The sequence below is a fragment of the Saccostrea echinata genome, unplaced genomic scaffold (assembly GCF_033153115.1).
Source record: "Saccostrea echinata isolate AGI-Se365-2 ecotype Australia unplaced genomic scaffold, CSIRO_AGI_Sech_v1 ptg000086l, whole genome shotgun sequence".
NCBI lineage: Eukaryota > Metazoa > Mollusca > Bivalvia > Ostreida > Ostreidae > Saccostrea > Saccostrea echinata.
In genome coordinates, this window is record NW_026889835.1 from 1,956,513 (window position 1) to 2,070,699 (window position 114,187).

Below are 114,187 nucleotides of genomic sequence, written 5' to 3' on the forward strand. Positions count from 1 at the left end.
AAATGAGACCTATCTTGCTGTCCTGAAATTTTAATTTTAAACTTTATACCAAAAAATTATAAATTTCTTGAGAAATGACAAATATTCATCACATTATAAAGAACCATCATATAATTTAAAAGTTTCGACTTAAAATGTGAAAGTATCAGCGCATAATGTCAAAGAATTATCATATAATGTTAAAGCATCAGCATATGATGTTAAAGTATCAGCCTATAATGTTAAAGTATGAGCATATAATGTAAATTATCATCATATAATGAAGAAGTATCAGCATATAATGTAAAAGTATCAGCATATAATGAAGAAATATCAGCATATTAAGACAATGTATCAGCATAGAAAGAAGTATCAGCACGCTATGTCAGTGTGTCATCATACATTATATAATTATCATATAATGAAGGTATAAAGAACTAGATGTGTCATAACGCAACGAATGCCCCCGCAGGCAGCCAAAATTTCAAATGCCGTATTTAGTTTTGACTTTGACAGCATATGCTGATAGGTCTTCATTATATAATGATATTTTATAATGTGATAGTAATCAGACATTTTCTGTTAAAATGTATGATATTTTGGTGAAATATGAAGATAACGAACAGTATTCAATGTCGAAAGTCCAATAAAACGATACAAATTTGGAGTAGAGCAAACACGGACCACAAAATTTAGAGGTGGGATCAGGTGCCATGGAGGAATGAGCATCCCCTGCCGACCGGTCACACCCGCCGTGTGCTCCTTGTCATGATCGGGAAACAAAAACCGGAAAAATCCGTAGACAGTTCAGTGTATAAATAATGGCCTAACAATTACTATGAAAAACGTTGGAAATATTAAAAAAATCGGATTTCAACTATAAATTTCAATACGTGTGGAAAACAGAACTGCGCATGGGGTTGCAACATAATTATGAGTATTTTGTAAAGGAAAAAAAAACGTTATCATTTACTAATATAAGCAGTCTGACCAAGATCTCGAAGCCGTTTATTATTCCGAGTCGTGATGATGAATCTTAGAATTGAGTGTGTCTCAAATATTTTTATCACGCAGAGGATTTTTAATCTCCAATCCTGAAAACTCATTTAGATTCTATCTAAAATACTAATGGTCTAAAATTCTTGGACAAACAGCTTACAAACAATATCTGGCGTTATTTTCCCCCTTATAAAATGTTCAAAAGCATGTTTTAATGGCTCTTCAGACATCTACAAATTTTTTAATTACAAAATTTACCAAACAAGATTTTATAACTGTCTGAAGAGCCATTAAAAGGCAGACAGCGCTTTCAATTAAAATAACTATCCGAGTCTTGTGAATCTTGATTATATATATATATATATATAGAGAGAGAGAGAGAGAGAGAGAGTATCTATATGTTGATTTGAATTTGCTTTATCCAACGAGTTGAAATGGTGTATTTTCGCGAGGTTTGCCGAGCGAATATACACCATTTCAACGAAATAAAATATCAAATCACACAATTATAGATGTTCTATTCATCTCATATACGATTTTCGCTTTTAACAAAATTTGGAAATAACCCCTGTGAAACTATGTTGATTAATTGATGACGTAAATCCACATTTTTAAGAATGAAGAAATAGCAGCATTTTAAGACAACTTATCTAAGTATGTCAAAGTATCATCATGTAATGAAGAAGTTTAAACATACAGACAAATTATCATATAACGAAGTAGTATCATCGCATCATGAAGATTATCTACTTAAGGCAGTCGAAGTGTTCTATATTATACGGTTTGTTATGAGTATATAATTCTTTATTGACTGCCGCAGCAATATCAACTGTCGAAATTTGCGACCAAAAATCCACCTGGCCTTTTCTGCGAGCCAATAGCATGGAATTATGCAGATTTGTATAGAAACATATCCCATGTTCTCATAAATGACGTGTTCAAACTTTTATCAAAAGTTAGGACGACATTTATAGTGCAGATGTTTTTGAGATACAGAAACCAGACATGCTCAAGGGCTTAATAAGAAAATTCCAAATAGGAAATATATACACATTATATTTATTTCAGGATCAGTCTGTCTTGGATTGACTAACACCTGATTATTATCGAGTCATGACATAATAATATGCCCATACCGAGGAGTAACTATTTTTAGGATTTTTTAGGGAATATCAGTCAATCATACGCACTTGTATTTTTAATAAATTGGACGAAAAATATAATATCCAGATAAAATCAAAAATACATTACGAAATAAGCAGAGAGAGAGAGAGAGAGAGAGAACAATTTTCTTTAATTCTAAACTGCCCACTTCTCGAGAGTTTTGAAAAAATGAAATATTAACTAACTGCACGCGAGATGCATTTTGCATCTAACTGCCATAATACAATTTCACGTTTTAAATTTATAAATGCAGTAAAACCTTGGGAAGGTGGTCACATTTTTAATAGTTCTTTTCCATTCAAAGGTAATGCTGTTTGTCATGCCAATAAACATTCACTGGGTTGTAAAATTAGGAAGGAAATCTTGAAATGAAATCAATTTCGTTCGCTTTCACACTGACAATTTGATTTGTATCGTATTATAAAAAATATTTGTCACTGGGTGATCCGCCGATGTAATTCAATATCTCTGCACTACATTTGGATTTCAAGTGTCATTCCATCACGTTGTTGCTGTGATTTTTGCATTAAGATGTTAATATCAGGGAATGTTATACTTTCCTGGAAGTCGTGTTTCAAGTAGAAGAAAAAAAATGCCCTGTCGATATCGCGCTAAGCTGTTTGAAGGTCAATAATCTTGAAATGTATCATTTTTGTTAAGCCTCCTTAAGAGGCGAACATGGCATCTCTTTCATATGAAGTGGTGTGCAACTGGGAATGAAAGTAGTTTTGGCTGTTAAAGTCGTTGAAAAGCATTTATTGCTACATGGAAGTCTTTGTTTATCAATCACAATTAGAAATTGATACTGCCTCTGTCGACGTAAGCCTCTTTTCCTACATCCGGTAAAAAACGGAAGGACTTCTTTGAAGAGGACGAAGAAAAGCTCCAATAATTTCTGATTAATAAGATTTATTGAGCAACAAGAGGAATCGGCGTGGCCTTGGTTAAGCTAATGAAGCTTGGGGTCGTTTTGGAGTCCCCGCTCCTGACTTGATGAAGTGTTGAGAAGTAAGGTAATGGGGATGGACCAACTAATAATAAGATAACCAGTATCCCTTTCAATGTCATTTTTCTGAAGGCATGATTTTTTGAACTCTTCAACTCTGTTTTCTCGCGCTCTCTCTCTTGTCTTTTTTAAGTCTAATATTGATCCATGCTTCATCAGTCTGAAATGTTTATTTGAGCAGTAACTTATTTATTTTACACAAAGATGGATTCTTTGTAAATTTTCTCGTGATTTGCCTAAACGCATTTCTCTCCGTTTTTCTGATGCACGCAAATTACGGAGAAGAAGTAGAAAAACAATTTTGTTATTCAAGATGTTTCACTTTTTGCAGTAAAGATATTAGGGGGGGGGGGGGGAATCTCATCCTGTCAGATCAACAGGTGCTCGGGACAAAATTAAAGTTTTGCAGAAAACTATGTTCTAATTTGATGGCTAATTAAAAAAGTACCGATTCACATCTGCTAAAAATAGTAATGTAAAACAAAAAATATTTATGGACATGTAGAGCCATATTTTTTTTTTAATATTTGATGATTTTTTTTGATGATTTTCAATGATTCAAAATCCAAAACGCGTGTCAAGGCACCTCCATTTACTAATTAGAGTCGAATTCCCTGATGAAATATTAGTGTCAAACTATCGCTTGTTCAAAATTCCGCGACGAATTGCAGACGCTTGCATCATTCACCATTTATTTATATTGAATACAGTCATTACACATAGATAAAAGTAACCGAAACTAACACAATATTCTAATTTTATTTGGTAATAAAAGCATACATTACCGTTGGCAAAAAAAAAAAAAAAAAAAAAAAAAAAAAAAAATTGACTGTTAGATGCATACTGGATTTGCATTCATCTGTAACTCGAACCCAGAAAGGCCAGAAATACAAACTTGTTTTTGAGACACAGTGTTATCGTTTGTTAAACAAATAATTCATAATAGTTATATTTAAGTTCAAATCTCAATTCTAGAATTCAACATTCCTCTGACTACATTTAACTTGTTTATTGCCAAATGACAAAAGACAAATTGGTTCCAAAGAATTTGATTTATCATGAATTGACACATGTTAATATACATAAAAATGACTTTAAAAAATCAGGGAGACCATATGACATTAAAACACAATTCTTGAGAATAAATGAAAAACAATTATGCTATTAAAATGGTCTCCCAGTATGCAACTTTAACATAACATTATATAAATTGGCAAAATATGTGGTCTCCAAAACATGGCCAGAGGAAAAGCAATAAACATTTCCTTGCGCCACAATATAACACACTGATATTCTCTTGTGTATAAAATCATATACTCTATATGAAATCCAATCATTTAAAATTCCCCTCTTTCAAGGGGAAAAAATTAAGAATTCGTGAAAATTTGGTGGCATCTTTTAAAATTCTTCTCAAAAAACCACTGGGCAAGAACAGATGAAACTTAAGTGAAAGCTTCATTACATACTCTAGATTAAAATTTGTTTATATCATAATCCCCGAGGGTAGGGCGGGGCCACAAGAGAAGGTCGAAGTTTTACATAGGAATATTTAGGAAATATCTTTAAAAATCTTCTCGAGAACAACAAAATCATGATTAGTCATATTATAATAGAAGTATCTTCGGGTAGTGTAGATTCAAATTTGTTCCAATCATGACCCCTGGGGGTAGGGCATGGTCACAACAGGGGGTCAAAGTTTACCATAGGAATATATAGCCATAGTTTACCATAGGAAATATCTTTAAAAATCTTCTTCTCAAGAACAGCTAAGCCTTTATTAGTCATATTAATAAAGAAGTATCCTCAGGTAGTGTAGATTCAAGTTTGTTCAAATGATTCCTGGGGTAGGGCTGGGCCACAACAGTGGGTCAAAGTTTTACATAGAAATAAATAGGTGTTATTGTTAAGGGGCATTTGAGTAAAATGCAGTGAAGATTTCAAATAGTGGAATGACCCGACAACCCTTGGAATGGACTAGAAAAGGATATATAAGCTTTGTGAAGACAGGTATTCAGAAGCTAGCTGAAGAAGTTGGATGTTGAATCAGCAATAAATAAGGGTAAGAGCAGAATAAAAGTTATAAAGTTCCAGTGGCAAGTATCCTAGGGAATTGATGTTAAGTTCTGGGTGTAGTAAATCTGAAGAAGATTGAGACACCCGGTTCTTATCTATCAATGGGAACCTAGGGGAGAAACACGGTGCATGTAGTACCTTACCCAGTCCCTGTCCCTAGATAAGAGAAAATGTAAGTACTGTATGATATACCCTCAAACAGAGCTGTCTTAATTATCATTCTAATCATTATCCCAGACAGAGTAAAAGGAAAAGCTATATATCCCTTGGGTTTAAGTAATTAGACAATTCAGTGTGCAAATAATGGTCTAACAACGTCAATAAGCATTCGTTGTTGATATCCTTGTTTCATCAACATGTTTGTCAATAGCTTGCCTCGTTTTAGAAATTGTTGGTACGTACGTAGAGCATGCTGTTGCGTATCGAATCAACTGGGAGGCATAAACTTCATATGCAGGTGATAAGGGTATATTGCTGCATAAATATAGGAAGATAGATAGAAAAGTTGAAGCCATTACGTTTATCATAACGTTTGTTGTTTGGTTACCATTAACGTCTTTTTCTAGTAAAATACCCAAATTTGAAAAAGACTTTCCAGACTCTGTGGTATCTTTTATTTCAAGTTCACTTGGGTATATTGAGTAGACATATGAATGAGAGTAACTATTGTTAATTGATAATACGTCGTTGATATATCTAAATGTCGAGTTGAAGGCCACAGCAAGTGTTTTCTTTTTCTCATATAGAAGATTTTGAGTAAATTTTGTTTCATATGAATATAGAAATAGGTTTGATGATAAATGGCGCAATTGGTATCCATTTGTTTCCTACAGATTGTTGAAAGATTTGATCTCCAAAAACGACATAGATATTGTCAATCAAAAACTTGAGCATCTTTTTAACTTTTCAACTTCGGAGTACTTGTGTGTACAATCGGAATGTTTTGTTTAAACAAAATAATTTTGAAAATGACCAATGACAAGGTAAGTAATTTTTTTTTTATTGAAAAAGCACCTGTCTATGATTTCAAAAGCTGGACTTTAATTTAGAGTGGTGAATGGTTGTATAAAGTGTTGAGAAGTCGTGCGTTTTGATGTTATTGATTTTGTAAAAATTTTGTGATTTCAAATTTTCTAAAAGTTCTTTAAAGGTTTTAAGTATCCACATCTGATTTACGTCACTTCTTGAATATATAGTTGTACCGTACTCCTGAAGTTTCTCCTTCATTGCTGTTAATATTTTAGTGAGGAGTAAAGAAAGAGGCTTGGTAGACCATTTACTGAAACCCGCTATGTAACTTTGTAAGAAATTTTATGTAGTTTTGGAATCCAGTATAAGAATGGTAATTCAATATATACATGTACTAATAACCAAAAAAAAAAAGTTTTGTTAAGTCACCCCCTCAGTTTTAGCAACTAAATAGACTAAATCTAATTGATATGGAGGCACTTCTGTCTGCTGAACATGAAAATTTTGAAATTTTTAAGTTTTTGAAAGAATTAAAATTGGGGAAATATGTAATTCATGTATTATGATGTGGAAAGATTCTTACATGCATTTTCAAAAGATATGAAGAATGGTAGAAGGAATTTTAGGATGCAAGGTGATATTGCTTTAATTCTGTAATTTTTACTATCATTGTTAAGGTCATTTTAGCTGTCTTTTCAGCTCTAGGTAAAAAAAAAGATTTTGAAAAAAGGAAGTAATTAAAGAAAAACTTTCAAATTACACAAAAAGTAAAAGAATATTTTATATTTAAGGTAGGTCCCTACTCAGAGTTTTAATGGTTAAAATGATTTTTTTCTCTTGAAATTATTAGAATAACACTTAATGTAAATAAAAAACCTAAAAAATAAATAACTTTTTATGCTACTTTTCATACTAGAGTGCCCCGATGACGTATACCCTCTTCTTTTATCATACTATTTCAACCAAATTCAATATATGGCTCATATCAAAAGCAATATCAAAGCAAGATTACTTTCAAATGTGAACTCGAAATAAGACACCACAGAGTCTGCCACGTCTGTTTCATATTTTGATGTTTTACTTACTATAGATGATAAAGGCCATCTAACAACTAAACTGTATGACAAACGGGATGAATTCAGCTTTTCTATCGTCAATTTTCCTTACTTATATAGTAATATTCCACAATCAACTGCATATGTTGTTTACTGTAAATCATTAATCTGGGTGGGGTTTCCTTTTAGTGGTATGAAGAAACCTACGAATTCAAGTCCTCCACGAAATGTAAAGTTGTAAATATTTAAAAACTGAACACTTCTTCGATCACGAATTTTAATCCCCATTTTTTTTTTGTCAAATCACGAAAATGTGTGATTTCACAGTATGTCCCACAACTTATTCGATACTCAAGAGCATGCTATGATATGTTCAATTTTTAAACCAAGACAGGCTACTGACAGATAAGTTGATGTTACAGGGATTTCAAAAACCTCGTTTGGTAAATTCTGTTGTCGTTATAATGGTCTTGTTAGCAAATATAACCTATTAATGGGTCGTATTTTGACTGACATATTTCATACAAATTGTTTTTAATATTAATTTTGACTAAGGACCCCACCTTAATTTCCAGGTGTCTGTATTTTATGCCCTGTTCACACATTTGTATTGTCTATAGATTTACTTCTCGTCATCAGAATTGCACGGAAAGCCAGAGAGAACAAGTTTGACGGGGTTTCTGACCTCTCTAGACTTTCCTGCAATTCCAGGACACCTCTACACTTTACACAAAATTTAAATCCAATACACAAAATATACCATCCTGAAACAGAGCCCCATATAGGTTTGATACGCCAATGTCCAGCGTAAATGGTTAAATACAACAATGTGCAACTTAAATTTCCAATGCACAGTGTATATGGTCAATTGAAAAGATCCTGATTAAAAAGGCACATGCAACACACCAAAATAAAAAAGAGAATGGAAAATAATTCATAAATATTAGTGTAAAATTTCAAAAGAGAAAACCTCTACTGTGATCACAATTTACAATGATATTGTGATCGCAGTTTACTGATCACACGGATAGACAAATAATCTTAAGATAGATAGAAGATAACAATATAAAATTGACCCTTTGTTCGGAAATTGTACTTCTGTTCGTAAAAAGAAATTTGACAATGTGTTATTCCTTCTATTCCTACTTGATAGGATCCAGTAAGACTGACAATGTAGAAGGATATTTAAGCAATCATTTCTTGGACAATAGTATAGAAACCAATGTATCAAATTGTTAATTAGCTTTGACGCATGACATTGCACTCAGCTTAAACATAAATGAATCCAATTCAATAGTAAACAAATACTGCACAAAGTCGGTTAAAAGAAAACAATTCCCGTCGGTGGTTGTGGTTAAAGGAAATGCAAAACGCTAAAAAAAAACTGTCTGGGTACCCATCCCAGACAATTTACCACAGATCATAAAGATACTATTATTAACACGATTCGATGATAATTTTGAAAAGGATTGACAAAAACATATCTTTATTCGTTCATCAATCCGTGTTTTCCCCTTCTCTATAATTGAAAAAAAGAATGATTTAGTGTGACAAAGTTCTTGATTAGCGCAGTGAAACATAATTCAGACGGGAATTCCCGTTTTCCCTCCAATCAGTCTCCAATTAGTTAGACAAGTCGACTAGGACGTTACAATTTGCTCGGAAATTGCATTAATACCTTTTGCATGAAAAAAGAAATGACTTTGAAAGGTTTGATCAATAAACCTGCTTTTGTCTCCTTTAATTATTTTTATGAAACCCCTTTGGACACAGCCAGACTCTAGCCCCGATGTATCGTACATCCAGTTTTATATTTCCTCCCTAATGCATCTTCTAATGAAAAGAATAGCTAACGTGATGCTTTTTACACTTTGTTGAGGATAGGGTTTCTTGACCATGATCAACATTTCCCGCTATAATTCATTAGAAAGTCATTACAAGACCATGTAAATTTCAGCAAGCTTTTAGCCGGATAAAATTTCCTTAATCCCGACTTTAATGCTACTTGTTGCCATGTCAGTAATGGCACCGCTATCCGCTGGAATGTAAAAGGTTCGATATTAATTCTTTCAACTAGCTGCAATTCATTACAGCGCTATTGATGAGTCGGGAAACGCTATTGGCAGAACAAGAAACGGGGTTGGAAAATAAAAGCCGAAGCAACAGTCGGTCTGTCGCGGCGGCGAGTGACGGGTGAGTACAACTTTATGTAAATGTAAAGACTGTTATCAACCAAAATGACACTGACAAATTTGTATATTATACATTTTTCCCGTATAAATTCGATAAGAATAAAAAAAAAGAAATAAAAAATAAACGTTCATTACTCTGAATAAAAATAACTGTTTCGAAATATTTAAAGGTTTCGTGTTCAGTGTTTTATGCACTGTTAGTATTATTTCATTCAGGAATTATGAAGTTTCGTCGATACACAAACAAAAAAATCATAAATTATTTGTGGTGATGCCGTAGTTTTAATCATTACTCAGATCGGTATCGTAATTTTTTAATTATCAATTAGTATAGTTTCTGTGACTAGAATGCGGGGACCAAATGCTTAGTTATTTCTGTCCAAGGTTGATGTATATTGTATACTAGTAGTAGATAAAAAATAATATTGTGCAGGCAATATAAAAAAAAAATATTGTGCAGGAAAATCCCCAGAGATCTTTTCGAAAGATAATTTAAATGATAATAATAAGTAGCACAATATGAATATTGAATCATACATATCATAGTACAACATTTGGCTCTGCGTGTGTTCTTACATGAATTTTTAGAGCCGTTGTTTGACATGGATCTAAAAAGACAACCTGACGACAATTCATGCTTGATTTCTGTAACACTCATCGATTTTGTAATTTTACTTTTAGCATTTTCAAAGAAACTAGGCAACTGAAATTAGTTCACCATGTCACATTCTTATCAGCATGATTACGGGGGTTGTGGGTAATTTTCTAAAACACAAAAATCTCTGTAATCTGGCTTCCGGGAATAAGTGAGATCTCCAAACCTCAAAATCTTTTATTTTCCTAGATTCCTAAGATTACTTTGGTTCAAATGGCAGAGGAAAATTGTTTTCAAACAAAACGCTCCATTGTTTCAGTTCCTAATTCGTTTAAGTTTTAAGAGCTACAAAATGTTCCTGCAACAGTTTCATATATCTTGACATATTTTCTCTGTTCAAAACAACTAAAATCAGCTGTTTCTACTTATATTTTTTTTCTACAGTAAAACAAGATCGATCTTATCTTGAGTGTTTCCGATGTAGGGCAAAATTACCACAAATTCTTTGAATATAATGAATTAAAAACATTAAGGTAAGCTTTTTATTATTAGTTCTTACAACAATAAGAACTTTGACTTGGAAGCAATACTCATGTATTGAAATTTAACTTACCTTGTGAAGAACATTCCTAAGTTACGTAAAAGCAAGCGTTAACAGGTGGAAAATGTGTTATTTTGAGTGTTTGTTTGTTCGTGTGTACTGAATGATAATACTTTTGCAATGCTATGGCTATCCAGTAGTACAGTAAAACACGGTGATAGCGAATCGATGCGTGAATTCGTTATAACCGCTATATGAATTCACGCTTACAGTGAAGTGACTTTAAGATTTATTCCGTGTGGTTTCAAAATTGTTCGTCCTTGGCACTTCGCTACAAGCGTGTTTTACTATACACGTACTGGAACATAGGCTGTCAGATAGATAAGCCTTGATATTGAATAAATGAATTGAAAAAAGAATGTAAAGTTTGCGTAGAGGGACGCATTTTGTTAAATAACGCTTCTGAGAATCTTGAGCTCAGAAATCAAAGCGCAACAGTGCCAATATTACATAAGAACATTGCCCATTTCATTACAACAGTGCCTATTACATTTCGCTTTTCACACTGAAAATTTATCATTTTCGATTTAATTCGCAAAGAAAAGAATTATGTTTTATTTTTAAAAAAAATTACTGCAATGATAAAAATAAATGCAAAAGACGCCCAAAGAATAAATCAACAATATTTTTCATATTGCTTTTTGCTGTTTATATCATAAGGATCTCATTATATTGTAAAGTATAATACTTGATAGTTTACAAAGAATTAGATGCTTGTATGAGATACCCACACATATGCTGATTCTGTCCAAAGCAACTACACACTAGTCTATGAACTCATAGATATACACAAGGGAAAATGTCACAGTGAAACATAAGGATTCTTTTATCAGTTATCACGACATTTCAGATATCTTAATTCTTCAGGAAGCTAACAATTCGGAATCATGTTAATGTCCTTTGCAAAATAAATCTTTCTTACAGACGACTGACGTTCACAATTTGACCAAATTCTTCATGGATATATAAACGCAAATGATTTCACCTCTTTCATTCTGCAATTTTAATAAAAGAAACCTTTTTCATTTTTTAGCGATACCGATGTATTGTAAATAAATATTCTTATATACATTTATAACTTCCAAAATAGACACGTGTACATATTTATTTAGAATATACAAATGTATCTCTTTCAAGGAAAGAGAAATTATTGAAGAATAAAAAGAAATAAATAATAAAGAGATGAGATTTTTTGCATAACTTTTTCAATGTAAAGGATTTAGGGTTTAGAAATTTACATTGCGGTGACGTAATTTGTGTTGTCATTACTCAAATCAGTAAGATGAAGGCATGCTTTATTAACTTGTTCTTTGTCCCTATTTGTTATTTTAATTCTTAGCATTACCCTGGTGAAAAATTCTCGAGAGGGACGTTAAACAACAAACAAACCAACCAACCGTCTAGGGTCCGGTAACATTAAAAAATTAGAATTGCACGTCAACAATTAAACTTTAACCAAAGCAATATCGTTTTATTTTTTTCCAAATTTTTAAACCACCTCTGATGCTTTAGAGGCCCGTGTTTGCTCTGCTCCTGATTTGTAATGTTTAAATGGACTTTTGAGCTTGAATACTCTTCGTTATCTCCATATATTTTATCTAGAGAAAACACTAAGTTGAGAACTAATTTTCTTTTGTAACTTTTCAGTTAAGGCAGTAAATAATGTTCTGAATTATTTCCTTTTACTACACGAGTTGGACAAAAGACTTACTAAGTAATTCCGCACATAAAATAGCGAAAAATCACACATATATATATACTACAAATATTGAAGACATTGGAAAAGCTCATGTATTCACACCTGACAATTTTTTAAGAAAATTGAACCGATATAAGTTCAGGAAACAGAAAAATGAATTGTCATATCCTTTTTATCAACGCATCTATCATTTTGCAAGGAAAATAAAATTTTTGAATACAATTATTACTGGTTTTTACAATTTACATTTGACAGCAGTGAACTTAATTTGTCGATTAAAAGGTGTATGACAGAATGTGTTACTGTTAAGTGTTTCAATTTTTTTAAATTTTCACAATACTTAATTTAGATCATTCATATCAGTAGTTAGCATGGACTGTATCGATGTCATTAAATCAATACCATGACAAAGAAAGGAATGATCTATGATTTGAATACATTATTTACTGACATTACACCTGATCTGCTGCAGTTAAAGCCGATCCTTTACTCTAAATTTGTCAGCATCAGCGCTATTGTACGAATATCAACCTTCCGGAGGCACGCGACCGAGCATTATTAAAATGAAAGACTATATATGTCCTATTTGATATTTATAATTCATTAGATATTTTGCTTATCAGCTTATTGTATAAGAACTTTTGAATTTCTTGCATTGCAGTGTTGAAGACTAACAATAATAATAATGAACCTTGATACTTGGTAAGGAGTCGCGGAAGAGGAGCTAAAATGGTTCAAATATTTTATTACGAAAATCGAGGAAAATGTTGTCGAAAAGTTTTCAACTACGAAGGTTACCCAACGAAGGTGATGCTGTTTCCTTACGAGGGATGGGCACATCCGGTTCCTGTGACGTATTGGACATTAAAAACCTATTGGTGGAACCGATCACGGTGTAAAATCGTAGAGGTTTCCGGAACAAAACGAAGAACGACAAAGGCAAAAATGTCTGACAAAGGAAGTGGCGCAATGGTTATATCGGGAAAATTTAAAAACACCCCTAGTCCTGACTTTCGAATGACTTTGACGACAAACATTTCTAACGAAGATTTTCAGCTGGGTTACTGTGTGACCGGGACTTTAGAGCGAGGGGACAAAAAGAAGGGCGATCTTCAACTCGCACAATTTGCCATGGTGAAACGCCGTGGATACTAACCCAAAGATGAACTTCTATCTCATTTATTTTAATCAAAAGATCCTGGCTCTAATTCTGACCACGAAAATCAATATCGACAATAGATATAAGTGCTGTATTAGAAGCATGTAGCACGCCGAGACACATAAAAACTGCTTAAGAAGAAGCACAAAGACATCCTCTGCCTCAAGCTAAGAAAAAGGAGTTGGGGGCTTCACATTCCATTTCTCATTTCTATAAGAAAATATTCTGTTTTATTTCGCCTATAAAAGGGACACTCAAGACAGACGTCTCCCTCCGACAGCCATTTTTATCTTTGTACCAGATAAACTTATTAGAGAGCCGCTGTTGAAAAGTGTGAACTTTTGAGCGTGATATTGCATATCAGAGAACTCATTTATGTCGCATGAAATGCACATCTTGATAAGTATTCCATTTGATGTTTGTGATTAATTACTCTGTTTGTGTTCCTGTTACCACATAACGTTTGACGTTGCCATTATACCTGTGTCGGTAGTTAAAAGTGGTGCTTGTTAATTATTCATCGATATGTATAAGTTTGACGAAATGTAAAATATTCCATGATTTTCAATAAACTACATAGTTCCTTTACAGACAATGAAATATGCACGAGCCATCAGACATTCCAAGAAAAAGGTGTGCAGATTACCTGTTTGATAAGATACGACTGTGATGTTATCAGGTGTCTCCATCAATTGTAAATTACTGTCGATTTCTCATCAAGTCTCAGACTCTGTAACGTCACTTTAGAATTCACAGCTTTACTGCTTCTGTGATTGATGTTTCTGCTTTATTAAAATATTCCCATTTCATATAAAAAACAAACAAACTGAAATGTTACCGTTTAATGTTTGTGTACAGAAAATGTTTAATAACTAACTTTTCTGGTTGTGAAATATTCAGAAAATTGTTACACCTTGTGAATACCAGGAGACAAAGTAAACTTTATTGAACACAATTTCAAACTGCTTAAATTGGAAGTTGGCATCACATGATAAAAAAAATGGACAAAAAAAAATGAAAAGCGCTTTTAAAATCAATTTTCCAAAGAAATAACAAAAAAAAAAATGTTTCTTTAAACAAAATTGAAGTTTGAAACTCGCATGCACAATTATTGTTTTCTTGAAATACGATTTTTTGTGCTTTTTGGCTTCCATTTCTTACGAGCTAACATCACCATCGCTTTTCATTCGTATCTGTCTGAGACTTGCATTTTAATTTTTATATCAACCTACAAGATACATAATTATTATAATAGCTTAGTATAATTTAAATTATGAAATTTTATTGTACCATTCATTCTGCACACACTCCAAAATCGACTGAAGAATAGCAAAAATTGTAATATATTAGCAAGAATGTCAAACTCACAGACCAAGTCACATTATTTTTGCATAAGGAAAAACTGATACTTCAGAATGTAAACAAATACATGTAGATTCATTGTAAACTTTATGAGGAAAAAATATATATATTGGTTTCTTTTTATGTGTTTTACAATTCTTACAGGTACATGTATAAATTTCTTGCTTTATTCTAGTCATTTAACGATTGATTATATATCTGATCGTCTGGAAATTAATCACGTCATTTCCTGTGTTGATATTTCTTTTTCCGGCCCCCATTGTCTTCCCATGCATCGTGTCATATGGTGTCTTATCCACTTGCATGTTCGCTAGAATTATTGAACTTTACTGTCGGGCATTGTGACTGTTTCCAGACATGTACTATTTATAATTGAATAAATATTATGTTATCAATACTGTTTATTCTGGAAATCTGGTCGTTTACTGTTACGTAATATACAACCATTGCAATCATGGCATTTTGAATAGCCCAATAATGGATGTAAAAGCAGATATAATGACCATATTAAAAACGAATAATGTGCGGATCACAGGATAAACCGTTCATTGTTTGGATGCAGATGAAAAGATCATGTAAACGATGCCTCCGTCTGATAGCTCAGTCCTGATAACATTCTGACAACATGCCTTAGATCCTTGTTTAACCCGAACCTCTCTAAAGGAATATAAGCAGTTAGCAAATAGCTTTCCCTTTCTGGTATTAATGTCGTATCCAGACCAAAAGCTTTTTTTTCTTACTGGAGTTATCGTGGTTGGAATAGATACATGGATACCTAAATGAAAGACAGACTCGCAGTTATACTGAGTTTCACTTAATTAATAGTAGAAATAAGAAAACGAGATTAATAAGAAATGTTAGAGCTCTGAGGAATTCTATGAATTAGATTTAGCTAGTCTATCGATATAGATTAAAAAGCATGTATTTCAAACTGGATATTTATCTCATTGCAAAACTCACGAGGATTTCTGTTAATCAAAGTGTACATCGTTATCTTGTGATAAATATTAGATTTTCATGGCCCCAATGATTAAATTGTGATTTGATGAATATTTCATTAATCAATCAATGATAGTATAGCCATGAATTAATTTGTTGATAGGGATAATCTGAATCAGTCGGTGTGAAGTTATTATTTACTTATTTACCAAAGTCTTAAAAAGAATCTAATTCAATACTGTTATATTTTCATCGTATAATCATATTATATATCGTATCATTTAGGCGGTGGTACGAGGTAAAAAACAAGAGGTCCAAGGACCTTAATGGTCACCTAAGTACAATACAACACTGCAAAGGATCCATTGAAGTATAAAACAAAATTAACTGATAGATGAAGCTATGTGGCCAAAGAATTTCAAAAATCTGGTAAAAATACCCTTGCTTAATGTAACAAGTCTTACAGGGATGATAATGAATGCAAAATATGCAAATACAATGGACACTTGCCTAGTATGTAAGGCATTCAATATACACAAATATGTTTCTGTCACTTGCCAAGTGCTACAATTCAGTACACAGAGACTTGGCTATACAGTGTGGCTATTTGACACTTGTCCCCTAGTCACCTTGACTTTCTGTGATTATTTGTTCACTTTGGCACAGTATATAGCAACTTTATCCAGTCTCTTGTCAACCATGAATTTACCTGACAATAACTCATCAACTGTTAAACAGGACACTACAGTATAAACATACTGTGTGAAATTGAACCTTTTGCTACATGTATAAATAATCTTTACATCAATCTTTTTTATTTTTTTTCCAGGCAAGAATCCGATTTTGAGCATTCTTTGCTCATTTAAACCAAACTTTTATTTTTATTTTGTTTCTATATATATTACATTCTTTCTTGTATTCTCATTCAATCAAATAACCTGTTAATTAAACCATACAGAAGGGTAGGAGCAAAGAAAAGGTACATTTACTTTTATTATACCTCTGTGAATTTTTTCTACATAAAAGTATGACAAATAAATCTTCTATTTTTTTCTAAACAGCCCCTACCGTGGAATAGTTTTTGTGCTATTTTCCCATGGTGAATAGTCATCAAACTATTCACCGGAAGCATTCCATTTCCCTCATTTTTCATCTCAAAACTATATGGGTTGTTGTATTGTGACGTATCTGGTCTGTGACGTAACAAAAGTAAAGTCGGCTTCGGTATAATAAAACACCTATTTACTGACTATTCGGACAATAGCAAGTTCAAAAGCTTAAAACCCATGAGCAGAGGAGAAGATTTTCAAAGAATTAATGCATGTTCACTATTTAATCATTAGAGCTCCGCCCTAACACCAGAACCCTTGACCCAGGGGCCATGAAATTCACAATTTTGGAAGAGGCATCCTGCCTTATCATAACTACGCATATAGTTTGTTTGCTTAGTACCCAGGAGCAGAGATTATTTTTTTAAGAAATAATGCATTTTCACTAGGGATGTCAATTTTGTCAATAATTCATATTCGAATATTCAATGAAAGTATTCGAATATATTCGAATATTCGATAAAATAAATAAAATCTGGTTTATTTTAAATATGCATCATCCTATTCTCATGAAAGGTTTAGTGTAGGTATTCTTATATTGGAAGTAAAATTGTGTGAAGGCTTTTGTAGGTGTACAATAAGGAATTCCATTTGATATTTGTCAATGTTTGAAACAAGTAATTGATTTAAATGTAGAAAAATATGATTTTAACAAATTTAATAAATTAATAGTAGCTCCAATTGAGGAACCAGTCGTCTTACCAAGGGCAGGATAGTCGTATACTGTTGAGATTTCAATACGAGTAATTCATTACAATTATCAGCCTAATAAGGAATATGATAAAAATCTTTGATATAATATTTGAAAAATTAAATCAAATATTTCCATAGACAATTTTCCTAGGTAATTAATTAATTTACCGATAATGAATATAAAGTTCAGGATTATGTACAACCCGAGATAATCAAGTAATTTACACATTTTTTTTTTTGAAATTGAGCCCTTTACAATATTAATTACAGACTAATTCTATCATAAACTCATTCAATGATCAATTAAATTTATTTTGATGAGTGTACTCTTCACGCCTTTTGGACATTCTAAGAAGGTTTTCAATTAATCAAAATGTATTAATCACAGTACTTCTTTTTATGAAATCTGTAAAACACCGAATATTCGAATCTTAAATTTATATATTCGAATATCAACCCATCGAATGAATATTCGAATGTTCGTTGACATCCCTAATTTTCACAATATATTCAACAGAGCCCCTCCCTAGCATCAGATCCCCTGACCCTGGGGCCATGAATTTTACAATTTGGTAGAGGGCTCAATGCTTATTACAATCATGCCAACACTTTGACTGATGTCCAGGAGTAAAGAAGAAGATTTTTAAAGATTGCATTAATTTTGATGGTTTTCGCCCCACCCCTCAGGTCCCAAGGGAGGGGGGGGCAGGGGCCATGAATTTCACAAATTTTACTTTCCTTCACCCATAGATGCTATATGTCAAAATTGATTGAAATTGGTTCAGTGGTTCCAGAGAAGAAGCTGAAAATGTTTAACGACGACAAAACGGATAGCAATAGGTCACCTGAGTACACTCAAGTGACGTAAAATGGACGAAAAATTCGATATGTAATTTCAGTTTTCTAGACTATACTTAAATATATATTCTACTTTTCAGATCTTTGTAGCTTTCAAAGTTTGAAAGTACTAGTAGTTTTATCCCGGAACTTTAAGTCAGTAAAAGTACACTTTCCATACTATGTAGCATCGATAAAGGTCTTGGATGAAACAGATGAGTTTACACGCAGTTGTAATTTAATGACATTGCTTCATGCTTTGTGTTATATTTGATCAATTTTGCTATTAATATTCAAATCTTGTTATTCATATTTGAGAACTTATTTGATTTATATTTTAAATCCTATGATATTCCAAATTATTTTTATTTATATTCAAAAACTTATGTTCAAAAACTTGTTATTCATATTTGTAAACTTGTGAAAAAAAAATTGTACGTAAAAAGTTGCTGGTTATATATGGTGTGTTAAACGCTGCTTTATTCGATAATCTTATGCTGTACATTCAAAATCTTGTGATATATATTCAAAATCACAAGATACTGAACATACATCACAAGATTTGAACATACATAACAAGGTATTGAACATACATCACAAGATTATGGAACATGCATAACAAGATATTGAACATACATCACAAGATTATGGAACATTCATCACAAGATATTGAATATACATCACAAGATTTTGAATATACATCACAAGATATTGAATATACATCACAAGATTATTGAATAAAGCAACGTTTTACATGTCAAAGTTCTATTTAAAAAATTATTATTTATACATATATGAATATCCAAAAACTTTTGATCTATATTCGAAAATATTGAGTATATTCTTATAATTTTTATGCAACATAATCATAAGATTATTGACTATTTATCAAAAGTTTTTGCTTATGAATAAAAAGTTTTCAAATTTGAATATTCATTTTTGGCATGTAAGTCACAAGATTATCGAATACGAATTACAAGTTTTTGTATATATATATATATATATATATATATATATATATATATATATATATATATATATATATATATATATATATATATATATAAGAATAAGATTAAGAATATGAATCATAAGTTAACAAATGTGAATGATAAGTTTTCGAATATGAATAACAAGATTTTGAATATAAATTAATATTTACCAGAAATAATAAAGACAATCCCTTAATATGACGGGTAAACATGCCTTTTTATTATATACCTGTACATACATGTACACATGTACATAAAATGCACTTGCCTTTTGGAAAATCGAACAAAATCTGACTGAAATACTGATTTCTAGTTCTACAGGTTATCTGTTCTTGGGAAAAACATTATTCTTCTGTAGCTCCTTTATACTGTTTATCCAATAAAATAATGGACGTTTTCTTCAATCATGCTGAAAGTGCTTTATTGTAACACATTATGAAGAATTACAGACATATAATGGAAAGAGTAGTCTTCCTAGGCTCTCGAGGGACTCCGAAATTGATCTAGCGGAAACAAACTCGGAAAATGGAAGGCATCCCGGAAAATCTGAATTGAAACTGTATGTCCAATGTTTTATGTAGAAAGATTAAGCTGAGCAAAGGAACTCACCGAAGACCCACTCTGTTCTTTGTCAGAATTTGTGGAGGTAATATATGCGACCATTTGTTTAAAGGTCTGACAGGAATATTATTTCTAACATGAATTTATTTCAGATCTGAATTTCATGAGATTTCTTGCAAATGACTATGTCATTGAATTGAGTAGGTTTCATAGATTAATTAATTGTTAGAAATACCATCATTCTAAAAATTTAGAATAACTTTTAAACATCCACTACTTTAAATATTTGCCCCCTCTTTCTCGATAATGTTCACGTGTAATGATTTTATGTTTTCCAATAATGCAAAAGGCCTACAGCAACTGGATTAAGAGGCTGTGACATAGCTAGCAAGAAACTGTTGCTAATCATATGACCCACAGAGGGTACATGTATATATAAAACTGCAGTCAAGCAGCAGTGTCAATTGTGCCCGAGTCGTGGAAGACGGGAGTCAACAGGTTGTTTTGTCAGGTGGATTGCCTTATATTGGAGGCTTGTCACAGGTTATTGCCTAATACAGGAGACATGTCACATTTGATTATTTAGACCATTCTTTTGATGTTAAGTCAAGAGGCTTACCAAATTTAATTATTTAGACCATTCTCTTTTGGAGGTTGACTACAATTATAGTGGCTACAATTAATTTTAAGAGTTTGACCTCCTGAAGGTTCGCCTATCTCTTTGTCGTTCTTCCTTGATTAGGGAAGGTTCAAGGTAAGCAGCGCACTGCCCGTCCCAGAATAAGGCGTTAACACACTACTGCTTCTAGAGTTTGACCATCCTTATTGGGGTAAAGCTTGCCTTTATAATAGATGTTATACACGGTCTGAATGAGGTATGCTCCTATCTAGATTGATTGATTGTTGTATGTTGTTTTACGTCCCTTTCTAGAATTTTTCACTTATGTAGAGATGTCACTACATACCGGTGAAGGGCTTCAAATTTAGACCTTTACTCGGCACTCAGGGCCATTGAGCAGTAAAGGTTCTTTATCGTGCCAACGTCTACCGTGACAAGGGGCCTTGGTTTTTTAAGGTCACATCCGAAAGACCCGCAACTTCACTTCAAAGTGCCGGGCGCTTGGCGAAAGAACAGTTGCTACCTATTTTTTTTTTATCGACTTAGGACAGTCGCGGCCGTGATTCGAACACGATCACGGAGCGAGCTTCTATCTAGAGGATTAATAAGTTAGGTCGACCAAATGTGATTTTATTCTAATTAAGGGAAGGGCCTATTTGTATATATTTTCAGATCAATAGTTTAGATTGTTATACAATTAAAAATTTGTTCCTATGTAAATCTGTACTAAAAAGTCTAACATTTCCAATGTTTTACTAAGTGCGGGTACATCACGAAAGCCAGCACAAGTTGCATGCCTGTCCCCCAAAAAATAAATTGATAAAAAATAATAATAATAATAACTAGAGCAAAGCTCGTTGCTGGAGCAACAAGCAGGTCTTCCGTCTAATTCTACGAAGAAAATGAAGAACAGAAATGCAAATTAATATGTAAAAAAGAAAACAGTTCTGAAGAGCATTCGACTTAAAATTATGTGAGACGTTTTCGGGGACATTTACCATTCAATTACATGGAGATATTTGTAAAAAGAATCGATTGGTAACTGCTTCCGGTTAGACCGGAAGTGACGTCGATCGACAAAAAATAAAGTCGGACGTCTCCAATGACTTTAACCAATCAATTTTCTGTCATTACCTACAAAAATAAGCCTTTTCTGACTACTTCCGGTTTGACCGGAAGTGACGTCGATCGGCGAAAAATGAGTTTGGACGCTTCCGATGTCTCAAAGCAATCAACAACGTGTACAAAACTTCAAAAATATGCATTTTCTGACTACTTCCTGTTTTACCGGAAGTGACGTCATAAGACGACTTTTGCTGATCTCTTCAGCTGCCACTTGTAATTTTGAACAACTTTGCTTCAATAATGTGTCACAAATTTTCAATCGTTTTTAAAATATTTAGAAAAAACTTTCGGCGCCTCTAGGTACCATATTTTAGGGACCAGCCCCTTTTTGTTGATATTGAATGAAAGATCGTGTAGTTATGAACAAATTTTGTTCTACATGTTTTAACAAATTATTTACAGGTAAAAAGATATTGTAGAAAAAACATTGAAAATTTTGAAATTTTCGATATGTCTTTTTTTTGGACCATAGCGAGTGCCGAGGTGCGGCATTTCCGGTAAAAATGAAATGCCTTACGCATATCTGCAGACAATGGTCTATCATACCTGAAAGTTTCATGATTCTATCTAGAGCCATTTATGAGAAAATTTCCGGACAACCCGACCCTTCAAAAATCATTTAATCGACAATATCTCCAGACCGGAAGTGACATCATCAAAACAGAAAAAAACGCATAAGGTTCAAGTGATGATACATAAGTCCTGAAACTTTCACGGAAATCCATCAAGCCGTTTTTGAGAAATCGCGTGCACAAAATCGGTAAGAAAAACAATAATAAAAGTGAGAAAGAAACCTAAGAATAACAAGAAGGTCTTCCGCTGAAGACAGAAGACCTTAATAAAAGGTATAAAATGATATAACAAAAATTTATTGACTGGGTTCGAGAGCAAAATGCGTTTGTCGACCCCTCGAACCAAACTGACTGCCTTCGGCCTAAAGGTCTCAGACAAACAGTTTGGATCCGACAAAACGCATGTTGCCTTCGAACCCAGTCAATAAATGTATAGTATTGTCCAATCATTTTAGAGAGGAAAACTATATTACTCATTTAATAGAGAAAAATAATTTATTTGTTAAATTAATCCAAACCCCCAGATCCTGGAATCAACCGGGTACGAACCCCCTTGGCAGGATACAAATGTTTGCAACAGAAATCTTACTTTACTTTTTTCTATCTAGCATACTTATCAGAAACATGATTGGGGAATATCGACCCACGTCACCTATCGACAAATCAATAAAGAAAGCTAAAAAACAAATGAACATCGGACAGCAACATCAGATATCACGCATCTTATCCTGTCTATTTACAGCATTAGGAAGTTTATCCTCGGAAGAGGCCATAAAACACAGATAAAAAGTAAAATGATACGTTCCTTCGGCTAAGTATTGGCATAAGAATACATATAAAGCAATCATATTACGACATCAATATTCATATACGGTATTCGACATCCTATATAGGGGGAAAATGGGGGATAGCAAATAACATTGTTTAAAAACATGACATCTTATCCTCCGAATTTTATGCATCTTTAATGTACAGGTTTTGTTCTCTTTATGTATGCAGGGTTTACGAAATATTCTTTCAGTCTAGACAGAACATAATGTCATCATTAAAAAAAAGCTGCGATAATTCTTTTGACCAAAATTTAAAGATAACTTATTTTAAGATTTAGGCTCAGGTAAATGTTTAAGAGAAGTTTTGTCCCTCGTCCATTTATTCAACTTCTTTTCCAAAAACCTTTGAAGAAAACGTACCAAAAATCAATTAACAGTTAAAGAAATTCTACTTTGTTCAACAAATGACTGACGGTGTCCAACAAAGGATGTTAATCCAGAAATATTGGAAATTTCTAAGGACTACATAACCAGTGCTTCAGTGATATTGGTCTTCATAGAAGATTATTTGTTTCAATATGTGCACTGTAGAATATCAGGCCAAGTATTACAAGCAAGCAGCTTGTAAACATGCTAAAGTTTTTTAGTTTGGGATTACAGTAAATTTATGAAAGCCACAATCTGGGATGGGGGCGGCGGAATTCGGGGATTACCACGAATGGGGATTTCTTTTATGTCAACATGGCTCAAAACTGGGTAATCAAATAAATTTTATGCAGTAAATGAATTTCTGGTCTTGGCCCTTAACCTTTTTAACTCGACATCAATCGCGGTCTTCTTAAATTTAGAGAGAGTTACGACATAGATTTCATTGCAAAAGCAGCTCCAAAAGAATTGATTTCTGATTAACAATGAGATATTGAAATCATTTCCAGGCTCCAACCTTAGAGCTCTAGATTGCAATGAATTCAAATCGGTTGTAGGTGACAGTCTGATGGTGTGTCATATATATCTTAAAGATCAAGGATATTGGACAATACGAAATTATTGTACACATCTTTAGTCAATTTGAACCATCGAATACAATATAATGAATATATTCAATCTTTTATCAAGGACAAATAGTCAACGTCATGTGGTGATGATAGATACGAGAATAATTAGGGAATATGATCAATATTTCAATTGGATCACCAAGGAAGAAGGCTTTGATTTTGCTTCTTTTTTTCCCCTACTTTTTGAGTTTTAATATAAAGGATAGTAATTCCAAAAATTTCCATGTTTTATTTGAAAACTCTGTATTAGAATCGTTTTCAAGCCAATGACAAATAGCGATCTCCTTGAATTTACAGTACAGTTTAATACTAGGCACCATTTTGTAGTCACATTATATGAGCATGCAGTCTTAATTTTCCTTTTGTCACGATAACTTACAACAATAGTATTGGACATTGTTGTACGAGAAATAGAATTCGGAGACAAAAAAAAAAAAAATCTCCAAAGCACAAGAAAAATCCTACAACATATTGAGAAGGAATTGAAATCACATTGTATTTCATGTCCATTTGATAACACTAGTAGTGCACTGGGATTTATTTGTTTCTGTTGTTTGGCTTTTTTGACAATTCTTTGCAGAAAGTGATCCAAAAAATAGTGAATGACATGTTGTCGAATAGGAAATACACGTTTTCGAACATGAATGATATATTTTGAAATAGGAATCATATTTCTTCCAATAGGAATAACAATTTATCGATACAGCGACCTTAGTAATTCATCTACAGATTTTTAAATGAAGTATCAATTTTATTGTCAGTATATTTTTCACAAATACATACAAGATGAAAATAAATATAGCAGCCAAGAAAGGAGAGAAAATAGGCATCGTAAAACAATTCCTTTGCATGTTGTAAATTGCTCATGAGTTCAGAAGCATTTAACCTGTAAAACCAGTCACATTTCCTCTTTTACGTAAATACACCTATCAGCTGCACTCTATAGCCGGACTGACGGTCGACATCATAGATCGTTTATTCTGTTAAAACTTATTTATGGTTGATCGAAAAAGTAAAAAGTCGCTTACAAAGAAGTTTTCTCTAGAATACTGTTAACTATGTCATCCATTGGTCGACAATGGCATCGATTTGGACGGAAGACGCCACCTCAAAGGCCCCTGGGAAATGTTCCGATAGACAGAAAGATGAAAAAAATAATTACTTTGTAAATTACAAATTATCTGAAATTTACTGGACCTTGCAGACATAATATGTCTTCATGAAAACCAATCTCTGCCTGGTTGTGGGACGGGGTTCTATGGTCTGGTAATTATTGGTCATTAAGGAAGAAAATGGCATGTCAGCATGCACTTACAGGCAGAAACGCTTCCTTGATGATTTAATTTAGAAGAATCAAATTACATTTCGATTAAAACTTCAACTGAAGCACAGCAAAAACCAAAGTATTTAATATTTTTAGTTCGATCTTTTCTGTCGGTGATAGTCAAATTTAGTCGATTTTGAACATAGAGCAAGGATTTTCAAACAAACAGTATTAGACAAGAAATGAAATGTATGCATAAAAAATCAATTTTTATGGATAGAGTCGTGATAAGAAGTAATGCATTTTTGCAAATCACATAGGCACACACATAATAACAAAATATGACATCTATTATCCCTGTAATGTGGCTTATCTCATGACAGTGAATAATCCTGTAATTTGTATGAAAGAGTGTGTGTTGAAGAATCATTAACTGAAACAAAATCCAAGCAAAGAGCACATAAAGCAAGTCTGGAATGATTAAAAACTTTCTAAAGAAAGTTGGGGGCACATTCTTGTTATTCCAGTCCGTTGTCTGTCACATTATCTTCCTCCTCAAACTCTTAAAAAACAAGCATTCTGAGAGTATTGCATTAGCAATACTAGTACCCTACCGGCAAGTGTAATCTGGTTCCCGTTAAAAATTGAAAATGCCATAATTCCGTCGAAAATCAATGAAGCAGAACGAAATACAATCTTGATCTCTAACTCATCAAGGTATAGTCACATACCAAAAATCAGCTCAATATTTGCAAGCGTTTAGAAAAAAAAATGTGGAAAATCCTTAAAAATTGAAATGGTCGTAATTCCGTCAAAAATCATTGAAGCGGAACGAAATGTAAACCTTGATCTGTAACTCATCAAGATACATGCACAAACTAAAAATCAGCTCAATATCTGCAAGCGTTTAGAAAAAAGTGCGTAAAACCAAGTGGGACAGACTGACAGACAGACAGAGGGACAGCTAGACAGACAGACGGACGGACAGACTCAGAAGAAACCTATAGTCCCCTCCGGTTTCATCGGTAGGGGACTAATAACAGCGGCAAAATCATCGCTTGGAATACTAGACTTTCACCCGTGTACGCATGGGTGGAGGAAGTTCTGAATCGATTAGCAAAGAGTAAGGTTCACTCAGGGACTTTTTTGGCCCTGTATACGAGTTCGCGAACTATCTCTATATTTACGAAACCACAATTCAGATCAAAATGAAATTTGGCACACATTTAGTCATACACATGTTCTATAAATAGCAGATGTTATTAATACGCGAGTTTCGAGATTGTAACTCTCCTACGATAGAGGCGCAAAAAGTATCTACATCAGCATGGAAGTGGGACAGGTTGTTATTGTATACAAACTTGCATAAATAAAAGAACGATTGCTATGGCTTTTAAAATTCATTTGATGTTATAAAAAGATGATAATGCTAAGGAGTGATCGTTTTGATAATTTTGTAAAGCTCTTCTATGTATATGTACAAAATTTATTTTAAATATGATACTTGAAAACGAAAGAACCGTCATAGTCTTTATAAAAAAAATAATTCTTTGATTGTACAAACCTTTTTTGAAAAGTTATTGGGCTCTTTGAAGTTATTATAAGGAAAAGAGTCATTCAGAATGCCGACGTACTGTGATCAGGTGCGTGTGTATTTATTAGAGATCCATATAGATCTATTCCTTCGTTGGATGTTTTATCCACTGATACATATTTTCTTTTGTTCCGATTTTTATTTTCTTCTTGTTCCGTTTTCTTTCTTTTTTTTTGCGTAGAAAAAAAAAATTACGCCTTTACTTTAATTCAGTAATAAGTATATCCCGTCCCACCTGCCTGCTTACGCGGAAACAAAACTCCCCTCCGTAACGAAAGAGCGCACCAAGGGAGATAATCTCGAAACTTGCGTAATGGATTGATTGTCTTAATGAAGATACATTAAATAAACGACGCTCCCGAGACAGAGGACTCGGATTGTGATGGTCACCATAATAATTCTGGGAAGGGATATCCTTATCCACCCATCCTATTGCCGAGATTTGGCCATTTCTGATAGATGGTCTGTTCTTGTTATAAAGGAATAACTTGCATGGAAAGAAATATAAGACACGGAAAAATCTCTTAGCTTCTGTGAACAGACCGCTACGGGGCATGTCACGTGACCGCCTGTATCACGTGATTCGCGCATGGGCAGAACAATGGCAGATGTGCATTAAAATCGGAGAGGACTACTTTAAAAAATAACTGAAACCTCATTATATTTGTTTTAGGGAAGTAATTCAATTAGTTTGCGAACTTTTTAACCACCCCTCGTATTTCTGAAAAAGTGAAACTGCTTAGTTTTAGTTGGAAATGCATTAAATATCATTTAGACCTTTGGTAGCCGTGTATCTATAAAAATGACGCAAATGCTTAAGTGAGCATGTGGTCCATGGAACTTTTATTTCAGTATTTAAAATAATGAATTAATTACAAGTTTGAAGTTTAAGAATTTAATGAAGCATAGTTTTTGTTTAAAAATGGAGTTATGGGAAGAAGATTCTTGTGGAAAAAAGCGCTTTAAATTTTTGGGCCTAATTTGGCTCCCATGTGAAAATAAAAATTCTGGCCTACAGGACACAACCAATCTTCTAAAAGATTTGTCTACTGCATAAAATGTAATCAAGTTCTAGTTTAAACACGTCCTTTTTCGACATCGCCCCCTTCATATTGGTCTCACTGGGTGTTCTGGTAAACAGGTTTTATTATTGATCTTCCTTTTGGGTTAAATAAAAAGTGCACCTATGTTTCTCACCCATCACTCTTGGAAGTTTATTATATCTTCTTTTGTTATAATATTTTTTAAAAAGTAGATCCTTGGTACACTAATTTCTGTTTTTTTTCTAAAGGCATCTGAAAGGAATGAGACACTCATCTAACAGAAATAGACATGCATACTTTAGATTAATTTCCTTTGTCAGAATTATGATCTTTTGTTGTGATGGAATGTTTAGTGTCTTAGTACTTAATGTCTTTCAGCGCAAGTTGAGCATTTTCAGATATAATTTTGCTCACAGCATCGATATATTTTGGTGTCCCTACAGGTTTAAATCCACCAGTTCGATTGCAATCTTTGAACTCTCCTGCCCACTTTTGAATTTCTTCATCCATCTGTGAAAGACTAGTCTTTCCAAATACCTAAAACCATATCTTCATGTGGGTTCTTCAGCGATTTTTGTAATAAAGCGCAGATTTCGCAAAGGCCCTGATTTCCATGTACTTGGAAGAGGTCATTTTTAAAACAGTTTTTAGCTCACTGAAGTGACCATGCTTACTTTAAAAGTAAATTTCTTTTCGAAGACAGTGGCAAAAAAGCATGCGGTTTATTAGGAGCTCTTAAATAGAACTATTCGAATGTGAAAAAAATAAACTGCTTCTACATTTTTTATGAAAAACCATGCGTTGCATTATTTATTAAACGACCCTCTTATCTTGCAACAGTATATACGAAACGGGTACAATATTTATGAAATGATCATTTAGAAACTCTAACTTGATCCGAAACTCACTAACAAACAAAAACGTACTTACTTATTTACTGCCCGTGACGCCTTTGGCGTATAGGGCAGTAACGGGGTTCTCCATCCTTGTCTATCACTGGCTAGCTTTTGGAGTGTGCCCCAGCTTCTCTTTTGTTCTTTAAGTTCAGCTTCCACTGTCTGCCGCCAAGTGACTTTGGGCCTTCTTTCAAAAAACATACATGTAGCTTATTTCAGCTTTTACAAAAGGAGGGACACGCCTGCAAACATTAACTTACGATCATTGTTTTATGTAACAGCAAAAGGGCTGGGTATCGGCTGGGAATTTCGTATTGCGATATATTGCGATATTTTAAACTGTATTGCGATATGTATTGCAATATTTTTAATAACAGTTAAAATGTTATTTTCTTATTTTATTAACCTCCATTTAGAATCAAGAGTGAATAAAACTACTTGTGTTTTATAAATACATTGTAGCAAAAAAAAGTTCTTGTAGATTTCACTTCAGTTTTGCAACGAAATACAACCATACAACAGCAACCTTATTGTTTGGCATGATTGAAAGCGTTTCTGGCATCTTAAATTTCACATTTTACTCTAGAAATCCCAAGCCCCATCATTTTATCGATACACCGGTACTGGAAAAACGTATTGCAATACGATATTTTTGTTAACTAATCGCAATATACCGGAGTATCGATATTATTGGACAGCCCTAAACAACAACATTATTGTTGGTAGTTTGGTCAGTCCGGTAACCACCTTGTTTTAAGAAAAGTAATACCTCGGGGATAAACTGATTTTACTTCATAGAATTTGTAAAAAATTTACATAATAAATATTTGTCCCCGATGTACCTACCGATAATTTACACCTACTTTTAAACTTCCTCCAATGCAATAGATACTGAGTAATCTACGATTTGAAGTTCTTGTATTGGATAATTGAGAACAATATTATTTTTGCAATGCATTATAAAGAATAAACTTATTTTTGTACTAAACATTTATTTGTTAGTAAATCATAGATAAATATATTGATCAATATTTTGCACCACAAGGAGTTGAAATGTCTTTATCTTTTGTTTTGAGAAATGAATTAATCTGAGTTGTCCCGCTTTCTACAGGTTCAATTCGCACGTGTTCTAATTTGGAAATATGTAATGATAAAATACTCAAAGCTGAAACTTGTTATTTTAGAAAGCAGACAAAGCATACAAAAACAAGTCGTTGTATAGAAAACTTTTAACAAAAATATCGCAACTTCTTCCGTTGGTAATTATCAGGGTTGGGATCAATTACTTTGAAATGTAATTAAATACTTTCAAATACATTGAAAATTTTGTCAATTACTTGGAATTACAATTACATTGATTTTTACAAATGTAATTAATTACTCTCAATTACTTTGAAGAATGTAATTAAATACATTTCATTTACTTTTGTTTCACTTTCAAAAACCTTGAAAAACAAATACATGTAAATTTAAGGTAGGGGGAATATTTAAAATAAATAATGTCAGGTGCCTGTGATGTTTATGTGTTTCATCAACACAAGACCTAGTCATACATGTAATTTATCAATTGACTGCCTTTATGATATTTGATGAAAAACGAGTTTTCAAGAGTTTATGAATCAACCATTAAATACTTCCCAAATTATTTCAGCTACAGGTAGGCAAGCTAAACACCTTAATTTGCAAATGTTAACAATTTCCATAATCATTTTAGATACCAAATGTATATAGAGATCTGTTTAAATGTTTTAAAAAATAATGATTCAATATATATTTCTTTTCTTAAGTATATAAATAGTAGAGCACTCTTAATAGTATTTAATAAATCAGTATCTTTTAATTTAAACAATGCATGGTGTAAAATTATATAAAACTTTGGAGGGTTGTTTTTATAGCAATTTACAGCTGGGAGTTGAAGGGAAAGGCAGATCTTATTGACACATTATCTTCTATTCTTTTTTATAACCAAGCAACAAAAAATTGAAATGTTTTCATGCCTATACCAATGACAGGTAGAACAAAATTTTTGATAAACATTAAATCAGCATTAATGCTTTATGTGCATCATGATAATTAAACAAACTAATATTTTTATAAACAAACCAATATTTCAAATTCATTTTATCAAGATATAAAAAAGTTTAAGATTTTGAAAAACAGAAGGGCTTCTTTGAATAAATCAAAATAACTGTAAAATGTGAATGTGTTGGAAATATTTTACTATTAAATACACATATGTATTGTGTAAAGTAATTGAAATGTAATTGAAAAGTAATTGCAATTACAGGTTATTTTTTCAATGATTATAATTCAGTTACAAGTAATTGAAAAATTGGTCAATTACAAATTACTTCCAATTACTTTGAAAAATGTAATTAATTACACTCAATTACAATTACATTTTTCAATTACCCCATCCCTGGTGATTATCTAGAAGTTCCGAAGCCAAAATAAGCTCCATGACTGCGTCAATTTGTAAAATATGCTTAAAATTTTATTTCATTTAATTGAATTCAAACTGATTCAAAAGATTACCTGTCAATTTCTTCAAAGTTTGAAAGATTTACATGTAATTTAACAGTAGATCAAATTTTGTGATTAAACGGCAAGGGAGAGATTATTATAATTTGGCATATGTATGGTTTTCCACCTATCTAATGGAATTCCCATGGGTATCAATTGTCCCTCATTATTAGCAGACCCCTTTTGTATTCATATGAAGCAGAATTTATTCTAAAACTTCTACATAAAAAAAAAGAAGTCTCTTGCTGAGGCCTTCAATTCGACTTTTAGATATATCAATGACCGTTTATCAATAGCCAATAATACTTATTTTCATTCATACGTTGATTTGATGTATCCCAATGAACTCGAAATAAAAGACACCACGGAGTCTGACTCAACAGCTTTATATATTGGATATTTTACAAGAGAAAGACATTGATGACAAACTAAGTACTAAACTTTGTGATAAACGCGATATAACTTCAACTTTTCCTATCTATGTTGCAATATACCATAGTCAATTGCATATGAGGTTTATATCTTCTAGCTTGTTGATTCGGTACTCAAGAGCATGTTAAAAACAATGCAGGCTGTTAAATAATTTGAAGATACCGTGGTATCTACAATCTCGTAGTTCTATGGTCGATACTATGATCTTGTCTGCAAAATATATACATTCTGTCGTTAGGTCTAATGTTGTCTTACGTCTTTCATACAAATTGATAGGCCATTATTTTCATACTGAATTGAGTACAGATTTCTCCGTGTATACAATCATGACAAAGAGCACACTGCAGATGTGACCAGTTGACAGGGGATGCTTTCATGTACGTCTCCATGGCACCTGATCCCACCTGAAGTTTTTAGATTATAATTACAATGATTATAATTCAGTTACAATGATTATAATTCAGTTACAAGTAATTGAAAAATTGGTCAATTACAAATTACTTCCAATTACTTTGAAAAATGTAATTAATTACACTCAATTACAATTACATTTTTCAATTACCCCATCCCTGGTGATTATCTAGAAGTTCCGAAGCCAAAATAAGCTCCATGACTGCGTCAATTTGTAAAATATGCTTAAAATTTTATTTCATTTAATTGAATTCAAACTGATTCAAAAGATTACCTGTCAATTTCTTCAAAGTTTGAAAGATTTACATGTAATTTAACAGTAGATCAAATTTTGTGATTAAACGGCAAGGGAGAGATTATTATAATTTGGCATATGTATGGTTTTCCACCTATCTAATGGAATTCCCATGGGTATCAATTGTCCCTCATTATTAGCAGACCCCTTTTGTATTCATATGAAGCAGAATTTATTCTAAAACTTCTACATAAAAAAAAAAGAAGTCTCTTGCTGAGGCCTTCAATTCGACTTTTAGATATATCAATGACCGTTTATCAATAGCCAATAATACTTATTTTCATTCATACGTTGATTTGATGTATCCCAATGAACTCGAAATAAAAGACACCACGGAGTCTGACTCAACAGCTTTATATATTGGATATTTTACAAGAGAAAGACATTGATGACAAACTAAGTACTAAACTTTGTGATAAACGCGATATAACTTCAACTTTTCCTATCTATGTTGCAATATACCATAGTCAATTGCATATGAGGTTTATATCTTCTAGCTTGTTGATTCGGTACTCAAGAGCATGTTAAAAACAATGCAGGCTGTTAAATAATTTGAAGATACCGTGGTATCTACAATCTCGTAGTTCTATGGTCGATACTATGATCTTGTCTGCAAAATATATACATTCTGTCGTTAGGTCTAATGTTGTCTTACGTCTTTCATACAAATTGATAGGCCATTATTTTCATACTGAATTGAGTACAGATTTCTCCGTGTATACAATCATGACAAAGAGCACACTGCAGATGTGACCAGTTGACAGGGGATGCTTTCATGTACGTCTCCATGGCACCTGATCCCACCTGAAGTTTTTAGAGGTTCGTGTTTGCTCTGCTCACAATGTGTATTGTTTCAATGTACTTTTGAGCTTGATTATTGTTCTTATCTTCATATTTCATGCTTTTAAAGTTATTGAATGTCGATTGATCATCAAGATCGAAACACTATGTGATTTTTTTTAAATATCATTTTATTGTATTGATGATTTTACCCAAGAATGACATTTTTTTAAAAAAAGTGATGCTTGGTAATATTGAAGGTAATTATTTAAGAAAAATTTCCTATCTTATTAAGGAAAAATACTTATATCACTTAAGACCTCGATATAAAATATCTATCTATCTATCTATCTATCTATCTATCTATCTATCTATCTATCTATCTATCTATCTATCTTTCTTTCTTTCTTTGTGTGTGTGAACAACTGGAAGTGTTTTTCAGAAGGAATACAATGTTTGTGTGGATGTGGAAGAGAGAGTGCGAGGGAGTGGGGTTTTGACCTATTTTTGTTTATGACATATTGTCAAGAATAAAGCATAAAATCATTATACCCAAGAATGACATAAAAATGCAATAAAAAATGTAGTCCTTTATCCTCAAAAATGCATGTAACAGCAATATAAACCAGATAATATTATAAGACAGTATTACCTGCACATAAGTGTTTGCCTCTAAATGTATCTTTATATCTTAACTGAGGAAGCCACAAATGTTATGCAATATTTGAATTAAACTTCTAGGAACCAGGTTTTTCGTAGATAAACGTAATCTCCCCCCCCCTCGGGCCTCGGGATTAATTTGAAAAATACGAAACCTCATTGCACATCTACAGGACACCACCACCAATCATATTCGTCGCCCGCGTGGCGCAATGGTTAGAGCGTCTGCTCTAGAGTCGCGAAGTAAGGAGTTGATCCTTACGTCGCGGGTTCGAATCCCAGTGTGGGACGTGGAGACCGGTCCTTCGGATGAGACCGTATAAACCGAGGTCCCGTGTCGCAGTAGGTGCTGGCACGAAAAAGATCCCTCACTGCTCAATGACCGTAAGTGCCGAGCATAGAACAAAATTTGCAGCTCTCCACCGGCAAGTGGTGCATGGCGTCTCCATATGAGTGAAAAATTCTCGAGAGGGACGTTAAACCTTACTGCAAATATACAGAACTCCACCTATACAATTCCAAAATATAGAGGGACGTTAAACACATACAAACAAACCAATCATATTCCAAAAAATGATGAGTAAAATGTAAACGTAGTTTTTGGAACAAGGTTTAATAGAAAATAAGAATGTTTTTGCCCTAGAGTGAAAATGTAAGAGAAGTGATGGTAACCAGGCCTTTGTAGATTTGTGGAAAAACGTCGTTTTTCGACCCCCAATAAGGCCCAGGGTGAAAATGAAAATTCTAAAACCTTACTGCTAATATACAGAACTCCACCTATATAATTCCAAAATATGAACTGCTACTGCTTAAAATGAAAGGTCTTAAGGAAGAAAATAGAGTGACAGATGGTCGGACGGACAGACAGACAGACCAGGAAAACAACAATACATGTATACCCAATTTCTATAGTAAGTTTGGGTATAAAAATAAAATTCTCAGTTCGCCATAATTGGATATATATAGCTTTACAGTGCTGACAGGATATGATACATATAATGCTATATTAAGAAAGAGCATTCTGAAAAGTATTACCTAAATTTTACCTTTTTCTATAATTCTCAGTCTATCTTATAAAAGGGTCTTGACAGAATATTTAAAAGAATTTCTTAGTGTTAAGAAACACTTTTTTTATTGCAATACAAAATAAGAAAGAGTTCTCCAACTCTGCTCCTTTTATCTTGATTAAAGATACAATTTGTTTTATAGTTTACAGTCATATGGAAGATATGAAGGAACATTGTAGTAATCACTAATCATACAAAATTCACTTACGATAAAATATTGTAGTAGTGAATGTCTGCATCCATTATGATAACGATAAATTATACCATTTTTAACACTAGAGGACGATTTTACCAATTCAAAAAAATTCTTTTCATCAGTGAATGACATCGCCATCTGCAATGATATTATAATAATTTATTTTGTTATTAGACTTTGGATCATCAGTCGTTAACGTCGTTGTTGATATTAATAATACATTTCTATCAATAATGGATACAAAGTCATTCACTGTGACCAACATTTAGAATAAAATGGAATTAATTAAATTGAGAGGGTTGAAGTGTTTTACTAAGTTCATTGTATCAGACTATCTGTGTAAATTTTTTAATATTGTATTAACTTTTTGGATAATATTTTGAAATAATTTTTTTAAAATCAATTTTATTAGAGAGTCCATTGTTTGGGGTTTTTGGATCAATAGCCTTCCATGTACAGAAGTCATCAAAACAATTTTCAAACACACCTAAAACTTAGCTTTTTGAAATAAAATCAAGGTCCTTGTAGCAAAAACATTTTGGCACTTCAGTATCTAACACAACTCTACATTCATCAGTAATTCAAACAGACATATAGTTTACATAAATACCGGTAGTAATGGTGCCAGACTACTACCTTGAGGCAAAGCACATGTTACTTCTTCTAAATTTAACATTGCATAATTAATGCAAAATGTCCCACGTGTCTGTTCTCTGAGGCGTGTCGTCTGTAAGCTTCAAATTCTCCAGAACCGTTGGACCAATTTCAACCTTAGCTTATCCATTAGAACAAAATTTCAATCTTTTCTCATTATCGATTAAGTCTTTAAATCAAAACAAATTATATTGATTGTGTCACTTGCCTTAGAAGAATGCTTATTTCAGAGAATTTCTTAAAGCTTGGTGTTAATGATTCAGAATTATCAATATAAAGTCGGAATTACAAGTCTTGAACCTAAGATGAAAAATTTAACTTCTGAAGTGTTTGTTAAAGACACTGGTCTGATTCGATATAGTAACTGTAAGTCAGCTAGACCTACATGTAACAAATTCCCTTAATATGTATTTTTGTTCTTTGGCATCACAAAAGGAAGCCACTGACATTGTCACCTGAGAGTGTATAATATCAACTTGAATCCACGAGCTTGTAGTTTATTGTTTTTAGGAGAGTTCCTTCATCCATATTTATGTTAAAATTTTGTCCTTTTTTGTGACAGTCCTCTTAAAAGTTATAGCTACAGAAAGATGTTTACAGTGTGTTCAAAAATATAAAACAATCCAAATTATCCACTTTTATTGAAAACTGTTTTAATTACATATACTTTGTAGTACTGCTAGTGTAAAGACGAATAATGACCCCCGTAGAATAATGACCGGGGGGGGGGTCGTTTTTCGACGTCTAAAAATGACCCTCGGTCATTATTCGACGTCGAAAAGTGACTCTTTTGCTTGTAGAAAAAGTGGCATCACCCTTAAAGTCTGCATACCCTACGTCAAGAAAAATGACCCCCGTAGAATAATGATCCCTTACAGATGTTGGTAGGGATAAACATGTATTTTTCTTTTTGGTTAAAAGATTAAGAATTAAATCAAAAGGCCCATTGACTAAAATGATCACCACAGGTATATGTAAAATGAGTATGATCTTTCGAATAAAATGAAGGACATTTTGAATTGAATTGACAAGCGTATCATCGTTTTTAAGAAGATTTAAAAAAGCTCATATATTCCAGAGATAGAGAATTGTTTATAAAGTCAGTTGCTACAGTATTTGCACATTTCGTAAGTTGTCCTATAAAATATACTTTTCTCTTAAAATTCTTACTGAATTTTAAGCTAGTTTCATGACATTACTAGGGAATAATTTGTCATAGAAAGCCAAGTTTAAACAATTTTATGTTTTTAACCATGGAGTATTGGACAATAAATAACGCACAATTCATTACAACTTAATATTGCCAAAACTTAATGAATTTTTGTGTTCTGTGGCTTTAATCTTAAATCTCATTGCAGTCAGGAGTGCAACAAAACTGTTTTATAATAATCAATGAACTTCATCTCTCTCTTTACTAAAAATAAATTGCAGAAAGCGCTTAATACTATTCGTAGTAGCAAGCATAAGTCTATATCAACAAATTACAGATATTTTTGGATGTTTTAACTCAATTTACAGAATAGTTTTCATGACTTAAAATATATTTTTGACATGTAAAAGCAAATAAGCATATGTTTAAGTCTAGAAAATATGAAAACATTTCCCTAAAGATGTAAAAATAACAATGACGAACTGCTTTAGAAATTTTTTTGAAAGAGATATTGTGTGTTAAAACAATATTTAATAAAAAATCATACAAGTGCAACAAAATAAGGTAAAATAGGATCACATACAGGTGTACATATCAAGTATACTAATTTTAAAAAAATATTTTACAAACTTCTTTGTTTTTGGTTTAGATTTTAAGAATTGACTAAACTCATATAAAGTATTTTTGGGAAAATTAGTGCTTCATATTATTTTTACTGTGTAATTCAATAAATCTGATTGATTTGCTTCATATAATTTGCAAAATTATATTTTACAATGACTTGAGTTACTAAAATAATCCAAAGATGTGTTTATAACGGTGAAAATTCTTTAAAACTTGCAAATTCTAATAACTAATTTGTTTGTATCTTTTTTGTTACAAAGAAAATAATATAACAAATGTATAGGCCTTTTATTCGTTCAATCCACAGATATATCGACTTCACAGAAAAGCACATCCCCTAAGCACGGTGTTCAGTCCATAAGTTTTTCTGTGAAGTCGATATTTCTCTATTTGCATTTCGTGCTCGGTCGACATATCTAAGGATCGACCTCACAAAAGAGCTATATTTATATCATATTTCTTTCCTTTTAAAACTTTTCAAACCAGGTTTGATTTATGTTAAATAATAATCATAAAGCAATTTTTATTTTCATATAATTGAGAAGAAACTCAATAGAGGTTTAGTTCTAATTGTTTACATCCCTGAGTCTAAAGGATAAAAATAAAATACATTTTCCTTTAATTTGATTAAGTATTTCAGAAAGTCTAAGAATGTAGTAATATTTTCTTTATTCAAATGGAGTTCTACTAATAAACATTCTCAAACTTTTTTTATGCTTTTGTTAATTCTATTTTCACTTCGGAAATTTTAACTAGAATGTAAATACAATATGATGTTATAATTGAAAAATATGTTATGTTCAGTTGATTTTTTTTCTCAAAAATTTCAATTTGCTGATCATTATTTTTGAATTCACCTATATGCAGATGATAAGGTATATTGCAACATAAATAATGGAAGTTGACGGTAGAAAAGTTGAAGTCATCACGTTTATCATAAAGTTGTGCCCATAGTTTGCCATAAGTGTCTTTCTCAAATAAAATATCCAAATATTTATAATAGATCTAAACACATTTCATGTTGTTATATTACATTTTAATTGCATTTTTGCACAATTGTGTTTGTTAGAAAAACGCAAGAAAATTAAACATTGAGACCCAAACCTTGTCATCAATCACCTATTAAACTTTTTACCACTCTGTGGGATGGAGATCATTTTTCAACGGGAATCAGTTTCTTATAGGTTGCAAAGGTAGAAAAGTCTTTACACCGGTCAGTTTGAGTAAGTCATACAAAGTAAGAAAAAAAGAAAGTAATCTTTTTTCTGCAGAGTTACTGTATGCGCATTCAAGAACGTAATAAATTGTGTTGTTGTGTGTTTCAATCTGATATGAAAATAGAATAGTTTGCTAAAAAATGTTTGTCATATTAGGACGAATAAAGTTGATTTTAACGAGGCCGAGTCTAATTATTTCTACTCTAGATATTTTGATAAATTTTCTTGTATGAATTTTTAATATTATATTAATTGTTTTAAGATAAAATAATCGAATGTTTACCATCCCGATTTCTTCGAGGGTCATCTCAAAAGTTGTCAAATTTTATTATTGGACCCTATGGGAATTTGTTGGAAAAGCGCCAAATTATCACAATTTCCCCATATTTTTAGTATTTCTGCCCTAGAGATTTCTTTTTTAGTCAAATATATGAAAAAAGTCACCAAATTGTGAAATTTCAAAAAAGTTGACCGTCTGGGTCGGAATTACATGTATTACAAAGTTTAATTTTTTTTCAATGCCCAATACCTTTAAATTTGCCATATTGCGATACAATGTGTATATATCTGCGCAGATGAATTATTTTGATAGAAAAATAACAATATTTGGATTGCTGATATGTTTCTTTTTATGTTCTGTCAACATTTGTAAGTAAAATGTCCATAGACGTCTTGAATACTCAAGCGAGCCATGTCCCATTCTTCAGCGTCATGCACTGCTTACAAAACCGGATAACTGTGATGTCGTTAGAGCCATTTCAGCGTTTATTCCTGAACATTGTCTTGAAAACACATTTTCAGACCCATAGATGTTATAAATACTGTTAATTTTGTATTAAAATCACATGCAAAAACTAGGAAAAGTATAATGTCGTACTAACGACTGCATGGAATTAATAAGCTGGGCAAAGTCATGCGCACTCGAATTAGACTCGGCCTCGTTAATATCTAAAAAGAGTAATTAATTGACCAGGCGACCAAAATGTGTGAAAAAAGAGGATGCATATATTACATTGTATAATAAAAAAAGACAGGATTCGCATTTGAATTTTTAAGAGCTAAAAGTCCCCATGGAGAAAGAGAGTTGATTAAGATCCAAACAAGTATCTTACAAATGAATGTAAACGTGTCCATGTAATGATACCATATGATTGATTGATTGTATATTGTTTTACGTCCAGTTCGAGAATTGTTCACTCATATTGATACGTCACGTCACCATATACTGGTGAAGGGCTTCAAAATTTAGACCTATACTCGGCACTTCGGGCCATTGAACAGTGAGGGTTCTTTATCGTGCCAACACCTACCGTGACAAGTGACCTCGGTTTTTAAGGTCTCATCCGTAAGACCCGTAAGACTTTCACTTCTAGTGCCGGGTGTTTGGCGAAGGAACATTCACTACCTATGTTTACTTCTTAGGTTTGACCAGAAGGAACAGTCACTACCTATGTTTAATTCTTCGGTTTGACGCGGCGGGGCGAGCGAGAATCGAACCCCAGCCTCCCGATCACGAAGCGAACACAATACCACTTGGCTACCAAGACTGGTTTTTCATATGAATATAAGATAAATATATGTTAATTTCAGAGGTATCTTCCCTCCATCTAACGAGAACAAAGAACAGGATACTTAAAAACAAAATTAATGTTTTTCACTTTGACTACTTGTAAATGTTTAATTAATCTTAAGGTGTAATATCTCTCTGCTCTAAATTTCACAATTTTTTAAAATTCCCAACATTGATTTTTATCAACAACAATAGCATTAGATTCAAATGGAAAATATAAAGTATGAAGCGTTGCTTAATGGACTTTTGAGCTCGAATACTGTTCGTTATCTCCACTTAAAATTATTTCATTACACATTATGTCTAATCATGATATGAAGAAAATATACACAGTGAATAAAAAGAGCAATAATTTATTATCACAATATAAAATTAAAAATATACTTGGTATATATGAAAACAATAGTTAATGTCATACATATTAAATTCATTCTAGAAAACATAATGAAGCCTTGGTTTTTAAGTTAGGATATCACAGTCTTATCTGTGTGTGTAAAAAGTGCGTCCATCTAGAAGAATTTTGTGTCTTTATAATATTTTTTGTATAATGTACAAAAAAATGTACTACTTATCAAAATTTTTTTATATGGAACATGATAAATTACTGCAGCATTATTAAAAGTGTTGACTTATATAGAGATAGAAATATCCCATATTGAACAGTTTGAAAAAACTGGGTGCATATGTATTATCTAAAGCCTGGAATGGTATTATATGAAAACAGAAGAATTTGATTTATATGTTCTTTATTGGAATAACAATTATTAAGGTGGTTGACACTGATCAATAGGCAGTGGCTCTGATCTTCTACACACAGCAATAATAGTTACCACAGCCTGTTGTCAGACCCCAGTCAATTCTCTCATGTTTTTGGCATGTTTTTCTGCAGTAACCTCTACCACACGGGTGGCTGTCTTTATCTACAAGTTGATATATATATATATATATATATATATATATATATATATATATATATATATATATATATATATATATATATATATATATATAGCATAATTTGTTGGAAATATTTTAAATTATTCAATCATACTTCTTCTTTGACTCAAAAATAGATATGACACACGATCATAAACGGGGACGAGCTTATCCAATTTTTTTTTTTTTAATTTTTATTAAGCAAAAATATTGAAAAGTTAATTTAAAATTCAGATGCAGGACATGATGAAAATTTTGCTTTATTTTCAAAATTATTCCAAATGTTATTTTAATTTAAAAATATGTTTTCATTTTATAGACTTCAGACCTGATTTTGCTTACCAAAAATTATGTCAACTCCCTGACTGATATGCTTTATCATACCATTTAAAATCCTTATTGATAGCTATAATTAAATGAAGAAAAATACCTGAGAGCACACGTATTCCATATTTTGCTAATGTATAAGCACCATAAATAGCGAGAAGGGCTGCAAACACAGGGGCTGCTACTGATGTTCCCGCTAGAGAGGCCAGTGGTAAAGCTATGGCTTGACGCCTGTCTCGTTCTTTCTCAGCTTTAACTTCAGCAAGGATTGGGGCAGGAAGAACCAAGAGAGCAATATAAAACAGACATAGCGAGGTCTTCTTATCCATATTGTTAACGAGTCCTAAAAGACAATGATAATTATCAATAAACTGAATCTAGATAAAAATTTCCTTTGTTTTATTGAAAAATTATGTCACGAATACAAAATATACTTTATATGTTTAACCAATTAAAAAGAAATTTGTCCGTCCAGGTGTTTGTGAATGGGCAGGATTTGCAGTTTTTATATACCTTTTAACAACACATGGGATACGTTTATTTTTGCACATGGTACCAAATAGGAGACTACTTATTAACACAAACGAAGCAGCATTTACTGACAAATAACCCTTGAAAATCAATGGGGATTCGACTTCAGTTCCAGATGTCAAAGCAGTTAAGTGCGATGTCAACTTTTTGCGGGGAAACCTATATTTATTTAATACATGTACTTGCTATTATTATTGAACTGAATTCTTGCTAGAGATTTCTTAACTACTTTTTTTAAATGTAACATTAGTGCATATCAATTTCAGAGATTTTTTTCTCGAATATTCTCGAAATTTTTTCACATTGAAGTACTCTGAAGTTGACATTAAAAAGATGCTTGAGTTTCTGATTGACAATATCTATGTAGTTTTTGGAGACCAGGTCTTCAAACAATCTATTGGAATTCCCATGGGTACCAATTGCGCCCCGTTATTAGCAGACCCTTTTTTGTATTCCTATGAAGCAGAATTTGTCCAAAATCTTATACATGAAAAGAAAACACTTGCTGTGGCCTTCAGCTCGACATTTAGATATATCGACGACGTATTTTCAATTAACATTGGTTATTTCCATTCTTATGTCGATACGATATATCCCGGTGAGTTTGAGATAAAAAATACCACAGAGTCTGACACATCTGTTTCATATTTGGATATTTTACTTGAAAAAGACGTTAATGGTAATCTAACAACGAAGATTTATGATAAACGTGATGACTTCGTCAACTTCCCTTACTTATGCAGCAATATACCTTCATCACATGCATACGGGGTTTATATCTCTCAGTTGATTCGATACGCAAGAGCATGCTCTACGTATGTACAATTTCTAAAACGTGGTAAATTATTGATAAACAAGTTGATGAAAAAAGAATACCAGCAGTCTCGTTTAAAGTCATCATTTCGTAAGTTCTATGGTCGATACAATGACCTTGTCAGCAAATACAATTTATCATTGAGTCAAATGCTGACTGACGTTTTTCATACTAATTGTTAGGCCATTATTTACACACTGAATTGTCGACGGATTTTTCCGTTATTTCCCGATCATGACAAGGAGCACACGGCGGGTGTGACCGGTCGGCAGGGGATGCTCACTCTTCCATGGTACCTGATCCCACCTCTGATGTTTTAGAGGCCCGTGTTTGCTCTGCTTCTATTTTGTATTGTTTAATGGACTTTTGAGCTTGAATACTGTTCGTTATCTCCATATATTTCATCTATGTATTTTTCTATATATTTTTAAAAAATATATTTTAGAAAATTCAAACCTTATTCTGAATTTTAGATGTTCAAAAGATTTAGGTTAGGTAATTCTTTCAAAGTACTTTAAATATCAATTTTTTTAGATTGAAATTTTCATTACGTTAAAAAATTTTTGAAATTTATTTTTGTCACATTTTATTCTTTGACATACAATTTTTGTCCATTTGTAACTGATTTCCAATTAGGTGACAATTGCTAATTTTTTTGTCTGTCGTCTTTCGTTGTGGGTCGTTTATTGTGTCTCGTGATTTGATTTGAAAATTTTTACTTCTCCTCTGTTAGCGCTGAATCAGTTTTAACCAATTTTGGCATATAGCCTCAATGAGTAAAGAAGAACTTAATTTTTAAATCTCCTGGTCCCCCTGGGGCCTGAGAGATGGGACAAAAAGAACCAAAATCAATACAATTTTCAAAAATGTTCCTCTTCAGTCTTAGGCCTTGGCATCAAGGGGTCAAATTGTTGGCATGCTTATATAAAGCAATAAGTTGCTCACCAAAGTTTTAAAATTGTTTGCCCCAGTGCAAGAGGTTCTGGAGTTAGAGTGGGGCTTTTCGATAAGAAATATGCAAAAAAAATTGTGTGCACGAAAATATGTAATTGGAAGCAATAGCGTATTTCACCCCGATCACGTAGCTTCCTCTGTTTCCTTGACAACGTCGGCTATTTTGAATTTTTTATGCAAAAATAAATTTTCGTTCACGGTAACATACATTTGTAATAAAATACAATTTTCTTTTATTTCAAACGATGCTATCAAATATTTACATTTGCAAATGTCATCTTTTATATAACACTATTAAAAGCAACGCATATCTATATCCGTATAAACATGGGTTCCTCGCGTCATAAACGTTCGACGTAATTTCTCAGTGACGTCATAAAGGGTCGACGCTGAATCAGAGGATCAAACACGTGCCGTTGGGTTTGAAAAATAAAACGTTTCACGCGTTGAAGATTATAATCAGGCAAATATAAACCATGAGTAAGTCACAAATGTAAATATAAGTAATAAGGTATCATTTTAAAACATCTATCGGGCTATAAATACGGGTTGGTACGAGATCAAATTTACCATAAAGCCCCTCGGGCTTTATGGAATTTGATCTCGTGACCAACCCGTATTTATATCCCGATAGATGTTTAAAAATGGTACCTTATTTCTTAATTAAATGACAAAAATACTTATTAATATGCTGGTGAAAATCTGCAATTCAAGTCAAAGCAACCCCCGCAGCTCCCCATTCCTAACCCAATTCGACAAACTGATTTAAAAGACCTTCCAATGCCCCTCATGGAGTACGGTTTATACGCATCATTTAAGAAATAAGGTATCATTTTTAAACATCTATCGGGATATAAATACGGGTTGGTCAAGAGATCAAATTCCATAAAGCCCGAAGATGTTTAAAAATGATACCTTATTACTTATATTTACATTTGTGACTTATTCATATTTTATATTTGCCTGATTATAATCTTTAACGCGTGAAACGTTTTATTTTTCAAACCCAACGGCACGTGTTTGATCCTCTGACTGCGCGTCGACCCTTTGTGACGTCACTGAGAAATTACGTCGAACGTTTATGACGCGAGGAACCCGTGTTTATACGGATATAGATACGCATTGCTTTCAATATTGTTATATAAAAGAAAACATTTGCAAATGTAAATATATAGTATGTGACACATTTCATTCTCGAGAAATTCAAATTTGAAATCTTTATGCAAATTTATGTGTGTGTTTGTGTGTGTTTCTCCTAAAATTCGAACTGCGCCTGATGAGTACAGTGTATTAAGGAAAAATTCTGAATGCTGGTACAGTGTGTGTACATTATTTCTTCTCTTGCTTCCACATATTAATACACAGAATTTTGAATTATTCTAAGATTAATTATCATTTTTTACGTTTCATGCATTTCAGCGATAATTGTAAGTTTTGGGATAAAAGCTTGTAATGTTTTAAGATACATATAATATTTACGTAAGTGCACCTTAATTATGACGTCAAAACTACGTCTGTGACATATCATGTTGACATTTTATTTTTGTAAGAATTTTATCACCATTGCATTGATACGATTTCTGTAATTTTATCGATAACAAGCTTAAAACAAAACATTTGAAATTAAAACATTTAACCAAATTCAGGGGGGAAAAAAATAAAAATCACTGAAAATACCTATGGTATGATAATCGTCGTTTGGATATTAAAAATCTACTTGATAGGGCAAGTGGTGCTGTAATGATATATGAAATAATCTGAGCCTGCTTAAATTTATCGATACTATCATTAAAGTTGGAGGGTCTTAAAACTTCTACCCTGTCTATGATCCACCAGTATAGCATAAATATATGCTACTACTTATAAATATTTGCTACGACACTTGTGGTTAAATATTTGCACCTTTTCAAGTTAGAATGTTCAAAGAAACCCATCGTCATATTTACTGGAATGCAGGAAGACATTTATAATTGACCTTTTCATTTGTGTTGTTGGGTCTCCTGGAACCATCTGTAAAACTATATTTTTCTTCGTTTTTATAAATAAAATACCATGCACAAAACCTATTCATTTTGTGTAGATATTATTAGAAGAATGATTTATATTTTAAATAATAAATAAATAACTAATTTTAAATAAAAATAGGATTTTCATGGCCTGGGGACATGTAGTTGGGTGTGCGTGATTGTTTGGAAGGGGATGCTGCTCATACGAATATATGATTGTAAAGTATCTATAGCTAATTAAAAAAAATTCCGTTTACACATTATCCGTACAAACTTTATCTTAAAATACTTTCAATATTTTGTTAAAAATTCGTTTTACTTGCAAAGTCAAAAAAGTTGTATTGGTCCTATTAGACTACACAATAATACAATCCAAGTAACCTTAAAAATTTCAGTACCATAAACACTGATATACTGTCAATACCAAATGTACGGAAGCCCAATAGTGCAAACCAAAAATTAATAAAGAAAAAACGAAATTATTAAATAAAGAAAACGAAATTATTAAATAAAAAACTAAAACTAAAAGACGGAATTTATAGATGTGCATGGTAAGGGCCTGAACCCATGAATCATTCCATTCTAATTTTGTTTCCACATTAAAACAAGTGTGATACTTGCATTTACACTCAGCTATTCCCGTATCGATAACATAACCAGTTGGAGTAGACAATCACAATACATGAATAGGGGAGAATTTTACCTTTGATTATCCAATATGCTTATATGTTCTAAAATTAACATGATTAATGTAAACTTTAACCAGTCTGATGAATTGGCCAGTAATTCGATGACAAGTTTACGTTAACATTAGCTTTCTTAGACACTCAGCTCAGAAGGTTTAATTATCAGCATACACTGAATCTGGACGTGAAACATCAAAGAGATTATGCTAATAAATTGCACAAATATTTAAGATATACATGTCTGTTAAGATTCCGTTGTTTACAACTGCTGAACTTTATAACATTTAGGAAATTCCCATGGCTATACATCATTTTCAATTATCGCACAGTACAAAAATGCTGTAAAATGATACGTTACCGATCGGATTTTGCAGGTTTGTTTGATATTATAAAAAACTGTTTAAAGAGAGCAAGTGCAAAAATTAATCAAGTCAAAGTGGTTACAATGAGTAGATTTTAATGATTGCTTAAGGACATACGCAACGTAGTTTGAACTTTATTGTCTTTTTCCCTGGAGTTGAAGAGTTCCAATACTTAAAGGAACTGTGTGCTACATTTTAATGTCTATATGTGCTGTTGTACACTTCTTTTAAAACATGTTTGGATAAACAAAACATCTAGAATATATGTTTAGTAATTTTTGTTTATTTTTCTTTGAATTATACAAGAATTTTCATCAATTGATATCTTTTCAAAACCCCTGGTAATGCATGCTGATTTTTCGTCTACGAATATCTGATGGCACTATAATATTAAATTCAGAATATCTTGAAAATTTATCAATAGGTAAGGTACGTTGCGTATGTCCTTAAAAAGAACTTTTATTTCAAAATAAGTAATTTTAAATTTTCACTTCGACAATCCTGTCTGTTCCAAATGTTTATGAGTTTAATACTGATGTATGAGTTTTGAGTTTTAAAAAATACATATCGGTTGATGTATTACAATATGGTGCAACTTGATATTAATTGCATAATACTACATCAGTTACAAAAAAACTCAGCTACCTGTGGCACGTGACGCACTGTATTTAAAGCAGCTGTGCTGAAGTGTCATGAACGTTTTCAGGTGAAACTTTGCAGAAATCAAGTTTTAGGGTATGCTTTTCTTTTACTATTACTAATCAACATTATTATTATCATCATTCTTATTATTATCTACTATATTTAATATCTATTCAGTTAAAATGTTAGTATTTGCTAAAAACTGAATTGATAAATCGCAACATAATTTTCCTAGTAAATACAAACAACAGTTTTGTAAGGAAAAAATTGTTAATTTATCCGAACAAAATGCTGCAATTCTGCTTTAGACTAAAAAAGCAAACCTCTGAATCTTTTTAAGTTAATAGAAAATTTTATCTGATATGGTTATTCATTGTTAATACAATAGTTTCTGAAACGGATGTGTTCGTGCTGGGTTTTTTTGAAACTGAATCCTAAATTAAAGTTAATCGTAATGAAATGAAAAATAGGAAAAGGGCAATTTAACGATGCCGAGTCTTATTCGAGTGCGCATGACTTTGAGCAGCTTTTTAGTTTCATGCATTCGTAGGTGCAACATAACACTTATCCAAGTATTGTAATTTTGATACATAATTAACATTATATTACATCATCTGTAACGTTTATGGGTCTGTCTTAAAATGTGATTTTAAGACAATGATTAGGAAGAAACGCTGAAATGGCTTTCACGACATCATTGTTTTCCGATTCTCTAAGCAATGCATGACGCTATAGAATGACGCATGACTCGCTTGAGTTTTCAAGACGTCCATGGACATTTTATTAAAAACTGTTGACAGAACATCAAAAGAAACATACCAGCAATCTAAACATTGTTATTTTTTACCAAAATAATTTATCTGCGCCGTTATATACAATATGTATGCCTCAATATGGCAAATTTAGAGGTATTGGGCATTGCAAAAATTAAACTTTTTAATAATACCTAGATCAAACCAGATGGTCAACTTTTTTGAAATTTCACAATTTGGTGACTTTTTACAATAACTTTCATGTATTTGACTGAAAAGGAAATACCTAGGGCAGAACTACAAAAAACATGGAAAAATGTGATAAGTTGGCGCTTTTCCAACAAATTCCCATAGGGTTCAATAGTAAAATTTGACAACTTTTGAGATGGCCCCCTAAGAAATCGGGATGGTAAACATTTGATTTTTTTTTATCTTAAAATAATTAATATAATAGTAAAAATTCATTCAAGAAAATTTATCAAAATATCTAGGGTGGAAATAATTAGACTCGGCCTCGTTAAATAAATTGTTTTACAGAGGGTATTCTCAATATACATGAATACTGCATTATTTTTCTAAAGTAATATTCAATATATATGAAACTGCCTCTTTCGAATTTTGTTTCAGTTGTTGTTGCAAAATTTTGAACACAACAAATATAACTTGATTTATTATAGCATCTTCCTATACATCGGGAGTTCTGTTTATGCATAGCACGATTTTTCTCTATCTCGTATTACAGTTTTATCACTTACATATCATTATTGCGTTGTCAGTCCAGGAACTTTTTGGCGACCCCTTCTAAATATCCCTGTTCTTTTTTTCTCATTAAAATCAGGAAAATTAATTATGAATTTGTAGGGGATATGAGAAAAGGTAGGAAGATAGGAAGATATTTTTGAAAAGTACCAAATTTCAATGAAATTCTATCTATTCGTCTAAAAATTGATAAGATTTTGAAAAGGATTGGTCCAAAGATAGAAATTCTTCCAGAGCTTTGTTTTAAGTATGAAGCAAAAATTTGTGTATAGTTTCAATTCAAAATTTTGGGAAATGGTTCCTATTGGAAAGAACAAATTTAGGTACATTTCCAGAAGTGTCAAATGAGACAAGGGGGGCTTTTTAAATTTTTTTTTTAATTCTGTTAATTTTGCAACAGGATAAACACACGATAACATAAAAAGGGAGATAAATAAATTTCAAACTTAGATTTTCAAAGTTAGTAGATATAAGTTTTTGTTCTCTGTGAAAAAAGAAAAGAAAACAAAAGTAAATATATGAAATATTATTATCTTTGAAAAGTACACTGCGTTTCATCACGAAAATTCGAAGGGAAATAACGAATCAAACAATTAAAATATTTAATAACTGCGCTTTTTTATTTGTTCAGTAAATCTGCAGACAGGCCACCATGGAAAAGAAAACGTTCCTGTGTGTTTTATACATTATACTATTGACTGCCCCTGGTCCAATTCTAGCCAGCAGACCAGAACATGAAGAATCCAGAAACAAACGACAGGCCCAGGCTCTTTTACCAATAGCGTCTTATGCTGGAATGACTGTGTCTGCTCCGCTATTCCTAGCGCTGGTGGCAGCTTATGGCATCTACCAAGTAACTAGATATGCTATAAAGAAAGGTAGTTATTCATTTGTCCAAATCCTTATATATATATATATATATATATATATATATATATATATATATATATATATATATATATATATATATATATATATATATATATATATATATATATATATATTGCAAATATCAAATCATTTTAATTTTAATATTAAATAATGCATTATAAATTGCTTGATTGTAACTTGTGAATTTTTCTCATCACACTTATTGTATCAGAAACAGAAATCATGCAAGGTCACAGAGCTACAAAAATGCTACACAAAGATAATGCAAAATATGCACTACTATCACATTGTTGTAGAAAAAACCCTTGAAGACATGTATACTTTCGAGATATTTTTTGACTCAAAAATATACGAAGAAAACTCTTATGTCTTCGTTTATTTGATTTTTGAAATGACAGTTTAATGAGACATACTTACATAGTTGAAAATTTTAAGACAAGCCCTTGGTTACTAGTATAGTATTTGTTTTACAACTTTATTTGTTAATATATGACTTGATATTTGCCTTTTATAAAAGTTATGTAGAAATTTTGTCAATTAAATATTTATTTAAGTTTTCAAACCTCTGTTATATTTCTTATCAACATTATTATGTTTCTCAATAAAGCAAAAAGTACAGCAACGACTTCAAGTGGTAAGTCAGATGTTTCATATTTGTTTTTGCTCTTATTCTGGTTATATTTTGAAGTTATTGCATTGTTATTTACAACAGCCAAGCGATTAAGTAATGTATAGATTTCTCTCTCTCTCTCTCTCTCTCTCTCTCTATATATATATATATATATATTTCCTAGATTCCCGTAGTCATACTTGTGGCGGCTGGTATAAAGATGGTTGGTGTAGACCACAATGTCGATCAAACGAGTACGAAGATTGGCGATCCTCGGACGTATGTGGAGGCTGGAAATGCTGCAAAGTGCGCTAGTGTAATTAATAATGTTGAAGCTTTAATAAATGTACCTTATTTTGTCACGTGTACATTAATTATGGACTTAACTTTTCCTTTCATTTCGTTGCTTTACTTGAATAAAATCATTTCAAGTGTGTGGTGTTTTTTTTATTTCGAGTTCAAAAGAATATATCGAATCATCGTATCGATGAAAAAATGGGTGGGGAGGGGGATTAATACGAAATCAGCAAAAACCACTCTATATATTAATTAAATCAATTAAATTTTATATCAATAAAAGTCATGCTGGAAACGATTGTTACAGCTTGTAGTTTTTTTTTGGTAGTTTATTGCCTCTAAAGAATTTGGATTTCTGTAAATACTTTACATTTTTACAGATTTTTTAGTACAGTGCAGTATTTTTATTGGCGTATATTTATTATCTTATTATAGTAATAGTACGCTCTTGCGTATCGAATCAACTGAGAGGCATAAACCCCATATGCAGGTGATAAGGGTATATTGCTACAAAAGTAAGGGACGCTGACGATTGAAAAGTTGAAGTCATCATGTTTATCATAAAGTTTTGTTGTTAGGTTACCATAAACGTCTTTCTCTAGTAAAATATCCAAATATGAAACAGATGTGTCAAACTCTGTGGTATCTTATTTAAGCTCACTGGGATATATCGAGTCGACATACATATTGTATGAATGGAAGTAACTATTGTTGATTGATAATACGTCGTCGATATATCTAAATGTCGAGTTGAAGGCCACAGCAAGTGTTTTCTTCCTCTCATATATAATATTTAAAAAAAATTATTTTTAATAAATTCTGCTTCATATGAATACAAAGATAGGTCTGCTTATAACGGGGCGCAATCGGTACCTATAGGAATTTCGAGAGATTGTTTGAAGACCTGACTCCGGGGCCATAAAACTTAGACGAGCTCACTTTTGATCTCAATCTCACTTTTACAAAAGGAATTAATTACGGAAAAGTAAGACTGAGATCAAAAGTGAGCTCATCTAAGTTTTATGGCCCCGGAGACTGGTCTCTTAAAACTACACAGATATTGACAATCAGAAACTCAAGCATCTTTTTAATGTCAACTTCAGAGTGTTTGTGTGTACAATAAGAATGGGTTTTTTTTAGCAAAGAAATGTAGCAAATGAGCAATGGCAAGGTAGGTAAATTTACGAGTTCCATTTTTATTGAAAAAGCAGCTGTCTATTATGTCAAAAAGCCTGGACTTTAATATCGTGGGGAATGGCTGTTTAAAGTGTTGGAAGTCGGACGGTTTATTATTATTGATTTTGGCGTGATTTCGAATTTTTTAAAAGTTCCTTAATTGGAATTTTTAAGTATCCGTTTCTGATTTACACCACTTCTCGAATTTAGAAATAGCCGTAGAAATTTTCCCCATAGCCAGCTTTCCCCTCGGAAATCGTACTCTAGAGTAAGATTTTCTCCCGAGGGGAAATCTCACACCAGAGCCAAAATTGAATCTGGTGTGGGATTTTCGTGGGGGAAATCCTACTCTAGAGTCATTTTTCCGTCGGGGAAATCCTACTCTAGAGACAGTTTTCCCGGGGGGGGGGGGTATTTTAGAGGGGTAGAGGGGAAAGTCTACTCTACAAGACCATTAGGATTAATTTATTCCATAGACGCACCATGTTAGTTTTTGTTTCGTAGACTGGCCGCTGACCATCAACACTCACCACGTACAGCTAAGAGGGGTGTTAACCGGTGAACCCCGAGAAAGTATCGTTGATCGAGCCCTATCCTGTACCATATCAATTTTGTGCGATGTTTTATATCCCCACACACCGCTGAAATAGTCGATTACGAGAGAGACACAGTAATGAAAAAGCGTTTCAGATGTGTTGAAACCAAAGTGTTTAAGATGATGGATCTTTAATATCATTGCCCCTAAAGCACAGCCTCCTAATTTTGCGAGATTTTCTATGTTTGTCTTGAAGCCCCTATTATCATCAATATAACACCTAAATATTTATAGAAAGAAGCATACTCCAGAATAATGTTTCCGAGGTAGAATTTGTAGTTACTCTGCATAAGGTTCCTTTATCGAAAATGCAACAACTTTAGATTTTTCAGGCTTTATCGTTAAGTAACACTTCTTAAACCACGTCGAGACAACATTTAGAAATTCCTGCATATCGAATATCCTTTTCATCGCCAGCAATGAGTGCAATGTCATCTGCGTAAAGGAGAATGCTGAAGACAGTAGTGTCTATCTAACACCTTTATTGAGAGAATTGACTTCCTTAGCTAAGTCATTAATAATTATTGAACACAGAAGTATAAATGGTTTTCATATTGGCCCTCAATCGCTTGATGAATGATCCATCTGATACAATTAATTAATTTTGACAAATTGTCAATGTCTTCTTTTCCATGTTTGGTCCATCACCTGGTGTAATCTTCCACAGAATTCATAATATTTATGAATTTATATATTTTTGAAATATTTATGAAATTTGGACACCAGTTGAAAGATCGGGATTCCCTAAATTAAGGCTCTTTGAAAATAAATGATTTAAGGTCCTCATTATGAACTATATTTACGTCACCAATGATGACGTGTCCAGGAGGACTATAGTTGTAGTGTGAAGAAGACCATGAACACGTTGGAGAATTATGCCCTGTATAGTATTCTTGTAATTAAAAAATTTAGACGCAATAGTCGATGTATATTTGTAAGAAATACAAGGTGTTGACTTCAACTTGAAATAAGGTAGAATACAAGTCTGGACCCTTTTATGATTAAGAATATTACTCATATTAACCGCATCAATTCCTTTGTTGGCACCGTCACGGTAGCTCAGTTGGTAGAGCGCTCGCTCCGTGATCGGAAGGTCCGGGGTTCGAACTTCGACCGCGACTGACCTAAGTCGATAATAAATAGGTAGCAACATTTCCTTCGCCATGCGCCTACTTTTAAGTGTAAGTTGCGGGTCTTTCGGATGAGGCCCCGTGTCACGGCAGGCGTTGGCACGATAAAAATCCGTCACTGCTCAATGGCCCTGAGTGCCGAGTAAAGGTCTAAATTTGAAGCCCTTCACCGGTTTTTGGTGACGTCTCTATATGAGTGAAAAATTGGGACATAAAACAACATATAATCAATCAACCCTTTGTTGGCATATTGAAGTTGAAGGAGAAAACGGGTTGTTTTAGCAGTACATGGTGGTTTTAATAGCCTATGATTTGCAATATTCATAATCACAGATCCGAGCCTGTATTCTGGTGTCGAGGAATCTAAATATGGACTTTCCTTGACTTTTTCAAATAGACTATTTAAAAGTTTCAAAGGGACAGAGTAAAGTTTGGTGCGAATGTTCTGAAGACCTGACAGATTATTTACGTAATGTAGTAGTGAATCAAACGAAACATTGTTGTCTGACGTCATGGCGTCAGACAGTATTAGATTTAGCCAAGGTTTGTTGGTCAAGTCGTTCAATAGAATTCTTGTGATAACTTGATCTTGGAAACTTCATACTATCTTCACTATCAATTTTGAGAGCATGACGAGTAAAGAAAACATGCTAAATACCCAAACAAGCCAGAGCATTATAGCTGGTGTCATTATTATCACATTATACATTACAGGTTATATAACATTTGGCCATTCTCAAATGCATCATTCATGTCCAGCAAAACAGAAGGAATGAAGCTGGTCAGATCAACATTTGTCGATTATCTGTATCAGATTAACTAATGAATGTTTATAAATATTCAATGCATACTAAGTCTCTCTACCTTCAGAGTTTTTATAAATCTACACATATTGATAACTTGCAGACGTTTGATTTCTTCATAGTTAAAAAAAATATAAAAGTGAAAGACACGTGTTGAATGTTCTTTTGCTTAAATGCAAAAATGTTAGTTCATTTATAACACGTTTATTTTTTTTTTTTATAAAACATTTCTTAATTATCAAAATTGTTCACAGAATGATGTTTAGAAGCACTGGTTATATCTTTGTATCCATGAACAGGCCTGTTGGAAGAAACTTCAGAAATTTTCGGTTCAGGGTGGACACTTTCAAGGAAAGAATCTGAATCCGCTGAATTGAACTTTTTTTGTTTCGTAGCAAAGAATTCATTTCATGACTCAGAGTCATGTTGATTACACTGGATTTAACTTTTCTTGATTCTTCACGTAAAAATAAATTTGCTCAAGTCAGACAAGCTTTTTAGGAAAGCTAATACTTGTGTATAATAGGTTTAATCTAAGACCAATTTCCATGAAGTTCTACGCTTACGTCTCTGTGTGTTGTTAAAAAATCCAATTACATTCATATTGCTTACACTGTGGACTGGAAAAATTCCCAACACAATCGACATTGTCATTGCATCCGTATAAAAAGGCCGTGCCTAGTTTTTTTTTAAATCCGATTTTGGAACTTGGAACTTACCAAGACAGAGGAAAAGAGGATTAACAGGATTCTCAGGTCAAATGGCAGCAGCATATCCCAAACAAGACAGTTCTGGAGATGGCAGGAGTAGAAACATCAGTGGCGAGGTGAGGAGGAGGAGATGGAATTGGATCGGTCATGTGCTGAGAAAGGATCCACAGACTTTGTTGTGGTCCTCGGGTGGACGCCTGAGAGAAGGAAGCGAAGTCGCCAATGACAACATAGCGGGGAATGGTGGAGGTGGAGCGGAATGATGCAGGCTGGAAGTTGGAACACGGCACCCCGTGCAGCCTCAGACCGGCCCCTGTGGAAGAGAGATGTTCAGGCCTTGTGTGCCTTCTGGCAGAGGGAGAATTAAGATAAGGTTCTTCTCGTTATCTACGGAAAGGTGTAGTCAATGATGGGCTATAAGTATGATAGTAAATCTTTTCTTGAATTCTAATTACTTTCATTGAAAAAATAGAATGATCAGGTAAATTAAAGTGCTTGAATAAAAGCCGCTGGCCACCATTGTAAATTTGAAATGTACGCCCCGATATTCTTTTAAGTGAACCCTTGGTTTCACCAACATATAAGCCCATAAAGATTGCATTCTATGACAACATTAAAAGAACAGCAGTTCAGATTTTCCCAAATTTTGGTATAGAAGCTGTCCAGTAAGATTACTAATAAGAGAAGAGTTAGCAATCAAGATATCACAGGCTTTAAAAGTTTTTCACAGAACATTTTGAAATAGAAGTCATTGGACTGGAAATAGAATCTTCAAATATATCTCTAATAGAAACTTGACATTTTTTCAATTTTTGTATGAACTATTTGAGTTTCTCAAAACTTCTTTATATTCTTTTTTTTTATGAATCTTTCGATTTATGATACAAATATCCTAAAACCATATGTGATTTTGACTCACTGAGCAAGCATCTTTAATCAGACTCTGGGGTTTTGTATGACTTTCTACACTTGTGATAAATGAATATTGTCAATATGCATTATATGATATAATGCATAATTATGCTGGGTTCCATAATTTGTAATAAATAATAATTTTTATACCTTTGACACAATCACGTCAAAATTGCTTGTTATGAACTTGTCTGACTTGTTTTGATTGTCACTTTGACATTTTATTTCTGATTTTGTGAAGCTGAAAAAATAGCACCATTCTCCTAAAATATACCGAGGCAGACTAACATATTTTTTTCAAAACATTTTGGACTTGGTGAGGTTTGCAACCAAATCAACATATTAGAAAACCAAAACTTTAGTTATTATTATAAAAAAAATACATCATTCAAATTTCAAAGGTAACAAAGTTTACATTAAGCGTAGGGCAGGGCGGTTGATTGTCTATTTTAAAAAGTTATGAAAAAAATGTTTAGTTGACTTTTTCAAAAATTGAACTAGAGTCAATTTTATATTTAACTCACCTAAAGTTTCATTTTTCAAAGATATAATTATTCTTCCCCTCCTTTAACTTATATATACTCACAAAAAATGGTTGATAATTTGCTTCATCTTCGCTGCATCTTCAGATAAAAACATTTTAAGAGAATTTCAAAAATCTTTTTTAATTTAAAAAAACAAATTAGTGCTATACCATGTGTCCCAGAATGGCCCAGTTATTTCTAAATAATTATCTTCATTTATCCAGCAACATCTCTTTTATAAGGGTTGTCCGGTAAAATGGTGGACATCGCGTGTCTAAAAATTATAAGTACCTAACACTCTTAATGAAGCCGCAATCTAAATTCTGCAGTTTTAAGATAAGAGAATTAGGAGGAAAATGTTAATATATGGACTTATTATAGTTGAAAATACAAGTTCAAATGTATTCTTAGGCGTGTCTTTTGTCCTGTGAAAATTTTAATAGGCAATCAAGCACAAAAATGTCAATTTTACTGGTGGGTCTTTGCGTCAAATAATTAAAAATCTTAATAAATGTACTTTAACTGTTAGTTGTAAATTATTTTGGTTTTATTGTGACGACAGAGAATTGTCAGTAGTCTGCAATTTGTTAATTTACTAAAATTGTTTTCTACGTGGCCTTTAACTGTCTTAACATTGTACAAGCTTACATAGCAATGTTCGTCACTGTTCATTTTGTATGGAAAAAATGTCCATTCTATCAGAAAAATAGTCAGTTTTTCTTCACTAATGGACTTTTGTGAGAAGCACTGACTTTTACAATCTATGGCTTACTTTGACATTTAAACCTGCTTTATGTACGGAGGTACGGTTTTGACAATATACAAGAAAGTCTTAATAGTGGTTATACAGTAGGTATGGTGTTAGGGGCATTAACAAGATTTACCGGCATGCAATCAACGCAAGAGGTGATGGGATTCAGAATTAAATAAATTACCTTATTCGTGAGGGGTAGTATTTCTTTTCAATCTCATTTTCTGAAGGAATCAAATAAAGAGGAAAAACCATTCCGGAAGGAAAACTAAGCAAGAGGTCATCAATGTGGGAAGGGTGGGGGTTGAGGGTAGGGTGGTTGCTGGTCCCTTCCTCGACAACGTAAAATGTGCTTTGAAATCGTCCATTATTATCGTTTAATTAACTGTTAAGCTCAATATTTATATCGCAAAAGAGCTTCCATATATTGTCCTAGCGTAAAAGTAAGTAGACTGGTATCCTGACATTGGTAAACGGGCGCAAGCGCCCTAATTCCTAGCGGCAGCGACTGGAATCAAGGGCAGAGAACCAGTGCTAAAAAGTAAGTCGTCGATTGTAAAAGTCAGCGCTTCTCGCAAAGGTCCATTTGGACAATATAAAACTTTTTGGATTACCAATAAAATTTGAAACAACATTCGTGCTAGTCCAAGAACGATTAACACAAAAGATTACGTCACAATCTTTTTTTAAATTCTAAATGAATATTATTTTCAAAACTACGGCTCGTAATTGATAGAGAACGAATCAAACAGATTTGAGTCTTTTGAAGACTAAAAAGATATTGCATATTAAAGTTTGGGGTTTTGTTTTGTGTTGTTTTAGCTTCTTCAGTTTAATTGAGAAGAACCCACAATGGAAAGGAATGCGTTTCTGTGTATCTTGTATATTATGCTGTTGGTTGCTCCTGGTCCCATTTTGTCCAATGCACAAACAGAGAGAGAACAGCTAAGAAACAAACGACAGGCCCAGGGTCTTTTACCAATAGCGTCTTATGCTGGAAGGACTGTGTCTGCTCCGCTATTCGTAGCGCTAGTGAGAGCTTACGGATTTACCCAAGTTATACGATATGGAATTCAATTGGGTATTTTTAATATTTATTTTCATAAATCAAAACCATTTGTTAACAGATATAAAAAGTATTCATTAACTTATAAATCAACGAGAAAATACCAAATACATTTTTACAAAGAAAATTTTTTATTAGATCTGATTAGATTAAACATCCAAGTGAAATGATTTAAAAAAAAAAATGAAAAGTATGTTTATATATTTTGATTCTGTTATAAAGCGAGGAGGAATAGAATGATAATGCGGTTTTCTTCTTCAGGAGGTATGTATACGTTTTGATGAGATTCAAAAATATGCCATAAAATCTATAATTGTGTTAATAATCTAATGCATTAACTTTTAAAGTTGGATATTTTAATAAAATTATTCAAGTCACTTTTAATTCGATCAGCTAAAACACTAGACAACAGCTTATAAATCACATTGAGAAGAGAGACAGGTCTCCAATTCTTCAAGTATTCTCTGGGTTTATTTCCCTTTGGAATTACAGAAATTATGCCCCGAGTTTGAGTCATTGATAAATATCCTTTATTGTAACTACATGAAATGAACTTCTTTACAAAGTAAAGATCTTTCAACAGAGAATTATTAAAGTGCCAAAAGCCTCTTCCTTTTGAAAAATTATCAAATATTGACGTTAAATTATTCAATGATCTGTTCCATATCCTGGGAGAATAGCTACAGTATCGAGTGTTGACATAAGCTCTTCTGATATTAGGAAAAAATCAAGCCTAGCCTGCTTAATCGGATATTTTTTATTTTTACATCTGGATTGCAAATACGCCAAGGGTCAACTAACTTTAATTTTTCTACTTCGGATTTTAACTTAGATGGTTTCAATATCGAATTGTACATAGAATTTTGAGTACCAATGTATATTTAAAGAAAATAGGAATTGTAAATTCTGATATGTGTACTTTTTGTGGTATGTATCCTGAGTCTATTACCCATTTGTTTTGGGAATGTTTATCTGTTGAGATATTATGGAGTAAACTAGTAGAATGGATAATTGATAAAACTAAGCACAACATTGAAATAAACATAATTTATGTTATATTTGGTAGAGAAGGTAAATATTACTATAGTATATTATTTGGAATCTTTTAATATGTTTGGTAAAAAGAACATATTTATAAGAAAAGTCACTACCAACCATAGTAGGAGTTAAAAAAGAAATAAATTATTATTATAGAATTGAAAGATTTATGTATAAAAAGAAAAAAAAGAATAATGATCTGGCTATACTTGAAAAGAGACTGGGTCTTTTTTCTTCACTGTTTTCTAATGTTGGTTAAAATTGTACTTGTTTAAAATCTTTACGTTACTCATCATTTTGATAACTTTTCTGATAAATACATACACATATTGGATGAATGAGGTGTGAAAGGATTTGTTTACCTACTTTTTCTTTTTTTTTCCTCAATGAAAAATTGTCCCTGTTGAATACACAGTGTTTATAATAGTAGTAGTAGTTTACATATTATAGTGTCACGTGTTACATGTACATATAGAATAACTATAATGTGCATCAAGTGGTTTCAAATTATACTATCTATATGTACAATGGACTGAACTGTCATCATTACTAACGGCTAATATCTTATGAAACTTGTACGTTTGGTGAATCCAGGGCTCCCCAACCTTGGCGCCATCCATTGAATCTTATATATTGCTGGGGCAATAAAAAAAATTATTCAAGTCAATGAAATACGTAATTTAATCGTTCCTCAAAGAAGTACTTTCTAGTTACCTCTTTTCATATGGCATAGCGCTTTCTGTACTCTCTACTGACGAGCTTTGTCAGTCGTCCGCGTGGCGCAGTGGTTATATAGAGCATTTGCTCTAGAGTCGCGGAGTAAGGAGTTGATCCTTACGTCGCGGGTTCGAATCCCACTGTTGGACGTGGAGACCAGTCCTTCGGATGAGACCGTATAAACTGAGGTCCCGTGTCGCAGTAGGTGCTGGCACGAAAAAGATCCCTCACTGCCCAATGGGCCTAAGTGCCGAGTATAGGTCAAAATTTGCAGCTCTCCACCGGCAAGTGGTGGCGTCTCCATATGAGTGAAAAATTCTCGAGAGGGACGTTAAACAACAAACAAACAAACGAGCTTTGTCAATCTTTAAAGTGCATTCCATTCCAAGTTTATTCTAAGTTTAGCGTCCGCGTGCGTCTTGGATTTTGACAACCCAGAAGAAAATATAAAAACTAAATCAATATTCCAGAAATTGATTATTTTAGTGCAAACGTTTGAATTCTGTCAATTTCATTTTATATTCATCAGGAAACTGTCAAACTTGGTAAATGCTTAGCATTTACCACCTTAATTTTGCAAATACATACATCTTTCTACGAGAACAATGGAATAATGAAATCAAATCGTTAGAATTGTGTGTGAGAGAGAGAGATGTAAATATCTGATAAGGATTACATTAGTCAGTCCACAGTGCAATATCATAACAAAGAACCCAATCATATGCTAAATTTTGTTTATGGTTTATGACTCGCATGTTACGTGTACGTGTTTGTAGGGTTATAAGTACATTTGAACAAGAAAAATGTTTTAGTTTGTTCTTTGATTACAGTTGTATTTATTAATTATTAAAATTTAAACTATCAAATTTGGACGCTCATGTACGTGCATGTAGAGTGATAAGTATGTTTGATTATGTGAAGAGGAAAACATTTTTTAATTACATGTGTATTTATGAAGAAGCAGAGTGATAAGTAAATAGGAAGCTTTCTTCAAAGTACATTAACGTTACCTATCTTTAGAATTTTTTTCAAAAAAAAAAATCTTGCAATGTCCTCAGCCATCTCGAGAAGGTTGAGATGAATTGGTAAAAAAAAAAAATTACGATTTCAAACATCACTTATTTCTAAAAGGGACAATTAATTACTAAATTTTTTTTCCAGAAAAAAATGACATTTTTAACCTTTATGCTAGAAATATTTCGGATCAAGTGAAAAAAAACATGCCATATTTACACAGTTTGCATCTATGCAAAAATAAAAATTGTATTTTCCTGTTTGATAAATACAATCGACACGCTTTCTGTTCTATGTAAACCTTTTTTATCCAGATCGTCGTAGTCATAATTGTGGCGGCTGGTTCCATGATGCTTGATGTAGACCACAATGTCGATCATACGAGTACGAACATTTGGGAGTCTCGATCGTGTGTGGAAGATGGAAATGCTGCAGAGTGCGCTGAAGTAGTTCACCGATGTCAGTAATATTGCAGTTTAAATAGATTTAAGATAATGAATTTGTCAGATTATAATTAATGGAAAACCAAGGTTACCATATTTGGACACCGTTTTGTTAAATAAATATGGGCTTCATTGAACCCTTTAAAATTATTTCTTTTTGTTGATTTAAAATCGATTTTGCAGAGCTATGAAGGAGCTACAAGATACTTATGTAGCAATATACCCTTATTACCTGCATATGGGGTTTATATCTCCCAATTGATTCGATACGCAAGAGCATGCTCTACTTACGAACAATTTCTAAAACGAGGCAAGCTATTGACAAACGAGTTGATGAAACAAGGATATCAACAGTCTCTTTTAAAGTCATCATTTAGCAAGTTCCATGGTCGATACAATGACCTTGTCAGCAAATGCAATTTATCACTATGTTGAATGTTGACTGATGTTTTTCATACTAATTGTTAAGCCATTATTTATAAACACTGAATTTCCCACATGGTGGATGTGACCGGTGTCCAGGGGATGCTTACTCCTCCATGGCATCTGGTCTTACCTCTGATGTTTTTGAGGTTCGTGTTTGTTCTGCTCCTGATTTGTATTGTTTCAATAGACTTTTGAGCTTCATTATTGATCGTTATCTAAATGTTTAATATTTGTTCAGAATATATATGATTTTGTTTAGCTTGTCAACTTTAAACCGTTGCTACGGGCCTGATAGATAATAAATGCACCATATTTGATAAACTATGGCGCAACTAAACAGTTGTTATACATATAGGAGAGTTATTTATGCAGATGGTTCAAAAGACAAAAATAAAGTAGATGCCGCTGCAGTGGTTAAAATTAATGTTTTCTCTACACGACTTTTTTAAAATAATGAAGCAACAATATTTACAGCTGAAGCAAAAGCAATACAACTTGCATTTAATTATATTCAATTTGTTAGTAACAATTCCTTTACATTTTTTTTTTCAGATTCGCTCTCCTGCTTACAATCCATAAACAGTATGAACATTGCTCACCCATATATTCTAGATATTTTAACCAAATACTATCGCTTAACTAAACAAAGTAGAATTGTTGAATTTTGTGGATTCCAGGTCATACTGGTATACCTGGAAACACTAAGGCTGATAGTGCTGCAAATAATGCACTTGAGTATGAAACTGTACGCTTTAAAATTCCTAATACTGATAAAATATTAAGTAAAAACGTACGTAAATTACTAGATCACGGAAATATTGGTGATAATAATAAACATTACGCAATACAAAACATAGTTAATCAATCATCTGATTTCGGCATGAAAGGTGGGGACGAAGTCATTATATCAAGAATGCTTATTGGACATTCAAGTTTTACCCATTCATACATTCTAAACAGGGAACATCACCCTGATTGTATATCTTATAACTGTGTAATAACTATACACATTATAGTTTTAGAATGGACTGATTTTTCGCCTATAACTGTGCAATAACCATACACAATATAGTTTTAGAATGGACTGATTTTTCGCCTGTACGAAGCCGACTTTTTAATAATGTGCAAACAATGCATGACCTTTTTACAAATATGAGTCCTTGTACAATTGTACAATACTTGAAGAAAACTGATTTTTACAGTAAGACTTACATGTAAATATATTTTAATTAGCAATTTCTTTGTTATTATAAGTTTGACTGTTTTCATATTTTTAAATTTCAAGTCCGTAAGATGGCACATTAAATAATGCCCCATGTCAGGGGCTACAACCCACTTGGCACGCAAAAGATAGTTTCTCTAGTTTTCGAAAAAGAGTATATTAATACGTCCAGTCGGGCGTTGATACGTGCAAATCTGTTCGTCCGCCGCAAAATGTGTGCGCCTCGGACGGTCGGGCGCACGGTTATTTCAAACACTGGTTCCATAATATGTAATAAGTGATAACTTTTTATACCTTTGACACAATTATGTCAAAATTGCTTGTTATGAACTTGTCTGACTTGTTTTAATCGTCATTTTGACATTTTATTTCTGATTTTGTGAAGCTAACAAAATAGCACCATACTCCAAAATATACCGAGGCAGACTATTCAAGCCAGGTATTAAACATAATTTTATCAGAACACTTTGGACTTGGTGAGGTTTGCCACCAATTCAACGTATTATAAAGCCAAAATTTGTAAGTATTTATTTTAGTATTTATTATAAAAAAAATACATCATTCAAATTTAAAAGGTTACAAAGTTTACATTAAGCGTAGGGCAGGGTGGTTGATTGTCTATTTTAAAAAGTTATGACAAAAAATGTATAGTTGACTTTCTCAAAAATTGAACTAAAGTCAATTTTATATTTATATCACCTAAAGTTTCATTTTCCAAAATATAATTATTCTTCCCCTCCTTTAATTTATATATACTCACCAAAATGGTTGATAATTTGCTTCATCTTCACTGCATCTTCAGTTAAAAACATTTTAACAGAATTTCAAAAATCTTTTTTTAATTTAAAAAACAAATTATTGCTGTACCATGTGTCCCAGACTGGCCCAGTTATTTCTAAATAATTATCTTCAGCAACATCTCTTTTACGAGGCTTGTCCGGTAAAATCGTGGACATTGCGTTTTTATCGAAAAATAATGCACGCACTGAGCTGAAATTTTCAGCAAGTGTTTATTTATCATATTTAAGTACATCTTACAATTTTTAATAAATTATAGGAATAAAAGTGGAAGGGGCACTTTTAAGCGGAAGCTTTTTGATCGAGTCCCTCAGTAAATCAAAACATACGAACAATCAGCAATTTGTAATAATGAAGGACGCTATCATTGCAGTCCGTCGAAAAAAGACGTTATCATCCGTCCGCCTTAAGGAAATACCACAAATAACATAAAATCCCATATTTTGTTTTATTTGAGCATACAACTCTTTGAAATTTGCTGTTTATTGATGAAAAATGTATTAAAAAGTAGGAAAAATCTTAGAAAGCACTTCAAAGCAGTGTTGATTATTTTTCGCTCTAGACTACTTGTCCACGATTTTACCGGACAACCCTCGTAATCATTCATTATCAGAGATTGCGTTCATGATCATTTTGAAAAAAAAAAATCTTTAAAGCGTTTTTTTTAATTGTATTTTGTTTGTTTGGTTTTTTTTTGGGGGGGGGGGTGAGAAAAAAAAATCTTACGTATATAAATCTGAGAATGCGTTCATGATCATTTTGAAAAAAAAAAATCTTTATAGCGCTTTTTTTTTTTTTTTTTTGAGAAAAAAAAAATCTTACGTAAATTGGGATTTCTATTTTTACGTTACTTTTGGGTAGAATAATTCTAATTACAAAGTATGCTAAATAATCTTTTTCTACGTAGAACACATATTTCTATTTTACTACTTAAAATACAAATGTTCGAAAAGTAAGATTATTATTTTTAGTTGTGCATGGAAATTAGGTTAAGTTAGGTTACATTGACGAGTATTAGCATATAACTACTCAATAAAGCTAGTTTTTCGAAATCTAACTGAAAGCCTCTTTATGATACGATACAATAAAAGGCAAAATTTGATAAATGCCTTTTTCCAAAATTTTAGACATTGATACAGAATGGACAGAGCTAAAATTTTTCATTTTTTCTCTCCCAAAACGCAAAGATGCTGAACATTTTTTTTTAAATATGGATGTAATTCAGATTAAATTTTCAAAGACATATTATTCCTGAAAGCGAAATGAGTTGAAAACCAACATTTGTCTGGCCAAAGGAATGATAATTGATTTATATAATCTGTGATAATTTTATCCGAGAAAGTTTGGATAATGAAAAGTTTCATAAGAGGAATTTAAGGATAGAAGCATCAACAACCTGATGAACTCTTAAGGAACGAGATGGAAAACAACAGCATATTCTAACATCCAGACATGTCTAAAAATTATAAGTACCTAACACTCTTAATGAAGCAGCAATCTAAATTCTGCAGTTTAAAGAAAAGAGAATTAGGGGGGAAATGTTAATATATGGACTTATTATAGTTGAAAATATATGTTAAAAAACATTCCTAGGTCGTATTTTTGTCCTGTGGAAATTTTTATAGGCAATCAAGCACAAAAATGTCAATTTTACTGGTGGGTCTTTGCGTCAAATAATTAAAAATCTTAATAAATGTACTTTAACTTAAGTTGTAAATTATTTTGGTTTATTGTGACGACAGAGAATTGTCAGTAGTCTGCAATTTGTTAATTTACTAAAATTGTTTTCTACGTGGCCTTTAACTGTCTTAACATTGTACAAGCTTACATAGCAATGTTCGTCACTGTTCATTTTGTATGGAAAAAAATGTCCATTCTATCAGAAAAATAGTCAGTTTTTCTTCACTAATTGGACAATATAAAACTTTTTGGATTACCAATAAAATTTGAAACAAAATTCGTGCTAGTCCAAGAACGATTAAAACAAAAGATTACGTCACAATATTTTTTTTAAATTCTGAATGAATATTATTTTCAAAACTACGGCTCGTAGTCGATAAAGAACGAATCAAACAGATTTAAGTCTTTTGAAGACTAAAGAGATATTGCGTATTAAAGTTTGGGGTTTTTGTGTGTGTGGTTTTTTTGTTGTTGTTGTTGTTGTTTTTTGTTTTGTTTTGTTTTAGCTTCTTCATTTTATTTGAGAAGAACCCACAATGGAAAGGAATGCGTTTCTGTGTATCTTGTATATTATGCTGTTGGCAGCTCCTGGTCCCGTTTTGGCCAATGCACAAACAGAGAGAGAACAGCCAAGAAACAAACGACAGGCCCAGGTTCTTTTACCAATAGCGTCTTATGCTGGAATGACTGTGTCTGCTCCGCTATTCCTGGCGCTAGTGGCAGCTTACGGAATGACCCAAGTTACACGATATGCAATTCAATTGGGTATTTTTAATATTTATTTTCATAAATCAAGACCATTTGTTAACAGATATAAAAAGTATTCATTAACTTATAAATCAACGAGAAAATATCAATTACATTTTTACAATGGAAATTATTTATCAGATCTGATTAGATTAAACATCCAAGTGAAATGATTTAAATAAAAATGAAAATTATATTTATATAATTTTGATTCTGTTACAAAGCGAGGAGTAGAACGAGAGGCCAGCTTTCTTCTTCAGGAGGTATGTATACGTTTTGATGAGAATCAAAAATATGCCATAAAATCTACAATCGTGTTAATAATCTAATGCATTAACTTTTAAAGTTGGATATTTTAATAAAATTATTCAAGTCACTTTTAATTCGATCAGCTAAAACACTAGACAGCAGCTTATAAATCACATTGAGAAGAGAAATAGATCTCCATTTCTTCAAGTATTCTCTGGGTTTATTTCCCTTTGGAATTACAGAAATTACGAAGGTCATTCAATAAATAATGCAATAGGTCATCTAAATGTAAGAAAATTACGTAATACATATTCTAAACATTTTCAATCCCTCAAAGCATTCCCTGTTATCCTTTACACATGTCTTAAGTCTTTGTACCCATGACCAGAGAACCTCAGAATACCCATCTTTAGGGATACCCTAAAGACACTGATGAATATCACTTTCCATGACAAATCTAATATTATACAATCTTCCTATGATTGTTTTCATGCATTTTTGGAATAAAAAGATCTCAAAATGACTGAGATCTAGCGAAAATGGGGGATAGCAAAGTTCTGTAAACTTTCTTTTCTTCAGAATTTCATTTATTTCTCTGTGCTTATTTGCAGCAGCGTTGCCAGCTGCAAGAAAATTACACTGGGGCGGTATTTGGACTTCCTTTGCAGGAAATCTTTTTACCTTTCCTCAGTGCAATTTGAACATAAACGTTACCATTGATGGTCCTTCCTTTGGGTGTATGAACATGTTTTACTGGACCTAGCTTTTTCTTTGATTCCAAATTTTATTGATCTTCCTTTTTGGCCATAAAAAAGTGCATCCATGCTCCGTCATTCATCATGCAAATTTAAAAAATCTTGTATTTTGTTTAAATATTTGTTTTTAAAATAGACCGTTGGCACATTTAATGCGTATTTTTCACTTAGGCAATTTACGGCACCTATCTGATAGAAATATAATATTCATTTTCGTTGTTAGAATTCTATAAAATGTTATGACGATGAAATGCTGAGTGTTCTAGCAACGCATTTAAATGTAAATCTGACATTTTCAGATATCATGTTGTACATAGCATCGATAATTTTTCGTGCCCCTACAAACTGCAATCGACCAGTTACACTTATATATTTTAACTCTCCTTTTTTACTTTTGAATTTCTGAATCAATCTGAAAACTGTACAGCGTTAAAGACTATTCTTTCCACATATAAAAATCATATCTTTAATATGAGTTCTTCGGCGATTTGTGTAAAGCACACTTTTCATATACGCTCTCATTTTCATCTTGGCAGAGATCATTTTAAACAGTTTTCAGCTCAGTGTAGTTACCATGCATACTTTAAAAGTGAATTTCTTTGCCAGGACAATAGGGAAAATCATGGGGTTTTCTGTGATTATGAGCTCTTTAATTAACCGTTTCAACTGTTAAATAATAATATTAAATAGATCTACATTTACTATGATATACTGTTTGTTGTATTATTTATTGAACGACCCTTGTATGAGTTTGAGTCATTGATAAACATCCTTTATTGTGACTACATGTAAATGAATTTATCAAAAATTTGCATAAATCAGACCAAAAAAATTTTTTAAAAACTGTGTAGTAAATCCATCTGTTCCTGGAGTTTTGTTACTTTTCATATTTTTTATAGAGTTGAAAATTTCAGACTGGGAGATGTCATTATCTAAAAGAGATTTTGTATATTTGCTAAGTTTGGGAACTTTGCAATATACTAGCACATTGTTTAAATTAACATCGACTAGTGAATCAGCTTGATTTCTATATAAAGATTGATGGAAGTATTTAAGGTTATCTAAAATTTCTTGCTGATTAACAATACCTCTACTGTCAATAATTTTTGTTATATTTTTATTTACATAATTTCTTTTTTCCAAAGCACAAAAATATTTTGTAGGTCTTTCACCGTCTTCGATCCATTTACCATGTGTTCGTATCAAAAGTCCTTCAGCCTCAAATTTTCTGATATTCTCAAGTTCAACCTGAAAAATCATTCAGTAATTTTCCATAAATTTGTAGATGGTGCGTGTTAAACATCTCGTGCATAAATTTAATTTTTTTTGAAGAAGTTCTTTCTTTTTTTCTCTCTCTCTCGCGGGATTTTTTTTACTGGCGAAATAAATTGCAAACTCTTTAATTTTCATTAAAATAATTTCAAATAATAAATCATCATCAATTGTTGGTGGCCTGCCTTCACCTGCCAAGTATTCTACCTCAGTATCAGATATAATTTGTTTGGCCTTCTTAACAAAGTCAAGATCTTTCAACAGAGAATTATTAAAGTGCCAAAAGCCTCTTCCTTTTGAAAAATTATCAAATCTTGACGTTCAATAATTGAATGATCAGTTTTATTACATTTTCAACAGTGAAATTCTGTAATTTATTTACTGAATAAAAGTGATATTCTGACACAGTGTGAAAGGGTATAAAAATGGTATTTTCTCACAGTGTGAGAATATCAGAAGTGCGGCAAAACTTACGATTTTCCTTCTCTTCACGAAGAATATTTAAAAAAAAAAAAAAAAAAAAAAAAAACTCTTAGCCTGTTATAAGATAGAGTTAATGAACCATCCTGACAGAGACTAATAGTTATACAAAGTTTTTTCCAAATAGGTTGTTAAAAATCCATGTTACAACTTTTTTCAATCTCGCAATCGCTTATAGCTATGACGTCTCAACCGCTCAACTATGACGTCACAGCCTATGACACTGTGTTACGAAAAAGACAGAGGCAAAGGAAAAGTCTAAGAAAATGTAATAAACAGAAAATTCAATGTTTTGTAGATGAATATGGAATTTACTTCACTCGTGAGACAGGATTTTTTTTAAATATTTTCACTCGTGCTTCACACTCGTGAAAATATCAAAGATTCCTGTCCCACTCGTGAAATAAATTCCATATTCATCTACAAAACATTGAATATCCTCTATCTATGTCATGGGAGAATAGCTACAGTATCGAGTGTTGACATAAGCTCTTCTGATATTAGGAAAAAAATCAAGCCTAGCCTGCTTAATCGGAGATTTTTTATTTTTACATCTGGATTGCAAATGCACCAAGGTTCAACTAAATTTAATCTATTCTTTAATTTTTCTACTTCGGATTTTGACTTAGATGATTTCAATATCGAATTGTACATAGAATTTTGAGTACCAATGTATATTTAAAGACAAGACGTGTTTGTGAAACACTGATGCTCCCGTATGGCAACTTATAGCGAAGGTTAAACTTTCTCAAACGCAAATCAAGTATGTTGGTACCCAAAGTAAGGTCTTGTACCGAGGAATATACTTGTAAAATATGAAAGCCCTAGCAGCAACCATTGGAAAGATATGGAAAAGGTTAAAATTTTTCAAAAGTAAGTCAAACATCAAGGTCAAGGTCAAAATTAATGGTGCCCAAGGAAAGGCCTTCTCACAAGAAATACACATGTGAAATGTGAAAGCCCTAGCACCAACCATTTAAAAGATATGGCCAAGGTTAAAATTTTCCAAAAGTAGGTCAAACTCCAAGGTCAAGGTCAATGGGTCAAAGTTGTTGGTATCCAGAGGAAGGTCTTGTCACAAGAATTACACATGTGAAATATGAGAACCCTAGCGCCAACCGTTCAAAAGATATGGCCGATGTTAAAGTTTTTCAAAAGTAGGTCAAACTCCAAGGTCAAGGTCAAAGGGTCAAAGTTGTTGGAATCCAAAGGAAGGTCTTGTCACAAGGATTACACATGTGAAGTATTAAGCCCTAGCACCAACCGTTCAAAAGTTATGGCCAAGGTTAAAGTTGGGAAAAATTTTGTAAAACTGGGTCAAACTCCAAGGTCAAAAGGTCAAATATGATGGTACCCAAAGAAAGGTCTTGTCACAAGAAATACACATGTGAAATATGAAAGCCATAGCTTTAACCAATCAAAAGTTATGAGCAATGTTAAAGTTTTTGCGGACAAACAAACAGACAAACAAACAGACAGACGGACGGACAGGGTAAAAACTATATACCCCCGAATCTTCGATACGGGGGCATAAAAATAGGAATTGTAAATTCTGATCTGTGTACTTTTTGTGGTATGTATCCTGAGTCTATTACCCATTTGTTTTGGTAATGTTTATCTGTTGAGATATTATGGAGTAAACTAGTAGAATGGATAATTGATAAAACTAAGCACGACATTGAAATAAACATAATTTATGTTATATTTGGTAGAGAAGGTAAATATTATATTATTTGGAATCTTTTAATATGTTTGGTAAAAAGACATATTCATAAGAAAAGAATTTGTAAGACACTACCAACCAAAGATGGAGTTAAAAAAAGAAATAAATTATTATTATAAAATTGAAAGATTTATGTTTAAAAAGAATAATGATCTGGCTATACTTGAAAAGAGAGGGGTCTTTTTTCTTCACTGTTTTCTAATGTTGGTTAAAATTGTACATGTTTAAAATCATTATGTTACTCCTCATTTTGATGATAACTTTTCTGATAAATACATACACATATTGGATGAATGAGGTGTGAAAGGATTTGTTTACCTTTTTTTTTCCTCAATGAAAAATTGTCCCTGTTGAATATACAGTGTTTATAATAGTAGTGGTAGTTTACATATTATAGTGTCACGTGTTACATGTACATATAGACTAACTATAATGTACATCAAATGGTTTCAAATTATACTATCTATATGTACAATGGACTGAACTGTCATCATTACTTATGGCTAATATCTTATGTAATTTGTACGTTTGGTGAATCCAGGGCTCCCCAACCTTGGCGCCATCCACTGAGTCTTATATATTAATGAGGCAATAAAAAAATTATTCAAGTCAATGATATACGTAATTTAATCGTTTCTCAAAAAAGAACTTTCTATATAGTTACCTCTTTTCATATGGCATAGCGCTTTCTGTACTCTCTACTGACGAGCTCTGTCAGTCGTCCGCGTGGCGCAGTGGTTATATAGAGCATTTGCTCTAGAGTCGCGGAGAAAGAAGTTGATCCTTCCGTCGCGGGTTCGAATCCCACTGTTGGACGTGGAGACCGGTCCTTCGGATGAGACCGTATAAACTGAGGTTCCGTGTCGCAGTAGGTGCTGGCACGAAAAAGATCCCTCACTACTCAATGGCCCTAAGTGCCGAGTATAGGTCAGAATTTGCAGCTCTCCACCGGCAAGTGGTGGCGTCTCCATATGAGTGAAAAATTCTCGAGAGGGACGTTCAAACGAGCTTTGTCAATCTTTAAAGTCCATTCCATTCCAAGTTTATTCTAAGTTTAGCGTCCGCGTGCGTCTTGGATTTTGACAACCCAGAAAAAAAAATATAAAAACTAAATCAATATTCCAGAAATTGATAATGTTAGTGCAAACGTTTGAATTCTGTCAATTTCATTTTATATTCGTCAGGAAACTGTCATACTTGGTAAATGCTTAGCATTTATCACCTTAATTTTGCAAATACATACATCTTTCTACAAGAACAACGGAATAATGAAATCAAATCGTTTGAATTGAGAGAGAGAGAGAGAGATGTAAATATCTGATGAGGATTACATTAGTCAGTCCACAGTGCAATATCATAACAAAGAACCCAATCATATGCTAAATTTTGTTTATGGTTTATGACTCGCATGTTTCGTGTACGTGTTTGTAGGGTTATAAGTACATTTGAACAAGAAAAATGTTTTTAGTTTGTTCTTTTATTACAGTTGTATTTATTAATTATTAAAATTTAAACTATCAAATTTGGACGCTCATGTACGTGCATGTAGAGTGATAAGTATGTTTGATTATGTGAAAAGGAAAACATTTTTTTAATTACATGTGTATTTATAAAGAAGCAGAGTGATAAGTAAATAGGAAGTTGTCTTCAAAGTACATTAACGTTACCTATCTTTAGAATTTTTTCAAAAAAAAAAAAAATCTTGCAATGTCCTCAGCCATCTCGAGAAGGTTGGGGATAAATTGGTAAAAAAAAAAATTACGATTTCAATATCACTTATTCCTAAAAGGGACTATTAACTAGTAATATTTTTTCCAGAAAAAATGACCTTTATGCTAGAAATATTTTGGATCAAGTGAAAAAAAAAGCCATATTTACACAATTTGCATCTATGCAAAAATAAAAATTGTATTTTCCTGTTTGAAAAATACAATCGACACGCTTCTGTTCTATGTAAACCTTTTTTATCCAGATCGTCGTAGTCATAATTGTGGCGGCTGGTTCCATGATGGTTGGTGTAGACCACAATGTCGATCATACGAGTACGAAGATTGGCGATCCTCGGCCGTGTGTGGAGGATGGAAATGCTGCAAAGTGCGCTAAAATAATTTACCGATGTCAATAATATTGCAGTTTCAATAGATTTAAGATAAATGAATTTGTCAGATTATAATTAATGGAAAACCAAGGTTACCATATTTGGACACCGTTTTGTTAAATAAATATGGGCTTCATTGAACCCTTTAAAATTATTTGTTTTTGTTGATTTCAAATCGATTTTGCAGAGCTATGAAGGAGCTACGAGATACTTATGTAGCAATATACCCTTATTACCTGCATATGGGGTTTATATCTCCCAGTTGATTCGATACGCAAGAGCATGCTCTACTTACGAACAATTTCTAAAACGAGGCAAGCTATTGACAAACGAGTTGATGAAACAAGGATATCAACAGTCTCGTTTAAAGTCATCATTTAGCAAGTTCCATGGTCGATACAATGACTTTGTCAGCAAATATGATATATCACTATGTTGAATGTTGACATTAAATGGTGCCCCATGTCAGGGACTACAACCCCCTTGGCACGCAAAAGATAGTTTCTCTAGTTTTCGAAAAAGAGTATGCTCATTGAGGGCCGCCAGAGAGCCCCAAAAACTTTCAAATCAGAACGTAAATTTTAACCGCCGATAGATGGCTGAAATATTGCCGACTTGGCGTTAAATCATAAGAGTTATGTCTCTTTTCCTGTCTCTTGTCCAAAGGGACATGACCTCCTTACTTTTAAAGTAGGAATATATATATATACATAGATATAGATATAGATATATATATATTGAAATCAAGGAAAGGTCAGAATATATTCTAATCCTTGTGGGTGTTTCTTGGAGTTCTTATGAGTATTTGTGCTTGTTGGATTATTTTGCCCTGATATATATATATATATATATATATACACGAGGTAATAGAATTTCGGGTTTAATAAATATTCTGCTATTCGCTGGGGGGTTGTTTTACTATAACTAACACGCATGTTAAATACTTCTGGTAGAGCGTGTGTATCAAAAGAAAAAGGTGAATTCAACAAACAGTTATCGATCTCAAAAAACCTACCAAAATACAAATCAGTGAACAGGGCTGAAAACACGGATATTCTAGAGGTGTGATCAAAATAAAAGTCAAATTAAATGATTTCATAAATTTTATAGAGTCTAATTTTTCACCATGCTTTTTGAAAGAAAATAATTCTGTATTGATGTCAATGTCAGACTTGATTCATGTTTAACTAGAAATATGTCCATAAGACAATAGTAATGCAGCATAAAAATTTGTACGTATTAGTGTGTAAAATTTGATGAATATATTTTGAAGAGTTTCTTTAAAACTGAGTTTTACACACAATAAATAGTAAAGTCAAAGATCATTCAGAAGGTTAAGTAAAAAAAAAAAAAATGGACACAGTTGATAAATTCTCACCAAATAATGTATTAGTGCATAAGCTTACTTATCTTAAAACTGATCTCAAGTGAATAGTTTCTTTGAAACTGAACTCAACACAAATTTGAGGAAAGTGAGGTAAAGGGAAAGGTCAAGGTCAAAAAATGTTGGGGAAGTTGAATACCTCTCCTAAATATGTATCAGCATATGAAGTTTGATAAAAATATCTTTAAAGTTTCTCTGAAATCACGCTAAACACAAATTTGAAGTCAAGGTAAAAGGAAAGGTCAAGGTCAAAAATGTTGTATAATCTTATAAAGATTGATAAAAATATCTTGATTAGATTCTTTGAAATTTAGCTAAAACAAATTTGAAGCAAGTTCAAAGGGAAGGTCAAGATCAAAAATGTTCATGCAGTTGAATAGCTCTCATGTATCAGAATATTAGGTTTGATTAAAATATTTTGAACAGTTTTTTTGAAACTGAGCTCAATACTATTTTATGAAAAGTCAAGGTCAAAGGAAAGTAAAGGTCAAATAATTTGATGTACATGTATATGAATAGCCCTCATCAATATGTATAAGCATATACTGTTTGATATAATATCGTATTGTATAAGCATATAAGGTTTGATACAAATATCTTAAGTTTCTTTGAAACTGAGATAATCATTAATTCAATTAAAGTGAGATCAGTTTCATGAGAAAAATCAATGGTAAAAAGCGTTGATGCCGTAGAATAGTTCTCATCAATAAATATCAGCATATGAAATTTGATAAATACATACATATATATATATATATATATATATATATATATATATATATATATATATATATATATATATATATATATATATATATTGAATTGTTTCTGTGAAACATAGATAAACACTAATTTAAGAAAGGTGAATTCAAGGTCAAAGGAAAGGTCAAGGTCATAAAAATAATGAGGAAGTTGATTAGTTGATTATTTCTCACTAAAATGTATCAGCATATTAGGTTTGATACATATCTTGAACATAGATAGAACAGGATTAACACTTACATGTATTTAAGAAAAGTAAGGTTAAAGTCAAAGGGAAGGTAAAGGTTAAAAAAAAATAGCTCACATCAATATGTGTACGGATACAAGTTTAATACATATAAATTAGGTTTCTTTGAAATTAAGATAATCACCAATTTAATGAAATTAAGGTCAAGGTCAAAGGAAAGTCAAGATCAAAACACTGATGCTGCATTTGAATAGCTCTCGTATGTATCATCGTATGAAGTTTGATAAAAAAAATCTTGAATAGTTTTTTGAAACTGAATTAAACTTGTGACTGAAAGACAGAAGATGGACATGATAAACATTATATGCCCCGGTCATATTCGTGGCGGGGCAAAAAATGGCATGTACTGGGTAAGTAATAAAACTTTTTTTAAAAGAAGAAGAGAATTATTTAACTTATATAAAAATGTTGAAAGGGAAAATACCAACCTTAGCAAAATCTATATGGAGATAACGAACAGTATTCAAGCTCAAAAGTCCATTAAACAATGCAATACAAATTTTGAAGCTGAGCTAACACGGACCTCTAAAACATCAGAGGCGGGATCAGGTGCCATGGAGGAGTGAGCATCCCCTGCCGACCGGTCACACCCGCCGTGTGCTCCTTGTCATGATCAGGAAATAACGGAAAAATCCGTCGGCAATTCAGTGTGTAAATAATGGCCTAACAATTAGTACGAAAAACGTCAGTCAGCATGCATTTGACTCAATGATAAATTATTTATATCTATAGAGGAAAATATTAATATAAACATGATTCTAAACACGTTTATTATGATATTGGCGATTGTTGGTCGTGGCATTTTTAAAAGAAGCAAGGGGTCGCCAAGCGTAAGGGGTAACCCCAAATTACAACAAGCAGCAGCAAACAACATGAAAGCATATACATTACCTATTAATAAGCATAACCTTATGGCCGTTCTGGGTATACCGCGAAGGGCAATTAACCTTACAATTATATTTTATGTATTTTACATAAATTTTACATGTATGTAGTGTAATTATTTAAGAAAAACTCTGATTGAAAGTATATTTTTCAAAATTCTGTCTGGCAGTCTGCTACAAAATTCTTATTTACCTTTCGTTTTGGGATCCAGGGCAAAGAGGAGGAATTTGAGATACTCCGATCCCGATCTAATTATTTTCTAGCTAACCCAACTCAAATAGCAGAAACTAAGTTTTCCTCATAAAATAAGCGAATCTATTCTTTAAATTAATAGATGCTATTGTATTTGCTGACAAGGTCATTGTATCGACCATAGAACTTACGAAATGACGACTTTAAACGAGACTGTTGATATTCTTGTTTCATCAACTTGTTTGTCAATAACTTACCTCGTTTTAGAAATTGTTCATACATAAAACATGCTCTTGCGTGTCGAATCAACTGTGAGATATAATCCCCGTATGCAGGATACATCGTAGGCAGAAAACTATCATTGAAACTGGAATCTGTTCATTTCTGGCATACCCTCACAGAATATTTGCATTGATTCTTCAGATTTACACCTACACTTATTTCTTGCCACTTAAAACACTGTGTTTTTCTTATAGCAGAGGTTCTTGAACATTTGACATTACTTTGCAAACAACATTGTAAAACTAGATATTGGCATTACAAAAAAGCTAGATTTGAAGAGATCTTAAAAGTTCAAATATGAAAGAAATATTAAATGATTCAAAAATGTTTTGTATACTTTCATTTTCATGAACCATCCTTCACAGAAAATTCTTACATCTACTTTCATGTCAAATCCTGACAGGTATGTTCTCACACGTTAAGCCAATTGTTTTGCAATTCAGAGCCTACTTTAAGTTTTAAAGAGATTTTTTTACATGCTAAACATTTTTCATTTTGTGCAAAGTTGTTTTTATTTAAATTTATCTTAAGATGTATGTACTCTTGTTTCAACATACTTGAATAAAATTAATAAAATCAATGCATATGATTTGTAATTTTCAAGTTCGAACCGTCAAGAAAAAAATTTACTAAACATAATGACAATAAATTCACATGAAATTTCCATTCTTCGAAGGAACAAATATGTTATCTTCTTAATTATTTTGAAAGTAAGCTTTTTTTTCTATTCACGTTTCTCACTTATTAAGTGATCAAATGCAACAATCCATCTCAGTTTCTTAGAACTTGTAAAAAGTATACAGCATTTAGACAATATTTGGTATTTTGAGATGCATATACATGAATACTGAATTTCATTCACTTCAGTATTTTGTTTTCTTGTGTAGTGAAGAGCTTTACAGGTACATAACCAGGATAACAAACTGTATACTAGAACCTTAACAGTGCTGACTTGTTTGATCTCATCAGAACTGTTCTGATCTAGCACTCTGTCACTCTGACATTCATTGCGTACGTCAACCAATCGTTTACAGAGTCAGACTGTCTGCCGATATCATTAAGTCAGTCATTATTAGGAAACTGCGGAAATGTTCATCTTACTTTTGTGTTTGATTTATTTATCGAAGGTACCTTTATATGCCTCTGTTGCAATATTACTTACGATATTCCCCATTTGTTTGGGGACATTTTGGGTTGGATGGGGGTAAATCTTTTCTAGTTACCCATTAAGATATGTTAATAACATATGTTATTTTAATATATTTATATGACATTTTTCTTTCTGATAATTTAAAAATTTTGCCCAGTATAGAACATAATTTACTTTATCTGAAGTCAGTATAGTAAATGGACTCTGAACACTTAACATTAGAATAAATGAAAAAGAGAACATTCAAAACAGAAAAATGACCATCTTAATTTTCCAAAATTCTTACCTCATTAGATTTTACCATACATTTGAGAACATTACAGAAGATGAAGATAAAAGGTTCTTTCTTGGTTTGTGGAATATGGGTGTAAAATTTACTTTACTGAAACTAGAACTGAAAATATAAAACTAAAGTATATGTTACTTCATTGGCAGAAAATTGTTAATTTTGAATCAAGTGTTAAACCGGACATGGATTGAAGACTTACCGGTAGCAAGAAATGTTAAATGATATGACACAATAACCAAAAATCCTATGTCATGTTCCCTATCTTTTAAACTGTTTCAAAATCTCCATGAATTTAACATCAAAATCAAGTAAAAAAAAAAAAAAGGTTGATTAAAAATATTTTTATAGGCGCTTGCGCTATTATAGTCAATGTCTACACTATACTAAAAATGGCCAAATGAATATTTCCTAGATGTTGTATGCAATAGATGGAAAAGGTGAAAATACATAAATCTAATAACGAATACGATGATCAGGACAAAAAGCACAGACCCCTGGAAAGACCAGAGGTGGGATCAGGTGCTATGAGAAGTAAGTATCCCCTGTCACACCGGTCACATCCGTCATAAGTTCTCTATATTGATCATGTAAGTGGAGTAAGCCGTAGTAAAATTGGTATTGGAAAAAAAACAATGACGTTATAGTCAGTGGGAAACATTTCAGGCAAAGGTCATTATAACGATCATAACTGTTAGCATTTGAAAACTGCTAAATTTCATAGATACACTTTAGTTGAAAACCCTGTAACATAAACTTATTTTTCAGTAGCCTGCCTCTGTCAAAAAATTGATTGTACCCACAACATGCATTTGCGAATCAAATCAGTTGGGAGACATAAACACCATATGCATCCAATTTGTCGTACAGTTTAGTTCTTAGTTGACCATCAGCATAAATAGTCAGTAAAACATGCAAGTATGAAACAGATGTTGCAAAATCTGTTGTGTATTTTATTTGGAGTTAGCAGGGACATATCGAATCAACGTTTGAATGAAATGAATATCGTTCATAGATAATTGAAGGCCACATCAAAAGACTTCTTCTCATGTAAAAGTTTTTGATTAAAGTCTGCTTTAAAAGAGTATAAAAACAGATCCGCTAATAAAGGAGCATGTTGCCCATCAGAATTCGAACAGATTGTTGGAAAACCTCGCCTAGAAAGACAACATAGATGTTGTCATAGAAGGACTCTTAGCATCTTTTTAATATCAACTTGTGAGTACTTGTATGTAGAAAAAGATTTTTTAAAAGTAATTTTGTAGATGACCAACCACAAAATAAGAAAAATTACGAATTCCATTTTTACTGAAGAAGCAGTTGTTTATAATGTCAAAAATCTAGCTCATAAATTTATCTTGAGTTCTATTTATAATCAAGAAGCAGTTGTCTGTGATTCTTCATTCTTCCATATTCGGAATTGGTAATAATCGAAGTCAACAAAACTGACGAATTTAATGCTTCCATGGTACAGGAATCTTCCTTCAATAACAACTGACTAGTTAACATGAACTCTAACGTAAGATTAACATCCATTATTCTGAAGACGCCTCACATATACCTGTTTACAAAACTATTTTCCCATATAACCCCCATCACAAACTCCTTTCACCATTCAAACAAGTACATACCCTTTTTGCGTCATGCATGTGACAGAGAATAAATAAATTACTATGTAACTTTTGCTTTACCTCCCAAGCAGTTTGTCTATTCTTTACGATATCCCAAATTGTTTCCAATTTTCTTTTCTACCGACACTACGTCATACCAACAGAGTAGTAGTGCCCTGTCTTCAGATACCCCCCCCCCCCTTTCCCTTTATGCAAAGGATAAAGAATACACCAGGGTAGTTCAAATTTAACGAAAATTAACTTTACATATTGAGAACTGTCTTCTACAGGTGCCCTTACTAAGTTATCTGTCTGATTTTTTGGGATGCAAAGTCCAAAAGTCGAAACTAAGAAACGCAAACAATCCTTTTGTTGTTACTTCATCGCTCATTATCATTCGATTAAAAAATGTTTGCCAAGAGTCAGTTTTTGAGAAGTGAATGGAAAAAAAAACCCCAAAAAACTTGCACGACCTCCCGTTTCGCTAAATGTTTGTTAACAATCTGAAGGTGCAAACTATTTTATACTCAATCTTTGAAAAATATGCATTCGTTTAATTCTTGAATTTTTGTCCTCTTCACTGTTTTTCAATGAAAGAAATTTCCAATTACTTTAATGAAGGGTACATCATCTTTGCTAGCAAAATGTTTTAGAATATAAAAGGAGCAAAAACCACATTTTTAGGAAAATTTCTCACCATCCTGTATTTAGCAATTGCATGTTACTACAGCACTTTTACTAAATCAATGTTTATCTGCATTTAAAAAATGTTTTTCTGTTACATACTTTAGTATGTACATACATCAGTGACAAATACCCCCTCTCCTCTATATCGGTAAAAGCTTGCTTGAAGCATTTAAGTTTGAAATTAAATGGACATCGCTGAGATCCAGACAGTTATACAAGAGATGATTCAAGTAACGGAAGAGGACGCATTCTGCATATTTAAGGTGAATTACTGAAGAAAAAAAAAGCTTGATTTTCCTGTTTTGATTCTTTGATTAGAATCATATTACACACACTATGATCTAAATTTGTGAAATCAAAATTTTTATCAAACGTTATGATGGCATTTGTGTTAATGTAAACCGTCAGTGCAAATTTCTTGTAATAAAAATCACTTTAAGACTTCAATAGTTAACTGGGGTAAATAGTGATAAATATTTTTTTCATCTAGTCTAAATTTAGTGTCTGTAAACTTTTATCAGCTTTTTGGCGATGACATTCAATATTCACAACAACAGTCGTCTGCAATAATAGACAGAGAGTTTGATACGTTTGATGATTGCCTAGCAATAGTGTTAATCCAAGGAAGAATCATCTAAACATGTCGAAATTCAAACATCAATCTATCTGATTACAGAAGATAAGAAAACATTACCTATCATAAAAGTATACACAGTGACTGTAGAATTTTTAACCGTAGGGTGAAGTATAGGGTGATGTAAGAAATTAACATAACTCAAAAAGTTGCATAACCGCTGCAATTATGAACTGATAAATCACCCACGCTAATTCCAAATTGTTTTCACAAGTTTTTATGTCCAATTTTCGATATTATCAGACAGAGCCCTGTCTTTTTAGTGCAAATGAATTGTTTATGACTACCGTTTAAAAATATATAATATGGCAGCCGCCAAACAGTCAAAATGACGTCAGCAAAAGGAGCCAGATAATTATAGTACAGGTATTTCGGAATATTTTCATACATTTTTTTTTCTCAAGAACCATACGGTATTGACAACCAACTCAAGAGAACATCAATATGATTTTAAATATTGATCAGGATTTTCATTTGACACGTTAAGACAAGACACTTGCATTAAGTATACACTCTATGGGGTTTACACTGAATGGTAATAGATTGTTATAATGCTGACAATTAACACGTATTTTTCTCGTTTTACAAGTACGACCCTTGTTGCTCTTGGTCCATATTTCTGAAACTTTTGACAAGTTTTGACGTCAAGAGTTACAAATTCACAAAATATCACAGCTTGTGCAACATTTCAAATAGTTATCTTTCTGTTAAAATACATTTATTAATTATCAATCAAAAGTGCAGATTCTTAAGAGTGTTAGACAAAGAGCCTATGACATTTTTATTTACTCACTGATAAACTCGTCAAATTTCACAGACAGGCCAGTTCTTGGAGCATTCTGTGAATATCAACCATTTTTTCTTTATTTCCCCCTTATCTAAACGGATAGCAAAATGAAATTTGTTATTGTAAGTAAAATTGACTGTAAAATGATGTCTATATACTTTGTCAAATACATAGCATACTAATTTAATGAAATTATGAATGAAAATATTTTCAGATAGAAATCAGTATTTCAAGTAAGAAAACAAATATTACAAAGATTTCTATACGTGTATCTTTTTAAACAACATGCAAATGTAACTGGGTGTAAGAAGGCAGTTTTCACTTAATATATTGTAAAATATTGTAGTAAACCAAGTAAAGCCCCCCATTCCACCCCATATAATAAATTTCACAAGTAGAAAACGTTCATAAAGACAACTGTCCCCAAAATAGTGTAATACAAAAATGCACTTTAAAGAATTTCTTGTAATTTTATTTCCCTGTAAAGAGATACAACAGAGTAAGTCGTAGTTGTTACAATGTCCTGATATAATTTCAAATTGATTTACCGGTACTGACAGACGTTGTAAAATGTCCAGAAATTTACCGTACAGGCGGAGTAATGTACGAGTTGATGTGAATCCCATGTCGACACTTAACCTCAGGACGGCAGTAGCAATTCCTCCGCTGAGAAAAATGAGAACTTAATTTATCCGCGGTCTTATTTTTTTTTTAATTGACAGATTTACTTCATTGTTCATATTGTTGATGTCAAGGGTTTGTAAGCAAAACTCCGAGAACCAGAAGACCTTGAAATCGCGGAGCATTAAACGAGCAAACACATTCGCCTGTTTGTTCGTTTGAATGAATAATACGAACATTTGTGCAAACCTGCAAATAAACAATTTAATAAATGATGTATGCCGTACAACCTGGCAGAAAACATGTGCAAACACACAAATCAACAATGAATTAACTTCCCTTCAATCAGGTATACAAGAGAACCTCGAAGGGAAACAGCTGGCAATCTTAAACAAGGTGCGATAAAATTTCTTCGAATCATTGATGAATTCTTTTATGCTCCTTCCATACTACATCATATCGTTCCCTATGATCTTTCTGACAAATGATCGCTCCTGGTTCTGTCAGTCAATATGATCTTATATCGCACAGAATTTTAGAAATATGTCAGTATATATATGAGAAAGAAATAAAAGTAGGAATAAATAAATGAACGAAACAATAAATAAATTTAAAAAAAATAAATAAATAAACGATTGACCTTGTTTAATTTATCAATGACGAGTTCTTGAAAAAATGTGAATTCAATCACTCTCCATATTTGAAAACTATTAAAAGATTAGTTTTATTGATTTAACGTATTGCTTTTGAAAAAGGATTCTTCGTTACTTAAATTTCGAGCGAATGTATTATCGCCTATCTGATTAAGAAGACTTCCGAATAGGGATGAAATTCAAATATTTATCTATTTATTTCAAAAATATCTAGCAGACAAATCTGTGTAATCTACTCTTTATACGTGTAGACTTTCGGTCCAGACATATTAATTTCAATTTGCTATGTAAAATAAACAGCGACAAAGTTCATGTATTCTATCACTTGTCTGCGTTGAATTACACGGCTACCCAAGAGCAATGATTAACTTTAAGCCAAAACACGAACAGAAACCTCTGTTTGGTTTACAAACGTGCACTGCTTTAATCTCATTGACATGATTATAAGATCGCTGCACATTAAAATCTAAATCTTAATCTGTTTCAGTTTTACACGATTACCAACATTTTGTTCAATTTAACCGTTGACTTGGAAAACGATAAGAATTTAAGCATTCAACTTGTTGCATTTATTAGTTCTTTAAAGACGCCAAACCAAATTGTTTAAAGACATATGAACAATTCTACATACCTTCTTCTATTGACTTGTGGCGAAGATTATCATTTTTCGACTAATGATCATCCCTGTACATTATTTTTATAGCTTATCAGAGGTAAATCATGTATAATTCTATTATCTTAATTAAAACCTCAGTGGAAAGGCCGACCAAGAGATTAAACTGAGATGTTTAACCCTCGTTATTCGGAAAAATGGTTTTCTCGATAAATGATTCATTAATTATCTGTAACTAAATTATAACGGTTGTAAGGATGCTGATATTAATGTTACAATCAGTAAAAATATTAAATACATAATAATTTGACATTGGTAGTGTCTTAATTGTTTCGACAAAAAGCCTTGAGGGTCATTTTTCTGACTTGAAGTAGAAAAATATCGTCTTCATGTATGAAATAGATGAGTAAAAGTAAGTGATTTAACACGTGAAAAAGATTTAAATCTTTTAAAGAAAATTTTCAAGTTAAAAATTTGCTATTCAGTTAGCCTTGTATAACCTTTTTCTGACTTGAAGTAGAAAAATATCATCTTCATGTATGAAATATGCTTGCAATTTGAAATGAAAAAAGAAGAAGGGCACCGCAAAGCGGAGCATCCCCTTGCAGAGGGCATATCAATCCTGATATGAATTACCGGTATAACTTGCTAAAAGTTAACGCGCCCACTCAGCACCCCCTCCCCCTCCCCCTCCCCCCAACACGAACACATACATGTACACACATACAAGAGCATTACTATATCCTCTCCAACATTTTTTTGCAAGGGGAACACAATTTTACTTTTTATATTTTCCTTGGAGAATACTTTTATAATTCTTAGTAATTCAAAAGTTGACACTAGGTTTTGAATATTGAACATGTTGAGTTTTGATATGAACCATGTCCTGAGATACTGTAGAACTACTTTTTTTCCGCGTGGGATTAATTTCCGCTATGTACGCGGTCACAATTTTTCTGCGGAAATCTGTCAAAGCGTACTAAAGATTAATTAAGGACATATAATACAGTCCAAGATATCCGCGTAATTTTTTACTCATGGATTGAACAGAAATTGTGATTCCGCGGAATTATGACCCCGTGGAATAAAGTACGTTTACTGTATGTGGATCGCTGCTACAGTTTGATATATTAATCAGTGTAAATTTAATTATTTGAGCAGTGATCATTATGAGTGATGTCTGAGTTATTACTAAATGCAAGTGCCATACTTTGCAGATATTATTTTTTAACTACAACCTTTTGCCTTGCTGCAGTGACCAAAAACGCTATGTTGATTTTCGAAATTCTGTTACTGGTTACAGACAGAAAAATCAATTCTTGACCAATGTGCATTCGATCCTGGTGCAAATTACGTCACTAACACATCCACAAACACACAATTGCATTACATTATTCCCTCTAACTCTTTTGCGAGGGGATAAAAAATATGTTCTTGAAATGTTTTCACTGCAGTTAAAATCTACTGACATTGGTTTCGACATTTTATAGGTATTGATTCTGCATTGTGGAAAATAGTCCTTGACCAATACAATCATAATTTCAGAAAGAATCATTGCTACTTTTTTTAAATATAACAAACAAGTTGTTATCAATACAAATTTTCAAATAAAATTTCCTGTAGAAGATAGATATTAAACTATTGAAAACCCATTTTCATGAAATAATTTTACATTTCTATGCAAAACGATATGTGAGTAAAAGTTATTAATGATTTAGCACGTGAAAGAGATTAGAAACCTTTTAAGGAAAATTTTCAAGTTAAACATTTGCTATTCAATTAATCCATACGCACAACTTATATATATATATATATATATATATATATATATATATATATATATATATATATATATATATATATATATATATATATATATATGTACTGTCATTACGCGGCATTCTCACTATCAATACCTTTGTTGCTTTCTGATTAAATAATTGCACAAGTGTTTAAGGCAATATTTCGACAAGTCTAACTTGATTTACAGTAGGAAATAATATTGAATGTTTTATTGTTGTTTAATGCGTATTTGATGTTTTACTACCGGAAACAAATTACAATTTTAACAGAAACTCAAAGTACCGGAGAAGCAGACTTGCTGAACATAGTTACCGTATCGGATGCCAAACATTCACTGAATTGGTAGAGCTTAAAGGATTAACGGATTTCTACATTTAGACATCAGGCATGTTTACATAAGTGTTAGCCTGTGTACTGACATTCCATCTGTATATCCGTGCTCTCTAAAATCTATGACAGAAGGCAAACTAAAATTAATGGGAATTAACAATTTGCGTACATAGTTTCAATTGATGATTATTTAATTAGTCAATGAGAACGGTAAACAAAATAGCTTTTTCCCGAAAGGAGTCAATTGAAAAAGGAAAAACGCTTTAAATCGTTTCTTTCAAAGTGCAAATGTTTATTTTGCTTGAAAGTTTCTGCGCAACGTCCTAGAAGTTGATATTGAAAAACAAATCGAAGGATTCACCTGTTTCACACTACTTCAAATAATAAACTTTTCTGACTAAAAAACAAGAATTAACAAACAGTTGGTAAAACAGTTGTGAGAACGTGCTTAAAAACGGTTTCAAACTCAGAGAAAAGCTTTTGTAACAGAATACACTTCGATACTTTCGTGAATAGTGTGAATAGTGCAAGACATTCTGAACGAATAAAGGCGAAAAAACAGATTTAAAAAAATAAAACAAACAAACAAAAAACAAAAACATACATGATATTTTGTAAGTCAAGTTCCTGGACAATTGCAGCGTACAAACGTTGTCAGTTTCATTGAATGGAGTCCGTACACTTTTCAAAAAAGTTGCAAATATATTTATATCTACATTATTGAATCGTGTTTCAGTACAAATACTTACGAAACTCGCAACAGAGTAACACAGTTTAAGTACTAGATTCTGTTAGTTTAGTATACCTGTGTTGAGATTTAATTCAATTTGAATTATTATAATAAAAAGCAAAATTGAAAACTGCAGCCAAATTGACATTTCGTCAATACTATCGATAAGAGCATCCGTTTTCGTCGGTTACTATGCAATTCTAGGGTAATATTGTGATCAGTCCTTAGTGTTTTCCTTCGTCCCCTTTTATCTCACCTTCGGTAAATTTTTTTATTTTGTAAATGAAAACTTTTTTCTACTAGGTGCCATTTTTCAGAATTATAAATATTGCCAACATCGTCAACATCAACTAAAGGATTAGCTATCAACACGTTATGAACTTTTTGTACCAATGTTTAAATTTTGCAGTCTCTGGTCAAAGGATCAGCGCAGGGGTTTGTTGTACACATACACGTGGAACAATACGCATCAAATTAGCTTGTTTCCATCTTTAAGTCTGAGTGGATTGATTCCAAATAGTAATCCCTCAAATTTCTGCCTATTGAATATTAAAACTTACATATTCAGGCACGTAGTATGGGGAGGGGGGCAGGGGGGTTGCCTCCCATTGTTTTCCAAACATTACTTTCTACTATTGAAAATGTTCATTGAAATGCTTGTCCCCCTCCCCACTATTTGATAATCGAATCAGGGTAATGTGGCACCATATGAATAACTTTTGATTATGAAACAAGTTGGATCTTACGTACCCCCACCCCCACGAAATAAAATTTTCGAGTTTGGACAATATAACGGAAGCCCGTTTAGGCTTCCATACAATATTCCTTTTTTTTTTTCAAAGTTTTTTCAGGAAAGTTTTTTTTCCCTCTGGCTGCCCCCCCCCCCCCCCCCCGCCCCTTCATGATAGAAATGTTAAAAGATAGCAGCAATGATGATATTTTTGAAAAGTAGGTCAGACATGAAGGTCAAGGTCATATGGTCAAAGATCAAAGCTCATTGGGAAACTTCTTGTCACAGGTGATGCACTTGCCAAATATGAACGTCCTTTCTTCTGTCATTCAAAAGTTTTCACCAATGACAAAATTTTTGAAAATCAAGTCAAACTTTATAGTGAAGGTCAAGGGTCAAAATTCATAGCATGTTCGGAAAAGTCTTGTCATAGGTTATGCACACGTCCAATATGAATGTTCTTTTTTCTCTCATTCAAAAGGTGTAATCAATGATAAAATTTTAGAACAGTACGTCAAATTTCAAGGTCACGGGGTCAAAAATCATGGTACGTTTGGAAAGGTCTTAACACATGTAAGGAACTTGTAAAATATGATGCAATGTTAAGGTTAAGGTAATGCAAGTAGTAACCACTAATGACATAAATCCACTTATAATTGTACACTGTATAGTGTATCATTTTACCTGTATTTATTGGATGACTTTGCATCCATGAATGACATAAAGGCGCCATCAATGTCCAACATAATACAACCTCTATTAATAATTTATAATAATAAATCCCAGAGAACTTTTGGAAAATTTAAAATCTCAAAAAAATTTCAAACATCAATAGCATCAAAATACATTTCTTTTCTACGCTTTATGCAACCATTCCTCACGACAAATTAAAGGACAGGGTTTTGACATCATATATTAATATCAACTGCTTCCTCTATAAAAATGGAACTCGTAAATTTTCATATTTTGTGATTGGTCACCCACAAAATTATTTAGTTAAAAATCATTCTGATTCTTCACACAATTTCTCTGAAGTTAATATTAAATAGATGCTGGAGTTCCTCATTGACAATATCTATGCAGTCTTCAGATGACTTCAGCTTTTCGCAAATCATCCTTATTTAGGGTGAATTCACCATGCATCGGACACCCTCGCACTTCAACACGTTCTAGCGATATCGCTACTGACCGAATATCGTCAAAATGGAACTTAACATGTAGTATGTGGTTAAAATATAAATTTTTGACGCAATCGTGTGCTATTTATTGAGAAAATATCGATAAAACACGATTTTTTCGATGAAAGTCAGAATTCACCATGGATCGGACAATATTCACCTTGCATCGGACATTCGGTTTTTAAACCAGAAAAAGATCATACTTTGATTTCGGTGCTTTAAAATTAGTGATGTCGAAACATCTTCATCTTTTATTTAAAAATTAACCTTCTAGTTAAGTTTGAATGACTATTTCGATCAACAAATGTGAAGAGAGTTTTGGTGCATCACATCGCCTTAGAAAGGCTTTACAATGCTATAGTAATATGGCAACTCGCGCCTTTGTCTCATGGGTTATCATCATCTAGTTAAAGAAATAAATTGAGTCCACTTCTAGTAGTCATATATCGATAACTTGTATTTTCACTGAAAATTTAGAGTTTTTATTTTCTATTTCCGTAAAAAAAAAAAAAAAAAAAAAAAAAAGAAAAAAAAAAAACAGCTGTCATTTGAGTTTTATATAAAAATGGAAGTGATTACCCATGCATCGGAAAGTGTCCGATGCATGGTTAATTTGTGTCCGATGTACGGTGAATTAAACATACTAGTAAAAACAACTCTAAAAAATATTATACAAACATTGCAGTAAAATTCTTGAAAATTTTCTATAAAATTATCAATCATTGACAAATTTTACGTAGGTCTGACTCGTTCCGTTGAAGTCTATTGAAAAGAGAGACAACTCTAAAAATTGTAAAATCGTTAAATTCTGGTTATTCCCCTTTGATGATGCAATATATGACGTAATTTCAAGGCCACTCTTGTAGTATTTTTATCACAGCATGAAAATAAAAATCGGCATGATTAAAAAGTTTAAATCTTCACCTTTAAGGCAGAAACAAGTAAAAACACGGGGAGACTCAGATTCAATGAAAGTTTATTGCTTAAAGTTGTCCGAAGCAAGGTATGTGTCCGATGCATGGTTAACTCACCCTATATAGCAATATTCCAACATCACCTGCATATGGTGTTTGAATCCCAACTGATTCGATACACAAGAGCATGCTCTGAATACGATCAATTTTTAAGCTGGTGCAAGCTACTGACAAATAAGTAGATGTTACAAGGATTTCAACAAACCCGTTTAAAGTCACATTTTTTGCTAATTCTACGGTCATTTTAATGACTTTGTTTGTAAAATGTCATACCATTTGTTAGTCATTGTTTTTGTTTTATACTAAATTTGACTACGGAGTTCTCTTTGTACCTGATCAATACGTAGGGCTCACGGTAGACAGGGGATGCTTGCTCCTCCTGGGTACCTGATCCCACCTCTTGTGCTGCCAGAAGTCCGTGTTTTTCCTTGATTTATGAGATTAATAATTACTGTTCATTAACTTAACTTTTATATTATACAAATTATTCATCTATGAGTAGCAGTGTCACCCACTATGATATAAAATTTTGTCTTATATTAAATGACTAGTATACAAATATATCATTAATGGACGCATTTAGTTACTAGTATCCATAATTACCATATTACATCTTAAGAAGATTTAATATCATTAGAAGTTACTATAGTGCATCTCACAATCTTCACTTCTGGGCCTCTAATTATTGCAAGTACTGTCCAGTCTCTCAAAATTACAGAAGTTCTGCTCCTTCGGTAGGAATTGGAGATCACACGGGTTAGACATGGACTCAAAAGAAAAATGAAGATCAGCATATGTGAGATGGAGGCCTTTGTATACAGAGTGTGATCAGAAAAAATACTGAAAAAAGATCCTGAAATGAACAATGCTGAGTGTACTTTAGATTCCTCTCAAGCCTCTGATTACAAAGTATAACTAAACAGTGTGAATCCCAGGTGCGTTTTTCTCACATTTTCTGTTTAGTTAACAAAACAAAAATAGTTCTGTTAATTATAATGTAGATTATGTAATAAGCTTACAGAGGCAATTAAAGTTCACTATATAATGTTTATTCCAAATTTGGCTTTATTCAAATATTGGCTTGTTGACCTTTAATCGATCATTTTTAAAAATTTTGAATTAAAGTGTTCATAACCTTAGCCAGGTTGATTCCGCTGTTTTACTTTGAGTATATTTACAAGCTCGTACTAGAATAGAATAGAATAAACGCTTTGATAGCTTCTATATAAAGTACCTTCTTATGCGGATGATATAAAGTGACCCCCCCCCCCCCAGGCCTTTCAAACGAAAAAAATGAAACAGTTTTCAAGAAGCAATCTGCCGCAGATGACCACAGATCTGAGGTGAACCAAAAAGTGATGAAATGGTTCACTTTGGTCTTTTCTTCTGCTTTCCAAATCACAGAAGCTTTTTTGACAATAAATTGTTGTAGTGGACATAGCTATGGATCTGGTGGGATTAAAAGAAGAAATACTGAAAGTAATTAAGAATATTCAGTGACAAATATTACTTCACAAGTAAAACTTTTGGTAGGATACTATTGTGAACTTTCGCTCAAATAATGTAATATTTTTTCAAAGGGTATAAAAAAGAGTTTTAGCAATGCAGAGAATTGTTACCATTTCTAAAGGAAGCAATTCTATATTTGTAAATTCAAGGAAGATGGAAGAATTAATCAAAAATGTATTTAGAGCTAAAAGTTGGTCACTAGAACACATTTGATTGCTACACGATACATTCTGCATATTGATAGTCATCTTTAGCTAATCCTCTTCGTCCTCCCATTACGAGACTGATTCGTGGCAACAATAAACAATTTACTGTGACCTTCCGTGTATTAATTTACTTCAATTCTATCAGATAAAAAGCATATCTCTGAAAAATTAAGTTAGAGATTCCCTTAATCAGAGTGACTTAACAAGATTGTTTTCTGTACTTTTGCAGCAGTTTAGGATATCGAGTTACCATATCGCCCAGGTAGATAGTGGTTTAATTCCGGAACGAGGTCAAAGGTAAATAAATGCACTTCCGGTAGCAGTGGCATTTTGAAATAAAGTTTTGATTGACCAAATGTTGCACAATTTGTAGGAAGTAATTAATAACCAGCTTGAATATTCAAGGTCAAATATGCCATTTTGTGGGTTAGCAATTGATATCCTTCTGAACATGCAAACTGTTTAAATCAAGGCATTTTGAATGATCTTTTCTCCTATAAATTTTACATGAATTTGCTGTATCCCAATCGTATTAAGGATACATAACACAAACAAAAATTTGATGCCTGGATTGATATATATTTTTTGACTGATTTTGAATAGAAATGACATAAATAACAAATCTCTAAAATACAAAGAAATCATAAGTTTTCTTTGGTGCTTAAATATGTGACTTTGTTTTGTTTTATATGTAATTAAATACAAAATTTTGCATATATTTTTGACATTGCGACAAAATCTTGAAAAGTTCTCTCACTTTAACTGGTAAACATTATTCAGGTTACTTATTTCAGTATAAATCTATGAGAATTATTGCTGATTTCTGGAAAAAGTTTGTTTGTGTTATTTATCCTTAATAGTACAATTGTAATTATAAAAGTTAATACAAACTAACTTCTATTTATGTACATTTTAGGTTCAGTATTCAATGGAAACCCCCTTGTAAAACATAACATGAAAATGTCTAAAACATATCTGAATTATTGTTTGATTTTTTAAAACTTTTTGTTTGTTTGTTTATTTGTTCTTGTTTTGTTTTGTTGTTTTCCTTGTTTTATTTTGTTTGTTTGGAGGTTTGTTTGTTTGTTTGTTTGTTTGTTTGTTTGTTTTGTTTTGTTTTGTTTTGTTTTGTTTTTTTTTTTTTTGGCCTTGAAATAACTTAACACAAATTCCATTATATCTTCTTGAAGCCTATTCATTACATGCATGGAATTGAAGAACGCACATCATTTCGACGAAGGTATTTTGATAAAATGTAACATTGCGCTAACAATTTTATTAAAGAAGAAACTGTAACAAAATTTCGGTCGAATGATAGGTTGTTTCTTATTATGACCCATGTATTCATAAATCGGCGATGATGTTCAAATTGCCTTAAATTTTTCGATAACCGTTGATGTTACTTTTTCATTTTCGGATTAGCGATGATAAGACAGGTCGGAGGTTGGGGCACCAACGTAAGACTGTCGAGAATTATTTTTAGATAAAATGAATTTATATTGCAGTTTATTTGAAATTCCTTGACTGCATCTAGTTTACATCATTCGTTGTTTTAATTACTTAGAAACGCTACATTAATTTGATTTGAGATAAAATACACTATTTCATTTCGAATGGCGTCTGGAAAACTGTGTTTGTTGGCTAATAGTACAGATGGATTGCAATCTTGACGAAAGAAAACATTTTATAGTAACCTTTTGAAAATAAAAAGATATCAAGGTTTAAAGAGAAAAGGTGGCCTAATTGGTATAATCTTGTTTCTTTTTGCAAAATCTAATTTGCACGAATTACATATCAAATAATCGCCATTCTAATTACAGATAATGATGATTTAAGGTACATTCAGGTATTCTAAATAATAATTAAAAAAAATCGATCCTGATCTGTAGATAGGCCAGCAATTTGGAATTATGTTTTATGAACTGTAGACATAGATGATTTTATTTTACAGGGCATCGTTGGTATGGATTTATATAACACCCGACCCATTTAATCATTATATGGTTTTCTGGATATTATGCTTAAGGATAATATGCTAACGGACTCCTTGTATCAAATAATTTTAGCTCATTTTGAGCCAAAGGCTGAAGTGGGCTTCCTTGCTTGTAGATATCCTGTCATTTGTTTTTGTTTATTGACTAAAGCTTAATTATATAATATCACAATCTATATCTTTACTTTCGACCAATTTTTAAACAAAGCATCCCTAGGGTGTGCAAAATTTTTATAGACTGCTCAGAGGAAAGAAAATCTTCTAATGGGGATATGAGTAAAAAAACAGGAAAAATAGGATGGGATTGTCATAAGTGTCTTCCTTATGTCACCCCAAATTCACAAAAAAATGAGGCAAATATAGATTACGTATCAATTAGCGATAGCTTACTTTAAAGTCATACTTTTACCTAGGGTACCACCCAGTATTTTTATTATATGTACTGTTAATCATAATGCACATTTTAATATTATTTTTTTTATTGTAAAGTGATTATTTTCTTGCTAGTAAGCAAGGTTCAACCTATTAAAAATTTAATAAATCCTATAAGCACAATTTGTATATAACACTGTATATAATTACTAGTAAACATGCTGCTCACACATTCATGTTAATTGATGTTTTATGTGTAATATGTAACTTTCATCTCTATGTTGTAAAGTTGTGCAACCAAATTCGTAGACTGGTAAAAAATGTGTAAAAATATGTAAATAATGTTTATGCATTGATGGATATTATTGTCAGTGCTTACAAGATCCTTTAACAAAAAGTTTGAATGCTAGTTTGCACTTCATAAACATATGTGAACTAATTTGAATATCATTTTGCCACTGAATAGGTCTAGATTTTTTGCAAAATGTGCATTTTGATTTGTTAATTTGTGAATAGAATGACTGTTGGAAAACAATTAAATTATAACATTTACATCCACTGAATATTATTTCCTTTATTTCTTATGAAAACCATTGCCGTTTATCAGTCAGTAAACGCAACAAAGCAGACACCTGCAAAGATTTCTTGGAAACGGCTCTTCCATCAATTATGCATACAATGACGTATAACACATCTATAACACAATATTTAACGCATTAATTTTACTTTTTTTTTTACAGATATAAATATAAACAATAAAATGTCTTTCTATATTTGTTAGTACGGGAATTAACATCGCAGCTATTGCAGAAAAAAAAATTATGTTTTTTTCTGCAACAGCTGCAGCATAAATTCTCGTATACTAACAACCAAAGAAAGCATTTTATTGTTTAAAATAAACATTTTTGGACAACTTCATAACTACATGTACGGTTTACAGGGGTTAGCTCACAGACCACCACGAATGGGAATTCAACAGAATTTAGCCATTGTTTAAACTGTTTCTACAAAAAATACCTTTAGCGGAACTTTAGACAAATGAAACTGACTTGATACTTTTTTCAATAATTGGTCTTGCCTAACAAGGATATTTGAAGGTCATAACTTTTAAGTTATTTTACTCATTATGATGACATATCCAGGGCTATGTCTCGGAAGCCAAAGATGAAAAATAAATTAATAGTGTACTGCATCGAATACGGTAGTATTAATTTATTCTCTTATTTGGGCAAAATACAAATCTTGTGATTGATTAAAGGTTTTGTCTTGAAGGTCAATATCATTTTGGCTGTATAGAGATAAATAAAACCGTCTAGCTCCGATAAAAATGATTTGCTACTTAATGCCGAAGTCTTGCTTAAAAGGTTAATTTATGATCTAAGGATATATCGCAAAGACCAGTTAGCTCATTATTTCCAAAGAAGTAGAGAAAATATAAAGTCACACCTTTGGGGCGACAAAAGAGAATGACTTTCAAAGTACATGTATGTTTCTATCACGGCCCTTTGGTTTAGTGTGAGGCCACATAAAGAAGACGATGTTGATGAGATTCATTTCTTTTTGATGGGCTACTCGATGAGATGTGGTTTATAATTGGTCCTTTACACGATTATAGACTTTCCTGTGCATTTATGTGTTTCATATTCTCTTAATTTCACCCAATATAAATATCAATACCATCTCACATTTGAGTACAAATTTTGAACCTGAGAATGTAATTGTTGCGTTTCGTTTAATGGTTACTGTTTTGCAGTGTAGGTATATGGTATGACCGAAATACAGTTTGGCACCTACACCCCTTAATAATTTGGCAAAATATTGCTATATTTAGGACAGGAATAAAAAAGAAAATGTACGCGTTTCTCTCTGCTTACAACCGGCGATCATTGACTTGGCAGGAAAATACTTTCGAATCGATAGAAAACTACAAAGTGTGAAATTAACATCACAATCCTGTTATTTACTACATATTTGTCAATATTCCGAAACACGCATTTAATCAAATTTTGCCGAGTCTACCAAACATCTAGGTTAAATATCTCCGGTGTTTCTTATATTTGTTGAGCCAGTACTTTAAACAAGAAAGAACAACAGCAACTGGGGTTTAATACACGATAAACAAGTAATGATATATAAATTCGATATTGAAATTGATATTTCTGTTGATTGCAAGCTGATTTACGAAACTTTGTCATGGAAGAAAACCAACAGATATGTAGTGTTCCATTTTAATACTTAGTTTAAGAGAAGTAGTTACTTTTCTTGCCATGGTATGATGGAAGAAAGTAACTATTGCTTCCGAGGCCAAAAGCAAATATTCTGCTGAATTTCTATTATCCAAATACATGTATGAAGAGACCGCTCTAAAAAAAAGACAAACATAAAACTGAATTACAACAAGTTTAATAACATGACATTTCAAGTTCAATGTTAACTATTTTATGTACAATAAAATACAAAATAATTAAAACAACAATGTAGATTGCATGGCTTTTTGATAGTGGAAATACGTTCATTACTTGCTTGGAAATACAACAGTCCACGCAAATTTATGCACTAACAAGATAATGAAGAGAAATTAATGTTTGCTATTTCTAAGATGCTTTAATGTATATAAGCTCGAAAAATACAAAATGCTGTTAGAATTATGATGAATTTATTGATGACCATGAAGAAAATGTATATCATGATAAATAAATAGTGAGACAGGTGCGCTGATACAGTGTTATCTGAAAACAACACGACGCATGAAAACCAATGACAGGAAATGTTTGGAAATGTCGAAAATGCATTGATCTAACAAAACACTCCAAATTGCTGTATACAACCCAAAAAGATACGATTCTAAAATCCTGAGAACATCCTATATTCTTCTTTCCTTAGAGGGTGAAGTCGTAGTTAATTGTTACAAATCGTGGTCAAGTTATATGCGTCTTATGCAGAATAAATAATTTGAAATATTCTTCTAACAAAATTGATTAATCTGATTTTACAGACTATAATTTTGCTTTAAAAAAATATTTTGGTGTTTCTACAATCTACAATTATATATCGAAAATAAATCAGCTGACCTACAGTTAGACAAAACATGTTTTGTTTTTAAATTGCAACATATAATTATTATCAAATTCTGAAATTTTCTTACATTTCTTACGTACATTGTATATAATTTTGCAGATGGTTTATTTTTCCTGAGATATTGTGATTCAAAAAGTCTCCTTGTTGAAAAAAGTCCCAGATACCCTAGTTTACTCGCAGTCGTTGCAATTGCAACTAAGCGTTTCTAAAACTATGGACTTTGCACGATATTACGTAAATGTTAAGAACAAACAATGAATAGGTATTAAACAATAATCACAAATTCTTTTAGTACTATTGGCGCTTTTTTTAGCGTCTCCTCTCCACATCTGTCATCTTGTGCTGGCTAGTTTAAAACATGAGGTAGATTCGCACAGACACTGGCCCTGTCCTGAATTTAATCAAAAGTGAGAGATGGTCACCATGGACATATATAAACAAAATATAAATTTAAAAAAGTATCAACAACAATGGTGATAGTTTGGATCTTGGACCGTAGACTTCCGGAAATTCGCTTCGAACATACGTGGAGCCCTGATGTCATATTGGCGTCATTTTTTCATTCTGCATTGAAATTTGGCAATTTATACTTAGAAGTTCAACATCCGTTGTCATCGAGTTTGTGAATTGGTTCGTGTTCCTTAAGAATTACCAGGGATATCGCTGAATTAGACAATTTCATTTCGAACGAAATCTGGTACTTTGAATATCAAGAATATTCATTCAAAAAATTAGTGGCATCATTTTGGATCTACCTGCATGCACAAGAATTAACTGTCATACTTGGATAATTTTTCAGGACAACATTCCTATTTTCGTCAAAATAGAGAAGCGTCACAGAAGACATGGAATCGGGCACACAACAAGGGGCTGGTACATCGGTGTATATTCCAATGGCGTGGACCATACTTTGTATTGTAGCGTGGTTTGAAGGTCTCAATCGCTGTAAAAAAGAAAATTATATTATCAATGATGTCTCTACGCTTCACTATATTGGGGATTACTGAAGATTATCTTTCTTTCGTTTCCTTTGATTGTTTTTTTAAAAGTTAAGGATTATGACCAAAAAAAAAATTAATCTGGGAATCTTGTCGTGTATTTCAACAACTACATAGAAATAATCCGACATTTCAGTTAACTACTCATGCTTTTCAAAAATACGATGTTGTTTTTCTATATTGTAGATACCAAAGTTTAAAAAAAAAATCTTGTCAGCTTAATCTGAAAGCCGTGCAGATTTAACAGAGTGATCATACAGGTGATGTGAAGATTTCACTTTTATGAGTTGTAAACAAGAGAAACAAATTACAATTCAAAAGTAAACAAAAGTTTCTGGAGAACTGATCTTGAGTGCTATCTATAAACACATTGATCAGATTTCATCCATCAAGGACTCCCCGTCCAGGCTGTCAGATAAAGCAAGACACAGGGACCATGCGTTGCTGACACGCTTTGAACATTTCACTTTACATTTCAGATTAGAGATCGAGATGAAGGTTGAAAACCCCGTGCTTCTCGTTTTGGAATTGTGATTTACCAGCCAACGTTAGCAAAAATGTTTTCTCAGAGTAACATTTGAACAATTTACGATCTATTAGATTCTAACATACTTAATACTCAAACAGTATGTCTAATCTGGTCACCGGTGAATACTGGGCTTTGTACCGCTTCGTGCTCCCCCACATGTTAGCGATTAGATCTCAAATTACATTTTTTAACCAAAATAAGGGAAACAGGTACCTTACCTTTGTAAGAGGAAATGGACATGATCCTGCGCAATAGTGGGCCTCGAAAGATTTAGGGGATATGATCCAATCTCCCCACCCAATATCTGCAAAATCCACTACAAGCTTTTGACGACCACAAAGATGGCCGCTCTTTTCCTCCGTAGCCATGTTTTGTTTAACGTTTTTCCACTCTTTCGGAAACACTCTATTCTTCCGCCTATTTTTCTTTCTCCTGTTTTTCCGCTTTCTGTGCTTTCTCCGTTTGGCTTTACTTGGATATGGTATACGTCTAGAGCCAGAGTTTTTGTTGCGATTTTGCTTTCGAGTTTGGAGAATACCTGGATGCGTTTGGGGAATGTTAAATTTTCGCTCTATACGACCATAATCATCTGGATTCTCCGGAATTTCATTGTCATATATTGATCTTTTATCTCTTATTTTGATATCTGTCACCACATCTGATAATTTCTTCTTTTCTAAATTTTTATTAGAAGTAGAGTCACTTTTGATTTTATCTGCTAACGAATCTAACTGATCAAAACGACTTTCTTGAGTATCGTTCGTGTACACAATTAAAAATGGCATGGAATGATGGCGGATGAATTTCCGTAATGCAATGTCTCTCAGTTTCCCATTTTGTTTCTCGGCTTTAAAATTCAAGGCAAATAAATGGGGTACTTTTCGTCTTGCAGCCAGACAACTACCTACGGCCTTGGTAACATCATACCACTGCCAGCCATAGGACTCAGCCCGCATTGTAATCTTCCCTTCCTCAGACATGTAATGAGGGGCTACTTCATACATTTTTAATTCAATGTCTTTTTTGGGATTGAAGCGTTTGGGTTTCCGTTTGTACAAATGAATTTCTGCGCTCAATAACAGCTCTGTTCGACGTATGGACGTCAGGTTAAAAATAAACATGGTCTCCCCATTCACAACAGCTGAAAAGAGAGGAAAAAACATATTTAGTTTTCATATAAATGGTTACATTTGTCCTTAAAATGTGCTACACCTTATTCAAAGGAGTGTTCACAACATTAACTGTTTAAAGATTTGCACTTGTGGGTTTTTATCAAATATCTTTGATGTTCTTAATTTCAATTTCTCATACGAGTAATAAATGCAAGCCTTTATACTAGATGTAAATAAAGAAGGCAGAATTGTGAACAACTTCATATTGATATTGATTGAAATAACATTTAATGCTCAGCTCGACACCATTTGATAGCATATTAGACCTGATTTAATGTACCTTGAAAATTCTTAATGAAAAATTATGTGTAATTTGTCAAAACACTTTAAACGTTGTAGATTTTCAAGCATGGCCTGTCAAAAAGGGACGGTGTATATAGAGTTCTTTAAGCATGTTCGTTCGCAAATTTTGAAAGGGTAACAAGTCTCTATTTCTATTTTTGATGAAGTACCCAAAAGAGCAGTAAATTTATAGATGGTAAATGTCCTTGTTCTTTGATTGATGTTCCAGCAACTAGGAGTTCTTTTCACGAGCAAATCCGTAACTGGATGCTTTTGTTGGAACTGTTCTGATAATAGTCGAATAAACTCGCGGCATCCCGTAATTACCATTTATGCCCAATCGGCGTTTGTACGATAGCATGCTGAAAGGTTATTATTACCTTTATTTTAACAACCGTTTTACAAGACTTGAGTGACTTGTGGTGCAAAGGTCGGTGATTTTCAAGCTGTTTAAGAACGAATTTGTACCCCCAAAAATCGCACCCGCTAACCACGACTTCACCTTGCCTTTCCGAAAACATTTTTGTTAAATCTAAAAAGCAAGTCATTCCTCGTCGTCAACATGAAATCGATATTTGTTCAAGATCGCCGTCGCTGATGGCGACTGTTTCGTTTCCTTGTACCTACCAAAGAAGAAAAGCCAAGGGTCGTACACACTTTTAACTTTTGTTTTAGTATATTTTTTACATTGTGTACCAAGACCATAGAAAGGAATTTGAGACCAAATATTTTCAACAAAATATGCTTACACCTAATCTTATAAAAGAAACTTTTTGAAAAAAGGTCACACAAATGTATTTTGCCCAATTTTAAGCACGGTAGATATTGCTGAATTTTATTCTTTCAATTGAACACAAGTCTTGCAACATACCTTGAAAAACAAATACGTATGCTCATTTTATTAAGCTTTACCATAAATACCACAAATTCCTTCATATTCATGTAGGAGATGGGGTAGAATCCGCCTAATTCTGTTTAAAATGTTTCTTTCATCTTTGTATGAATTCACGAATTCTTACAGAAGTCACATGTAACGAGTGCCTTTAACAACTACTAGAGGCCCAAAGATTTCAATGTAATATCTTGTTATTCAGAGTTACATGTAAAATCCTGTTAATTATTCAGAGTCGCATCGTATCAAATTCCGAAGAAACTGTATATATTTTGCCTTCCTTTTCAAAGGGATGGACATACAATTTCCAAATCAATGTTATTGTTTTTAGCAATGAAATTTTTTTCTACTCTTAATCAATCATTGTCCTTAAATCTCATATTAATGAATCTGAATCTAAATAATGAATGAACTAAGAAGCGGTCCACTCTTTTACCGCTACCCGATGACATTTTGTATGCCCACTCCCGCGCCGCAATGTTGCACGACAAATTGGTTTGTGTTACATCATAGGTGCCCTCTAGTCCGGCGGTATATTCTGCCTCAGTGTTTTACTATGACTCCTTCAATTGTATGAAGATCTACATAGTTTAATTGTGTTGAAGCACTATTTGAGTTGAGGTGCCTATTAAGTGGAGTGTTACCTGAAAGAAGTGACATGCGATTATACAAAGATAAACATCTGCGCCATAATCACCTTACATTTGTATTGCTATAAAATCTCGGACACTTAGTCTACCGGATGATAAAATATTATTGTTATTGTCAAATCAAACGCTCTATCGACTGTACAAAAACGCGAATGAATGCGGAAAAGGATATAAAATATGGGTCACATTTGTTGGAGTGGAATACAATGTATAAAGCAAAATATTGATGTAGATTTTCCTCTTGTTTTATTTTGTAAAGGCCATACTTTCTTATCAATATAGAAGCTCGCTCTCATCTTAACGCATTCCTTTCAGAGATCAGTCAAATCAAGCGAGCGGTCATTACGGGCAATTGTACCATACGGCTGACCACTCGTGCTGGCGCCATAAGTGACAGGGGTATCCGCACCGTCAGCTGATTAAGTATTTATGTATCGTAATATTTATGTGATTTACAAAGTCATAGGGACAAAGCTTATCGACTTCACTAAAATTTTCAAACAGATATAAAAAGGCCGAAGAAAATTTACATTAATAGCCGACCTTGTTTCAAAGGGTAATTGCAAATTGACGAGACGTGATGTCCTCTATCATTTTGCAAGCGAAAGTTAAAAGTTTATTGAGGGGACTTTTTATTGACAGGGGTCTCTGTGAATGAGGTGTATGATTTATACTCTCAAACAGGCCCCATGATACCTCTCAAAACTCGAGTAAAATTGCTTAAGATCGCGAGACAAACAAAAAGCCAAACAGTATTTCCTACAACAAAGTAGACAGTAAACTTTATTGTCAATTAAATTATTCATGATAGAAAAAGCTGGTTTCTGAAGACATGCAGGGAGGGTGGCGACACACAAGCAGACTACGGGATTCTTTTATCAAACAACACAATTTCCTCCCACCGCCATTTGTACCAGAGGGTAAACAGTCCAGACGTAACAGAAAAGACTCGGAACAAAGGTTGAGACAGCAAATTGGTAGATGTAGAAAAAATGTCTCCAAAGATGTCAATGTCAGACTTGCAAATACTCGATAGGTATTAGAACTTTTAAAAACTGCTCCTAAAATACAGACCTAACGACTCAGAGCAAAAAGGGAATGGGCCCAATAAGCTATTGGCCTTTTTATTTCAAGTTTCAATAAAAACAATTTTGAATGGCAGAGAAAATGCATGATTATTGACGCATGTATTGTAGTCTATTTCTACACCATGGGTATAAATACTAAAATAGTTTATATGTTACATTATTTTCGGAAGCACTGTAGTTATATAGACATAAAATGTCAAATATTTAAGGTTACTTAATTTAGATTTTTTCATTGCTATTACCGAAACGTTTATTTTTATAATGTTTTTGTTGACGCTTTTGTGTTATAAAGAGTTAACTTTATAGTTTGTGTTAAAAAGCGTCAACTTTATAGTGTGAAAATCCTTCCGGGCATCGAGAAGAAAAAAATCCTTGTGGGTTCTGCAAATAAAAAGTGTCAGAGATGCTCTTTTTCAAATTTATTTGAATGTAATTTAATCTATTTTATGTCGCTTTTATTTCAACATGGCGGGAAATTTTGCATTTTATGAAGATTAGAATTATTTTTTTAAATGTTTTTTTTTCCACTGCGATTGTATTAAAAGCGGTCAAAGGGTTTCTCGTTGTTTATTCTTATTTTGGAATTAAGATATTTAGGAAAGTCGTCGGCGACCTTTAATTGGCAGATAGGCATCAATAAACCATAGTCCTGATTTGCCATTAAACTCATGGGTGGTATATATCACCGGGGGAATCACATAGATGACATCTGGTTTCTTCTTTTACTGAATAAACTCGCTTATCAATAGTCTTGTGTACATATCGTAAACTAATCTTTTGTTGTGTTGTGAAACAATTTGCAAGATTATATATCTAGTCTTGCGGCTTTTTGACCAAAGGCGCTGCTATCATTAGTATGCAACTGTCAACACATTTATGTACGACATTACTTCATTTAGGGCATCTTGTTAGCACATCTTTGACAGCCAGTTTTTTTCGCCTTGCACGGTGAACAATACTGAAAATTGATTATATTAGAAAATACCCACAGGTTTCACCCTGCGGGAGGCAAAACAGGCTTCGGTACATCTTAATTATACGCTGCCAATAAAGCAGAGTGCTATCACACATCCCCGCGATTTGTGATACACTTCTATGTTATGTTGAAAACTGTTTCATTTAGTTTGTTCATTTTAAGATAAACTATTTCAGGTTAAACGCGACTTTTCGATGTTGAATATTTGGTAAACCTGGTATAAAAACGACGGTGCCTGTAAGCATGTTTGATTTATCATCTCTGCACTGGTTTTAAACCACTGTTTTATTAACTCTGAGAAAATTAAGAGTCCATTGATGGTGCAGGTTGAAAATTTAGCACGACGCGTCTACCATTAGCTTTGGAGCCTGTTACTACAACGCCAAAGCTAACATTCACATTTTTACCAATCACACAAAGTGTTTTACAAGCGAACCCAAGAAAATTAGGCGCCAAAAGACAAGTGCCCTTTTTTCTATTTCATTGTAAAAAAAAAAAAATAACTGATACTACCTTCCGAGTTATATTTCATCTAACACGACTGGAACAAAATATGATATATTAAAGAACGTACAAAATAAAAACGCCCTCCAAATATGACACTGATTGGGAATTAATTACAACGGCTAATAGTTGTACTGAATTTAACCTTGGTTGAACAGGTGCACCATCAATGGCCGTCTTTCAGAAGGCACGAGGACTATTGGGTCTCGATTCATTGTCACACAAATGGATTTATTACAAATCTAATGAGTAGTCCTGTCATTATGAAAAATCATTTTTGACATCAATACCGAGGTTTAACACGTGTAAAGATATCTAGAAAGTGTAATTAGAGAAAGCGTATTTAGTGTCAAATCCACTATTAAGATTTTTCAAATTGTCAAAATGTACCCCTGCGGTTTGTCATTTCTCTTTCAGACCTTGGTAAATAAATGTGGCTTTTCGTTAATCAAAATTAAAGTGTTTCCCTTTTTGACAGACATAAAATCAAATATCAAATATGACTTTAATAATATATAAATATTTTTTTTGAAATTTCTTCGGATATCCCCTACCTATTTCAGCATGTATACTTCTAACAGTATTTCCAGATAAATGTCCCTTGGAAATGCGACTGTTTTTAAACTTTTCGTACAAATCCATCATGTACTGGGGCGCCTGTTCCGATAAGAAGTTTGGGACTGTCTGAAGTTTAAGATAGCGGCCTGGAGAATCTTGAAATCCCAACAGCGTCCGAACAGCTTCGTGAAGAAGCACATTTTTCTGGTCGGTACTACTTATTGTAACACCCAGGCAGGTGTAGAAAAGATACACAAAGCTGCACAATCTCATGGTTTCAAATAAAATTTGTAAATAATCCAACTATGAATATTTACTATTAATGTAACAAATTTTCTTTTTCATGTAAACATTATCCGTAATGTTCCATGATGTAGAACCGAAGCCATAATATTTTCATCTTCTGAATTACTATTATTCCGTTTTATCACATTTCTCAGGTAAATTCATGTCGCACGTTGATATAAATCCCATGGAAAACAGGCTATCATAGTAACGCACCTCCACTCAAGCAAAATGGCAAGTCAAACCTCAAGAATGAACAAAAACTTTACACATCTAAATGATATAAACAAACAGTGTTGTTCTTTTATTTAAAAAATCGTTTTAGATTGGGTACAATCCTTACGAAAAAGATATGTCAATAGCTTCGGCGAATAAGCCCCGCCCCTTATGCTATCGAGCGTGCGCAACCAGTGGTGATTTATCAATTTTTAAATTGACGTCCTTTCATTCATACCTACATTCGCTCGATGACTTGATGTTCAGAACTTGAGGGTAGTTTGTGTGTGTGATTCGATTTGTTTGGGTAATCTGCTTATAATCCCATTGATGGGTTCGGGATGGGTTTTCTGTTTCGCTTATTGTAAAACTGACATTGAGACCTTCAACTTCCAGACTTGATTGAACGCTGTCTCTGTGCATGTGGAAAGTTTTAATAACTGATTGCGGGTTGCAAAAATAATTTTTGATACTTATTTGGTTGATTGTAGAAATAGACATGCTAAATTACCAGGTTAACCATTTAGATCAAAAATCTTATTGCAAAGATTTGCTGTGTTTTGCTTCTAAAGGGATTGAAATATATAATACTTGGATTTGTAATGTCCCTTCAGCCATAACAGAAGCAAGTAAATGCAAAACGTCTCCAATGAGTTTGGTTTGCTACGAGGCATTACGGTAACAATTAGAGTCTAAGAGACTTTGCAAAAGCTGGTAGACTGTGTAGTATTTATTGCTGTGCTAAAGGCGCTTTAACTTTTAACTGATTAGCTAATAAAAGTCAAGTACTAAATAAGTCGCCAGCAGCCAATTAGCGCTCCTGTGCCTTTGTCAAAGTTAAGGTGATTGGCTCCAAAAGTCTGTACTTTGATGTCCACTCTTAGTCCCTATTTATTTCTATTTTTCCTTGGTGTATTTTCTAAGAGGTCATTTCAGGCAATGTTGCCGATATATACGTAACCAGGTTCGGTCATCTTAATCCAGAAATCCGAACGCAACCAAAATATGAAGCGAAGATTGAATACATTTACTCATACATTCAGTTGATTGTATTTTTTTAGTCTTATATTATTAGTTTTTTGTAGAAAATACTTCCAATCGATCAACATAGAATGCACATTGATTTTTTTTACCTAACTTCAATATGAAGAGGCCAATATAGTGGTAAAAAAGTGTTAAAGAAACAAATTGACATTTATTTTGATTTGTAATCGCCATGCTTCAGATACTTTGGATAAATAATTTTCCGTGAAGAAAAAATTGGAAAATATTCATGATTGTTCATTAATCATGTCATTTATTCAAATGACAGATGTGTTGAATAAATTTCTTTGATCATAGGATACTTCAATGATAGACAATTTGTTATTACTCAGAATTTTCGTGTCGCACCTGCTCTCGCCTCATTTGTATGAAAGAAACAATATATATAGATATCATTTTATATATTCGTCTCATATTTATAGGAGGCTGTGGACAAAGGTAATATTATATAAAAGATTGAAGAGAATCGAAAAAATAAATGTCGGAAAACAGCAGAAAAGAGGGTTGTCATGGAAGCCTGTAAATACACAACACATATTCTATTCATTCCAGTAATTCACAAGTACATGTATAGTGACAGGCTTATTTGCTTGCTTTTCCTTCCTCGTACAAGCGGGTTAAGGGAATATTGAATCATTGTTTGTAATATTTCATAGTATTTAAAAAAAAAAATGATATCTATTTTCTTCAACTATTTATATATTCTTATCTTTAAAAATAGCCAGTGTCATCATCAAATTTAAGATTTCAACATTAAATGAAAATCATTCATAAAAATACGTGAGAGCATGGAGGCGGTTGTTTTCCACTTTTGTGTCGTGTCCATACGGAAAATATATTTTTAAAAAATCTCACCGATAAATCATCCTCAATATATTTTTCATATTGATTATTTCTTAAATCTTGATATGATATAATATTTTGAACTGACGTTTATTTAAAAGGAAAAAAGTTTTCATTGCTGAAATGTTGTAAAGTGGTTTTGTATTATATAACTGCATGTATAAAATTACAAATAGGATATAAAATTATGATAAATGTACACAAACATTTGTATGGTAGGCATCCTATTACCAGTTTCACAACAATTTACCTAATGCCTTAATTAATTTGTAATGTTTTTTTTTTTTTTTTTTTAAATCTTGATGTTATATCATACAACATTAGTTGTATACACATTTTGAATTGTTGTATTCCCTACTGTTGAACATTTTGTGATTATTTTTATTATGTAGGGCGATCTGCAAGTGTTTTACTGAGTATTGTTGTATTGTAATTATTCATATATTCATATATAAATCTTCAATTATTTTAGGTCTAACAATTTAACAAAAGTAACCGTTTAAAAATGTACATTTAGTTTCATATTTATTGAGAATTACGATATTCAATAGTTGATATATTCCCTTGCATTCCAGTGATTTTTATTCCAATTTTTTTTTTTTTTTTTTTTTTTTTTTTTTTTTTTTTTTTTTTTTTTACAAAACTGCATGACAGACAATTTTAAACTGTGTCAGAGATTTACAGAAACAAAAAACCTAAAGCAGGATGACATCAATTTATCAACTTTTCATATGTCAACGCATGATGTATCCAAGGATTATAAGGCACAAAAAGAAATAATGTTATCCACAATCTCATCGTTAATCTTCAAATCCCCTTTTTCTTTAACACGAGCACTTTTCCATTACTGGCTACATGACATGCTGGCTTCTACTTGCACTTTAGCACAAAAAGACCGCTGGTTCCAAAACTTGTAAAATTCCTTGACAAAGTGAGAACGCCTATGTTATTGTAAATGTCTTACACTTTAGAGCTATGGCAATAATTTTTGAATCTTAAGAAAATTACAAGATTTTGACGATCTTCTTAAGAAATTAAATGCATATACGACCATCATTTTGGAGCGAAATCTATTTTCGAAAGAAATAGGGTTAAGTTCCTCTTAAACTTGATTTTAATGCCATAATGATATTTGAATTCTAAAAGATGTTAAGAACAGTTAAAAAAAAAACAAACACATATTTTATTGTATGTACACAAAAATATTGGATACCAGTGAACCATTTCCTTGTATATAGATATAATATCTACAATAATTGTTCAACAAATAAAATTACAATTATATTTTAAAATTTTCATTACGTATAAATAAAATAAATTTAAGGACGCCTACTCTGAGTTAAGTGTATTTAAGAAGGACTGACCCTCTGATAAGAGAGATAACTTTCCAAGTAAAAAAAATACTAGAATTACTCGTAGTTTAGTTTATCAGAATTTAATTGCATTGGAGTAGTCAATTCTATCAAAACTAACATAAGATGGAAGCATTACCTTCTATATTTCTTTTGCCTATACTTTCAAAATTGTTTTATTTTATCTGGTTTAAAAAAAACCCAAACCAAACCAAACCAAACCAAAAAAAAAAAAAAAAAATTTAAATCCATTTAGAGCTGAGGGTCATTATTAGTCCTTAAGCTTGTATTGAATATCTAACTTACGGGTAAAAGTTTCTTTTTTTTCTTTTTTTTATACAAAATAATATGTTGTCAGGGAAGACTAAAGAAAATAATCAATAATCATAACATATAGCTTTATTTTGACAGGTGCATCGCTCAGATAGAGACAAGTACTTATTTTGTCGACTGACCTAATGGTAAAAAATATCACATTATCACAAATATACCCGGTATCATACAAATCTGATAGAATATAATGGTTGAAGAGGACCTCTAATAGCATTGAAAATGCCTGACTACAAAATAATCTCTTTGGAGAAAAATATACATTATCATCAATCAGTTTAATAATTTTGGCTATCAGAAAGGGTCTGAGATTTTGTACTTCACTTGAAATTGCAACTGTTAATTTGATGAAATAATAAAAAGTGTGAGTAAAATTTTATTATTGGGTTGACTCATGTGTCTCCCAAAGGAATAAGACATGTTGCATGTTGGTTTTGGCAAGATTGTCAGTTTGTCACATTGTCATGTCCAGGACATGAATTTCAAACCCCAGATTGTAATGGGTTCAAACTTTTTCATGTTGTTGCGGAAGAGGTAAAGATTTGCATAACTTTACCTTAAGGTTATATCTTAAAGGTCAAGGTCATAGGACAATGAGAATAAAGGTCAAGGTAACTGGGCAATAAAATACTAGAAGTAAAATGTTTTTGGGCTATAATTCTGTAATTGTTGATTAAAATGTACTCATATTGTTGCTAAATACCCATGGTGTGACACGGTCTCGATTCTAGATCATAACTTTCAATTTCATGGTGTTTTCAAGCCTTATTTAGAAAATCTTCGACTCGAATAAATACAAACTTGAATGTGTTGATAGCTATGACCTTGACCATATATCATATCTCAAAGGTCGTAGTTCTGTCGCCAAGGACATAGATTGATGACAAGGAATAACATGGGGATGGGGGAGTCATCTGTTTTTGTAAAAAAAAAAAAAAAGTCTATATAAGCATTTATCTCTAATTAAAACATTGAGCTTATGACAAGTACACGTAGGATGACGTTTCTAAATAAAATCTTTGATTCGGGATTAAAACAAAGCATGTCATGTTTACCTGACACTTTCTATTTCGTGTTTCTATAGAATACAATGGATCTCTTTGTTGCAGGAAACCAAATCCTGCAGGAACAGGATTCGGCGTCAAAGGTATTATAAATGTCACGGCAAAATAGCTAAGCGTGCCACAGATGAATATCTTTCCTTGTTTTACACAGGATACAACCAATATCACGTGACATACAATACTGCACCCGATTTGCATAAAACATTATACTTCCGCAGGAAAAGACCTCCGTCTGACCATATGAACTGATAACCATCCATTAGACATCAAACGAGCAGATATCTATCAAGGTGCGAGCTGATAAACTACATTAATTTAATTTTTAGTGCAGTTTCATGAAGCCTCAATTGTAATTTTCGGGAGCAGTTTGGAAATGATTTTTTTCCATGAAAGCAGGCGTTGTTAATGAACCATTTTGATATCTTTTATCATGTTGGAACTTTGAATTCAGTATCCGTGACCTGCTGCGTGTCCACTTTTTAATGATTTTTTTTGTTCCTTTGATACTCAAAAATCATGTATTTTATGAATTTTCGTATTCCATGTTTAGTCGTATTACAGTCGTTTACGTAAACCTATTCCAAAAACAAAAGAAAAAGAAGTAAAAAAAAATAGAATTAGAAGTGCATTTGTGTTATAAGTTGTAGAATTATTTTCAGAAGATAATTTCCGAGTTTCAGTTTTTAGGTTATATGTACTTTGATTATGTCTCATTCACGTTGTTCCTCAGGCTCTGATCAATGTGTTAATACTAATCCTTGTAAAGTGTGAAATTAGATTTATTTTACTATTAAAAAAAATAAATAAATTCCCAACATTTCAATGGTAATACATGTTTTTACAATATTGTTTGATATTTCCAAGAATATCGTATCGCATTTCAAAATTATTTTTCCCAATATCCGTTCCATAGGATAATTTTGTACATTACTTGTGATAGGAACGACATTACAATGTACATGTATCTGACCGAATATTAATAATGATTTTAGTTTACATTAAGCATTTTTAATTTTTTTTAATGTAAGCAAAATATTAAACCATTAATTAAAGAATAATTTGCTGAACGAAATCATAAATTTACACCATGTCACTCTTTTCTTGTATACTGAAAACATCTAAAGTCAAATCTCGATAGAACTATATCTTATCGACTTTGATCAATGTCTATCACAATCGAAAAAGGGGATAGGTATATGCATCATATTATAGGAAGCTCTTCAAATCTAGCGTTGCATACAGAACGCATGTATTGCCTGCTATACATCACATCATTAAAGACATAAATAAAACTAAAGGATGGTCTTTTTTAAAATATCATACTAGCATTATAATTCAAGCAAAGAGAACAAAAACACAAACGGATATTAAAACTGCGATAAGTAATATTTATCATAAAAATCACAATCAATGGAGAAATTCAAAATAAAAATTAATAAAATATAATTGTTTATCATTTATTTATACGAGTTTATTTCAACCCCGTTCCCATTCCCGAATTATTTTCAGACAACTAACTGGACAATCGAAAAAGCCAAATGATGTTCTGATTGCAAACATACCAATTTGTGTGATTAATGTAAACTAATACTGTTTGAAAGCTAGTGTCATGAGGTTGTAAACATGTACATGTATATAAATGCTAGTTATAAAAACCCTTGCTCTCAAAATTCATAAGACATAAGTTAACAGATCAGAGTATTCCTGAAAAATGGGACAAAGGTCACGGTCAACTAGACTATATTGTCAGTATTTTTAAGCATGTCTTATGACAAAAACCAGAGCACTTGTCATATAGCACAAAGGCAAAATATGTGTTTATTGGCCCTATGCTGTATTTTTAAAAGTAGGTCAAAGGCCAAGTTCAAAGGTCACAAGGTCGGTTGCCTTGAAATTTTACAAAAGACATTTTTGCAAGCAATACATGAGCAAAATATCAAATCAATACCTCTATCAGTTCTCAAGACGTAAGTTGTGACAGACAGACAGACGCAGGTGTGTCGGGCAGTTATCCCTTAGTGTCGCTCTGCTCTGTGGGCGACCAAAAAACACACAAAACAAATTTTCATCATGACGTCACAAGTAAAACTACGATCGAGACTGTACCTAGAAAAATCTGCATAACTTATAAAATGATAAGTGAATGTCTGTTTAGATTGAACCTGTGACAGCTTACATGATATTAATAATTATTTCTGATGTATTTCACCGTCCAAGGACGGACAAGGGCGACATGACAGAATGCTATAACATGTTCAGCAGGGCAAACAGTTATTTAATTAGATGAATATACGTCAATGCATGAACAGAAAGAAACACGAAACTGGGAGATGCTCTCGACACTTGTTTTAAAAGAGCAAGGGAGCATATAATATATAATTGAAAAAATCATTTGTTGCTTTGAAATTTAAGCTAATATCATGTTGGAAATTTTGTATTTTAATACCTTCACAAAATTAATTCAAAATATACTTCACTGTTATAAAACTTTTATTATAAGGTACTGTTCATCGCACAAAGTGGAAAACGGTCAATGTGCTGGCCTTGAGATACAGAGAATAACGTGTTCAAATTTGTCCTGCATCAATGTTTACACGGAGAGAACGTAATGAAGTATGCTTTCTGGTGAACAGAGTAGGATCCATACCAATTCTCAAAAACAAGAAAACTGTTGCCATCAAAAGTCGCCCGGGAAGTATACTGTGTATTTCAAATTCTTAAAGTCTTATATTTAGGTATATATTAGGGATGTCAACGAGTACCCGGTTAACCGGGTACTCGATCGAACGTCCGAGTATCGAATACTAAAATCGCTACTCAGTTACTCGGATGTATATTTTTTTTTCATATTTCAAAGAACAAAGTATATATTTTTTTTATCAAAAACTTATCAAAAAATGCAACTTCAAAATGATTTGTCCTTGTTTACCTTGTAATTAGCGTCACCCACACCTGTCAATACCCGTTGTTGTCTGTGGCTGTGGACTTGTTTATACAGTAATTACCGTGACCAATCTCCTACACAGCTTTTATCACCTCTTGTGATCCGTTAGTTTTTTGCATAGCTTTAATGATTAGTATTTAATGAATATCGTTTAATTAGGGTTTTATTATCCTAAAATAATAAAGTTTTCATACGGTAGCGAATTCGGACGTACAAAGAGATACCGCTAACACTTCAAAAGTGAAAAAAAAAACATTAGGAAAGAAGTAAAGATTTAAAAAATGTTTAAATTAGCTGTGCAAAGTTAACATAGCGTATATGGGGAAAACAACCAACATACACGTATTAATTAAATAATATCTAGCGATCTCGAAAAGATCCCTTTCTTTAAAAACAATATCTTGCGCTTGTCTTATCATTGCAAAGCTACGTTACAGATTTTTTTCCTCTTGTGTTGATCAAATCGTCTTCCTAAACAAGAACCATTTCTAATTAATGATGCATTAATTGTTGTCTTTTGTGTTTATTTGAGAAATAAATTTAGTGCAAAAAATCATTTTCGTTTTGCTCGATGTTTGTGTACAAACATAAAAAACGTTAAAAATTCAACGTTGGGGTTAAACAGGGCTTAACTGGTCTCAATAAAATTAACACATTTGTATTTTACAATTTTACCGAGTACCCGGGTACTCGATCGGAAAATCGTCCGAGTAACCGATTATCAAATATTGACCGATTTGACATCCCTAGTATATATACAGTATATATACGAGGAGCATAAAGACAATTCGTAGACAATGGCGTTTTTGTCCAACTGAATGGTCCTAGATATACTTTTTGTATACCAAAATATTTGTTATATGAAAATTCAAGTTAGAATAGTTTGGTTTTGGTTGTTTGAACTTAATATTTTTGTTAAAATCGCGGACTTTGAAGGTCGCAGATAGTGCGCACAGTCAAGGGTAAAAATGCCGTGAACTTTAAAATAATGTTTTTGATTAAAAATATTATTTTCTTAATAAAACAAGCCAAAACTGAATAAAAATTAAATGTGTCTCAAATAAATTGGTTACAGTTATTTCCTGTTATCTTTAGTTATCACTTACTGGACAAATAGTAAAAAAAAAAAAAAAAAAAAAAAAGGAAAATAAATATGTTTGAAAAATTGACAAAAAAAAAGCGACGTCGACCATCCGAATGGAACAGCGTCCAATCATTTTTTTGCAGAAATATGGCAAGTGCCCTATGTTGAAAATGAACTAGATACACTGAATATGTACACCTTTATATGATATATTTTTCTCAAAGTCCAAAAAGCATTTTTCATTAGTGTGTAGAGATTCCTTTAGATGCAGTTTAATTCTCGA

The 114,187-nt window shown here is 32.5% G+C and overlaps 6 protein-coding genes across 6 annotated transcripts; 4 read left to right on the top strand and 2 right to left on the bottom strand.

Moving 5' to 3' along the window:
• The first annotated feature begins 9,352 nt into the window (after window positions 1-9,352).
• LOC133176976 (uncharacterized) lies at window positions 9,353-15,255 on the top strand. Its single transcript, XM_061312045.1, has 2 exons — window positions 9,353-9,438; window positions 12,994-15,255. The coding sequence occupies exon 2, from the start codon at window positions 13,062-13,064 to the stop codon at window positions 13,485-13,487; it is 426 nt and encodes a 141-aa protein (XP_061168029.1). The 5' UTR covers window positions 9,353-9,438; window positions 12,994-13,061; the 3' UTR covers window positions 13,488-15,255.
• A 26,053-nt stretch (window positions 15,256-41,308) lies between these two features.
• On the bottom strand, window positions 41,309-42,103 carry LOC133177054 (big defensin-like). The gene is made up of 2 exons (XM_061312145.1): window positions 41,868-42,103; window positions 41,309-41,421 (listed from the first exon to the last, which is right to left on the bottom strand). Exons 1-2 carry the CDS (start codon window positions 42,091-42,093, stop codon window positions 41,309-41,311), a joined length of 339 nt encoding a protein of 112 aa, XP_061168129.1. The 5' UTR covers window positions 42,094-42,103.
• A 7,798-nt stretch (window positions 42,104-49,901) lies between these two features.
• Window positions 49,902-51,205, top strand: LOC133177014 (big defensin-like). The gene is made up of 3 exons (XM_061312093.1): window positions 49,902-50,148; window positions 50,769-50,795; window positions 50,956-51,205. The coding sequence occupies exons 1-3, from the start codon at window positions 49,923-49,925 to the stop codon at window positions 51,084-51,086; spliced, it is 384 nt and encodes a 127-aa protein (XP_061168077.1). The 5' UTR covers window positions 49,902-49,922; the 3' UTR covers window positions 51,087-51,205.
• A 6,930-nt stretch (window positions 51,206-58,135) lies between these two features.
• Window positions 58,136-62,097, top strand: LOC133177090 (uncharacterized). The gene is made up of 4 exons (XM_061312184.1): window positions 58,136-58,210; window positions 58,492-58,750; window positions 58,958-58,999; window positions 61,819-62,097. The coding sequence occupies exons 2-4, from the start codon at window positions 58,522-58,524 to the stop codon at window positions 61,860-61,862; spliced, it is 315 nt and encodes a 104-aa protein (XP_061168168.1). The 5' UTR covers window positions 58,136-58,210; window positions 58,492-58,521; the 3' UTR covers window positions 61,863-62,097.
• A 1,892-nt stretch (window positions 62,098-63,989) lies between these two features.
• LOC133176984 (big defensin-like) lies at window positions 63,990-73,551 on the top strand. The gene is made up of 4 exons (XM_061312056.1): window positions 63,990-64,114; window positions 66,580-66,838; window positions 67,045-67,083; window positions 73,272-73,551. Exons 2-4 carry the CDS (start codon window positions 66,610-66,612, stop codon window positions 73,400-73,402), a joined length of 399 nt encoding a protein of 132 aa, XP_061168040.1. The 5' UTR covers window positions 63,990-64,114; window positions 66,580-66,609; the 3' UTR covers window positions 73,403-73,551.
• Window positions 73,552-97,028: 23,477 nt separating this feature from the next.
• Window positions 97,029-105,306, bottom strand: LOC133176987 (bone morphogenetic protein 3-like). The gene is made up of 3 exons (XM_061312060.1): window positions 104,739-105,306; window positions 98,839-99,761; window positions 97,029-98,036 (listed from the first exon to the last, which is right to left on the bottom strand). Exons 1-3 carry the CDS (start codon window positions 105,013-105,015, stop codon window positions 97,845-97,847), a joined length of 1,392 nt encoding a protein of 463 aa, XP_061168044.1. The 5' UTR covers window positions 105,016-105,306; the 3' UTR covers window positions 97,029-97,844.
• Window positions 105,307-114,187: the final 8,881 nt, after the last annotated feature.

Bases quoted from the DNA above. Each gene is read 5' to 3' on its own strand.
- LOC133176976 (XM_061312045.1), top strand. From the start codon at position 13,062: ATGGTTCAAATATTTTATTACGAAAATCGAGGAAAATGTTGTCGAAAA.
- LOC133177054 (XM_061312145.1), bottom strand. From the start codon at position 42,093: ATGGATAAGAAGACCTCGCTATGTCTGTTTTATATTGCTCTCTTGGTT. The intron at 41,422-41,867 runs GTATTTTTCTTC...ATCAACTTGTAG, and splicing joins TGGAATACGTGTGCTCTCAG to ATAAAGACAGCCACCCGTGT.
- LOC133177014 (XM_061312093.1), top strand. From the start codon at position 49,923: ATGGAAAAGAAAACGTTCCTGTGTGTTTTATACATTATACTATTGACT. The intron at 50,149-50,768 runs GTAGTTATTCAT...TTCTCAATAAAG, and splicing joins TAGATATGCTATAAAGAAAG to CAAAAAGTACAGCAACGACT. The intron at 50,796-50,955 runs GTAAGTCAGATG...TATATTTCCTAG, and splicing joins TACAGCAACGACTTCAAGTG to ATTCCCGTAGTCATACTTGT.
- LOC133177090 (XM_061312184.1), top strand. From the start codon at position 58,522: ATGGAAAGGAATGCGTTTCTGTGTATCTTGTATATTATGCTGTTGGTT. The intron at 58,751-58,957 runs GTATTTTTAATA...TCTGTTATAAAG, and splicing joins ACGATATGGAATTCAATTGG to CGAGGAGGAATAGAATGATA. The intron at 59,000-61,818 runs GTATGTATACGT...TTTTTTATCCAG, and splicing joins GCGGTTTTCTTCTTCAGGAG to ATCGTCGTAGTCATAATTGT.
- LOC133176984 (XM_061312056.1), top strand. From the start codon at position 66,610: ATGGAAAGGAATGCGTTTCTGTGTATCTTGTATATTATGCTGTTGGCA. The intron at 66,839-67,044 runs GTATTTTTAATA...TCTGTTACAAAG, and splicing joins ACGATATGCAATTCAATTGG to CGAGGAGTAGAACGAGAGGC. The intron at 67,084-73,271 runs GTATGTATACGT...TTTTTTATCCAG, and splicing joins CCAGCTTTCTTCTTCAGGAG to ATCGTCGTAGTCATAATTGT.
- LOC133176987 (XM_061312060.1), bottom strand. From the start codon at position 105,015: ATGAGATTGTGCAGCTTTGTGTATCTTTTCTACACCTGCCTGGGTGTT. The intron at 99,762-104,738 runs GTAGGGGATATC...CTCTCTTTTCAG, and splicing joins AAGTATACATGCTGAAATAG to CTGTTGTGAATGGGGAGACC. The intron at 98,037-98,838 runs GTAAGGTACCTG...TCTTTTTTACAG, and splicing joins GTCCATTTCCTCTTACAAAG to CGATTGAGACCTTCAAACCA.